The sequence below is a fragment of the Antechinus flavipes genome, chromosome 3, assembly GCF_016432865.1.
Source record: "Antechinus flavipes isolate AdamAnt ecotype Samford, QLD, Australia chromosome 3, AdamAnt_v2, whole genome shotgun sequence".
Taxonomy (NCBI): Eukaryota; Metazoa; Chordata; class Mammalia; order Dasyuromorphia; family Dasyuridae; genus Antechinus; species Antechinus flavipes.
The window spans coordinates 292,086,900-292,231,078 of record NC_067400.1 but is presented as its reverse complement, the minus strand read 5'-3'; the positions used below and the strand labels follow the sequence as shown (position 1 = coordinate 292,231,078).

Here is a 144,179-nt window from a genome sequence, read left to right as displayed (position 1 = left end):
ATTGAAACATTTGTCTAAATTAATTTTTTTGCTGATGCTTTGGGATTTTTGAAATAGTCATTAAACTATCATATGCCAGGCACATAAGAGAACTTTGTCAGTAATTAAAGTCAAGCTCACTGATCTTGTATTTGCTAATGCAATCTCTTCTTTTTTGGAATATTGAAGGAATATTTGCCTTTCATTCATCTTTTAGTACCTTTCTCATTCTCAAAATCTCTCAGAGATCATTGAAAGTGTCCCCACAATCCCAGATGATAATTCTTTCAGAAACTTAGAATATTGTTTCTCTGGGCCTGATGATCTCAAGTCACCAAACACAGATATGTCTCCTTTTTCTTCTCATCTTGAAGATCCCCTCCTTATTAGACTTTTTGAATATATCTTTTTGAATACACTGAAAAGGAATGGGCTATAGATATTGGATTAATCTTTTCTTTCTAGGTTAGAAATAAAAGTTTTAATAAGAGTTCATTGTAACAATTTTCAGTTTGTAAAATGCTTTATATGTATATCATTTCACAAAGAATTCTATCAGGTAGGTGCTACTATTATCCCTATTTTGTAGTCAAGGAAACTGAGACAGAGAAATTGTGACTTGTCCTATATCACACAGCTAGTGAGTGTTTTGAGACAAGATTCTAACTCAAATCATCCTGACTGCAAATCTGTTGCTCTGTCTACTGTTCTGGAGAGGCAAGAAGGAGTTAGACTGTGGAGGATCTTAAATGTCAAAATAAAGCTTTTTGTTTTAACTTAGAAACAATATGGAGTCACAAAAAAGATTTTGCTTTATTTACTAGCAACAGTGCCTGTTGTTCAATTATTTTGCAGTCATGTGCAAATTTTCCTGAACCCATCTGATCTTTTCTTGGCAAAAATATTCAAATGTTTTGCCTTTCCTTTGCCAGTTCATTTTACAAGTGAGGAAACTGAGATAAACAAAATTAAGTGACTTCTCTAGGGTTACATAGCTATTAAGTTTCGGAAGCCAGATTTGAACTCAGGAAAATAAGTCTTCCTAACTCCAGGCTATTCACTTTGCCAACTAACTGCCTTTAGTTGTTGGGTTTGGCACATAGGAATTACTTCATGAAAACTTGTATGAAACTTTAAACAAATTAAATTAGTGATCTATAATAGTAATATAGTAATGTGATGAGAATCTAAATTATGATGAATAAATGAATGGAGAGAAGAGGATAAGTACCAGAAATGTGCCCAAGGAAGAATTGATAAGATAACCCAAGATTGATATGGGAGGTGAGGGAGAAGGAAAAGTTAAGAATTCTGAGATTACAAATCTAAGTATTAGTATATAATGGTGTTCTTGACAGAAAGGAAAGTTTAAAAGAACATCCATTTAAGGGGGAAGGGCATTTCATTCTTAAACCCTTATTATCTGGGTAACCATAATGGAACTCATTATTTTTTTCCTCTAAAGATATTTGCATATTGCATCTCACATTACAATGTAAGTTACTTTAAAAGCAGAAACCATGTTTTTACCATTTTTTATATTCTATGTGCTTAGAATAATATCTGCCACTTAGTTTAATGTTTGTTGACTGCTTTTCTTCATTTGTAAAGTGGCCATTGGATTACTTACTTCATAGAATAGTTGTTAGAGAAGGATTTGTTAACTATGAAACACCATAAAAAATGGAAGTATTTTTAATTTCATATTTTAATTTATGAAAAACTCCAGAGTAACAAAACAAAATAACAGCTAATGCTTATTTAATATTTTTAGTTTTTCAAACACACACTATATATATTATATTTAATACATATGTATATAAAACATGTTACTTTATCTGACCCTCACAACTCTGTGAGATAAGTGCTATTGTGAGCATGATGTCATTGGTGGACCCAATGCAATAGCATCTGCTATTGCAGATGAAGAACTAAGGCAGACAAGGATTAATTAATTTACACAGCTAATAAATGTCAAAGACCAGATTCAGGTCTCCATGACTTTGAATCCAGCACCCCATTCACTATACTAATTGCTTTGTCTTTATAATTTCCCAATTTTGTGATTGGCTATCCTTGTGCACTATCCATTGTTTTTTAGGTGATTATTGGCCTAATCCAAATTTGTCCTGAGATAAAAAAAACTTTGAGAAAAGACAGTTTTAATCCTTTACCAATTGCCAGTTATGATGTATGAGTTATTTCTACTCAAAATTTTGGAACATCTTGCTGATTTGAATAATAATTCTTAGTTAAGATGTAGATCCATAGCTCCACTTGGGTTATGCAACCATTATGCATAGCAATTGGAAAAAGTCATTAGAGTTGCTGTTGTTATTTGACCTTGATTTTCAAAGAGGACCAATGACATCAGGAGGGTGATATCTTGACTTGCAAATGAATTGGATAATTAAATGAATCTTGGCTGTGCAAAATCACCAGCTTCATTCTCTCTTCCAGAATCATCAGAGTTAAGTGGTAAGACATAAGTTAAGACAACTGTTGAGGGTCATTAGAGCTATACAACATCATAAGCATTTCTGCTTGTATGGAGGCAGCTTTTAGATGAAGCATTTAGCAAAAAAAGAAAACTGCTATTGCTGGAGTATTATTTGTCTGGCGACAATTTTGGTCTCAGGGAAAAAAATAAGTCTATTATCTGGATCCTTCAAGAAGTTTTCTTAAGGATAAATACGTCCCTTACCCCCAGATCATTGCAAGCATCCAGGGAAGTCATGTTTTGCTTGTGTTTTTCAGCCTGGAGAGTTTTGTGGACTATGGTTATGCTAGTACAGCATTTTTCCTAGTGGTAAGGGAACAATTTTCCAATATAAACAAATCTGAAATGATAAAGCATGTAAACACAGCCCAAGCAGAATTTTTGATGTGATATTCATTCAAAAACACTGCACTGTCACCCTAAGGCCTTGTATGAGAGGCCCAAAAGTAAAGTGGCTAGATAAGATTCTATCATGAACTGCTACCTATAAAATCCTAAATGATCTTTAAACACACTTACTATGCTGATGTCTACATGACACAAAAATAACCAGTTAATTCAGCTCCCCTTCCAAACTTTATTTTAAGGAAAATATTGATCATTTGGCATGATATTAAGATAATAACCATTACCCCCTTTGGCTTACTGTTGTGATAAAAATGGTAGAGACTAACTGATAACTGGCTTTTAATTTTTTAAATATATACCAGATTCCTTTTCTGTCTCTAGTCCAAAATTCCTAAACTCTATAGATCATGAAAGAATATAATAGGAAATTATATTTGGAGTCAAGAAAATCTGAGTTCAAATCCTGTATGCCTCAGACATTCCCTCTAGGCCTTTGTTCTTAATCTGTAAAAAAACGAAGGTGTGGCAAACAGAGGGAGGAGGATTTAATTATCTCTAAGATTCCTTGTACTTCTAAATCTATGCTCCTGAGATCACCCAGGAAAATAGTCCTGATCATAGGACTACAAAACCTTGATATCACATTCAGATAGTTGTTACATTCTATTCCCAATGGAAGAAGAAGCATTTTCTTCTTGACTTTCCAACCAGTATTCGCTAAGTTTACATAATTAAACTTTGTATTTGGGAATTTTTTTTTTTTTTTAATGAATGGCTCTATACAAGTATAAATAGCATTTTTAATTGTATTTTATTTTTTCCCAACTATATGTCAAGACAATTTATAGCATTCATTGTTTTCCCCAGTAGTATTTTATTTTTCCAAATATATACATGTAAGGAAAGTTTTCAACATTCACTTTTGTAAGATTTTGTGTTTGAGTAAACATAGTGATCATAACTGTCTATCTTTTCTTTGCTTCCTTATTATAGGTTTTCTCTACTGTGCACTTTTAACTTTATTCATTTTCCCCTTTTCTGTCCTTTCACATCTCCTAAGCAGACTGCAGTTAAGTATAAAAACATGTATGAATGTATGTACTGTATATAAGTATATATATGTGTATATAAGTATATATATATATATATATATACACTTACAAGTACATGCATACACACATATACATGCACATTTTTATATATTTATATATATACAAATATGTACAGACACATCTAAAACAATAATGTGGCTGACATATAATGTAGCTTTCTCTCTTTAATAAACATTTTTAAAGTTTTCTTTTGTCTAAGATAAATGATTACTACCCCTACTTTTTTTCTAATAAATTTTGCTGCTGATTATATTTATATTTATCTTTTATTTCCTATTCCTGCTAATTCTTCTACTTTACGTCTACTTCTTCACATACCCCTGTGGGTCCATCCCATATTTCCCCCCCTACCCTTTTCCTTCCTCTTTATGACATTCTTATTCATCTACTCACATTATCCCACTTCTGTTAATCTAAGTGATCTTCTGTACCACATCGTATCCTATTCACTACCCCTCTCCCCCTTATTTCTTTGTGTGTTTTGGAGAGTGATATATTCTTCTAGATATTTATATGTATTTTTACCTTTTTATTCTATTCCCAATGTGAGGAGGTTTTCAGTACTATCAGCCCTCCTTCCTATCTTTTTTTTTTTTTTAAATATGTAACTTTTTATTTACAGAACCCATGCCTGGGTAATTTTTTTTACAACATTATCTCTTGCACTCACTTCTGTTCTGACTTTTCCCCTCCCTCCCTTCACCCCCTCCCTGAGATGGCAAGCAGTCCTTTACATGTTAAATAGGTTACAGTACATTCTAGATACAATATATGTGTGCAGAACCAAACAGTTCTCTGGTTGCACAGGAAGAATTGGATTCAGAAGGTAAAAATAACCTGGGAAGAAAAACAAAAATACAAAGAGTTTATATTCATTTCCCAGTGTTCTTTCTTTGGGCGTAGCTGCTTCTGTCCATCCTTGATCAATAGGAACTGAGTTAGATCTCTTTGTCAAAGAAATCTACTTCCATCAGAATACATCCTCATACAGTATTGTTGTTGAGGTATATAATGATCTCCTGGTTCTGCTCATTTCACTTAGCATCAGTTCATGTAAGTCCCTCCAAGCCTCTCTGTAGTCATGCTGCTGGCCATTTGTTACTGAATAATAATATACCATAACATTCATATACCACAATTTACCCAACCATTCTCCAATTGATGGGCATCCATTCATTTTCCAGCTTCTAGCCACTACAAACAGGGCTGCCACAAACATTTTGGCACATACAGGTCCTTTTCCCTTCTTTAGTATTTCTTTGGGGTATAAGCCCAGTAGTAGCACTGCTGGATCAAAGGGTATGCACAGTTTGATGACGTTTTGAGCATAGTTCCAAATTGCTCTCCAGAATGGCTGGATGTGCTCACAATTCCACCAGCAATGTATTAATGTCCCTGTTTTCCCACATCCCCTCCAACATTCCGCATTGTCTTTCCCGGTCATTCTAGCCAATCTGACAGGTGTGTAGTGGTATCTCAGAGTTGTCTTAATTTGCATTTCTCTGATTAATAATGACTTAGAGCATATTTTCATATGGCTAGAAATAGTTTCAATTTCTTCATCTGAGAATTGTCTGTTCATATCCATTTATCAATGGGAGAATGACTTGATTTCTTATAGAGTCAATTCTCTATATATTTTGGAAATGAGGCCTTTATTAGAACCTTTGACTTTAAAAATATTTTCCCAGTTTATTGCTTCCCTTCTAATCTTGTCTGCATTAGTTTTGTTTGTACAAAAGCTTTTCAATTTGATATAATCAAAATTTTCTATTTTGTGATCAGTAATGATCTCTATTTATTTTTTCATCATAAATTCCTTCTTCTTCCACAGGTCTGAGAGGTAAACTATCCTATGTTCCTCTAATTTATTTACAATCTCATTCTTTATGCCTAGGCCATGAACCCATTTTGACCTTATCTTGGTGAATGGTGTTAAGTGTGAATCAATGCCTAGTTTCTGCCATACTAATTTCCAATTTTCCCAGCAATTTTTGTCAAATAATGAATTCTTATCCCAAAAACTGGGTCTTGGGGTTTGTCAAACACTAGATTATTAAAGTTATTGGCTGTTTTGTCCTTTGAACCTAATCTATTCCATTGATCAATTAATCTATTTCTTAGCCAATACCAGATGGTTTGGGTAACTGCTGCTTTGTAATATAATTTTAGATCTGGTACAGTTAGGCCAACTTCATTTGATTCTTTTTTTCATTAATTGCTCTGAAATTCTTGACCTTTTGTTTTTCCATATAAATTTTGTTGTTATTTTTTTTCTAGGTCATTAAAATAGTTTTTTGGGAGTCTGATTGGTCCTCCTTCCTATCTAATTCCTATATGTAGGTTCTTGGTTTCACATTTCATTCTTATAGCACAATTGCTATTTTTGTCTTTTCTTAGATACTTTTTCTTTTCATATTCAGCTCTATCCCATTCTTTCTTGTAGAATACTTGATTATTATGTCAGTCTTAATCATATGGTTTACATCACCACATATAAAATATGAGTAATTTGTCCTTATTAAGTACCTTGTAATTAGTCTTGATATTGGCGCTTGTATATTTTCTATTGAGTTTTACTGAGGTTTGTCTTAAAACAAAATCCTGAAAATCTGATCATTCGTTGAATATCCATTTTTTCATTCAATATTTAATTTTGCTGGATACAATATTTTCAGTCACAACAGTAGTTCTTTCAATTGTCAATATGTAGTATTCCAGGTCCTGAAATCTTTTATTATAGCCATTGATAAATCCTGTTCAACTCTTACTGTAGCTCTAGCCCATTTGAATTATTTTTGTTTGTTTTATTACTTGTAAAATTTTCTTTTTGATCTGGAAGTTACAAAATTTAGCAACTATATTTCTTTATGTTTTATTTTTAGGATTTATTTGAGGTAATGATTAGTGGATTTTTTCTATTTGTACTTTCTGCTCTTGTTCTATCACTTCAGAACAATTTTCTTTAATTATTTCTTTCATTATTACACAAAGGTCATAGCTTTCAGGTAGCCTAATTATTATTAAGTTTTCTCTTCTTGATATCTTCTCCATATCTGTTTTTTTTTATAAGATATTTCACATTCTCTTCTTTTTTTATTCTTTATATTTTGTTTCAGTATTTCTTGGTCTCTTATAACTTCACTGACTTCTTCCCCAATTCTAATTTTTAAAGAGCCATTTTCTTCTTTAAGATTTTGGATCTCTTTTTCTATTTGGTTGACTTTTATTTCTTAATCTTGTTTTGTTTTGTTTTTAGATTTTTGTTTTTTAGTTTTTCCTCAGTTTCTTACATTTGATTTTTTTCTTTTCTTTTCTTTTCTTTTTTTTTTTTTTTGGTAAGGCAATTATGAAAATGAATAACTTGCCCAAAATCACATAACTACTAAGTATTAAGTGTCTGAGGCTGGATTTGAACTCAAGTCCTCCTGACTTCAGAGCCAGTTTTCTATCCACTGCAAAATCTAGCTGGTTCTCTCATTTGATTTGAAAGTCTTTTGAGATCTTCTATATTTTGGGGGTAGCAGGAGATAGCCATTTAACATTATTCTTTGGGGCAAGGGAAGTTTGTTTTTTCTACTTCAGTACCATCCTCTGAAGATGAAGATCCTCTTTTCTCTCTCTTTATAAAAACTTAATTGTGTAAACACCTCTACCTTATGGTGATGGACTGGAGGAGGACAAGGGGGATATTGCCTCTTGTCTTTAGGTCTTTCTTTAGTTCTCTCCTTTGCTCTGGAAGTTTGCTCCTTTGTTCAAAAACCCCTCTTGTAGTTGTCTACAACCCCAGTAAAACTTCCCAAGTACTTTTGCACTCAACCAGTTGCTGGTTCCTTCTCACCTAAGACCATGTCCCAGTAGCACAACTGGATCTGATGTTCCTTATCAGCAGAGATTCCCTCAACCTTCCTGGAATCAGATCCAGGACTCCTCTGACTGTCTATGAGGGGAAAGTTCCTATAGTTCTGGCTGAGGCTACCTCAGAACACAGCTAACCCTCTGGCTACTCACTTGCTGTTTTCAGAGGAGCTTAGCCTGGAGATGTTTACACTTCACACTGGTTAAACCTGCATCCAGGAGTCTTTCTTCAGGCTTCTCTTGTATTAGGAGGGCCGCTATCTTGTCCCAAGTCTTATTTGTTTTTCACCACTCTATCTTCATCTTGAGGTGAAACTTTGTTTTATTTGTGAGGGAAATCTGAAAGCTTGAAATTTTCTGATATACCTGGCCATTTTTCTCTTGTTGAGAAGGCTTCTAGCTTATCCCCACTACAAATAATGTAGTGATGGTTTCAGATAGATATTACTTTACATTTTAAGGGATGTTCCTTTTTATCCTATACTTTCTCATGTTTTTAATAGGAACTGGTGGTGTATTTTGTTAAAAGCTTTTTCAACAAATATTGAGATAATTAAATGATTTCTATTGGTTTTATTATTGATAAGATCAATTATGCTGATAGTCTTTTTTTTTAATTTTTATTTAATAATTACTTTATATTGACACTCGTTTCTGTTCCAATTTTTCCCTCCCTCCCTCCACCCCTCCCCTAGATGGCAAGCAGTCCTTTATATGTTGGATATGTTGCAGTATATCCTAGATACAATATATGTTTGCAGAACCGAACAGTTCTCTTGTTGCATAGGGAGAATTGGATTCAGAAGGTATAAATAACCCAGGAAGAAAAACAAAAATGCAGATAGTTCACATTCATTTCCCAGTATTCTTTCTTTGGGTGTAGCTGCTTTTGTCTGTCATTTATCAATTGAAACTCAGGTCTCTTTGTCAAAGAAATCCACTTCCATCAAAATATGTCCTCATACAATATCGTTGTCGAAGTGTATAATGATCTCCTGGTTCTGCTCATTTCACTTAGCATCAGTTCATGTAAGTCTCGCCAGTCCTCTCTGTATTCATCCTGCTGGTCATTTCTTACAGAACAATAATATTCCATAACATTCATATACCACAATTTACCCAGCCATTCTCCAATTGATGGGCATCCATTCATTTTCCAGTTTCTAGCCACTACAAACAGGGCTGCTGATAGTCTTAATATGGAATTAGTCCTCCATTATTAATATAAATCCTGTATTTTCATAGTATATAATCTTTGTGATTTGTTGCTGTAATTACCTTGCTATAATTTTGTTTAAAAATTTTGCATTGATAATCATAAGGCAAATTGGCTTATAATTTTCTTTTCTAGCTCTTCCTGATTTAGGCATCAGCATTATATTTTTGTCATGAAAAGAGTTTTGTAGGGCTTCTTCTTTGTATGTTTTTCCAAATAATTTTTATAGTATTATATTTAATTATTCTTTAAATGTTCAGCAGAATTCACTTGTGAACCTATCTGTCTCTGGTATTTTTTTCCTAGAGAATTCATTAATGGTTTTTTCAATTTCTTTTTCTAAGATAGGTTTTTTTTTTTTTTAAGGTATTCTCTTTTCTGATCTGTTAATCTAAGTAATTTATATCTCAATCTCACTGAGATTGTCAGATTTATTGACATATAATGCAGCAAAATATTTCCTAAAGCTTCCTTTAATTGGTGTGCTCAATTGGTTTTTTTTTTTTTGAAAATTCTCAATTTTCTTAATTTCATCTTTGACTTTCAGGATTTCCAATTGGTATTCAACTAAAGAGTTTTAATTTTTTCTAGTTTTTTTTTTAATTACATGCCCTATTTATTGATTTGTTCTTTTTACATTTTGTAGACCTAAGAATTTAAAGAAATAAAATTTCCCCTTATTACTGCTTTGGCAAAATTACATAAATTTGGTATGGTGTCTCTTTGTTGTCATTATTATTTCTTTGATTTGTTCTTTTACCTACTTATTCTTTAGGATTAATTTTTCTAGTTTCTAATTAATTATCTGTCAATTAATCTATCTTTCTACTACCCTTTATTGAATATAATTTTTATTGCATTATGATCTGAGAGATTTTTATACTCTATTATAGCATCAATTTTTGTACAGATGCCCTAGGTTGCTGAGAAAAAAAGTATATTCTTTTCTGTTCCCATTCAAATTTCTCCAAAGATCTGGATTACCTAACTTTTCTGGTATTCTATTTAATTCATTAATTTCTTTTTTTTGTTTTTATTTTTTGGTTTGATTTATGAATTTTGAGAAGGAGTAGTTGAGGTTCCTCACTAGTATAATTTTGCTGTCTGTTTCTTCCTATAACTCATTTAATTTCTCCTTTAAGGATTTGAATGCTATATGTTTAGATGTACAGATATTTACTATTGATATTGCTTCATTGTCTATAGTACCTTTTAGCAAGACATACTTTCCTTCCTATCTCATTTACCTCATTTAATTAGGGGTATTTTTGCTTTTACTTTGAGATCAGAATTGCTACCCCTGGTTTTTTGTTGTTGTTGTTGTTGGTGTTGTTTTGGGATTTCTTTTTATTTCAACTGAAACATAACAGATTTTTGTCTATAATGTTCCTTACTCTGTGTGTGTGTCTCTTCAGGTATGCTTCTTATAAAACAACACATTGCAGGACTTCTGTTTTTTGATCTACTCTGCTATGTTTCCATTTTATAATAAAGACCATCCCATTCACATTCATAGTTAGGACTATCAACTGTATATTTCCCTCTATCCTTTTCTTCTGTTTGTCCTCTCTCTCCTTTTACCCTTTCCCTCATCAACAAAGCTACCATCTCCACGATCTGACCTTCCTTCATTCATTCCCCACACACATACAAAACTCCCTTGAGATCTCTTGATCTCTTCCCCTTCTACTTCCCTGTTGAGTACAATAGAGTTGTATACTCAAAAGATTATATATATATATATGTTATTCACTCTTTGAGCCCCTAGTGTTCAGAGTATTGTTCAAGTGATAACCATCCCCAAGATCTTTCCATCTTCCCCTATGCTGGAACAGGGTTTTTGCACCTCTTCATGTGAAATAATTTACCCATTCTACTTTTCCTTTTCTTCTGCAATCAGCACATTCTTTTCTTATATGTTAATTTTTAATGTCATTCCTTCAAATTCACCTTACATCCATATCCTCGATGTATGTTCCTTCTAGCTGTACTATTAATGGCATAAATTTCCACTATCATCTTCTCATTCAAGGATATAAATAATTTAGCTCTATTGAATAATCCCTTATGCTTTCTTTTCCCTTTTTACCTGTTTATGCTTCTCCTCGGTCTTAATATTTCAGATTAAATTTTCAGTTTAGTTCTGGTCTTTTTATGAAGGCTTGAGCTCTTTCTATTTCATAGAATGACAATTTTTTCTCTGAAATATTATGCTTAATTGCACTGCATAGAGGATTGATAGTTATAATCCTAGCTTCTTTGCCTTCAGGAATATCATGTTCTATGACCTCTGGGTCTTTAATATTGTAGCTGCTAAGTCCTTTAATATTGTAGCTAATTGCAACTCCTTGATATCTGAATTGTTTCTTTCTGGTCACTTATATTTTTTCATTGACCTGATAGTTCTGAAATTTGTCTGTAATGTTCCTTAGAGTTATGATTTTGGTACCTCTTTCCTAAAATGTTCAGTAGGTTCCTTCAGTGCCTATTTTGCCCTCTGGTTCCAGGATCGAAGGGCAGTTTTCGTTGATAAAATTTTGAAAGATGCTATTTGGGTTCCTCTTTTGACTATGGCTCTCAGGTAATCTGGTGATTCTGATATTGTCTGTCCTGGATCTATTTTCCTGGTCACTTGTTTCTCACATGAGATATTGTATATTTTCCTCCATTTTTTTCATTATTTTGGACTTGATTGAATCCTAATATCTCATAGAGTCATTAGCTTGACCGCTTGGCCAATTCTAAGATTTAAAATGTTGTATTTCTCAATTTTTTGGTATTTTCTTTTCCATTTGGTAAATTGTAGCCTATAAGGAACTGTTTTCCTCAATGGGTGTCTGCATCACCTTTTCCATTTGAGCAATTCTACTGTTAAATAATTTTATGACTCATGCCATAATTCTTTAACATCACTATCATTTTTTTCCAATTTTTTCTGCCTTTCAAATGATTTTTAAACTTCTTTTTGAGCTCTTCCATGAATTCTTTCTGATCTTGAGACCACTTCCCATTTTTCTTTTCAGTTTTGTTCACAGGTATTTTGACGTTTTAATCCTTTTTTTGAATTTGTGTCTTGATCGTCCCTGTTACTGTAATAACTTTCTATAGTCAAATTCTTTTTTGTAGGTTTTTTTTTTTTTTTTTTGCGGGGGGGTGCTTTTTCTTGTCTTTTAAATTTGAGCTTTCCTGTTAGGGTGGTAGAAATAGTATCTCAGGTTTCTTGAGAAGTAGGGTCTCAGGCATGGGTTCTTTCCCTTTTGTTGCACTAATGTTGTCCTGAACTTCACTCAGGACATTCGTGTCTAGTACTGTGCTGGGCAGCAGTTGCTGGTGCTGCTGAAGGTCTTAGGGGTCTGGCAATTTACCTGGTTCTGAGTTGGGGATCTAATGGTGGTGTCTGGCATGTGCTGAGGTTAAGTTACACTGACTTTCCTTGAGTTACACTGAGGCACATGTTGGTCTAACTGCTAGAAGATTCATGTTTGCCCAAAGATATGCTGAAGTATATGGCAAAATCCCTGTGTTGGTGACTGTTTGTTTGCTTAGATACCCATAGTGTTGGAGTTTATTTGCTGGGAGCTAGGCTGAAGCACATGGAGTTTGGCTTGTGGAGGTTGGTTTTTTGCCCAGGACTATGCTGAAGCATGGGTCAGTTCTCAGAGCTGGAGTCTGTCATTCCCCTGGCTATGATGAGGCATATTGGGGATTCTGTTGTTGGCATTTGCCTGCTCCAAATGTCCATCCCTGGTTTGCTGAGAGGGGGCTTGCTGTTGGCTTACTGGGATGCTCCCTGTCCTGAGTTTCCCTTTTATTAGAGTAAGAAAGATCCTTTTTGCTGATCTTCCAAGTTTCTTGGACTTAAAAATTGTTTCTCCCTACAGCCCTCATCCTTCTGATTCTGCTGTTCCAGGATTTGTTTTGGGGTGCTATTTTATGATTGTTTGAAAGTCAGTATGGAAGAGTTATATCGATTCTCTGCTTACTCTACCATCTCGGGTCCCAAAAGCCATTGTATGAAGAACATTTTAATTACTATGCAGAAACCCAGATAAAAGTGTTGATTAGGGTTGTTTCTTTATTACATGGATAGGACAGCCTCCAAAGGAATTATTTTCCCATTGTAATGGTTCAGTGAAAGATTACTGGGACGCTTAAACTCTCTTCAAACCCCCATCAAGGTTTCATTGGATGACCCCTAGAAATACTGTGTCTGCTATCCTCCCAATTGAAAAACAGGTGGCATTTCTTGCATGAGCACATTTCAGAACTCTTGTGATTGCCAAAATCAGATTTCTTTATAAATGGAATGAACTTTAAAGAGCAGCATTTTTTTTTTTTGTAGGAAGAACAAACAGTCATGCATTTTGATTGGGTGTTTGGGGGTGGAGAGAGAGAGAGGTTTGATTGTTTGGAGATAATTTTACATCAAAAATCAGTATTTAAAAAGAGCTTAATAGTTGATTAAGGCAATTCCAATAGACTCAGATAGGAAATGTCATCTGCATTCAGAGAGAGAACTATGGAAACTTAATGTGGATCCAAGATTAGTTTTTTACTTTTGTTAGTTAGTTTGTTTGTTTCCCCTTTTGGTCTGATTTTTCTTGCACAATATTACTAATACAAAAACAATATGTTTATAAGAATTACACATATTTAACCTCTATCAAATTACTTGCTGTCTTATAAAGGGAGAAGGTAAAGGAGGAAGAGAGAAAAATCTGGAACACAAAGTCTTTAAAAAAAATGAATGTTGGAAACTATCTTTACATGTATTTGGAAAATGAAATATTATTGAAAATTAAAAAAAATAAAAACAGCTTAATGAAATTTAGAATTTCATAGAAATGTAGAAAATAAATGCCTGATACTACAGGATACTGGAGGAGGAGAGGGATAAAGTAAAGAGAATTAAACCTTTTTTTTCCTTGGATAATCTCAACTCCAATCTAATCCAGTCATACATTTATTATTTGGGGATTTAAAGAGAAGATACCCATTGCCTTACTACATAAGACTAAGTCTCTATTCAAGGCACTTGCTGGTGAGTTAGTAATTATCTACTAATTATTAGTCCATAGCCCAGTATCTCCCTGTGTACTCCCAGAAAAAAAAATAACTTATTTCAGGTCATTGTGCTCATTTTTGAGTCAAGAGATTCCTTCTTAAAATTACTTTCTGAGGTTCCTGTGCTAAGTTTTGGTAGTCCCACAATGTATTTCCTTTTTAAATAGTTTATTTTCACTTTTTAAATTAACAATCTTTTCAAATTAATCTGTCCAAGGTCCTGGGGTGGAGCCAGGATGGCAGAGTAAAGTCAGGAAGCTGCTTGAGCTCTCCCAATTTCCCTTGAAAACCACATGAAACCAAGCCTCTGAACAAAGTCTGATGGAATTAAACTACTCTCCAGCTCAAAATAGACTGAAAAAACTTCAAGAAAGATCACACTGGGATAAAAAGAGTATTCAGCTCAGATCAGATAGACTCTGGGAAAACCAGTGAGAGGGTCTTAATTACAGCAAATTAGCACCTAAGACTCTCAGTCCTGGCTTAGTAGAGGAGCAAATCAGTGCGGCAGTTTCCAGTCTCAGCTCAGAAGGCAAATTCTGGGAAACCAGACTGTTTCCTGAATAGAGCAGACAAAGCTACCCCCTACAAACAGAAGGGGCCCTTGTGCTCAAAGCCAAGGCTCAGAGCTGCACTGGAAGCTTGGGACATTGCTACCTTTACCCTAGGAGCATAGATCCACCTAAAAAGTAAAAAAAGAGGAAATATCAAAAGAAAAGGAAAGAAAATGAGCAAGAAACAAAAAAGGACCTTGACATAGAAAACTACTATGGTGACAGGGCAGACCCAAACACAAAGTCAGATGAGTACAAAATGTTCACAAAAGAAATCTCAAAGAGAGAGATAAATTGATTTTAAGCTAAAAGAGGTTTCTTAGAATGCTCATAAAAGACTTCAAAAGGCAAATAAGAGAGGTAGAAGAAAAAATAAGGCAAGAAATGAGTGGTATACAAGAGAGACTATAGAAAAGGAAGGAAAAAATTGTCTGAAGAAAGCAACTATTTAAAAAGTAGAATAAACCAACTAGAAAAAGAGGTACAAAAGAAAAGTGAAGAAAATCACACATTAAAAACTAGAACAGGGTAAATTGAAGCTAATGACTTTGTGAGATAGCAAGAATCAGTAAAACAAACTAAAAAGGATGAAAAAATGGAAGAAAATGTGAAATATCTCATTGGCAAAACAGCTGACCTGGAAAATAGATCAAGAAGTGACAATTCAAAAATTATTACCTGAAGGCCATGCCAAAAAAAAAAAAAAAAAAAAGAGCCTGAATAGCATTCTACAAGAGGTCATTAAGGAAAACTACCCAAATATTCTGGAAATAGAGGGGGAGATACTCATTGAAAGAATCCATCGATCACCTTTGGAAAGAGATCCCACAAAGAAAATCCCAAGGAACATTGTTGCAAAACTCTAAAACTATAATCTCAAGGAAAAATACTGCAAGCTATTTAGATAAAAATAATTCAAACATCAAGGAGCAACAGTCAGGATTACCCAGGATATGACAACTTCTACAATAAAGGATCAGAGGGCCTGGAATACCATCTTTGGGAAGGCAAAGAACCTGGGGTTACATCCAAGAATTAACTACCCAGTGAGACTTAGCATCATCTTTTAGGGGAGGAGATGGAACTTCAATGAGGTAAGTGACTTTCATTTATTTCTATTGAAAAAAGACAGAACAGTAAATTTAATCTACATCACAGGACTCAAGAGAACCATAGAAAGGTAAACTTTGAAAAAATATATTTATAAAGGTTAAACTGTTTACATCCCTATATGGGAAAATGATATCTGAAATTCTTAAGAACTGTATCTGACATTGGGGCAGACGGGGGAGAGGGGGGGAAGGAATCACATGGACTGAGGGTATGATTGCAAATGTACTCTGATATGATGACATCAAAGATCTGTACTGGCAAAAGAGGAAAAGGGAAGTATAATGGGACAATTAATTCATAGCAAGAGGCTCAAAAGATATTGCAGATGGGGAGGAAAAGGGAGGGAGATTAGTATTGTCTGAAGCTCGATTTCATTAGCTTTGGCTCTAAGAGAAAATAACTTAATCATTTAGTTGGGTATAGAAAAGAAAAGGGAGAGACGATAGAAAGGAGAGCCGAAACACTAGGAGAAAAAGTAAGAGAAGGAGGAAAGAGCTGATGGAAGATAAGATAGTGGGTGGGATGAGTGAAAAAAACACTAGTAAGAGAGGGGGAAGGTATGATAAAAGATAAGTACTTAGGTGGGAAGAGTTAAAAAAAAAAACACTACTAAGTACAGAGTGAAAAAAGAGAACAAAAGTATAAATGGGGAGAAAATAGGATGGAGTGAAATACAGAGCTGGTAATCATAACTGAGAATGTGAATGGTCTGAACTCCCTCATAAAATTACCTAAATCATCTCTGTTGAAAAAAAGCCATATCTATCAGACAGAAATTGATCATTGTATAATCTCACTATTGCTGTGTACAATGATCTCCTGGTTCTGCTCATTTCATTTAGCATCAGTTTATGTAAGTATCTCCTCTCTGTAATCATCTTGCTGATCATTTCTTATAGAACAAACCCTAACATCCATATATCATAATTTATTCAACCACAACTGATGGGCATCCGCTCAGTTTCCAATTCTTTGTCACCACAAAAAGAGCTGTTGCAAACATTTTTCTCTCTGTGTGTCCTTTTCCCTTTTTTATGATCTCTTTGGGAAACAGGTCCAGTAGACACACTGAAAGATCAGAGGGTATTCACAGTTACTAGTCCTTTGAGCATAGTTCCCACATTGCTCTTCAGAATGTTTGGATCAGTTCACAACTCCAACAATGCATTAGTGTCCCTGGTTTTCCACATCCCCTCCAACATTCATCATTATCTTTTCCTGTTCTTTTAGCCATTCTGGTAGGTTTGTAGTGGCACCTCAAAGTTGCCTTAATTTGCATTTCTCTGATCAATAATGATTTAGAACACCTTTTCATATGACTAGAAATGGTTTCAGTTTTTTCATCTGAAATTTCTTGGTTCGTGTCCTTTGACCATTTATTGGAGAAATTGGAGAAAGGCTTGAATTTTTATAAATTCGAGTCAATTCTCTCTATTTTAGAAATGAGACCTTTATCAAAACTCTTGAATGTAAAATTTCTTCCCAGCTTATTGCTTCTCTTATAATCTTGTCTGCATTGGGTTTTTTTGTACAAAAACTTTGACTTAGTATAATTAAAATTATCCATTTTGCACTCAGTAAGTACTCCAGTTCTTCTTTGGCCACAAATTCCTTCCTTCTCCACAGATCTGAGAGATAACCTATCCTTTGTTCTTCTAATTTGCTTATAATATCATTCTTTATGTCTAAATCATGAACCTATTTCAACATTATTTTGGTATAGGGTGTTAGGTGTAGGTCAATACCTAGTTTCTGCCATACTAATTTCCAATTTTGCTAACCACTTTTGTCAAATATTGAGTTCTTATCCCAAAAGCTGGGATCTTTGGATTGTCAAATACTAGGTTACTATAGTCAGTGACTATTTTACCCTGTGAACCTAACCCATTCCATTGATCAACTACTCTATTTCTTAGCCAGTACCAAATGATTTTGATGACTGCTGTTTTATAACAGAGTTTTAGGTCTGGTACAGGTAGGCCACCTTCATTTTCATTTTTTCATGAATTCCCTTGAAATTCTTGACCTTTTGTTCTTCCAGATGAACTTTATTATTTTTCTAGATCTGTAAAATAATTTCTTGGGATTTCTTGGCATGGCACTCAATAAGTAGATTAATTTAGGTAGTATTCTCATTTTTATTATATTAGCTCAGCCCATCCATGAGCACTTGATATTTTTCTAATTGATTACATATGACTTTATTTGTGTGGAAAGTGTTTTGTAATGGTGTTCATATATTTCCTGAATTTCCTTGACAGGTAGATCCCCAAATATTTTATATTATTTACAGTTATTTTAAGTGGATTTTCTCTTTGTGTCTCTTGCTGTTGGACTTTGTTGGTAATATATAAAAATGCTGATGATTTATGTGGATTTATTTTGTATCTTGCAACTTTACTAAAGTTGTTCATTGTTTCTAGTAGTTTGTTGTTGTTGATTCTCTAGGATTCTCTGAGTATACCATCATTTTATCTGCAAAGAGGATAATTTGGTTTTTTCGTTACCTACTCTAATTCCTTTAATCTCTTTCTCTTTTCTTGTTGCTTAAATCTATTTTTCTTCTCTTATTGCCAAAGCTAACATTTCTAATATAATACTGAATAGTAATGGTGATAGTGGGCAACCTTGTTTCACTCCTGATCTTAATAGGAATGGTTCTAGTTTATCCCCATTATATATGATGCTTGCTGATGGTTTTAAATAGATGCTACTGATCATTTTCAGGAAAACTCCACTTATTCCTATTCTCTTTGATGTTTTAAAAAGGAATGGGTTTTGGATTTTGTCAAATGCCTTTTCTACATCTATTGAGATAATCATATGATTTTTTTTTACTTTGGTTATTGGCCTCTGTTTTTCTGATGGAGTAATCTTCTGCACAGCCCCACTACCAATCAACATGGAGTAGGCTCAGGACAAAGCTACTTCTGAGACCTGATTAACCTCATCTTCCAGATATAGTTTCCTGAGAATCTAGCGCCATTAAAAGTCCAGTTCTAGCCAGGTAGCGTCTGAGCCTCTCAGAACTAGTAAGTTCCTAAGTTCATACAAGTGACTCTACCCTGATTACCAAATGATTAGATGAGTTTCAAAATAGAGAAGAGAAGGTGTGGGAGGTCTTAAGGACCATCCACATGACACAGTGGATAGAGTGCCAGAGTTGGAGCTAGAAATACCTGAGTTTCAAATATAATCTTAGGCATTTAATAATTATGTGACCCTGAACAAGATAGCCTTCTTGTTTCACTTCTCCATCTGTTAAATGAACTAGAGAAGGGAATGACAAACTACTCCAGTATTTTTTCCAAGAAAATCTCAAATAGACTCACAAAGTGTCAGAGACAACTGAAAAACAATTCTTATTACCTATTCCCCTGTATTAGGACAAAATAAACCTCTTTTTCTTAAATGTTTAGTAAGATGAGCCTGAAATAAGGCTATAGCATTCCTAGTTTTAAGTTTGGTATTTCTTTCTAGAGGGTGCCAATGGATTCTTTTTATTTTCATTTTGTTATCTGGTTCTAAGAGTTCCAGGTAGTTTGTATTGATAATTTCCTGAAATATGATGTTCAGAATTTTTTATTATCGTAGTTTTCCAATTGTCTGATACCTCTTAAATTGTCTTTCTTTGACCTATTTTCCAGTCCATTGTTTTTGATGTTATATTTCTTATATTTTCTTCTGGTTTTATTTCAATATTTCTGGTATTTTTCAGTCATTATTTTCTGTTTGATCCCTTCTAATTTTCAGGGCATTTAGTTTTTGAGTGAGATTTCCCAAGTGTCAAATATTTTTGCCATTTTTTTCCTTCCTTTTCCATTATACAGAGAGAAAGAGAGAGAGAGAGAGAGAGAGAGAGAGAGAGAGAGAGAGAGAGAGAGAGAGAGAGAGAGTTAGTTTTATTTCCTCCATTTAACCCTGTGATCTGAGACCAGGATCTCTTCCTCCCTCCCCCCACCCTTGGGGCTTTACTTGAACTTCTTGTTCTTTTCAGTTTCCCCTCTGTAAATCTCTCAAATCAATTTTTTTTTCATTTTATTGGTAGTTTTCTTTTGTTTTATCCTTAGGAAATTGATTTTGGGTCATTCTCTGATACTGACTGGTGTGAGTAGGGTCTGCTTAGTCCTAAGTATCACTGTTGTTGTTGTTTAGTCCTTCAGCTGTGTCTGACTTTTCATGATTATACATAGACTATAGCACACCAGACCCTTCTATTTTCTATTATCTTTCAAAAGCTATCCAAGTTCATGTTCATTGCTTCCATGACACTATCTCATCCTCTGCCATCCACTCTTCTTTTTTGCCCTCAATCTTTCCCAATATCAGTAATAGGTGCTTAATAAACACTAATTTACTGACTACTTCTCAATGATGAAGTAGATAAGAGAGCAAATCTCTGAGCAGTGAATATCAGACATTGAGTCCCATTTCCAACATATATGGTTATGTGATCTTGGTCAAATCAATTAGCCTCTTAGTATTCTAAGCAATTTTCTAAGACTAGCCAATCCCTATAGGGGTTCAAGAGGTTCTTTATCAATAATTAATGAAATCCCATGTAAAGACCATTCTTCCCCCTCAAAGAAATTTAACCAGAAGACATTGCACAAATCTGAGGTGTGATCATGGTTAATTGCCTTGGGAAGATCCATAACTTGCTCTGAAATGGTTTGAACATGATTTCCAATGAAGACAACAAATTCAATCAAATCTAGAATTAAGGGCATGCCATAACCGACTCTCTAATGCAAATGACAAAAACAAGCCTCTATAAAAGCTCAAATCCTTTCACAAAGGAGGCATGTCTCTGTAATGTAAACACAGCTAAAAATTGCAGGCAGAAGATAAACCCAAGAACTTAGAGGCATTCGTTTGTATAAAGACACATAATTCCTAATGTTTCATCCCTTTATTTCCTGAATGCTACCCTTAAATACTGCTATATTTGTTTTCCTGACAGTCGAGGGTGTAGTGTGACACCCATAGAAGAAGTATTTTCTTAAATATTGCCATTATAAGCAACATCCCGATATAAACAATGCCATGAGCAATGCTAATCTGAACAGGCGCAGAGGCGATGTCTTCATTGCTGACACCATGGTATTATGAATACCAATCTTAATGACTCCAGTTATATGAGACCTCAGTAAATCTGTTAACATTAAGTTACAGTAGAAGCAACTAAGCATTGCCTCATGTTATCTTATATTGATTCAGAAACATGCTGGTTCAGGAGCAAAAACAGTTCAGCCATTAAAAACAGACTGTAGCTGCCTGTCAGTCATAAAGCCTTGCAGGTTTGATGGTACTATATTTTGCCATCTTAACCATCATTTTTTAAAATGCCATTTGAAAACCTGATATGTTCTTACAGAAGGGCTCAAAACAGCACATTTTGGAAATAGTTCCATAATAAAATACAGAATCTTAGCTAAAGGGAGAAGTGCATTAACAGAATACAAAGAAGCAAGCACTCCAGAATCTTGGGTTTTAAGAGATCCTTTGTATACCACTAATCATATCCCATAGTAAGAGATATATCTGCTCATTGAGATACTCATTTGTGATTGTGTTGCTGCAGAACTCTACCCCACCACACACACAATTTAGTCCATGTCCGTCCCAGACTAGATAATGTGGTTTTTCAGAGCTTTGGGAATTGAGATGTAGTTTTCAATTACATATTGTTATGTGTGTGCCACCTGAAATCTTTAATGAAAAAAATCATTACAAATCCATTATTTCTTACCCTGATTGATTGTGTAGTAATCCTTGACTGAATTTTTGATCTAAATAACTATACTCACTTCCAAGATTTTAATTAATGACCTATGACCAGCTACTGACCTTGAATTCAGCTATCCCTTTTGGATAATGTTTAGAATTCACTTCAATCTTTTTGCTCCTCCCTGGGAAGAACATAAGCGCTCCACCTTAGTTCTTGTGATTTTGAAGTACATAAGCACTAAGAGATACTGAGCTTTGTTCCTAAGAAAAAAATAACATAGAGAAAATTCAAATATAATACTAGTCAAATTAAGAGGAAGAATGACCTTTGCAAATGTGATATTTACTTCAGTTTAAAAACTACAAATAAAAAGGATTCCTCACCAGGTGGTACTACTTCTGAAAAGGATCTGATATTTCAAGTGGACCAAAAGCTCCAATAGTCTGAAATGTCAGCCAAAAATGCTAGTAAGATATTTGCCTTTGAGAGAAGCACAACACTTACAACTGGGTGGGTGATAATCCTATTGTACCACATTTGTAGTATAGCATTCTACTATGGATACATAGAGAACAGAAGCCAGCATGATACAAGTGAAAGATCACTCTGACTATGGCATCAGAGGGCCTGGTTTTGAATCCTACCTCTAATTTTGTCATCATCTATATGATCTTGGGCAATTTGCTTAACTTGGGACTCAATGGGATCAATCATGGGAGTATTCCTCAATTAATTTGATGAGATTATTTGAAGGCAAAGGAAGTGCCTAGGAACAGCCAAATGATGGGCTGACTGATTAATGTTTCCTCTCCTTACAGCTTATAAAAACAAGTCGAATAACTCTCCATTAGTTATTTAGCTTGTCTCTTACGCCTTCTTCTGGAGATAAGCAAAGGAAAGGGAAAGAAGGTCTTCTCTTTTTACACCTGCAGTAATAATAGCAGACATTTACCAGAATCACATGGCGGCAGCAGACATAGGACTATATATTTCCAAGAGGAAAGCTTAAGGACATTGTTCCTGAACCTCAGTTCAGTGTGTGTGTGTGTGTGTGTGTGTGTGTGTGTGTGTGTGTGTGTGTGTGAAATTCACTAAGCAATGTGGAGGAATAGCTAGCAAATAGCTTAGTTTGTTTGTAATTTAAAACATATGAGGGAAATGGTGTGTATGATAAAGCTAAAAATGTGGGTTGAAGGCAGAATATGATAAGCATTAAATACTAGATTAAAAACTTGATATTTCATACAGATGGAGATGTTACTGCTCTTGTACAGTGGTGTCTGATTCTTTGCAAATCCATTTGGGGTTTTCTTGGCAAAGACACTGGAGTGATTTGTCATTTCCTTCTCCAGCTCATTTTACAGATGAGGATCATTTTACAAGATCACACAGCTAGTAAATATCTGAGGTTGGATTTGAACCTGAGTTCAGGACTAGTGCTCTATCTATTGTGACATTTAGTTGCAAGAGGGTTGAAGAGATGTGGCATCTACTACCCTTACAAGGGACTGTTCTTTGGTGTTATCCCATTGCCTTTACTGTTATCCAACTAGGAAAAATGCTATTGCTATATCTGTCATTGGCTTCACTGCCTATAGCTGCACTTGACTGATGCTCTTTCCATTCTCTTCCTCCTCCCCAAAAAAGTTTTATCATTATTCACAGTGAGATTGACCAGACCATTATTCAGCCCTGCAATTTCCCCAATTGCACAGCCCACTGATTTCCAGAAAGGCACCTCAGATCACTGTGAGATATCTTTCAATCATTCCTCCCATAGAAAAGAGCACTTACTCTTCATTGAATTTGGATTCTGGAATTCCATTCATCTCTTATACTGCCTTTTCAATATGCTTTGGGTTTTTTTGCTAAATAAGTTTGAATTTAGGGATGAACACTGGCTAGGACTTTGCATTTGCTCTCTAAACTCTTGCCAAATCCTTAGGATACCAATATTCAGTGTGGTAGATTGTATACTGGAACCGGTTCAAGAGAAGTGAGTTTAAATTTTCAGTGTAAGCATTTATCATCAGAAATCAGCAAATGCTATAAATGAGGTCATGACTGGCGGGGTGATGGTCTAGCCTCAAGAGTCAAATTAAATTTTACACTATATTGTATATGTTGTGCATGTCCATAGGGAAATGGGTGGAGCTTATTATATTTACCAACAAGCCCCCTCGTCATTCTCACCATTCAGAGCATCAAAAATTGACTAAACATTATTATTTCTGGTTTTCTTAACACTAATAAACTCCTTGAAATCAAGTATTTTGCATAATTTTATCTTCATACCCCTTACTTGTATAGGATGATATGGGATATTGCATAGGATAGCACAAGATCTTACATTTGGCAGATTAGAGATAGGGACTGAGTTATGATTTCATGATGATTGTTTAGTTATTTCAATCATGTCAGACTCTTCATGACTCATTTGGAGTGTTCTTGCCAAAGATCCTGAAGTGATTTTCTATTTCCTTCCCTAGTGACTTCATTATTATAGGGAGAGAGAGCTTCCTAGAGCAAAGTTTCTTAAATTATGAGTTGCAACCCATATGGGTACTGCAAAATTATTATTTATTATCTGTAAATGTTTAATTTATATATCTATTTTATATATCTATATATATATATATATACATATATATATATATACCTGGGGTCTCAAAAATTTTTCTTGGGTGAAAAGGAGTTGCAAGTAGAAAAAGTTTTAAGAAGCCCTGTCCCAGATGGCCCTGGAGCAGAAAGTGAGGCAAGTGACCTTGCACAGACCTCCCTCACTTCAACCCAATTATTTGCTTGTCATCGCATGCCCTCCCTGATGTCATGGTCTTCCTCAAGAATGAAGGACACATCACAACAACCTAGAGCATTAAGAGATTAAGAGACTTTTGCTTGTGATCATATAGGTAGTATATGTCAAAGGCCAAAGTGGAACTCAGTTCTGTTTCTGAAACCACCTCTTTATTCACCCTCTTCTTATATTCTTACTTACTAAATGCTAATTTGGATTTGTTGAAATAATAAGCTTGGTACAGAAAGGAAATTGAAATGAATGGCTGAAGTGAGGTTTGTTGAATATCAGTGGATTGCATTTATCCACGTTATCCATGTCTACCATTTGCATGGATGCTTTTCAGCTGTCTCTAATGAGAATTTTTGAAGATTAGTCTAAAGTATTATTACCACTATCATGAATCCACAGTATCAGCAGGATAGCTTAATATTCCATGCCAAAAATATTAGGAAAAAATGTATAAATTATACTATAAAATGCTTACTTAGTTTTATGAGTTGTTGTAGTATTTATCAATTCTTTAATTAGGACCCTATGTATGAGACTCAGAAAGCTTAGAATCAATTTCTTTCACCATTATAAGAGATCATGGATTCCAGGAAAGCATTGGCTCCATCCTGTGTGTGTGTGTGTGTGTGTGTGTGTGTGTGTGCACGCGCACTGTAGCTCAGAGTTGATATTTTAGTCATTTTTATAGCTAGCAGCATTTTTGCAAGTAGATTTCTTATTGAGAGAGTGGATTCAATACAAATGGCACTGTAGCAAGGCTCTGGCTGCTCTGTTCTATCAAGTGGAAAGCTTTAAAGGGAAAACTTGTGATTTGAATATCTATATAAACCATGTTTAATGCACCTTTAAATGAAATGAAGAGAGTCAATTGCAGAAACAAAAATGCTCTGTATATCAGTATATCCCTCCCTTGTGATCTTGTGCTAAGCAAAGCTCCTGGGATACATCAAGGAAACAAAAACCCATATCTCCGTGTCATTTCAGAAATAGAATTGCAGAGAGCAATATCATACAGTGAAAAGAGGTATTAGTTTTGAAGTCAGAGGACCCAGATTCAAATCTCAAGTCTTCCAACTTGTTTGATCTTTGGTAAATTACTTAACTTCTCCAGGACTCAGTTTTGTCCTCTGTAAAAGGAAAGATTTTCACTAAATTATCTCAGAGATCTTTTGTGACTCTAGGTCTATCATCAATTTAATTCAAAAGACTTCCATACGTAATGAAATATAATGCTTTCTTCATTTGATCTTGGATAAACTTCCTGGTTGATTAGTCAATCATGATCAGATAATCAATAATACAGCTATCTCTTCTTCACAACATCATAGAGAACGTTAAAAAAAAAAAAAAAAAAAAAAAGACTGGATGATTACTCCTGTGGAATAAATAAAAATATCTGACTCAGTCTATTCGTTCTGATCATTGAATTGGGATGCAAAATCAGAGATGGTAAGAGCACATGTTCATCTGAACATCATACATCCAGACCCTCATGAGGTAAAACTTTCAACTCTTGACCTGTTTCTAGGACTCACTTAAACAGATTAATGAATCTGACTGCAATTCAAAATCCCCTCTGGGAAAAGTCTGTTCAAACAATTAATGCTTCTATCAATGATTAGGTTAAACATTATAATAATAGCTTATCTGTAGCCACTAACAATATAGCCCCAAAAGATACAAAGCGTACTTCTCATTAAATCATTCTCACAGTTCACAGCAGATTGTGACTTATTAAGTATAGAAGGTGTTTTGGAGAGCCCATATCTTTCCCTGCAACATTACCTGATTGATAGAAACCCAGAAAACATTTGTAATCGAATGTTTTGGGTTTGTGGGTTTTTTCCATTGTGGAAAGCCAAGAAAACATTTTTTATCTTTACCTTTGACTCCTCAAAGTCAGCTCAGAAGAGCTATTTTGAGCTGAAAATAGCCTCATAAATCCAATCTTCATGTAATCACTGACAGTTAGCATCTTGTTGCTGTGATGAATTTTCACCTTCCTCTTAGGATCAAATTGACTAGGTCAGGATGGAATGGGTTGTCAGGGAGGTCAACAAGTCATATCAAGAGGTAATGGACACATGGTTTGAGTGGTGCTACTAGTGGTTTCAGTGTGAGTTTTTAATAGTTGTAACTATATGCTTTCAGAGGCAACAAATGCTTGAAAATGTGGTCATGTCCTTCTGGGGAAGCATGTAGATTCTCTTTCCCTTCCCACATCCTCCCTTTCCCATGGTTTCTCTAACATTTTATCCAAGTGAAATCTGATTGGCTGATGGCAAGACATGGTGCTCTTTAGGGATGTGAATTAGGGGAAGGGAAGCATTGTCTGACCCAAAAAGTCAGGATGTCATTTATTTTCATTTTGACTCTGAATGATATCACCTCTTAAAATAAAATTTTCTTTACTGTTAAAATATTACATCATTTTTCCCTTAGTAGATATAATATAAATTTTAATCCAAGGATCACTGAACAATCAACTATCATTGATGCCAAAATCATGCAGATTTTGGATTGGCACAAACCCTGAATCATTTTCCTTTCATATGCCTACTGTTTTCTCATGAATAGAGCAGCTTGGTGATACAGCTGATAGAGCAGTGGTCCTGGAATTAGGAATTCAAATCCAATCTCACCAGCTATGTGACTCTGGGCAAGTCACATAACTGTTGCCTAAGTTTCCTCATCTGTAAAATGAGCTGAAGAAGGAAATGGCACACCATCCTAGTATCTTTGCCTAGAAAACCCCAAATGGGGTCACAAAGAGTTTCACCCATGATGTTTTTACTTTTATGTGAAAATCATGAAGTATCCCAGTTGGGAAGATGAGCATAATTTGTAGTTCAACTGCATTGAAATAGTACATAATTATCATTTGGGATATATTCATATGAATTTGGGAGTATAGATTATTTCTATCTATGTACTTAGGATATGATGCTCTTCTTAAGATGAAAGTCCCCTAAAAACTGAGACATAGTTCACAAACCCCCACCGATATATTTGTTACTTTATTAGACAACAAGGATATGTTAGCTCAAAGAAAAATAAATTTAATTGAATACTATAGCAAAATAAATTCTAAGATTCACTTCACCCCCATATCAGAAAGGTACACTTTACCTGAGGTTACTATTACCAATGGGAGAGCTCTCTCTCTCTCTCTCTCTCTCTCTCTCTCTCTCTCTCTCTCTCTCTCTCTCTTTCTCTCTCCCTCTCCCTCTCTCTCTCTGTTTCTTTCACACACACAAATACTACACACACGGAATACATGGTCAGGGATTGTTCATGGAAAAGTATTAACAGAAGAAAAATAGAATCACAGAACTAAAGAATTTGAAAATTGAATAGGAGCTTAGTAGCCGTCTAGTCTAATCTGTAAAAAAAGGAACCCCAGTTATAATATTCCAGAAAAATGATTATCCTGCCTCTGCTTTAAGATTTCCATGGAAAGAAAACCTAGAACTTCTCAAGGTTCCCTATCCTACATATTTAAATTAATTTTGGGACAGCTCTAATTGTTAGGAAGTATTTTTTTACTCTGACATAGAATTAAAATTGACCTCTCTTTAACTTACACTCATTGTTCCTGGTTGAAACAAAATATATCAAATCTCTCTTCCATAAGAAAACACATCAAATACTTTAAGACAGCTATCATATTCCTTCTTGATATTCTTTTCTCCAGAACAATGTCCTCCCCTTCTTCAGCTGCTCTTCATCTATAAAGGACTCAAGGTGCACATTATCCTTTATGTCCTTCTTGGGACACTCTCCAGTTTATTAATGTCTTTCTTAAACCATAGTTTTGACAACTGAACAAAAACCTCCAGATGAAATCTGAGAAAATCAGAGTACAGGGGCACTATCATTTCCCTCTTCTGTGCCCTTCTTAATGTATGTCAAGGTCATGTTACCTTTTATACTTGCCACATCATACTGCTGACTCATATTTAGCTTAAAGTATATTAAAATTGTCTGATATTTTCAGAACTTTTGAATAATTGTTTCCTCCATCTTGCACATGTAAAGTTGATTTTTTTATACCTGTGTGCAAACTTTACATTTGTCTAATTTAATTTAATTTTCTTAGCTATGGTCCAATTTTTTTGTCTGTCAAGGATTTTCTATATTCTGATTCTGTCATCCAATGTAGTAGCTAGCCATCCCAGCATTGAATCATGTGTATATATAATGAATATACCATACTATGTCTTTATCTAAGTTGCTGATAAAAATGTTTATCAGCATAAGGTCAAGCTTGGAGTGCTCCACTGGAGACATCCTGCCCCAATGAAACTGAATCATTACAATTGTTTTCATTCTGTATCTATTGGATTCTTTTCTCATCTAATCTTTATTTCTTCATCCTCTCTAATTAATCAAAAGATTTGTTAATCCTAATAAATTTTGGATTCCAAAATAAAATTTGGAAAAATGCCATCCACTGCCAAAAAGAGAACTATGGAGAATGAATGCAAATCAACATACATTATTTTCACCTTATTTTCTTCTGTTTTTTCCTTATGGTTTTTCCCTTTTGTTATTTTTCTCTCCTATCATGACTCATTTGGAAACATATCAAAATGAATGTACATATAAAATCTAAAAAAGTTAATTAAAAAAAATTTGCAAAATGTATGTAAACCTAAGTTCACCTCATTCTCTAGCTCAATAAATTTAGAAATCCCATTACATAAAGAAATTAGGTCATTCTGGGATAGGCTGTTGCTGATGGAACCATGCTGACCCTTATTATTACAAATAACCATTTCCCCCTCTATTTGTGCAGCCACTATCTCTTCAATGAATTCATCCCTTTAGAGCTTTTCAGGATTCAAGATCAAGACTATGAGGCTTTGGTTTGTAGATTTTGCTCTTTTCCTTTTTTTAATCCATTTTGTGGATTTTTTTTGATAGTTTTTTGATTTCTCCATGATCTTTCAAATATCACTGTCAGTGCTCAGAAATGATATCTCTCAATTTTTTTTTTTTTTTTTTTTTGCTGAGGCAAATGGGGTTAAGTGACCTGCCCAGGGTCATACAGCTAGGAAGTGTTAAGTGTCTGAGGCCAGATTTGAACTCAGGTCCTTCTGAGTTCAGGGCTGGTGCTCTATTCACTGTGCCACCTAGCTGCCCCATCTCTCAATTCTTTCAGGATATAAGAATATAATTCATCTGGATCAAGTGATTTGAAATTCATCAAGTATATATATATGTATTTACACTTAAAGAGTATTATGTGTGTGTGTATATATATAGCTGTATATATATACACACATATGTGTATAGATATGTATATGTATATATTTACATATATACATATGTGTGTGTATTTATATATATATTATTTATATATAAATATATATAAATACACACACATACACACACACACACACACACACACACGCACACACGCACACACTCTTCACTCTTCCTACCTATATTGAAAATCAACTCTGTTAGTCATTTTTGTTTTGTTCTTGTTTATGGAGAAAACAGAAATAAAATAAAAATTAAGCAGTTCTTTTTTCTCTCTTTTGTCATCCTCCCATCTATGCTGACCAAAGGTCTTGTATCTTCTTTTGTCTTCCCAATAAAAATTTAAAATGTTACTTTTGGTAGTCAGTTTCCCTCACCAGCTCATTCTGAGCTTTAAAATTCCTAACACTTTTTTTACAGAATTGTGCCATGTGGTTATGTTCATCTTTTGTTACCTGGTCTTACATCTATCTTTGGTATATTTCTTTTTAAAATCTAAGTTTTTAAGTTTTGATTGCCCAAAGGGCAATCATTAAAAAGGGAAAAGGACCTAAATGTACAAAAATATTTATAATAGCTCTCTATGTAGTAGCAAAGAATTGGAAGTTGAGGGAATGCCCATCAGTTAAGGAATGTCTAAACAAGTGAGAAAAAAAATATAAATTTAATGTAAAATACTATTGTGTTATGGATTTCAGAAAAATCTGGAAAAATTTATGTGAGCTGAAGCAAAGTGAAGTGAGAAAAGCCAGGAGAACATTGTGCACACTAATAGCAACAATGCATAATGATCAACTATGAATGACTTGGCTCTTCCCAGCTATACAATGATACAATGATCTAATATAATTCCAAAGGCCTCAGGATGGAATATATTATCTACATCCAAAAAAAGAACTGATATACTCTGAATACTATTTTCACTCTATTTTTTCCATGTTTTTTTTCCTTTTGGTATGTTTCTTCTTTCATAACATGACTAATTTAGAAATATGTTTTATAAGATTGCATATATATAACCCATATCAAATTGCTTACCATGTTAGGTAGGGATAGGGAACAGAAGAAGAAAATTTTGAACTCAACTTTTTAAAAAAGAATGTTAAAAATTATCTTTACAAGTAATTGGAAAAATACTCTCCAAAAGAGAAATTAAAAATCTAAATATGTTAGTGAGGTCCCTTTTCATTCATATTGGTCTCTTCAGAAAGAATCTTATGGATTTTTTTTTCCTCATTGGAATTGTCTCCCTGTGTGGCTACAGAATTTCATTCTTGAACTTCTCTCTTTCTTTTCCTCTGAATTCTTTGAAATTTTCTTTCCAAAAACCTAGAGTAGTTATCAAAAACTTGCCCAGATAAGCCTCTCTTCTGCTACAAACTCAAAGGTGAAGTAATTATTTTCCCCATTCTTGATCCCTATCAACCAATTTCTCCCTGTTAATATCAGATCCATAAAAGATCCATAAATTTTCTCTTGTTCACATTCCTCCACATTTCAAAAGACAGAATTATCAGTAAGGGAAGTTAAAAAGTTATTAATTTCTCTACATTTGTTAGAGAATTGTAGCAGATGTCCAGATAATTAAAGTTCTCTTCTGCTACTATTACATATCTCACTGCCAAGTTTATGATCAGTTTCCTAACCTTCTCGTTTATTTACTCTTTCTGGACATGTATTTTTAAATATATTTCAATGGCAAAACCATTTGTTTTTTTCTCCTTTTATCTTCACTTGCATACTCTTAAATCATGCTTCTCTCCTTTCAGGAATACTAAGAAGGGATGAATGAATATACTTTCTTAAAATACAATGCTACCCCCACCCCATCCCTTTTTACTTATCCTGTTTCTTTTGAATGAGGTAGAGATCCATCGTTAAGTCATGCTTTTGATCCCACCAATCTTAGCAATGTCAGTGAGATAATATTTATCCCCTTTGTGTAAGGACTCATTTTGTTTATTGCCCAAAATGCAGGACTGGTCTATAGACTCTTTAGGTTTTGGCTCTTTTCTGTATTTTGTCTCTTGTTAATTTCTGGGTGTCTCATCTGTTCTTCTTTCTTTGTTACTATTCTCTTTAATATCTAACTTTGTGGATATAGATTTTCTTTTCTATCCTCTTCCCCTTTTCAGTTAAATTGAATTCTAATTAGATTCACAATACATCTTGCAAGACAAATGCAATCTTATCAACCTTTGCTGAACTTCCAACTCCATCTGTCAACCCTATATTGTAATCCATAATACAGGACTCTAAATTTTATCACAGGTAACAACTTCTCACCTTTTTTTCATACCCTAAATTGATTAGTCATTTTTATAAATCTTGGGAGATTCTCTGTTATTACATGGAAACATGCCCCAGAAGAGAACAGGCCTCTCATTTGTTATTATTAGGCAGACAATCTCAGTATCTCCAAGCAAATATTTCTACTTACTCTTTTTCCTTTGTCCTAAATGGATGCTCTCTTACTGGGTAAATTCTATAGATCTAATTGTCATTCTAGGGAGAATAAGTAGCTTCTTTCTCCTGAAAGGATTGAGAAAGAGCCTCACATCTGATTTTAAACATTTACCATACAGTATCCTTTTCTTTCCCTAAATGCCCTTATGGCAGTTAGTTGATTCAATGAATAAAACACTAGACCTGCATCTAGTAAAACTTGAGTTCAAATTCATCCTTAGATATTTACTAGCTATGTGATCCTGGATAAGTCACCTAACCTCTACCTGCCTCCGTTTCCTCAACTGTAAAATAAGGATGATAATAGAATCTACTATGCAGGAGTTGTGTGTAGATCAAATGAGATAATATTTGTAGACTGCTTAGCATTTAATTAAAGCTTATCCTTCCTCCTTTCTCCTTTAGACAAAACTCTTTCACTCTCCATCATAAGAAATACCAAATTTCCCCTCCTTCATTTTCTTCCACCCCATTGAAACCTTACTTTCATTTTCTTTATGGATTATTCACTTTCCATAACAGTCTAGAATGTAAAATAGACATTGTTCTAGTCCCTGCTCCTTCTATTCCAGAAGGAAGTTCTTGGCATATAGATAATTATTACTCCTCTATGACCAATACTAATATTGTGTAAGTAAGAACACAATCTTGGTTCTAATTCTTATTCTGCTACTTACTACCCAAATGACCTTAGAGAAGTAACTTTGACTCTCTAGATTTTGGTCTTCTCATTTGTAAAAATAAAAAGATTCGGCTAAAATAATCACTAAGATCTCATCTTTATTTCTCAAATTCTAAATCTCTACACTTATCCTTTTGCTTGCTCTCCCCAACCCCAACCTCCAATTTCAATCTATTTTTCAACCTAAGTCATTGGTATTATTCAGAATATATATACATATAAGTATACATATGAATACATATATATGTATATAAAGAGAGACAGAGACAGACAGGGAGATGGAGAGAGACGGACAGACATAGAAAGAGAGAGAGAAGAAAAAGTTTAGAGAACAGTACACTTCACTTTGTGGAAGGAAATAGGGTTAACCTCTCTTAATTGATTGAAGCTTGATATTTTAATACATAATATATATATATATATATATATATATATATATATGTATATATATATATATACACATATACACACACACACACATAAATGACCTCAGATCAGTCCCTTTCAGTCTTACTCATGATTTTCATGGATCTAGGAAACTGATGAAGAGTATATTTTAGATTAAAAGGAATTTTCCCCTGATCATTTATCCAGTTCTGGTTCCTTTTTTGTTTTATATTCAGGGATTTTTCAGGCCATCAGCTATGACATTGTAGAAGTTAAAAAGGAGTTTTCTAATTATGAATCAAATAAAAGTTTATTCTGAAAGTATGTGGCACAATTGAATTATAGTAGTTCAAAAGCCAGACAAATGCCTAAGGGTTTCCCTAACTATGTAAATGGGTACATTTGGAGATCTAGAAACATAAAAGAATTGAAATAGCTCCTAAATATGTGATCTAAAAGGAGCTAAAATCCCAAGTACCTATAGATGCAACCCAATTAAAAAAAAAGTTTAATAAAGATTAAAATGGAAAGTCAATAGTCCATAGAAAAGAACAGAGAGAAGTTCAGTAGAGAAAGCAACTTTTAGTGTCATCACATCACCAAGGAACATCAGCAGCTCTGTAGAAGAGCATAGAATGCCGAGAGATGCTCCATCTAGGAAATTGTCTTAGAAATGTGGGTGGGTAGTAGTAATCATGAGAATAAATTCCAAAATTTGAAATCATTTTAGAAAGAAATGTATTTAGACATTTGGCAAAGAGGAGAGCTAGTAGAAAGTGTGACTCCCTTTTGAGTCTTCACATTGTGTTAAGCAATTTTGCAGAACCATTCTCCAATGAGATCTAAAAGTACATATATATGCATATCCGGGGAACCAAAAACACAAGTACTGAATGGATTCCAAGACCTGCTGGGATCTAAGCATTCCTTGAAGACATCTGGCTTCCCAGAGCATTTCTGACATAAGACAGTAAGCTTTTGTGTTAAACAATTTCTAGATACATAAAACTAGGCTCAAACAATATTAACAAATGACAAGTAATAAATATCTTCCTCATTATGTATATAGCCAGATGTATTCCCTAATCACACATGCATACCTTCCATATATGTTCCCTTTGACTTATGTAATTGATAAATATTATTTTTGTGCTTTTGTAGATTATGTGGATTTATTGTTTTTCTATAAACAAAACCCCTATAAAGGAAAAATAACTTGCTGACACTTCCGAATGAGTGGAAGAAAGAAGAGAAGAGAAAAGCAGATGGCAAGGAGAATGAATAGCCACAGGATATGGCCCCCCAAGGAGCAATCTGGATAAGGTTTGAATCAACCTTTAAGGCATTTAGATGTAGTTGGAAATACTAGAGAGAAAACCAATATCCACTTCTTTGACTAAAGATTTTGTTGGGTATTGGTAGAATCCTGGCCTTGTTTTCTCCCACCTGTTCTTCATGGATTTAAGCAATACCTCAGGACATGGAGGAGGAATCCTTCTAATTATGGAAAATGATGATAAGAATCTAATTAACAAACTATTTTCATAGTACTTTTTTCTTACCACTTTCTTTTTCTTTTTATCTTTTTATGTTTTATTTTGAGGATTTTATGCCCTATTTTTGTATAGGCATCACGTGCTGCTGAGAAAATATATATATATATTCCTCTCTGTTCTCATTCAGTTTTATACAAAGGTCTGTCATCTCTAAATTTTTACATTTGGCCAATTGATTTTTGTTTTAAGGAGTTGTTTTCTTCAGTCAATTTTCCCCTTCCTTTTCCAAACTGTTGACTCTCTCTTGCAAACCTTTCACTTGTTTTCTCATTTTTTCTGCTATCTCTCTTTTAAATTTTTTATGAGCACTTCCAAGAAGCTTCTTTGAATTTGAGACCAATTCATATCATTCTTTGAGATTTCTTATTATAGACATTTTGTCCTTGTCTGGCTTAGTGTTTTGGTCTTCCCTGTCATTATAGCAATTCCTACAGTCAAGGTTCTTTTCTGTTAATTGCTCATTTTCTTTCTTTTTCTTTTGGTACTTTCTCTTTTTTTACTTTTATGGTTGAACTCTGTTCCTGGGGTAAAGGAGGTGTTGTCCCAAGCTTCCTGTGCAGCTCTGAGCCTTGGTTTGGAGCACAAAGGTTCTTTGTGTTTACAGGGAGTAACTTTGCCTTTTTTCAGAAAACAGCCTGGTTTTCCAGAGTTTGCCTTCTGAGCTGGGACTGAAGGCTTCCTCATTGATCTACACCTCTACTGAGCCAGGACCTAGAGTCTCAGTTGCTGATTTGCTGTGATTAAGTGCTCTCACCAGCTTTCCCAGAGTCTATCTGACCCCAGCTGAACACCTTTTTCACCTCAGTGAGACTGACCTTTTTTGAAGTTTTTCCAATCTATCTTGATTTCATTCCATCAGACTCTGTTCAGAGACTTGTTTTCATGTGGTTTTTGAAGCTTGAACAGCTTCCTGACTTTACTCTGCCATCTTGGTTTCACCCTTGGAAGCCATTTCTAAATTTTTTTTAATATTCTATTTATCTTCTCACTTTCTTCTTTTTTGTTTTCTGGTTAGATTTGTTGAGTTCTGAGAGAGGACAATTGAAGTCTCCCACTAGTATAATTTTGTTGTCTATTTCTTCCTATAGTTCACTGAACTTCTACTACTAGGTGCATATTTATTTAGTACTGAAGCAATCTTTATTGTCTATGGTTCCTTTTATCAAGATGGAATTTCTAGTCTTATCTTATTTTTTTGCTTTGTCTGAGATCAGGACTGCTGATTGTCATTCAACCTCTTCTTTCCTTCTACATCCAGTATATTCCTCTCTCTAATTGCTTTTTTTTTATGTCATTCACTCTAATTCACCTTATATCTGTGCTCTCTGTCTATATAAATTCCTTTTAACCATACTATTAGTGATATAATTTATTTATTCATTCATTTATTTATTTATTTGCTGAAGCAATGGGGGTTAAGTGACTTGCCCAGGATCACACAGTGTCTGAGGCCAGATTTGAACTCAGGTCCTCCTGACTTCAGGGCTGGTACTCTAACCACTGCACCATTTAGCTGCTCCTACTGATACAATTATTAAGAATTACAAGTTTCATTTTCTTGTGTAGAGATGTAAATACTTTGGTTCAATTTAATCTCTTATGTTTTCTTTTCCCTTTTAACTTGTTTATATTTCTCTTGGGTTTATTAGAGAGCAAAATTTTGATTTATTGAATTTCATTGAATGATTTGATTTTTTCCTTGAAGTATTATGCTTAATTTCTCTGGGTAGATGATCCTTGATTGTAGTCTGACATCCTTTCTAATCACTTTCTATCCATCTTCTACCTTCTCTAATATATCCATGTCAGTAATTTCAATAAACTAAAAGTTCCTTTTTCAATTGACTTTTTATCTTCTGAGTTACAGCTATAGTATTAGATATTTCAGCCCTTTTATACCATAAACTGGAAGCTATTTCAATTTTTTTTTATCAGCCCTCTAAAGAATAACCCAGAGGAGCCCTTAAGCAGTAAAGCTTATCTTTTTAACTACTGTTCTTCAGCTACTCTTCTATTAGGCTAAACTCTCACCTGACTTTTTTTCTGAAAATTCCTTTTAATACCTAGCATACCTATGGTCACTAGCCTGAGTCCCTGTAAATCATCAAAGAAGCTACCCTTCGTAAAACTGCAAAGAACTTGCATCTGGATGAAGTTGGAGCAAGGACATTTCTTACAACCCTTAACTTGTCTCGTTTCTTGTAAATCATGTTAAGAACACACTGAAAGAAGTTAGGTGTAGATTACTATAATAGAGATGTAGGTAAAAGAAATTTTTTGGAGGGCATAAGATTTATTATTCCTCAAATGATTTAACAATGGACTTTAAAGATGCTCAGAATATCCATTATTTCCTTTTTGATTAGGGAAAAAAAAAAAAAAAAAAAAAAAAACTGTGGGGCAGCTAGATGGCACAGTGGATAGAGCACCAGCCCTAATGTCAGGAGGAGTTTAAATCTGAGTTCAAATCTGGCCTCAGACACTTGAGACTTTGTAGATGTGTGACCCCGGGCAAGTTACTTAACCTCAATTACCTCAGCAAAAAAGCAAAAAGCAAAAAAAAAAAAAAAAAAACACTGATGCCTTGTGCCAGTTTTGGGGAGTTCCAAATATCTATTACTTCCTTTTTGATCAGGAAAAAAACTAATGCCATTTGTCACCACTCCAATTTTGAAAGTTTTGACAATTTACTGTCCTTCATTGTTACTCTAGATTCTGGAGTATGTAAATATCAAGTCACTTTTCTGCACTATTATCTCAAAGGAACATTTCTTCCACCCTAAATACTCTAGTTCCAGAGATCAAAACCATTTTCACATTAGCCCTCACCTGCATGTGACAAAACTGGCATTTGTTTAGCTTGTACAACTTTTGGCTCACCCTTTAAGGATGTGTTATTTTTTAGACAGAACTAATTCTTTCAGAGTACTAGACCATTTAGTTGGATACTGCTTCAGTGCACTAAATAGGGCCCCAGTGGCATGAAACACTTAATGAATTGTCCAGAAGTACCTGGTGGTAGTTTAAATCAAGTACTAGAAAGACTTGGCCTACTATTTCTGTCAGATACAAAGACTTTAAAACCTGATTAAGTTTAAGAATCGCTACATTTAAGATGGATTCTCTACCCAAGGTCATCCAATCTGTTCCATTGCATGATGGTTTTTCATTTCTCTTTGTACTTCAATTAATCTCAGAATTTAGTATTGAATTCCATGTAGATTCAGTATTAAATAATATATCCATAGGCATTTACTTAGACTTTGTCACTGAAAGAAAAAAAAAAGGCATTTTAAAACCTGTTACTCTAAAAAGTGCAAATTTAATATGTTCCAGATCGGAAATTTGAAGGCATTTGATTTTTTAAAATGATACATAGAAAAAATTATAAGCATCATTCTTCACAAGAGATCTTGCCTTTCCTGTAACCACTCTCTGACTTCTCTTCCTGTCTTTCCTTTGTTTGGTTTGAATCTTATTTTATTATTTATATGTTTGTCTTTTAGTAAAGGAGCAAACAAATGATGAGTTCTCCTAAGCATCCTCCACCAGAAAGTCCTCACATGGTGAAAATCTATTTAAACAGCCTGCTTCTTGTCTTTTGCTTGAGCAGGAAATGAATTTGCTACAACAGGTCGTAGGACCAGCACAGATAGAATGGAAGGTAATTAAAATCTAATGGCAGGATTTAACCATTTGAATTATCATTTAAATTGGCCAAATAATCTTGAAGTCAGACTACTTGACAACTTCAGAATGGGACTATAAGACATTCATTGTGTAAATGTGAAATATTTTGCCTACTGTGAATTGATATTAACTTTGTATAAATGAAAAGAAATAATGTCCCAATTTTTATGACTTTTCATTAGTATAAAAAGAAAGTGGTGATGATTTGCCATAAAAATGCATGCATAACAAAGAACCTAGATATCAAAATAAATGCTTGTACTATCAAACAAAACAAAAATAAGGCATCTCTTATTTATAATGTCTTCCTATAATTTTGATGGGAATATTTTATTTTGATCTAACAATGGAATTCCTCAAATGTTAAATTAGATAGTCCATAATGTAATTTAGAAAACAAATAAAAAGTAATGCTAATTCATCTGTATTCTGCCCTGGACAGATCATGTCTGCAGCATTCTGTTCAGTTTTGGGTACCATACTTTAGGAAAGAGATTGCAGAGCCAGAGATAGATAAATACAAGTAAGACAACAAGCATGACAAGAAGACTGGAAACCATGCTTCGTAAAGGATGATTGAGAAAACTAGGTATATTTTATCCAGAGGAATCAAGACAAAAGGGACATGATACTTCATTTCGAGCATACATACATATATATATATATCTATACATATATATATATATATGTATGTATATACACACACACATATACACGCATATGTATGTGTATATATTGGACTTTTTTTTGCTTTGCCAGAAATAGGAAAAATAGTACAAAATGAATACATGCATGTAGATTTTGGCTTAATATAAGTAAATGCTTCCCAATACTTTAAGGTGACTCAGAGTAAAATAGCTTTCTCTGTGAGCCAGAGTTCCTGATGTCTGAAAGTCTTTCAAATGGAAAATGGAGAAATATTTATTGGAGATGTTGCAGAGACAGTGATTTAGGCAAGATGATTTTGAACAAGCCTTTCAATCCATGTTTACTGATGATGGGGATTTTGAAGATAAGGGGATTGAGTTTGTATGTTCTCAATGTCTAGAGGAATACTTGTGTGAGGGTAGAGGGTCATGGAAATCACAGTGCATGAGAGGCTTCTGAATTAAAGTATCTTCATATTTGACCATGGTGAGATGAGCCCATAACTGAAGAGATTGCTCTTCTGGAAGAAAGGCAAGTAAGGTCACCTTTTGGAACTGCTGAGCTCCACAAGCAGAGTAACAGGAAAAAGTATGGCTTCTGAAGATGAACAGGAGGCTAGTACTACTACCTTCTGGGAATTATAGTGAGATGCAGCCGTCTCCAAATATTGAAAAATTATGAAAAGCAATAGCTCTTGAGGGCTCTATCCAAGGAACAAATGACCATAAATGAGTCATGATGCTACCAATGTCTTTAAGGAATACTTCATTGGAGCTTATCAATATTTACCATTGGCTCTATTTTTTTCCAGCATTTAAATGAACTGGCTGGTCACTAAGGTCTATTGCAACTGTATCACCATAATCATCACTATGAGCTTTGTCTGTCTACTTCCAAGGAGACACATACAAAGTTGTGTCATTTAAAGGTTTCAGTACTTTTGGGAGTTTGGGAAAATGGCCATATTAGCCAAAATATGATATATCCCCTATACTGTATTCAGGCCACTCTCAACTGAGAACCTCTGATGTGAGAGTTATAATCAAATTGTTTCTTAGTGAATCAAAGCACTTAAGTCCCAGAATCATCATGAAAAAATATTATTTAAATCTCTCATCTTACAAATAGGAAAACTCAGTATCCAAAAGGTTAAGTGAGTTGCCCAGCAAATGGTTAAATCTTTGGTTAATGGTCAAAATTAGATTAAAACCCAGTATTCTTGGACCAAGCCAAGTTTTCTTTCAATTAAACATTTAACTTTACATTACACAAGTTATCACATTCAGAATTATTTTTAGCACATTATTATTCATATACAATGATTATATAGGAAGTTTATACACTGGCTTCTGTCATGATAGACTACATAGGTGATGGGACAAACCAGACTAAGGATAATTCTGACTGAGAGCACAGAAGTTATCATAGATAGTTAAAGTCAAAGGAAATAGATGGAGGTGTACACAGATGGACAGACAAAATCCCAAGAAATTTGGCAAATATGAGTGACTCAAAAATTGCAATTGGGCTTCAGAGGTTAGTATTCATTCTCTGGAACTACCTATGGACAAGTCAGAACCTTAGTTCTAAAGGAAATGAGAGTCTCACATAGATAATTTTCAAGTAAGAACACTGATATATGGACATAAGAGGGATATCCAGTTACTGGACCCAAGGTGCAAGATAGAATTTGGCACAATAGCAAATGAGCTATTGTGAGTCTAAGACCCTCTTATATATTCTGTATCTAAAGATAAGGACAGCTAGATGGCTCAGAAAACAGAGTACTGGTCCTGGAGTTAGGAAGACCTGAATTCAAATTCAACCTCATATACTGACTAGCTATGTGACCCGGGGCAAGTCACTTAATTTTTATTTGGCTCAGTTTCCTCAGCTGTTAAATGGGGACCCTGGAGAAGGGAAAGGCAAACCAATCCAGTATCTGTGCCAAGAAAACCCTATAAAGGAGGTCATAGAGAATTAAATACAACTAACAACTTTACAGCAATAACATCTAAAGATGGGATGGATCATTGAGTCTGGTTAAAGTTAAACATCTAGGTGAAAAAGCTTCAAAAGTTAGAGAGGTTATAGGGATCAAAGATAAAAATGTAACATATGTAACATTCATAATAATTTTACATGTGTATCCTATGTGTAGAATCCACATCACTCTGCTATGATCAAAATTATTTGTAATGACCTTTCTTTTAGAAACCTTAAAAGCTACTTTACAAAGGAAGTTGTCAGGGTATTTTAAAAATTTTGTTTTATATGATTTTTCTTAATAAAGTAGGAGATAAGGACAAATGAGAAAAGTATTAGATTTGGAATCAGAGGATCTGTGTTCAAATCTAAGATTTTTCAGTTAGTTCTTGTGTTTCCTTGGGCAAGGACATTTGGGAGATCATCTTTCTGCGCCTCTGCAATAGTGTATTTAAACTAATTTACCACTAAGGTCTTTTTAGCTCAAATCCTAGTGCTCTATTTAATCCAAGTTAGTTCATTGGGGAAAAAAAGTTTTGTGTGCCTACTATACTCCAGGTATTATGCTAGGGATACAAAGAAAAAAGAAAAGAAACAATCCCTATTCTCAAAATATACATTCTACTGAAGCAATACGTACACAGATAAGTAAATACAAAGCAATAGTTCAATTGTGTTCAACTCTTCATGGCCCTTTTGGGGGTTTTCTTGGCAAAGATACTAGAATGCTTTGCCATTTCCTTCTCCAGCTCATTTTACAGAAGAGGAAACTGAGGCAAACAGAGTTAGTGACTTTTTTTTTTGCTTTAACTTTTTTAGTTTTTTGAAGGTTTTTTTTTTTTTTTGAGGGTTTGAGTTCTCTTTTACCATATGACTAATAAAGAAAATTGTTTTGCCTGATATTGCATCTATAATGTATATCAAATTACTTGCTTTCTCAATGGAAGAGAGAAAATTGAGAACTCAATTTTTTTTTTAGAAAAAGATGTTAAATATAGTTTTTGCATGTAATTGGATAAAATAAAATACTAATTTATTTTTTTTTAAATTGACACTCATAAAACTAGGGTCTTTCACCCATCTACCTAAATCACTGTGACACTTTCTCTTTCACATAAGTGATATTCAATGAGAAATATATATACCTGAAGGCTTGGAGAAAGCCTTGCTCTTGTCCCTAACACACATGCACGCATGCATGCATGCACATGCACCTGCACGCATGCACATGCATGTGTGCACACACACATACTTTATTAAACACATACCTTAGGAAAATTGGGAACTAAAAATAATATGGGTTATTTGCAGCTTTGGGTAAATGAAAGAACTTAAATTAGGATAGGATTATATGATTATAAGCTAGAAGATCCCTCCTCATAATAAAGAAACTGGTTCCTGAGAGTTGAAATGATTTTCTTGATTAGAGAATAGCAGAAATAGAATTAGATCTCATACATATTCTTCCTTTAGATAATTTACAAAATAGACTTAGAAAAACCTAGGTTCAAGTACTACCTCTGGCATACTCGTTGTATGACCCAGGACAGATTATTTAACTTCTTCATTTTATGAGAAACTCTCTTAAGACTGTAAGTTGCAGAAAAGGTATAGACTTGTATTGCAGAGGAAATTTCCTAATGAAATATTCCAATGAAATAGTAGATAATGATAGTGAAATAGTTCCAATACTTCACCTAATGTATATGTATATATGATTTTGTTGTGTGCACATGCATGTACATATGATCCTATTTTAATATATATTCCTACTGCTCACCTGGTGACAATATTTTGTATTTCATAGAAAAAAAGAATCCCAGAAAGGAAACAAACACAAAAATCAAACCTATAATCTCTGTCTTTATACAATAACCATACTGTTAAGTAAATTAGCATAAAGCATATTGCCTTTTCATAGAAATGAAATTGTAGATGAAGTGTTACATTCCTAACAAGTAAAGAATTGGCAACAAATACACGATAGATGTTCCTAACAAATCATAAAAGCAGAGATACAAACCCCATAAACCTCTGTAATAATTTAAAATAATAAATTTGTGTTCTAAGCCTCACAAAATGAGCATAAACATATATACATTAATTATGCTAGGGGTTCCAAGATACTATAAAATGTATATATAGCAAATAAAAGCAGAACTTAATCAGAAATTTGACCTATTTCAAATTAATGTGCTAGCAATGACAAATACTAAACATTTAATTAATAATTCTTTCTAATTAAGAAGAGCTTTGGAGCATGGTGTGTATGGTCTGAGTCTTCTTAAAAAGCTGAGAGTAATTTCATCCATTGTTTCTTTTTCAATAAAGCAGGAGCAACTTTTAAAAATCACTCTACTGACTTTTGATATCTGTCCAAAACTGCAATTAAGTTTTTAAAGACCACAATATTGACTTTGATTGTCAGGAATTAAATGCAAATTGAAGCATACCTTTTTTTTTTTTTTTTTGCTTTAACTTTTTTAGTTTTTTGAAGGTTTTTTTTTTTTTTGAGGGTTTGAGTTCTCTTTTACCATATGACTAATAAAGAAAATTGTTTCACCTGATAGTGCATCTATAATGTATATCAAATTACTTGCTTTCTCAATGAAAGAGAGAAAATTGAGAACTCAATTTTTTTTTAGAAAAAGATGTTAAATATAGTTTTTGCATGTAATTGGATAAAATAAAATACTAATTTATTTTTTTTAAATTGACACTCATAAAACTAGGGTCTTTCACCCATCTACCTAAATCACTGTGACACTTTCTCTTTCACATAAGTGATATTCAATGAGAAATATGTATACCTGAAGGCTTGGAGAAAGCCTTGCTCTTGTCCCTAACACACATGCACGCATGCACGCATGCACATGCACCTGCACGCATGCACATGCATGTGTGCACACACACATACTTTATTAAACACATACCTTAGGAAAATTGGGAACTAAAAATAATATGGGTTATTTGCAGCTTTGGGTAAATGAAAGAACTTAAATTAGGATAGATTATATGATTATAAGCTAGAAGATCCCTCCTCATAATAAAGAAACTGGTTCCTGAGAGTTGAAATGATTTTCTTGATTAGAGAATAGCAGAAATAGAATTAGATCTCATACATATTCTTCCTTTAGATAATTTACAAAATAGACTTAGAAAAACCTAGGTTCAAGTACTACCTCTGGCATACTCGTTGTATGACTCAGGACAGATTATTTAACTTCTTCATTTTATGAGAAACTCTCTTAAGACTGTAAGTTGCAGAAAAGATATAGACTTGTATTGCAGAGGAAATTTCCTAATGAAATATTCCAATGAAATAGTAGATAATGATAGTGAAATAGTTCCAATACTTCACCTAATGTATATGTATATATGATTGTGTTGTGTGCACATGCATGTACATATGATCCTACTTTAATATATATTCCTACTGCTCACCTGGTGACAATATTTTGTATTTCATGGAAAAAAAGAATCCCAGAAAGGAAACAAACACAAAAATCAAACCTATAATCTCTGTCTTTATACAATAACCATACTGTTAAGTAAATTAGCATAAAGCATATTGCCTTTTCATAGAAATGAAATTGTAGATGAAGTGTTACATTCCTAACAAGTAAAGAATTGGCAACAAATACACGATAGATGTTCCTAACAAATCATAAAAGCAGAGATACAAACCCCATAAACCTCTGTAATAATTTAAAATAATAAATTTGTGTTTTAAGCCTCACAAAATGAGCATAAACATATATACATTAATTATGCTAGGGGTTCCAAGATACTATAAAATGTATATATAGCAAATAAAAGCAGAACTTAATCAGAAATTTGACCTATTTCAAATTAATGTGCTAGCAATGACAAATACTAAACATTTAATTAATAATTCTTTCTAATTAAGAAGAGCTTTGGAGCATGGTGTGTATGGTCTGAGTCTTCTTAAAAAGCTGAGAGTAATTTCATCCATTGTTTCTTTTTCAATAAAGCAGGAGCAACTTTTAAAAATCACTCTACTGACTTTTGATATCTGTCCAAAACTGCAATTAAGTTTTTAAAGACCACAATATTGACTTTGATTGTCAGGAATTAAATGCAAAGAATCATATGAATCTGGTTTTACTATTCCTTTTAGCCACCAGCCGCAAAAATGAATAATTGCCTCAAACCTTATATTCCTATTTCCTGTTGGTTTAGATAATTGAGTTCTAAGACATTTCTAAGAGAAAGAGAAGGAAAGACTCAGTGGTGTCATCAGAGTATTTCACTTATGACAATCTTTCATCCAAGTATGCATGGAGTAAGATTAATCAATGCCTTTTCATTCATTCATCTTGTCAGATTAGGAGATTATTCTCATAGTCAGGAAAACTATAGGTCTGTGTTCTTGTATAAGTGACAGCTTGATAAGATCCAAAGTGTACTACTGTGACATTAGAGTAGAGTTAAAGTTTGTCATAGTAATAAAGGACATCTAAGAACTTGGGAGCTGGGATATCTCACATGTAGCGCATGAATATGTCACAAATTCAATACATGAAATGATGTTTTGGGAGTGGATGTAGGTAATGGGACTGACTTGGTTAATTCAGTTCAAAAACATTGTGAAAGCAGTGATGTCTATGCCTTTCCACATACCATGATGGTTTAGAATGTGCAAACTTGACTAAATGAAATTGAATTAAGCTGATTTGCTTTCATGTTAGCTAATTGTTAGATTTGTAGCTATAACTATGTTACAGCATTCTTTTTTGTCATGTTTTTAATTCTGAGCATTTTAAGAATAGATATTACCTTAAAGAAACATTTAAAAGATATGTCTTAAAGAGCACACTTCAATAACTATTAGAGATATTTCTATAACTGTTTGTATAAAGCAGTCAAGTATGTCAAGAAGCATTAAAATCCACAGCAAAACCAAATCAATCACACGGAGATGTAAAAGAAGATAGAGTTGAAAAAAGAAACTTCATTTTGCAAAAACTGACAAATTATTGCTGCAAAACTGTCTAATTCTCTGAAAATAAAAAAGGCCTTAATAAGGATGTATTTACTGGAACATTTGTTATTGATCTTTCTACAATGTAGAGCAGGCTTCTTCAAATAAGGAAAATAGTGAGAAGACAAGTAAAAAATGGCTGCTGTCTCTTGTTACGAAGGAAAAATATGATGTCCTGGACAAGATAATATAAAGACTGGAGAAATGAAGATATAAAAAATTAATTTTTCTGATTCAAATCATTTTGATTTTCCTTCAAGACCATGCAAAATTCTTTAAGAGCTAACATCTTCAATAAATTGTAACACATTAGATTTTTAAATTTATAAGGAATTTATATGTATATTTACTTGTAGTGACCTTGAAAGACTTGATCCCATTAAGAGAATGATGAATTCTGACATACTGATCTATTGAGAATGAATATCTTTCTGGAACTACAGAAAGCAGAAATGCCAAAAAAGAGATAGGATATTGCCAAACATCCTTGCACTATGGTCACTCATCATGAAATATTGAGAAATGTATCTAAGAGAGAGAGATAAACATCCTTCAGTACCCTGAGAACTCTATTGGCTCAAATCCTATTTTAGAAGGAGGAGGAGGAGAAAGGGAAAAAGAAGGAGGAGAAGCAGAAGAAAGAGGAAGAGGAGAAGGAAGAAGAAAGAGAAGGAAGAGGAGGAGGACAAAGAAGAAAAAAGAGGAGGAAGAGGAAGAGGAAGAAGAAGAGGTGGGGGAGAGGAAGAGGAGGAAAACCTAGAAGCTAAAATCCAAAATACATCTGTTTGTCACAATAGGTTGTCAAATGTATGCTTGATGCCTAAGTAATAAAATAATGATTTCATGTTGAAAAAAATAAAGAAAAAGTGTTAAAATCTTGTGAGCCACATATTTTAAATTAATTATGTCAGCAAAAGTGGCTATATTATATATACCATGAAGGGTATAGCACCCTCCAAAATCTATAAAGAAATAAGTAGGGAGGGATAGGGGGATGGGGAAGCAAAGGGTGAGGGAAGAAGAACAAGGAAGGGATCCTTGAGTGGGGGAAGTTAAGTAATAGTAAGGCAAGTTATGGAGCAGATTTTAATTAAAGAGTGAGCAGGAATATGTGTATATGTAAGGTGTGTGTGTGTGTGTGTGTGTGTGTGTCTGTGTGTGAATATATATGTATATATAAATATATCTTTTCTTAACTGTATCATGCTTGGGGGTGGGGTGGAGATAAAAAAAAGAAAAAAGAGTAAAGTAAATAAGGTGAGCAATACAGAACCAAAGAACAATTTATAAGGAAGTAAAGAAAAAATGGATATTCATGAATATAATTTCTTCTAATAATATATATATGTATATATATGCTTTCTTGATCTGATAATTTGTTGTTATATATATTCTGGTGGGTACATTAAAATACCTCAGTTTCTCTGCCTCAGTTTCCCTGAATTGTAATAATTTAGTTTCCCTAAGTTAGTATATTATGTCCTCCCCACCCCTCTTCCTGGCCATTAGGACTGAGAGAATTAGGGCTGCAGAGCTCTGGCCACTCTCACATTCCAAAGAGTCATGAAACTCCAGATGGCTTATCTCAAATACCTAGATGGCACTATCTATCTTTCTGATCCAGACTTCCTGTCTCCTGCTTGACCAACTTCTTCACCCCCAACTTACCCGAATTTGTGGTCCTTCTTGACCACTTACTAAATGTTTCTCTTCCCTCACCCCTTGCCTTTATTTGATAGTTGGAGCCCTATAAAAGTCTCTGGAATTAATTGCTGGATGCTAGGTGCTTTGAGATGAGTCCCATCTAGTTAACTAGTCAAAACTCTCCACTATTAAAATATTAAAACTCTAATCTCTGTCTTGCCTCAGTTTCTCCAGCATTACAACATGACAATGTTCTCTTTTGATTATTTTGTTTTGTATTTTTTCTATTTTTCTGTTTTTCTTATTCTGTTTTTTTAAAATAAAAAAAAATGGCTTTTTTCACATAAAAGTTCTCACATAAAACTTTCTTAGATATAAAGGGGTCACAAATGCAAAAAGTTTAAGAAACCTTAATCTAAGCAAAACTGTGAAGAGGGTCATCAGTAAGCAAAGATAAAAGGAAGTCTATTTACAAGAATCAAACTTCAAATGAAAAGATCCAGAATGGATATTAAGGACTGGAGCAGAATCTATTTTACTTCAGCTAAAGTATAAAAGGGTGGAATAGTAACTATGATCTCAAACAAGGCAAAAACAAAAATATATAAAAGGGATAACAAAAGAAGCTACTTTTTGCTAAGAGGTATCATAGACCAGGGCTTCTTAAACTTATTTTCCATTTGTGACTCTTTTTTGCCAAAGATTTTTGTAATTGTTACATAATCCCAACCATAGAATTATATAAAAGAGGCATACAAATCAAACATTTACTGATAATAAATCACAATTTTGTGACATTCACATTCAGTTATGAAGTTCCATATGGGTTTGCTGTGGTTTACAGTTTAAGAACAATAGACAATGAATTCATATTAATACTGAATATATATATGCACCAAATGGCACACATAGCATCCAAATTCTTGAAGGAAATGTTAAATGAAGGGGGAAAAAAGACAGTTAAATTACAATAACAGGAAAGTTCAATTTGTTCTCTAAGAGCTATATAAATCTAACCATAAAATAAACAAAATGAAGTTAAGGAGATAAATTTTTTTTTGAACTTAACTACAATAAATATCTTAAAGAATATTGAATGAGAATAAAAAGGACCACACTTATCCTTAATTGTATGTGTGACTTTTAAAAAATTTCCACTTTTTAGGTCATAAAAATGTCATAAAAATGCAGAAAAGCAGAAATATTAAATTATCTTAAATGCAAAACTTACAGTCAACAAATATCCTTTGAAGCACAGATTAAAAGTTTATTAAAAACTAATTCTAAAGAATGAGTGAGTCAACAAATCAAAGAACCAAACATTAAAGACAATAACAACCATGAAACAACATCCCAAAAATTATGGGATGCAATCAAAACAGTGCTCAGGAAATTTTTATCTCTAAACACTTATTTCAATAAAAGAGAAAACAGGTAGAACAATAAATTGGACCTGTAATTTAAAAAAATTAGAAAAATTTAAAATTAAGACCTTTTAATTAAGCACAAAATGGAAATTGTAAAAATTAAAGGAGAGAGTAATAAAATTCAAAATTTAAAAAAAACATTGAACTAGTAAGTGAAAGAAACTATGAGGTATTTTTTTAAAGAAAAAAAAATAAAATATTGATTAATTTAAAATAAAAAATGAAAACTAAATTACAAAGTATCAAAAATGAAAAGGGTGATTTGACAAATAATAAAGATGAATTAAAAGCAAGCATTAGAAACTGTATTATCCAACTGCATGCCAACAAAACTGTCAATCTAAGTGAAATGAATTCATTCATCTATATTTATTCACTATAAAAATGTAAATTATGCAGATTAATAGGATAGGAAATAGAATATTTAAATAAATCTACCTTAAAAAATGAGCAAACCAAAAATGAGTTCCCTAAGATAAAAACTCAAGGACCAGATGAATATGCAAATGATGTTTACCAAATATATAAAGAACAATTAATTCCAATAGTACACAAACTGTTTTTAAAAATTAATAAATTCCTTCTATGGCAACTAATGATCTTGATACCTTAGTCAGAGAGAACCAAAACAAAGAAAAATATATACATATATAGTTTAATTCTATAAATATTAAGTATCTATACTGTATCAGTTACTGTGCTAAGTGCTAGGGATAGAAGTTAGAAAAAGACACAGTCCCTGCATTTAAGGAGTTTATAGTCTAATGGAAGACAACATAAAAGAAAGCTATAAGAGAGGAAGGATGGACAGCAGGGATTACCTAGTACAGGATCTTCTGGTGGAAAGCAGAAAGCTGAGAAGTCAAAATCACTGCTTTCTAAAAAGAACAAATTTGGGAGGAGCTTAATGTTCTATTGCTTAGCTCATCAAGCAGAAAGAAGAGAAGACCGAGGGAGTTGGAAAAGTGTTGAGTATCCAAAGCTGAGTTCATGACTTAGTGATGTAATTTCATGTGATCAACTTATCTGGAAGGGATATCAGGTTCCATGGAGTCCAAACCATGTGGCAGATGGAAAGTGGAGTTAGCAAATTCATTAAATAATATAAAAAAATAAATACAATAGTATAGCAATAACTGCTGGGAGATCTAAAGAGATATCATTTAGAAGTTGCTATGCCAGCTGAATTTTAAGGAAACTAGAGATTCTAAGGGATATAAGTGAAGTTTTCCCAAAAGCATGAAAATAGACAATACAGTGTTTTGGAACATCAGGGAGGCGATGAGCATAAAGTACTTTAAATCTTAAAGTACTACAAAGGTCAACCATCTGTCCATTTCCCATCTTGCTGTATTGCCATACTTCTAGCATTACTAAGTCCCATTCTATTAGGTATATTGCTAATGAAACAATGAGCTTTGCTCTATTTCAGATCACAAACCTAAAGTATCTCCAATCATTTTAAATTGTGTGCCATCTGTCACAGGGGAGACAAGGTAAAACAAGATGAAAGCCTTTTGCTAGATAAACAATTCAGAATTCAAAATCTAATGGTAGGTTAGGAGTGATATTGTTGCACATAAAATAGAGCATACTATTATCACTGAAGATTCTGATTTATTACAGATGTGATAAGTTTTGGGGCAGAGAGTAAGAGAATGGATAACAGGAAGCATAACTTCTTTAAGGAGGAAGTTTGAGGCAGCTTGAAATAGAGAATACTCAGAGTTCCTTAGAGTTCTGGTCAATCACGTTTGAGCTTTGGGACTTGGTTTTGGTTATGTGTGGCTCCAGATAAATAGTTTTGTATTCTGAGATGATGAATGCTTAGTGGTTATATAAACGAAGGTCATTCTTCCTTTATGTGGTGAATTAGGTAAAGACAGTTTTGAAGGAAGTGGTGGAAAGTGAGCCAGCCCCAAAGTTCTTTTAATATTATATGTGTGTACAGCAGTAAATATCTAGATTCAGTCCTGACAGACCTGTTACTACCTATATTTATAAGTATGTAGTCTTTATCTCTTGGTGTACCAAGTAACTATCCAAAATTGCCAAATTGCTTCAGTGTAGGGAACTTTCAGTCACTGCTAAAATCACAAGTACATAACAAAAAAGGGGAGAGGGAAAAGAGAAAAGAGAGGAGAGATGAAAGAGTGTGTAACCAAGTATGAGAAAGAGGAGAGAAAGAATATAAAGAAAAAAAAAAGAGAAGAGAAGAGACAAGGGGAGTAAGGAGTAAGAGAGGGCAGAATTAGACTTTATTACAGCCTAAAACACAGAAGATGAAAAACTGGCAAAGAAGGAATGATAGCAGAAAAAAAAAAAAGAATATATTTACAAATGTTGCTTGTTATGAATCATTGGCAGAATTCCAATTTTCGTTCTGTTGTGATTGTCTGAATTAGCACTACATTCTAAAAAGTTTTGCCAAGTCCAATTTTAAATATATCCATACATATATGTATGCATGTGTATATGACATTAGTATATGTGTGCACATGCACACATACAAACATATGTGTGGATATAATATATGTATATGTGTGTATACAGGCATGTATATGTATATTTATCCTCTCACTCCCCAATTAGGTCAAAATAAAATTTTGTTCATATTTTGAATCTGTTTTATGCAAAAGTTTTTTTAAGAGGAGCCATGACTGACTATTTTGACAGTTTCTTTGGGAAGATTATTTAATGTGAGCATCATTTAAAAATGTGAAAGTGGGATAAGATCAATCTTAACGCTCATTTGTATTTAGCCCCAACATCTTATCTTAGCTTCAGAATTTAAAATATCCCCTTATTCTTTATTTTTCCCCAGCCTTTTCAGCTTACTGCATAGTTCAGATACTATGTGATACAATTTTAACTGAAAAGGAGCAAATTCCCATTGATAAGGTTATATGCCTGGCTATGTTTCTCTTTGGACCAACTAAAAAAAAGACATATCTCTTCAAAGATGAGGCAAAAATGGATCCCTTTTGAACCATCCAATTGACAATTTAGAGGGAAAAAATGTACCATACTGAAGGTGTCATTTCAAATCCCACGAGCATAAAAAGACTAAATGTTTTCCCATTGCTATCAATTTTGAGAAAGGATCCTGATAAAAGGGCTGTGAATTAATCTAAAGTATACCTTCTTTCCCCTATTATAATTCATACCTCACATGTTTTTAATTTCATGAACCCATGGTTATCAATCTAAAAGAAATCAGATCAAAAAGTAAAGTTTTCTTAAAATGATCTGCAAAGCAGCAACCAGTATTATGATAATGGAAATAAAAAATAAAAATGAACAATATTCAATCAAAATAGAGCTATATCTGATATGGGCTGTAATCCAATCACCTTATTTTAATCAATAAGAGAATAAGAACCCAATTAGGTTTAAGAGACTTAACCAAAGTCACATAGGCAGTAAGTACCAAAGGCAGGATTTGAACCTCAGTTTCCTGATCCTAGAAACAATGCTCTTTCCTCTGTACTAAGCTGCCTACTGCTTAGAGCTTTCACAAAGTTTCTACATCTATTTCCTGAACTATTCCTCTCACAAATCAGCATATAGAGATAGTAAAAATCAATCAGGAAAATTGCCTTTATGTGCAAAAATAACAACAATTACATAACTCTTTGCCTTGGCAGTAAAGGGCAAAGTTGGGAGTAGAGAGGAGGGGATAGCAGTTTATTCAATAAAATAATAATAACAAATGTAGCATAAATTTATTTACTTATTTTAAAGGGTTAAGGATAAAGGAAGGAGAAAAGAGCTTTACAGTTATCATAAAATATCAGGCAACAAATAGCTCCACTGGGGGGAAGAGGTTTGAATATAATTTTCATCATTCACATAATGAAGATGATGGTGCTTATCAGCTGTTTTCTGGAGCATAAACTCATTTTCTGTGTGATCCTGGCTGTGTGACCATAATGAATGCAAGTTATGTGGGGAAAACAAATGCAAACATGAAAAACAATGAGTCAGAGAGCTCATTCATTGTTGTCAATAGGCCCCAGAGTTCCTGAAATCTGCTTAATGTGATGCCATTGTACAGTTTAGATAGGGAAGAGAAAGCATTGTGAAGTATTTACACAGAATGAAATGTTCAAGTTGCGCAGGGATAAATAAAGCCCTTGACTTTATGCTCCTCTCTCTCTCTCTCTCTCTCTCTCTCTCTCTCTCTCTTTCTCTCTCTCTCTCTCTCTCTCTCTCTCTCTCTCTCTCTCTCCCTCTTTCATTTGTTGTTCTTGTTTATTTTCTTGGTATGAGGAATACTGGATTAGAGACAAAGGATATCTGCAACAGAAGACGCCAAATGAAATAGAAAACAAATTTTTTTCTGCAGGCAATAACATAAAAGACATTCATGTTAAATAACTAGATGAGCAAAGTGAATTTTTGCTTTCAGTGGCCTCCCTATATTTTCTTCAGTACTCAGTTTTATACAAACATGATCATGTCACTCTTTTCTACTTTCTTTTTTATTAAGGCATCATGCCCTTTCACTATTTGAAGCTTTTCAGTAGCTCCCTATTGTCTATAGGTATATTCTCCAAAATAGGAGTTATGACTTCTTGGAAGACAATAACCAAATCTCGAATGGCCATGGCCTGCCCCATAGTTTTAATACAGTGATAATACAATGAGAGGACAGGTAGCTGAAAAATATCCCATCTTTCACCCACAATTATGAATCACAAAAGTTGACTCCAGCAAAACTGTCGATCTTATTTTATTCCTTAAAATATCTTCATTCTACTCTGTTTATGCCATACAAGGTCCTACCCTACCTACTTTTATAGCCAGACATTGGTATTTTAGGGAACTTAAAACATTTATTATTTGGGTGCCAACAGTATCAGGTCTTGAATAGGAAAATCTGAAGAAATTTCTGCCTTTCCCAGTTTTAGACAAACATATTGATGTAGGGAGCTCTCTCTAATGCTGAAAGAAAAGGTTCTGTCCTTTATTCCTATGGCAAGGTAAATATTTGGAAGCACAAGTCGGGGTACTCATTTGGATAATTCACAGGTGCATTATTACTAAAATGCTGGGAATTTTTTTCTCAGTCACTATTGCTTTTATACATTTACTTTTGTTCTTGTATCCCTAGAGCTTAACATAATGTCTAACACATAATAAAAGTAATGCTGGAGAAACTGAGGCAAGATAGGGATTAGAGGGTTTTTAATAGTTTATTTATTGGAGAGCCTAATTGATTAACTGGATTGGATTCTCATCTCAAAGTATCCAGCATTGAACATGAGACTCCAAGGTTTTTTATATGACTCCAGTGAGAAGAGAAACAAAGGTAGAAGACAAAGAGCGGGAATTTTCAGGGATGGACCATAAATTTGGTTCTGACAGGTTGGGGGTGAGAACTATAAATTCTTACTAGCTGGGAAGTAAGGAGGTGTCCATCTAGAAACAGGAAGTCTGAAGAAATAGAGGTAAAAGATGTCAATTAGGTATCTGATATAGAACATTTGGAGTCTTGTATCTTGGAATGTTAGAGTGGCTAGTACAGCCCTAATTATCTCAGCCCTAATGGACAGAAAAAAAGGGAGAAGGGTTTCATACTAACTCAGGGAAACTAATGCAGGGAAACTGAGGTAGAAAAATTCAAGGAGACTCTGGCATAACATAAGAACATAATACTTGTTGATTCATGGATGGATGGATGGATGGATGGATGGATTAAAGCATATAACTTTGATATTTATTGAGAATGAAGATTGGTCACTTCTTCTAGAAGAAAAGATAGTTTTGCTTTGCATCTCTTTCCATGATGCCTAGAAATCATTCTTGTGGTGTCTTATCCTTCTTCCTAAATAAACACATTTGAGTTTCTCCAAAGTAGTCTTGTTTAACTTTTGGTAGAAGAGGATAATGGTACCTAATGAAAATTATCATTCATTGAACTAGATTATGAACAAAAAGTTCTACAAGAACAGGATAAATTGAATTAATTATTCAAACTACTCATCACATTTAAATAACAATATGATGCTGTGTTTACCAAGTGAAAACACCTTTATCATTTTTTTCTTCTTTATATCTTATTTTGTTATACCTTGGTTTCTCATAGATTCACTGGCTTCCCCTTATACAATTCTAATTTTCAAAGAATTATTTTCTTCTTCAAGACTCTGTATCTCCTTTTCAAGTTGGTTAACTTGTTTTTCTTAGATGGTTTTTATTTTTTGTTTTTGTTTTTCCTCAATCCCTCTCACTTGATTTTTAAAGTTTCTTCGGACTTTAATAAATTCTTTCTGGGCAGGTAGTCACATTACTCTGGATTAGAAGAGCCTTTTTTTTTTTTTAAACTTCAGTGTCCTCCTCGGAAGGTGAACCAATCTTCCCTATTTCCACAGTAAGTTTCTATGATTCTTTGGTCCTGGTCTGTTCATTGTTTTTTTTTTGTTGTTGTTGTTGTTGTTTTTGTTTTTTTTTTAAGGAACTATTAGTTAAACACCTCTGTTCCTGGGATTTAGGGGAATGATGCTTTTAGCTTTTCCTTCAGTCTGGAACTCCAAACCAAAAGCTCCACCCTCCTGCAAGCACCTGCTGCCAGCAATATCCCTTCTGCACTCACAAGGTGTACGGGCTTTGTGTCTCAGCAATAAAGATGGGTCTGGCATTCCTAATCAGCAGAGGCTCCTTCAGTCTTCCTTGGCTCAGTCTTCCAACTCCCCACACTGTCTTGGGAGGGGAAATTTGCCTTGGTTTGGGCAGAGGCTCCAGCCAACCTAGCTAGTTCTAGAGGTCCTCTCTTGGTATTTCAGTGGAGCTAATCTGAAGGTATTTTCATTTTCCACTGGTCAATTCTTGTCCTGGGGTCTTTCTTCTGTCTTCTCAGATTGTTCCAGGTGGACACCTGTTCAAGTGCTTTTTGTTTTTTCACCCGTCTATGTATCCCTGAGGCACAATTTTGCTGTTTTGGGGGGAAATCTGGAGAGCTTGAAATTTACTGATTTACTCTGCCATCTTCCTATAATCCTCCCCATCTCTATCATTTTTTAAAGCAGCTAGATGTTGAAATGGAAACCCAGATCCAGAGTCAGGAAACCGACTTCAAATCCAGCTCCAGACACTAATTAGCTATGTGATTCTAGGCAAACCATTTAATCTCTTTCTGCCTCAATTTCTTATTTTTCACTTTTTTTTATAGTTTATATTTCTAGCATTTGGGACAATGCCTATCACATAGTAAATGCTTGATAATTTTTTATTGATTGATAGATTAACATTTTGAATGTTTTTTGTTTTGTTTTTGTTTGTTTTACATTTTATATGTAAAAACAATTAATATTTCTAAATTTTGAGTTCCAAATTCTCTCTCTTCTACTTTCCCTTTCTCCCGCCTCTCCCTAACACAGTAAGCAATTTGACATAGATTATATATGTGTAATAATGAAAAACTTATTTCTATATTGGTCATGTTATGAAAGAAAGCTCAAACTAAAAAAAGGGGGAAAAATTAAGTGATAGTATGCTTTGATTCTGAATTCAAACTCCGTAGGCTTTATTATTATTATTTATGTTTTGACAAGAGCTAAATAACTTGCACAGAATCACACAGCTAGATCAAGTTTCAGAGACTGGATTTAAACTCAGATTTTCTTGACTCCAGGGTTGGGGGCTCTATCTACTGCAACATCTAGCCACCCCTCAGTTCTTTCTCTGGAGGTGGATAGCATTTTTCATCACTAATCTTTTAGAATTGTCTTGTATTATTATATTGCTGAAAATAGGCAAGTCATTCATAGGTGATCATTGTACAATATTGCTGCTATTGTATATAATCTTCTGATTCTACTTTAATTTGTGTTAGTTTGTATAATTCTCTTCAGGATTTTTCTGAAATCATCCTGCTAATCATTTCTTATTGCACAGTAGTGTTGCATTACATGCATTTACTACAATTTATTCAGCCATTCCTCAATTCATGAACATCCCTTCATTTTCTAATTCTTTGCCACCATAAAAAAAGTGCTACTATAAATATTTTTATGCAAATAAGTAACCCCCCCCCCCCCCGCGCTTTTTTTATCCTTTTAGGATAGAGACTTATCAATGATATTGTTGGATCAAAAGATATACACAATTTCATAGCCTTTTGGATCAGTTCACAACTCTGCCCAAAAATGCTTTAGTGTCCCAATTTTCCCATATCCCTTCCAACATAAGGATTACAAAAATTGAAAAAGTAACATTGTGTTTTTCCTATTGAGTATACAAAATTCAAGAATTAAAATCAATGAAAATCAAGAGGAACTCTCCAGTGGGAAATGGTACAATGATCTAAGTATAGTTCATTTAAGTAGTTTGTTGTAGATTCCAGTACTGCTCAACTTTGTGTAGAAGCCAATCTATCTACTTATTTGGAGTAATACAAAACTAACTAGAGCTTCTTTTAACAATATATTCTGAGTTACCTAGTTTCTTCTTGGCCACTGAAGTTCCACTGAAGTATATGCAAGGGAATCAGGGATAGAGGGAACAGAGTTAGGTTAGCTTAGGTAACTTTGTCTGTACCTCCATGTATAATGATATATTAGATACATCGAGGGGAGTACCATGTTCTATAAAATCAGTCACAAGTAGCTTGCTAGAAAGAGGAATAGGCATAGGGGAGCAACAATGTGTATACTGGCAAAGGATTCAAAAAAGAGGACCCCAGTGGTACAAATAAAAGTCAATCTACTTTCCTCATTTCTGGGTTGGTTACAAAATGTTTTTGTACTGTATCTAAAGGCTTTTGATTCATTGTATGTTTTAAATCTCTGTGCTTTACATTCTCTCCTATAAATCAACTTTAAGCTAGCTAATGAGTATTGTCACAGAGTAATGCCAAAAGTTTATGATTTCCCTAAAAGGGAAATCAGGATTTTCCATTTCCTCATATATAGTCCCAAAGATTTAATATATCCCTGATTTTCTCAAGTTGCCCATTCTTTTCCTTCTGAACTGGCATTGGGTTATTATGAGGATCAGATGAGATCATGTGTAAAAAATACTTTGTAAAACTTAAAGCATAAATGGTAGTTATTATTATTATTATTAGCAACAGCAACTCCATGATGATAGATATGCATGATTTTAGCAATATTCCATTTCTACACTTATGATACCAGTACTCTAGCTAGCTAATAGGAATTGGTATGATGTATGCTACTTAAGTATCTTGTTTGTAGGTTTTGATATTTTACTCAATTAACTATAAATAGTTCCATCTAGCTATTTGCAGCCAAAGTAAATTGGAGCAATCTAGAAGCTGATTGTCAATGTAATTTATCACAGTTATGTGCATAATTTCTTATTAACTGTCTAGCTTCTTCATAGAAATATTAGTTTTGTACAAATAGAATTCTAGTTTTTCTGACAATTTTCAGTCATCCAATATTAATAAAACACTATCAAGAATTTGTGCAATGTCAATAACTATATTGAGCTAAAGTATTTTGATTCCAGATAATAATACTCACTGCATCAATTCAATATCAATAAGCACTGTATTATGGGACACACACAGTTCTAGTGAATAACTATCTTTAATTATTTTTTCATTCCTTGAAATATGATTTCACTCCATTATCAGAAAATGTTCTATTCAGCTATTTAAATCAATACCAATACATTTGGGAAAATCAAATTAGTCTTTTGACAAAATATTCTACTGTGTTATATTAAAATTTCAAGTAAATTATCACTCTTCCTAATATGAACTTCTGGTGTTGTGCCCTGAATAAAAAAAATTATTATGGCCACCACCCCCCTTCCTTGCCATTAGGACTGGGAGAATTGAATCAGGAAAAACTTTGAGGCTCTTACTCCCCTTCACATACCATTGTGATACAATGAAGAAAAGAAAAAAATATATAATATCTAGGTGCCTCCACTCTTACTTCACCCCATCCAAAACTACCCAGGAAAAGAATCATGTTATCTCTCCTCCTGCCTAAAAACCTAAATTGTGTCCTTGTTAAAGTCCCTTTCTATCCAAGAATGGTCTTCCTCCCTTGTCTGACAAGGCCTGAGCACAATCCAAAGCTGTAAATACCAAGTTAACTCTTCTCTCCCTGTTCTCTCTCTGAAGTAAAAATAACAACAGCTATAAAATATTAGACTAATTGCTTTCTAGGTTTCTGTATTCTGCTGGCAAATTCTAGTTAGCTAAAACCCTGCATAGGTTCCCTACCTCAGTTCCTCAGTGCTGAATACTTTGAACATGAGTCCTATTTGGTCGGCTAATCTAAACTCTCCACATTAAAGATTAAAAACCAATCTCTGGGAGCAGAAGTCAGGAAGACCTAAGTTCAAATCTGGTCTCAGACACTTCCTAGCTGTGTGTGACCCTGGGCAAGTCATATTTAAACCTCAATTGCCTCAGAAAAAAAACAAAAAAACACTCTGTCTTGCCACAGTTTCTCTGATATTACACTGAGAAGCACAGTGAATAGAATGTAAGAACTGAATTCAAAATCTAGCCTGAGGTAATTACTCATTATGTTTGTTGAGGCAACTTACTCAAAATTCCATTTTCATTATTTTTGTCATTTGTAAAATGGGGATAACAATAGCACTACTTTCCAACTCTTTATGAGAATAAAATGAAATAACATTTATAAAGTACTTTATGAACCTCAAATTACTATGTAAATACTAGCTATTCTACCAATGAAATATCAAGAAAAACTCTCAAGTGAGAATTGGTATATCATGATTCAACCATATTCCATTTAAGTATATGGTCAGTTCCAGTATTTGTAGAAATAAATTCATCATGCTATTTACAGTAATACTTTTGAAATGGCACAATCTAGAGGCCATATTAATACTGTATTTGATCTAATGATATAGCTGATTTCTTATTTATTATCAGATCTCTTCATTGGGTTTCTACAAGAACTATTAGATTTTGTCCCTGTCCCATAATCCCATCTTCACTTAATCCTATCCCCCAAACATTAAGATATCTTTATAATAACAGCTATCTATGCATCAGGGACCATGTTAAACCTATTTAATCTTCCTAACAACCCTTCTAAAGTTGTATTATTGTTGTTATTGTTATTATTCTTCCGCTTTTACAGAGAAGGAAGCTAAAGTTAAATGACTTGCCCAGAATAACACCGCTAAATAAGCATCTGAAGCTGAATCTGAACTTAAGGTCTTCCTGACCCAGGGCTCTATCCACTTTACCATCTAACTGCTATTTCACTTAAAAGATCTTTTTGCATTTTTTAAGTTCTCCCATAAAATGTCCTAATACTATTTCTTAGGAAGACAATATTAGAGTCACAGATGTAATATCAAAAGCAGCTAGGCAAATGTCAGTGGGTATCTGACTTTGAATACATAGCCAAAACATTATTCACTTCTTCAGTTCAAGTAGCCTCTAAGCAATTTATATCTCAATAAAATTGCCACATTTTCCTGCTGATAGAAGTATGGAATTCTCAATAACTTCAAAGAGAAAATCTGATTTAGTCCTAGAGGCACAGAGGAAGATAGAAAAATGGGTCTCAAAACAATGACTTCCAGTAGGACTTTGGATTAATCTCTGTTGGTTCATCGTGAATTAATAAAATGTGATCTGAAAATCTAATCCATCATCATTTTTCCAGAACACAAGAGTGACTCCTAAGCAGTATTTCTTGTATTGTTTCTGGAAATTAAAGAACATACTTCATTTTCCTATCTATTCTTACTCTAGCAGAAGAAGATAATATTGACATGAAATAGATCTTTAAATTGAGTATAGTTTTTAATCTTCTTATCTACAAATCTAGTGTGTCATTAATATATTTTTAAAAGAAAACCACATATGTCTCACAAAGTGGTTTTCTACCTTAACTCATAGTTACTATTTCAAAAAATAAAAAATAAAAATAAAACTGCACAATTCTAAGAAAAATAGCTTCTGGACCCATATCACTGAGTCAGAAGTTTCAGCAAGGTTTTTTAAGCCAAAGCACTCTCAGGATCTTATAGAGCTAGTTGATTAGTCAACCCAGCAGGGTTATTTAGTAATGGATTCAGCTTTGGGCAATGCTAATACAGCTTTAAGGGGAGGAGAAAGGAGGTATCAAAACTAACCTTGAAACTGGTGTAACACCCTTAGATTATTGTTCTTTGTAATGATTCCATTTTTCCACATAGATGTTGTAAGGAAAAATTGAAGTCATTACCTTGGTTATTCCACAATTTTTTTCTTTTTGTCTCTGAAATACCAATGACTTGAAGCAAAAATTATCCAATTAACAATCTTGTTTTTTTTGTTTGTTTGTTTTCTTTTGTTTAAGATATAGAGCATTGTTATGGATCAAGTTAACTGAGCTAAATACTCTGAACACATTTATTTGCACAAACTTCTGGAAAAGACCAGACTTTTCTCATTCTCCATCCTTGATATAAGTAATTAATAGAAGGTTGATTCTAAGAAAAGTCATTTTATTATATTTATTATTTCTGCTTTCATAAAGTGACTACAATTGCTTGCTGTTAAAACTTGTGGCATGATAATCACATAGATAGGACAACATTCCCATTTTTCCATATTTTCCCACATTTTATTCCATGATTGTATTGGCTTTCAATTTGCAAACCAGAGGCTATAGATTTTTCAACCACTTTGAGTTATCCTGGGATTCTGGGATGCTATATTTATCAACCCCAAAATATGTGTTCATTGTAATTGTAAACATATATCATCAGTATTATTTATAAAAGTATAATCCAATCAAGTGGAGAATGATAATTTGGGCTGCTGTGAGAAATTAGGAGAAAGGTCACTGCTTTATCTAACCTCTTTCTAGTATTACTCTCAAGATGGTTTCCATTAAGCAGGAGCCTAACATCCATCTCCATTCATCTTTTTTGCTGTTTTCTAAGCAGATTCCTAAACTTCATTAAAGGGACTTAGATTTGTGACCTAAGGATATGATAGGAGTTAAAAGGAATTTTAGATAATAATTCAGTATTTAAATTGAGCCTAATATCATAATGGCAAAAATAGAAATACTCAAAAGGTTTCCTTATACAGATGACTAGCTAAGGCCTGCATCTCAAAAGAGCTAAACTAGAACCTGAAACTATAGAAAAGACTGGTAGAACTTTCTGACAATAGGGAAGAAAGCCATAAATGACTTCAAGATCAACAGATACAAGCAGATTATTAAAAAAAAAAAAAAAAAAAAAAAAAAAAAGCTAGGGGCAGCTAGGTGGAACAGTGGATAGAGTACCAGCTCTGAAGTCAGGAGGCCCTGAGTTCAAATCTGGTCTAAACACTTAGCATTGTCTAGCTATGTGACCCTGGACAATTCACTTAACCCCAATTACCCCAGAGGGGAAAAAAAGCTGACAATGTGATGTCTGCCTTGTTTAGTTGATATTTTAAGCATTACATTTTTTTTAATAGTAACTTGTTGTGCCACAGTTCTCTTTAATTGTCCTGACTCAGTTGCCCTGTACTAGTTTCCCTGCACTAGTCCTGACTAAATTCTATCTCAGTTTTCTTAACTGTTCTGCCTCATCCTCTTAATTGTAAAACCCCATTCTGGTCCATTAAGACTGAGGACCATTTGCTCTAAGGTTATAAATTGTCAGTGTATAAGACTCAAGATAAGAGGGGGAGATCAGACTTCCTGACTCCTTCTTCCCTCAAGAATTTATACTATCTCGCTAAAATATTCCAAAAGATAAGAATATCCCGGATACCTCATTAACATCTTTACTTCTGTTTTTTCAGACATCCTGACTTTGGCTTTTAGTAAGAATTTATAGCCTCCCCCTATCCTGACAGAATCAAATGGATCTGTGAAGAAGTTTCCCACTTCTGTCCCCTTCTTTGTTTGTAAAAGGTATTTAAGGATTTGGGATCTTCCCATTGATCACTGGGTTCTTTGAGATGACAGTCTTGTCCAGCCCTGGGACAAACATGGATCCATTGGTCCCAGTATATCTCTCATTTAATAAACTATTGGTCTCTAATCTCTGTCTGGTTGGATACTTTGAGACAATGGTCCTGTCCAGTCAGTTATGCTCTCCAATTAATAAAATATTAAAAACTCTCTAATCTCTCTCCTGACTCAGTTTCTCCAGTATTACAACTATCTATTCCAAGTTAAAAACTTGGGTTTACTACATAAAGATATTGCATATAAATAATTAGGAGAGGACAATCTCCTAAATTCATTTAATCCATACAAAATCTGCTCACTTTGGTAAGGGGAAAAAAAGCAACCTTAATTTTATATGATTGACTTTTCTTAAAATCATAAATACACATGCATTTTCTCAAGAGGTTTATTTAAATTATTTTATTAAACAATCATGTTTTATATGTCATCAGACCTTACCCCTGAAATGTAAAAATAAGTCCACAAAAAAAAAAAAAAAAATCCAGTTTGAGGTATTGAAACTGAAGGATAAAATGAACAATGCGATTTTTCTTTATAACATGTTTACATTCTAGAAATGAATATCATTTAGGGGTGCATTACCTTGCATTTCCAAGCTTGTGGAGAGTAGAACTATGTATCTATTGTTACATTACAACGTACACCTCTAATCCTGCTGATTCATGCAGCATCACACGAAGTCTGAATAAAACTCATCCATGAAAAAAAGAGAAAGCTCTAAAAATATATAGCCAAGGTACAGTAATGTGGAATAATTAAACAATTGCTAAATCTGTAATTATTCTAAAAGTTTAGAAATTAAACTAACAGAAATCAAACTATTTGGCTTCATAGATATAATTGTCTTCCTGTTTATGGATACCAATTCAATCAATGTATCCATGACAATTCAAATATATGATCCAAAGTGAATTGGGGAGTGGGGTTGAGAAATGCAATTCTGATGCTTTAGACATAGGGTTGTATAGCACAGTCTGTTTTTTCTTTAGGACATCCTTTCTTCTCCCATTTCCATCCACATCTCAAGGAAGAAAGAAATTTATTAAAACAGAGTTCAGGATGATCACCTCTTGGCTGAATTAAAACAACACATGGTGAAAGGGAGATTGGAGACTTTGAAAGACTTATTTTTTTTTCTATATTCAAGACATTAACCAGATGCTTGCCAAATCCTCCTTTACCTTACTAGTGCTTCCTAAAGAAGTAGAAGGTTGAAATAGTTACATAATTACATCCAGAAAAGTACTTTCTCCTGAAACATACAGATAAATTGTAGGAAAATTAGACTGGGGACCCGAATAACCTGAAAAATTACATTAATGCTCCATTTGAGTGTGTAGGCACAGAATTTTAAACAAGAATTCTAGTAATTTGCATCTGGCACAGTAATTTGGTTCCTGAACAACATGACAATTTGTGAGCAGGAATTACTTTATTTTTTTCCCCATGAAACTATTACTTTTAAAGTGGTACTTGATAGCATTTGGATCTCCAGCACCTAGCAGCCTGCCTGGTGCATACAACAAATATTTCCTGATTGATTGACAAGGCACTGGACAAATCGCCCATGCTAAATTATTTTATTTATCAGTAATTAGTGAAGGATATAGGGTTCATGCACTTTATTGCCTGCATGTCTTCTAAAAGGAGGGAAAGTTAAAAAAAAAAAAAAAGATGGCTGATCAAAAAGAAAACTTTTAAACAGCTAAATTATTTTTGCAATCTAATATTGGAAAGAAATACTGTTGAATACAAAGGATATGATCTAAGAAGACTTATCGTAAACAAGGAATCTCAAGAGTTTATTTTGCCTTTGTAGTAAATGGTTGTTAGTTATTGTGGACTGGCACCAGACTTATGTTGACAAAAATTTGTGTGTAGACCCAAGGGAAAAAAACTAGCCTAGGAAGTTACATTCAATCAACTGTAGGGGAAGACATATTTTTGTAGATCCATTGAGGGACATCATACTTATTTGAGTTACATGATGGGGAGAATTTGTTCTCCATTTTCTGATTTGATTCAAGAAGTGGAAGAAAGAGAAGGAAAGAAAGGAGGAGGAATGAGACCAAGGGAACAGCAGTTGAGCTATTTATCTCAGAAAATTGGTCCTGTTGGGGCTCCCTCCAGAGCCAGAAGGATAAAATTGATCCCATTCATTCTTATGTAAGTAAATAGCAACCCTGGGCCACTTAGTATAATTTGGAGGCTACCACTCTTTTTCACTACTCACTGTAGAAAAATGGATATAGAGGCTATACAATACATCTCTCAGGAGGGTCCTAGGAAATGAACTGTTGCCAGCTGTGGAAATCAGCCCAAAGCACAGGAGGTTAAAGTGAATAGCTATCAAGTTTTCAGATTGGCCAATCTAATTAAAATGGAATCCCCAAGCCAGAAGAAGCTGTAAGCAACTTCAGCTTTAAGACCTTATTTGAAACTGTCTCATAGGGTTTTGCTGGGGGAAATGGGGTGGGAATGACAGATGGAGAGTAGGGAGGAATGCATCTGATTCCCGAATCTCTTTCCACACTCAATGCCAGTCCATTCTCCCTATAATCCACCCCCCAAAAAAAAAATAAAAGAAAAAGAGGAGGGGGAAAGTAGAAAGGGAGAGGAATAGAGGGAGAATGGATTTCACAGTAGGGAAAAAAAAAGTCAGTGTTTCTGTCAGATTTAAGTCCTGATTTTTTTTTAACTTCCAGTTAGCACACCCCTGGGCAACAAAGAGGTCTGATCACAAACACAAATGACAATAGCAATATACTCTAAATTCTTTCACTACCATCATCATTACCAGCTGCACAATAAAGTCTAGTAAGACTACAAAATAGAAAGAGCTGGCATTTGATGTTGACGGAAAATTGCTGCAGTCCATTCACAATGGAACACATTATTGAAGGCAGCTCCCCAAATGTGAGGAAACTGTTATGGTTAATCAAAAACTGGATTTCTTATGCCATTCAACACTAAGCTGTCAGACCCCTTCCTATTCAGGAGGGCCAAGGAACACATGAGAAGAGAAAAACTCATGACTCCCAGAATGACTAATCCCGATATCAGTGCACTGGTGATGGCATTCAACTGGAAAGGAGGCTCACTTGTGGAACCTGTGATGCAAAGAAACACAGAAATGTTAAGGCCCACCATGTCATCTCTCTCTCCAAATTCCTACTGAAATGTCTGAGCACCATGTAGTAGCAAAAGCATTAGTCCAAGAAGCACATGACCTGTGTTTTATTTTCTGACTTCAGTATTAACTAGCCCTTTGACTATTGAATTTTACTACTTCCAGACTCAATCTGCTCATCTATGTAATGGAGAGAGAATTTATTTTCTTTTTAAAAAATAGTTTTGATGATTGTCTTTTAATTTAATCATCCTTTTCCAATATGATTTCTAGCCACCAATAGAACCATCCCTATGACAAAAAAATACAAGTCAACACTTGACCATGTGTGATTGCATGCATGTTCCCCATTCTACTTCTAGCTCTTCCCTAAAGAGAGCAAAAATATGCTTGATAATCAAGCAATCTAACAGTAGAAAATGGATTGGAATTAGACTCAATGTAACCTATTTTTACATTGACAATATTTAGATGAACTTACCAAGCTGTGAATTGTTGGTGGGTGTTTCATCTAAAAAAGAAAAAAGACATGCATTACATATTTTGGCTAGAGGTGTGTTAGAACTGCCTCCTGAGATTTGATTGTTAAATTTTCAAGATGAGCATTTACATCTCTAAAACCAGCAAATGCTAAAAATCTGGGTTGAATTTATTGTTTTGTTGATTGTCTAGATTTATATGAGGAAGAAAATGCTCATAAGGCAGATTAAACTTTAAAGTATGTGTAGTATTCTTTTTCTCCCTCCCTGGGAGAGGTTTGTTAGACATTTACCAGCAAATTCTTCCCTCCCCACCCTCAACCCTATTTTCTCCCCTTCTCCCTTTCCCAAGGAAAATTAATCTATAATCTGCTTTCCACTTTGTCCTTACCATCCCTGGAACCCTCATCACCAAAATACTAATACAATCCTTAAATACTTGTCAATTCATTCTTGTCATTATTGATTCATCATTGTCTCTGATAGGCAGGTTAGAGAAGGTATGAATTGTGAAAGCTGATTTCATTTTTAATCTCTTTATAAGAAATATTTTTTTAATGTTTAGTATCTGTTATACTTATTTAGTGTCTGTTATACTTCAACAAGCAGTTAATTCTTTCCTGCCTATTCTACAAAAATGCTAACCTCTGCTGAAAGAAAATCTACACTTAATAACTAAATGAAAGAGAAATCTGAAATATGGTTAGCTTGTGTTTATTTGTACTGGTAAATCAAAGCATACTGACTTTTACTTTTCCTTATTAATTTTTTTTTTAAATTTATGTTTTACTTTTGTTGATCTATAATTGAAAAATCTTTGAATTTGTATCATGTAGAAAGGATCGGGGAGGGGGAAGTTCTATCCTGATTAGAATTTGTATAATGTTTCTAGTATTATGTTTTGTTCAAACCTTCATTTGTCAAAACCCCAATGACAGTAAAGAGCATCTGTTTAAATCAAAGTCTATCAGTTTTCTTAAAAAAGAAAGAAAAAAAATTAAGCATGGCAAAAAAAAAAAAATTACTGCTTTGATTATAGAAGAAAAGAATATTGAGTTTAATTTATCTAGCTTTTGATTACATTCAACAAACATTTATTAAGCACTTCCTATTTGTAAGACTCCAGAACTAGGCCTTAATTGGGATCTCAAAAACAAAGGGAACCATGCTCACTTAATTTTTTTTTTTTCTAATCTTTTATAGATAAGGAAGAAGACTTCAAACCATTTCATGGGACAACCTTGTAGCATTTTATAAAGTGTTTGTGACTTTTTTGTAAATCTCCTGATGTTTAAGTTTTAGCAAAATAAATATTTACTCTGGTACTTAAACCTTTAAAAGTGATATGGTCCTATTTTGAGACAAAAATCAAGAAATGCAGCTAAGGAGGTGGAAAAAAGTTTAAGTTTTCCTCTCTTCTCTCATTCTACTCTTCTAGGTAAGAGAATCAAAAGACTTAAATATGGACAACTAGAAAGTCTCAAACCTCAAAGCTATTTGATAGTTTTAGGGTGACTGGCCCTTATATAAACAATGATCAATGGTAGTCTAGATTTCAAAAATTAAAATCAATAGAAATGGTCAATCCTCATCTTAAATAAAGATGAGGTCTCTGACAGAAAGATGCAAACCCTGGACCAGGAAGTTTAGCCTAAAGATAAGGTAGATATGAGTTTAAGGCTATTATTTAACTAAAGATGTTCAGGTTTTGTTTCATTTTTTTAATCTAAAGAGTTTAGCAGTCATAGTTGTGAATTTCTTGATATTATTAAAAAGGTTCTATCTTTGCAAACAAGTTTCCTGCATAAATTAAACAGGTTTCTCTGGTTATAGGATTAAGGATTGCCAAGTATCTAAAAGAGCTATTTTTAAAAGTCTATGGCTTTCAAAATATAAGAGCACAGCAGAGGCTACTCTTCTTGTTAAAAAAAAAAAATATCTATCTATCTATCTATCTATCTATCTATCTATCTATCTATCTATCTATCTATATCTCCAAGCTTCAACAGAAGTCAGAGAGAAGTTTCTTGGTCATGTGTCCCCCAAACAAAGCCACACCTGGCAAAGTTCACTAGATATTTGTCCAGTGAAGCTTTCAACATAAACTATATTCAGAAGAGCTGCATGTAGAAAAACAGCATTAAGTAGAGAATTCCCTTCCATCAAAGACTACATGTATTCCTCCTATGGGTTTCTTTCTTTTCTATATATCCTGACCAATTATGTTCCCTATGGGTCCACTGATTGATTCCACTGATGGCTGCATATTTGGGGGGAGAGTATGCCATGGATTTGTGAAGTAACTTTTTATAGCTCCTGCTCCTACTATACTATTTAAATAAATTTCTCTGCTTTTAACTAATCCCATCCTCTAGCAATGGAATTAATAGGAGTTTATGAATTATGGTTTTAGTGGATGTGGTCATAAAGAGTACCTTGAACATGGCTCTGCTGGCTCTGGGGGATATGCTCTGCAAGTCAGGGTATACACGCAATTGCTATGGTCCTAAAATACTAAATCTACACATGTACACAAGAAAATAAAAATATCCAGTTTGCTTATCGCTTAACCAACACTACAGAAAAACTGGAAAGAAGATTTATAATTATTTTCTATTACCTTATTACATGATACTCCTGGTTTTCTTTTCTTTCATCTTCCTTTAGGTATACCAGACTTTGCATTATGGAAATACTCTTTCCTGCTGGTGGTTTAAAAATGCACTAGGGGAAGCAGATGAAACTGTTCGGGAATTAACATGATAACAGCTTGGAATACTATGCTTGATGGGCACTTCAAAGGAGCATAGATGGATAAGAACCAGTGGAAAAAAGGTAACAGAAGCAATGCCACCAGCCATTACAAAGTCAGTAATGACAGATAAGCTGTCTTGCTCTGGTTTCTCTCATAAAAATGGTTGAAGTGCATTGAAAAGATATACAATATCTATGCAAAGACATATGCAGAATTAACATTTCCTCTCTTGACATAAGTAGACAACAATTAAAAAAAACTTTACTAACCATGTGGTAAAATGACATATATTTCAAATTCTTTAATAGCCTCCAAACTTTTATCCTTATGCTGTGTTACATTTGGATGAAACTACATAAAATTACCAAGATGCCAATAGGACAAAAATCTTGACTTGGTCTTCACTATGAGACCAGGAATCCATGCTCAATTAGAAAGCTAAAATCAAACTCTTTTTTTTTAAATTATATGACCATAGTACTTTTCTTTTCCTGAGACTGTGTCCTCCTTTTCTTCTCAAGAGAGATTTTAATTTTAATCAACTATATATTCATCTGGTCATAGATTTGTAACTAGAATGGGATCTTAGAGAAAACTACCAGGTCATACAGGTCACAAGTATTTGAGTCAGGTTTTGACCTAAGTGCTAATTCCATGGCTAATTATCTCATTCCAGCTATAAATCTAGGATCATAGCAGTATATTTATATATATATTTGCTGTCTCTTCAGCTCAATATTCCCTATCTCTTAGCTCCATGTCTTTGCATAAATTACTTCCTAGTAAGCATTCTTTCCTTAGCCTCACCTCTTAGAATTCTTAACATCTTTCAGGGTTCAACTTAGCTGTTTCCTCCAGGAAAGGAGGGATCTTTCCTGATCTCCACATTTTTAGTGCTCTCTCCTCACCCAAATTACCTTTTATTTATCCAATTACATATTTTATCTTCCATTGGAATATAAATTATACCCAGCTTTGCTAGAACATATGTTTGTCCATTATATACATATATATGTATACACATATGACTTTGGAGATATGGGAAGATAAAGACAGACAGAAATAAAAATAGAGATATGTACATATAGTTATAAATGGTAGAATCAGATAGATACAGAAAGATTTAGAGATGGAAATAAATGTAAATATAGGTAAACTATATAGATATAGAGAGTTATAGATAATATATAGATTATAGATATGGAAAATATGTCCCAAAACTCTTAGTTCAGTTCATTTAAAGCTATTAATACTTAAAACAGAACTAAGACTTTTGAGATACCCTATATACATATACAGTTGAGTTTATTTTTAGGTATTCCAATGTGTGCATAAAAGATTAATTAGTTCTCTTCTTATCAGTGTTACACATCATGATAAATAGCATCTCTTCCCAAATATATGTACTTTTTGGTCTTTCTTTTTTTAAAAAAAGAAAGATAAGAAAAATCTTATTTGTGTGATTCAAACATGACTTTTGAAAAGTTTAATACTTAATAATCCAAAAACAAACTTTAAAAAGAAGAGTTGGAAGGCAGAAAGAAAGAATGAGATAATCTAGTTTTGGAAACGAGTATAAATCCCATCACTTCTGTTTACTACCTATGTGATCTATGTGATCTTAGGTAATTGAATTCCCTCTATCCATGCCTTGGTTTTCTCATCTGCAAAATTAGATTACGGTGGATGGACTCTACTATCCTTTCAAACTCTAAATATTATCTGTGAGCTACTCAAGGGCAGGAGAATCTGTTCTAGATAACATGCCAACGAACAAGAAGCTTGGTAAAGAGATTCTGGGTATGGGATACAGGAAAGATGAAGCAACATATTAGGGCAATGTTAGGCTTTAAGGATAGCACCTTCTTCTTAAACCCAATTCTTGTCTCTAGACAATTATTCCAAAAAAGACTGATTGATTGCACTGATGGCTGCATATTTGTGGGAAGAATGTACCTGGGTAAAACAAAAAGGGACTCCAAAAGGAGGCTAATGTGTGTGTGTGTGTGTGTGTGTGTGTGTGTGTGTGTGTGTGTGTGTGTGTGTAGTGTTAAATGATTAGCCAAATCTGGACTTTTCAACTGTGTTATGTATCTGTAATTTGCCTGTATTGTTAGAGTACTTACATTGAAATAATGCAGTGGTTCTTCACTAACTAGGGAAGTAAATTTACATTTATGTTGATGTCTTGTTATGATACTCATTGACAAAGAGCAAGATGTATATAGTCCTTGAGTAATTATTTTTTTAAAAAGAAGAAGAATTTTCTTTTAACCCTTAACTGATGATAGCAAAGGTAACTATTACTTAATATTGGGAACTTGTTGTACAAGGGTCATATCAATAATGATCTACCACAGGTCTTAACCTGGGGTCTGTGAATTTTTTTGGTTATTGTTTTTAATATTTTGATAACCATCTTTCATTACAATTGGTTTCGTTTGTAATCCTTTGCATTTTATTTCATACATTTCAAAATATTATTTTGAGAAAAGGTCCATCGGTTTTACCAGACAGCCAAAAGTGGCCCATGGCATAAAAAAAATAAAAATCTCTGATCTATAGTTATACCTAAGCTTTGTTTAACCGTGTAAAAAAGAGAATACTTTACTTTAGAAAGGTGGGAGGAGGGGAGGATGATTCCCACATACATGAAAGGTCCAATTCCTTCTATATATCACACAGTTCCATTTATATGTTTCCCCTTTCAGTCCCCCCAAGGTGATCCTGACTGCTTCCTAGAAATTAAAAACATTTTCTATTGTTCCCACTCAAAAGCAATCCCAAATATTGTCAATGCAAGATGACTTTTCATCCTGTGTAATTCTACACACCAATTCTGCAGAGAGGCACAGAAACAAGAATTGGGCCTTTCACAAATTACAAGCCAGTATTTTTCAAACCACTCAAAAGCATGTACCAGATCCTCAGGGAGTCTGCACCAAGTCTGAAATTTCATAGTTAATACATTGCTGCATTATTGAAAAAAGAACCTAGCAGCCCTTTACTATATACAATAGCACATTTTCCCCTCGTCATCATAAATTATAGACGACTAAAAGGATTTCTTTGTTTCTTCAAACTTTACAAATGAAACACTCCACCTTCGTGCTGAAGGAAATTTTCAACTGAAAAGCAGCTGTCATGAGAAACTGAAATAAGAGCATGATAAAGAGAGAATGACCAACATTTTAAAGCCTATGCCAATGCACAAAAGTGAAATGAGGAACTGAGGCAATTGTTTGAATAACTTATTCCAAAAGCATTTCTTTTTCTTTTTGTCTTACCTAGCTTTTTCAGATAAATTTGGTTTTCTTCATGAATAAAGACACAATTTAATTAAAATATTACATTAGTTTATCCTGAGATTATTACTATAGAAAAAAATTAAGGAATAAAATCAATTATATTATCTAAGCCAAATTTGAACCACTGAAGGACTTTTGAGGTCATCTTTGAAAGTCAGTGAACCATATTATTGATATAGAAATTAGAGAACCTGAAGTTGAAGCCTAGTTCCGTTACTTATTACCATAGGGTAAAGTCATATATATAATTATATATGTAATCACTTGACCACTCTAGGCCTCAAGTTCCTCATCTATGAAATTAGGGTTCTCTTCTTACCAGTGTTACACATCATGATAAATAGCATCTCTTCCCAAATATATGTACTTTTTGGTCTTTCTTTTTTTAAAAAAGAAAGATGAGAAAAATCTTATTTGTGTGATTCAAACATGATGGTGATACCCAAAGTTTCTTCTTGCTGCATATCCTATGGTCTAATCCAAAACCTTTGCATGAGAAAGCATCAACCCAAAAGTTTAAGTAATATATCCAAAGTCACACAGCTAGGCCTCCTGACTCTCAGTCCCAGAGATTTTATACTATATCATATGGCCTCTGGCCAGGTAGGTGGCCCAGTGGATAGAGTGCTGGGTTTGAAATCAGAAAGACTCCTCTTCCTGAGTTCAAATCTGGCCTTAGATGCTCACTAGTGTGTGACCCTGGGCATGTCACTTAATATTTTTTGCCTCATTTTAAAAATGAGCTAGAGAAACAAACACTTAATACTTTTTGCCTCATCTTTAAAATGAGCTAGAGAAGCAAACAAAATCCGTCTGGTATCTTTGCCAAGAAAACCCCAAAATGGGGTCATGAACATTTAGTCATGACTGAACAATAACAAAAAAACATTGTAGTTTCATCTAACAGACCAAAAAATATGAGTTTTTCCCTGCACCTCATCCCTGCGACTTAAAGCATCATTCCTCTTCATAAGCATGTAAGAAAGAAGGAGAGAAGATAGAGTATGTCTCTCTTCTTCCTCCTCCTTCTCCTCTCGCAGTGGTAAGGCTATTACCCTTTATATGAAAGTCAAATAAACAGAGTACTGCTGTGCAATTAGAGGGCTGGAGAATGCTTAGAGGTTTATCTTATCTTTCAGTTAATTAGTTCTTTTAAGAAATGACTCTGAGCTCTTCTAAGAAGCAAAAGAAGTTTCCATTTTGGAAATTCCTATGAGTACAAGAAAAAGCAGGAGTTGTCCTACCACTCCGGGTAATGATGGGGCCAGCAGAAACGACAGCATTTCCAGAAATACTCTGGGGGCTCCACGTCGTCCTCCTCCCCACATCTCTTCTTTCTCTGTGACTGCAAATCTGAGGTGTGAATGGAAACAAATAAAATCCACATTGAAGCACTGCCTGTTTCTTTATGACCATTTTGGAAAGGAGGTTCCTCTGGACCAACAGCCACACATTTGATTTTATTTCGTGTTCATTTGTGTGTGTATTTAATTACTTGGCATGTCCCCACTATGTATTTCTTCCCTTGGCTTGGGTCACATTTCTCATTTCCCACCATTCCAATTATGCTTTGCTTCATTAATTTACATAGCTCAGTAGATCTCCTGAATGAAAGTTTTGTTTATTAAACTTTTCTAAAATTATTTTATTCAATCCTTGAATAAATCCATCCACTAAAATTCTACCAAGTACCAAGGCAGTTATGTGAATGTTCCTCTTAATCTATTCCAACATAAGTGAACACATAGGATCGTTAATTTACAGAAAAAAAGCTGGCTCTGGTGTACTGGGGCTCTGGTTTCATATCCTGCCTCTGATCCTTACAAACCGCATGACTCCCCTATCTTTAAAACAAAATCAGAAAAACAAAAACTCCAAGGGGTTTAACATTCCTCACTAGCCATTGCCTCAGATCTCTCTTCACTCTAATACACACTCTACTCAGCTCCCAAGGTGACTTTCCTAAAAAGCATATCTGACCATGTTACTTCTGCTCAATAAATTCCAATAGCTCCCTATAGTGTCCAGAATCAAATATTTAAAACATTGTTTGATTTTTAAAGCCTTTCACAACCTAGTCCCCTTTGGGCTTTTCTAATTTTTTTATACTTTGTTTCCCTCCATCTAATCTGCTCTCTAGCTACAAAATCTCATCTCACAACATCTCCTAGCTCTATGGGAGTTGTCCCTCACACCTGGAATTCTCTCCTTCCTCTTCCCTTGCTCCTAGTTTCATGGGTACCCCTCAAGAGTAGCTTAAATACCCCTTTATATGAGAGGCCTATCCTGGTCACACCTACCTCCCAGTGCCTTTCCTCAGAAATTATGTACACATAATGTATTTTTGCTTTTCTTTATTTCCCCATTATGCTAGCTTTCTTCAAAATACATCTTCTTCAGGAGGTCTTTTCCCTACTACTTACCCCTTCTCATGCCCTACCTCTGAGCCTGTCTTCTGCACATTCTATGCATATGTTACATGAACATAGTCTACATCTTGCTTTCCCATTAGAATGTGAACACCTTGAGGGAATTAAACCAACAATCATGTATTAAAGTGTCTGCTATGTTCTTCTGAAAGTTTTCCTTATTTACCATAATCTTCGATCATTCCTTCTGTTATCTCCAGTCTATTTTGTATATATTTTGTTTGCATATTATTATTTGTGTGTTGTCTCCCCACATTAAACTGTGAGTTCTCTAAAACAGGGACTGTTTTTGCCTTTCTTTGTATATTTGCAGAAACTGAGATTTTAGCTGGGACTTGAAAGAATGGTGATGACGAGGAAGAGAATTCCAAGGATGGGAAAGAGAATGTCTCTTCTTTTCTTGTTTGTTTTTTGTTTTTTGTTGTTCCTTTCTTCATATGCTCAGCCCTTAGAAAAGCACTTGGCACATGGTAAGTGATTAACAAATGCTTATTGATATTGAACAAGTGACATATGATTGTGACAGAGTTCTATTATGCTATAATAGGGAAATTCAGAAAAATTTTTATAATATTTATAAAAGATAATATAAAGTGAAGTGAACAGAACCAGGAGAACATTGTACACAGTAACAATATTGTACAATGAAAAACTATGAAAATATTAGCTACCCTGATCAATACAATGATCCAAGTCAATTCTGAAGGACTCATAATAAAAAGTACTATACACCTACCTCTAGAGAAAGAAATGATGAATTTTGAGTGAAAACTGAAATATGATTTTTTCACTTAAAAAATGTTTGTTGAAAGATCACTATGTTCTGTTTGTCTCTAGACAAGTCAGTTCCTCTCCTAAACCTTCAGTGTCCTTATTCGTAAAAATGAAGGGGTTGGACTACACTGCTTTGGAAGTATCTCCTACCTTTAGATATATGATCCTAGGAAAAAGCTAGAAAGGATTGTAAGGTTCATCTCCCACTGTCATTTGAAGATCAGACAAGTGAAGTGCTTTACCTAAGGTTTCATAGGGCACAGAGACAGGATTCAAATGTAGGTAGGTTCACTTTCTTCAGTACCTGTACAAATTCAGGGTCAGTTTTTTATTTTGTTTTATTTCCATTGCACCATAGTTGTCAAATTCAAATAGAAGCAATTGGTATTTTAAAGCAAAATTGCTAAAGATCATAGACAGAACTATCACTAGCTTGTAGTGAATGGCTTTTCCCTCTTCTTGGGAAATAAAAGGAGCTGTGTTCATTCCTCTTAAAAACCTTCTTTTGCCCAAGAGCCAGATATGCCTATAATTGAAGTGAGAGAGTGCCCCATCCCAGGGTTTCCACCATAATTCTACTTTTCTGGAGTCTACCTCTCCATCCCCAACTCAATGGAGACAAAGGATCAACATGGTCTTCTCTAGGCACAACTATATACACACTGTCCTTAACACAACTGTTTTTACCTCAAGTAAACAAGTTTTCTGATATGCCTCTCCTCACAAAGAAAACAGAGGTAAGAACAATGACTATGATTTCAGAGGTATAGATAGGCAACTCTCAGAGAGGAAATCCTTCTACCAACTTTGGCAGGAAATTTGAAGTCTAAGCAAATTGTCTAGAGAACTAAGGCTGGAGAAGGAATTTTTTTTTTTTTTTTTTTTTTTTTTTAAGATTAGGAAACAGACACGGGGTAAAATGTCTTGTCCAAAGTCACATAGCTAGTATATTGTTAGAAGAAGATGTAAATCTACCTCTCCCTGATTCTAAGTCTAGTGTTAGATCAACTGTACTATATTTCCTCTTATAGGAAGTACAAATCAAGTCAGTATCTCTGCCAAAAAAAAGTCCCAAATGGGGTCACTAAGAGTCATACACAACAAAAAGTGACTAAACAACAACTAGAACTAGAAGAGTAAGTGACATGACCAGAGTTTCACAGCCAGAATGTGAGCAGAATTTGATAAGACTAATAATGAGAGATGGTCATTGTATTCATTTATTTAAAGGAAAAGAAGGAGAAGGAAGAAAAATTAGATTCATTCTGCTTGGACCCAGAGGGCACAATTCCTCACAAACAAAACTTGTCCTCCTTTTTTTCCCCCAGACCAATCAATCAACAGATATTTATTAAGTACTCAGGATATGCCAGGAATTAGGCTAAATGCTGGGAATATAAAAAGAGGCAAAAGAGAGAGGTCTGTCCTCAAAAAATTTATAATTTAATGGAGGAGACCGCTATATATAGGCATGAATTTGATAAGCCAAATGGAAGAAGCAGATCTTTCGTTCCCAGGAAATGAGTCTGTATTTCAAGAGTAAATAGCCCTTTGTGTGATCTCCAGAAATAGCTCTGCCTCTAAAGAATCCTTGGGGATACTGCTTTAGTCTATTGTACAAGAGACATGGCACATTTTATTTTTAGGTGGCCAATTGGTCTATCACATAAAATGAACTCCTCTTCCAAGTACTGGTTTGTAGTTGCAGTACTAGAAATCTGTGAACACTTACAGGAGTGAGGAAAGGGCAATCCTCTGCTCTGCACAGTTTGGTCACACAGTGAAGGAAGACCGTAGACATCTTCTGATTTTTGTGCTTCACAAAACGGAATACCTCAAATGAAAACCGGCCTTGCTGACTCTTGCCATTTTCAATGACAGTTGTCTGCGGATCTTTGTCACAGCTGTATTTCAGAAGACACAAAAACTGGGGCCTTACTATGGAATATTACAATGTCTCACATTTCTAGAGTATTTTAGTGTTTTCATCACAACTATCGTGTGAATCAGGGAGTACAAATATTATCGTCCCAACTTTTTTTAAGATTAGGAAACAGATACAGGGTGTAATATCTTGCCCAAGGTCACACAGCTAGTAAAGTGTTAGAAGAGGATATAAACCCAGCTTTCCTGATTTTAAGCCTAGTGTTATATCAACTGTACTATAGTTTCTCTTATATGAAGTACAAAATCACTGCACTTTTTAAATCTATTTCCACAGCAAAAAGAATACTTTTTTTTTGGAGGGGTGATGAAACCATTCTTCCATTTGGGGGATATTTAACAAGATAATAAAATAAAACATTGGACTAGAGCCTTAGCTACATAGCTAATGTAGCTAATCCTAGCTAACTCATATTTTCATATTACTTTATTATGGCCAATTTTCCTTATGTAACTTGAAATTGAACAAAGAATGTACAGAGCTGCCCCTGCCTGCTTCATGGCAACCATGTGTGCTAGATCAGTGCTTAGGTACTGTGGGGATGACAAATGCTCTAGACAGACCTTTTCAGCGGGTCATGTATGACTCAGGACTTGAATCCTTTGCTAATAATGAAGTCATCTCCATATTGGCCATCAAGAAAAAAGAACCAATGAGTTAGTGAATATTTATTAAAAAAAAAAAAAAAAAAGAGTGACTCTGTCCCCATTTCTCTCTCCCTTTGACTGTCCAGGTAGTATCTTATGACAGATTTCCAAGAAGCATAGTCTTTTCTCTACCTTACCTGCCATGTGGTACTGAGTACATGAGAGCTAGAAAGTCCTAAATGCCTCTTCTGTTTTATAGGGTTTTTTCCTAAGTAAAAGTAACTAAACATCTGCCTTGAGATGGAGATGTCCATGCTTAGAAGTGATCTTAGAAGTGACCCAGAGGATCTTTTAATCTCTTGGTCAGAACTGACTCATGGCAGGGGGAGTTTCTGCATCAGAGACTGCTGACAAAAGAAGTCTAATCCCTTACTCAGTTGACCAAAAAATACATAGACTTTATGGAGACAGCATAAAACCAAGGTAAAATGAAACCATTTCTACTCAGTGAACCCACAAACTACTTCTATGTTCTAAAGTGCTTTAAGTTAACTACTTAAAAGGATAAAATACCAATTGTTGCTGAATAATGGCTTAAGTCTTTCTGTCAATGTACAAAAATGAATCTTTGTGTCTATACTGTGAGACATTAGGCAGCCAAAATTCAAAGTTTATGTAATTTTCCATATCATAGGCTATGAGTCGGAAAATGTAATGAGCCAAATAACATGAATAAAAGGAGTGTAACTTCTTTAAGTACAGGCTAGATTTCCCCCACCCCACTCCTCAAGACTGAACATTGTCTGGACAATATACCTGAATTTAGAACAGGGGATCCCAGAGCTCAAAAGGAGAAGGTATGATGTCCTAGTACTTTGGGCTAACCAATGGTTCTGTAGTGAGACTTAACAACAAACCTGTGAAATTCTTGTCCAAGGAGAACAAATGTGGGTTCATTAAATTTCCTTGATCTAGTTGCTAGGAACTATCCTAGCAGATTAGAAATAAAGAAGCAGATGCTTTTTGCTTCCCACCATGATGCTTCTCCCTACCCAAAAGCTATAGGTAATTAAGCTAATTGCATTTCATGTTCCAAGTTTGGGTCAATTAAGATCTACAATCAGATTCCTTACTTATACTATTGAGTCATGTCCTGTTGTCTGATTCCAAGATCTGAACATTTGAAGGAAAGATTGAGAATTTTATGGCCATGACACCCCAAAGAACGAAGACTATTATACAATCCATCACCATTTGCTAGAGACTAATAATGAAGTTATTGGCTGAGAAAAGTGAGGCAGTAGGCTAAATGGGACTTGCTGTGAAATACCTTGGTAAATTAGATGAAAATGTTTTTTGCCCTAAATTATCTGAAACATTACCTTCATTTTTCTCCTTTCTTTAAAACCAATAGCTAGCATTTATATGGTATGTTAAAGTCTGAAAAACACTCCAGATTTGAAAACCTATTTTTTTAAAAATAGGTGTAAATTTGTTACTTAAATCAAGCACAGATAAATTTTTGGTGCGGATAGGAAAGTCTTAGGAAACACCTACCTGAAGAATAAGTCATATCGTATATCATCATTTGGATTCCCAGATGGGGTAGTGTAACAATAGTCCATCAAAACATTCCACCTATAAAAAGAAATAAGAATGAGGTCATGTCAGAGTCACCTATTTGTGACAGTAACTAAAAGTTTGAAGAAAAGAAAAAAAAAAACTGTCTGAATCTCCTGGATCATTTTTTAATATAGAAAATTTCTCTACTACTATTTGAAGACAATAATAGTAACTCATATTTCTATACTCTTTTACAACATACTTCCCTGATAACATCTCTGTGAATTAAGCAAAAGTGTGTATTATTATTCCCTGCTTTACAAATGAAGAAACTTAAGAGAGAATAATTCAGTAAACTGCTCAAAATCACATAAGTCTAACAGAGTCATCATTCAAATCCCAGTTTTATGCCTCCAAATCTGTCTTTACAGAAGCTTTAAAGATTTCCTGAACACAGAACTCAGAATTCCAGAAGCAAAGAATTATTTTCCCCCTAACATTTATGATTTGTTTTCAGGACTATTGTTACAGTTCATAGAAATGTCATGGGCCCATGAGCTAGCAGATTATGATAGAAAAAAATGGCTTCTAGAAGTAGAATCTATAGGAGTCCATATGCTCCTGCTTATTTTGATTCAAGTTTTTCAATACATTAGTCTTGGGTTTTTTTGTTGTTGTTTATTTTGTTTTGGCAAGGCAGTTGAAGTTAAGTGACTTTCCCAGGGTCACACAGCTAAGAAGTGCTAAGTGTCTGAAGACAGATTTGAACTCAATTCTCCTGACTTTAGGGCCAGTGTTCTATCATCTAACTGCCTCAATATATTAATATTGTCAAATGAGTTACACATTAGTAGTAGTAGCAGAGGGAGGAAGGTAGTAACACAGGTGTTCAAGAAAAGAAGGAATAATTGATAAGTGGTCAAAGGATACAAACAGACAATTATCAGATGAAGTTAAAGCCATTTATATTCATGAAAAGGCTCGGGGCATCTAGATGGCGCAGTGGGTAGAGCACCAGGTCTGACATCAGGAGGACCTGAGTTCAAATCAGACCTCAGACACTTAACACTTCCTAGCTATGTGACCCTAGGCAGGTCACTTAACTCCAATTGTCTCAGCAGAGAAAAAAAAAGAAAAGAAAAGAAAAAAATTCTCTAGATTGCTATTGATAAAGAAATTCAAATTAAAACAACTTGAGGTACTAACTACCTTACACCTATCAGATTAGCTAAAGGTGACAGGAAAATGTTAGAGGAAAGGTGAGAAAACTGGGACACTAATGCATTGTTGGTGGAGTTGTGAAATGATCCAGCTATTCTGGAAAGCAATTTGGAACTATGCCCAAATGGCTACCCAACTATATATGCCCTTTGATCCAGCAGTGTCACTACTGAGTCTATATTTAAAAGAGAGAAAAGAACATTTGCAAAATATTTATAGCAGCAGGTTTTGCAGTGGAAAGGTATTGGAAATTGAATGAATGCCTATCAATTGGATATTGGTTGGATAAGCTATGATACACAAATGTAATGGAATATTACTGTTCTATAAGAAATGATGAGCAGGATAATTTTAGAAAAGACTGAAAAGACATGAACTGATACAAAGTAAGCAGAACCAAGAGAATATTTTATACACTAAAAAAAGATTATTGATAATCAACTATGATAAGCTTAGCTCTTCTCAGCAGTGTAATGAACCAAGACAATATCAATAGACTTGAATGGACAATGCCATCTGCATCCAGCGATATAACTATGGAAACTAAAAGATTGAAGCATACTATTTTCAATTTTTTTGCTTGGTTTTTTTTTTCTTGTGGTTTTTTCTTTGCTTTTCTTTCTTGAGGTTTTTTTCCCCTTTTGTTCTGATTTTTTTTTCACAATATGACTAATATGGAAATGTGTTCAAAATGATTGTACATGTATAATGAATCTAAAATTGCTTGCTATCTTGGGGGAGAGGAAGTAGGGGAAAGAGGAAGAAAATTTGGAATGCAAGCATCTTACAGAAATAAATGTTGAAAACTCAATAAAATTTTATTGAGAGAAAAAAAAAGAAAAGATGGTAATTCTCTTACTTGACTCCTTTAGGGAGCCTACTTATATTCTTTTTTTTTTTTTTTTAATAACTTTTTATTGATAGAACTCATGCCAGGGTAATTTTTTACAACATTATCCCTTGCATTCACTTCTGTTCCGATTTTTCCCCTCCCTCCCTCCCTCCACCCCCTCTGCCAGATGGCAAGCAATCCTTTACATGTTGAATAGGTTACAGTACATCCTGGATACAATATACGTGTGCAGAACCGAACAGTTTTCTTGTTGCACAGGGAGAATTGAATTTAGGAGGTATAAATAGCCCGGAAAGAAAAACAAAAATGCAAGCAGTTTATATTCATCTTCCAGTGTTCTTTCTTTGGGTGTAGCTGCTTCTGCCCATCTTTGATCAATTGAAACTGAATTAGCTTTCTTTATCGAAGGCCTACTTATATTCTTTACAAAGTTTCCAATATTGTTATGCTGGGCCTAAGCCTGGGTTTTATTTTTATAGGAATATCTGTGATATTATAATACAGGAATATCTGTAGATATTATATATATATATGTATCTACAAATAGAACATTTGAAGCAACCCCAAATCAATCAAGTCTATCAATGTTATTTTTCAAACATTGCTTATATTATGTTTATGAATCTCATTTTCATAATTATCACAATATTTCAAACTTTTTCATTATTATTATATATGTTATTATTGCCTGTGATGTTTGATATCATTATTGGAATTATTTGGAGGCACCACAAACTATGCCCAAGTAAAATGGTGAATTTAATCAATAAATTTATGTGTGTTCTAATTTCTCCCCTGTCTACCTATCCCCTTCCTCCAGCTTCCCTATTTCTGAGTCACAATAATATTGAAATTAGGCCAATTAATTAGGCCTTCAATGGCATCTAAGTGTTCAAGTAAAAGGAATGGTCAATCAATAAAGCAAATTTCACTGTTGTCTTATTTTAAGAAATTGCCACAGCCATCCCAGCCTTCAGCAGACACCTTCTTGATCACTCAGCAGCCATCAACATCAAGACAAAATCCTTCATGAGCAAAAAGATTTCAATTCACTGAAGGCTCAGATGATAGCATTTTATAAGCAATAAAGCATTTTTAAATTGTTATGAAAAAAAATTAGACATACTATTAATACACACTTAATAAGCTACAGCATATTGTAAAAAAATATTTTACATATATGGGAAAACAAAAGATTTATATGATTCACTGTATTGCAATATTCACTCTATTGTGGTATTCTGGAACCAAGCCCCCAATATTTCTCAGGCATGCCTGCATATAATATACTTAGAAGCAATGTGGCAGAGAGGTAACATCCCTAGTTTTATCTGGATTCAAATCACTTTCTCCCTTGCTCTGATCGTATCTTCATTTCCTTACCTGTTAAAAAGAGAGAATTTGCCTAGACTATTTTGAAATCCTTTGGTGCTCTAAAATTTTATGTCCTATTGTTAATGAGTAAGAATATATAAGCATATAAACAAATATATATGAATATATTATATGTATATATATATACATATATACATACACACACACACACATACACATGTATATGTATATATATATATATAAGCCAAAAAAACCCAAACCAACAATAACATTTTTTAATCTCCCAAAACCGGTGATGACATTTTAAACAAGAGTATTTTTAGCCTCCAGTTCAATCCTGCTTTTATCGCTCCTCTTGATGTAGTTTCCCTGGAATTTAGAAGCATATGGTAGTAGAGCTCCAGTGATTTTAATACAGTCTCTGCTATACAGCACAATGGTTCAAGTCCTGACTTGAAGTCAGGAATAGTCCTCTTCTTGAGTTCAAATCTTGCCTCAGTCATTTACTAGCTATGTGACTCTAAACAAGTCACTTCATGCTGTAAAATGAGCAGAAGAAGGAAATGGCAAATTCCAGTATCTCTACCCCAAAGATTGAACACATCTGAAACAAGTGAATAACAAAGGCTCAGCTATCAATAAGTATATATATATGTGTGTGATTGCAGGATCTATTTAGCTAATCTCTTCAAGAAAGGTTCATGTCCAGAAGGGATGCAGATTAGATAGGTCAGGGAGAAAGTGGAGAAACAAGTATAAAGATTAGCATATGCATCAGTGAAGTTAGGTAAAAACACAAATGCCTAAAGAATTAAACTAGATAAATAAGTTCATTCAGAAAGTACAAATACTAGGGGGTGAAGAAAGGGAGGTCACATATGGACCACCTCTGGAGCCTTTCAATCTCACCTCTTTTAATAGTAATTCAATGGCATTTATAAATCTAAAGTAACTTTGCATTTTAACCACTGCATATTTGTTTATTAAAACATTTCTAGAGAGAAACTCAGCATCTGTGTTTTCTTTGACAGTTAAATGGTAAGTAAAGAAAGTCCTGGGCCTAGAGTCAGGAAGATGTAACTGGATCAAATTCAGCATCAAACACTTAACAAAGATGTGCCCCTAAGCAAGCTACTTGATCTCTGTTCATTTCAGTTTTATCTGTAAAATGGGTATAATATAGCATCTACCTCCCAGTATTGTGAGGATCAGATGAAATAGTATTTGTTAAGCACTTATAATAATGCCCAGTACATAATAGGTGCTTAATAAATGCTTGTTCTGTTCATTTCCTTGATGTTTTCAATAAGCCTGTCAGATTCCAGCTGTTAGCAGTCTAGTTTTTAGGGTTTTTTGTCTGAGACTTTTTTAGATTTGTGTCTTATATCAACTAAAGAATTTCCTAGGAAAAATCTTGTTTTTTAAACAGTGGTCCCAGATGGCATACAGAAGCTGACCCCCTCACTCAGGCATAATTTAGTATTTCTCTTTGTTTACATAGTCAGAAGGGTAGAGCACCAAGAGTATTTTATAAATTGAAATAAAAAATAAATGAACTAACTTCATAATTGATAAGGATTCTGAGTAACTAAATTACTTTTTTTTTTTTGTTTACAAATCAAAAAAGAATGTGTAACAATACCTTCCATCCAGATTGGTAGCTCGTACTGCTGCAAATATTTTGGTTTTCAAAGGTAGGCCTGCACTAGGAACAATCAGTTGCTGACTGTAGGTCGAATCCTGTTAGATAAAAAAAATAAAAATAATATTATTTCTATATATATTATATTACATACATTATATGTTATACATAATTATGTCACATATATTGTATATTATACATAATATTATAGTCAAACCAAAGAAAACATATAGAATAGGAGTACTAAAGAAATTTACAATTCATTTCTCTTTAAGATTCATGAGTGAATAAAAACTCATAAATGCAAAAAAAGAACCACAAAGAGGTCCCTATATTGTCTAGACATACTTCTGGCTTCAAGGAATGATGTCTCCAAATCCAAAAAACTTGACTATAATATTTAAATATTCTTCTATAGTTCATTTTTGTTTGCTTTTTCCTTTTGAGGTCCTAAGTTGTCCTTGTAACTTTCTGAAAGGTGTTATCACTTTAAAATAAGTATTCAAAAAAATCACCTAATAAAAAGATAAATTGAGCTGAACAAATGCCTGGCCTTGAACTTGATTCTCAACTTCATAAACAGATATATATAGTGAGGAGGGGAAATGGTAGATATAAATTATCTTAAAGGTATCCAAAGGCATTCTCACTTGACAATTCATAGGGAAAGCAGAATTGCTAATTGCATGAAAGACATAATATTACCCAACTTGACAAAGAAAGCACACAGACACAAAAAAAGTAGTTTTTGATGGAACCAGCCAAATCTCTCAGTCTTGCTACCTAGAAATAAAGGAAAATGATCCCTAGGCAAATCAAATGTGCTTCTTCACTATACATAAAGAGGATAGTGTGGCCCCAAACGCATAAAAGAAACACACACAAAAAGGAACCACATTTTAAAAAAACTAAATCTGTAACTTCTCCATTGTAAAAGATCCCATCAATGATGTGGGTCAGCAACTCATCTGTAATTCAGAGTTACCTGGGACACTTAGAACTTAAATGACTTTGCACAGGTCATATAGCCAATATATGTCAAAGATGGGATGAACCCAGGTTTTACTAATTCCAAAGCTGGCTGGCTAGCTGGCTGACACTCACACTCACACTCCTCCCTTTTCCTTTCCCTTTTTTTCTCCCTTTCCCTCTCCCTCTCTTTCTCTCTCTTTTTCTCTCTCTCCTCTTTTCTAAAATTTATCCTTAATATTTAGTTTCCTAATACATCATTGAAATAGAGACTAGGGTAGCATCATGAATAGCTTGTTATTTTTAAAGTCAGGAAGCCCTAGGTTCAAATTCTAGCCATGTGATTCTTTGCTAGTCATTTAATTTTGTGCCTTTGGCAACTACCTACCTAGGATTTAGCTACCAAGGAGTTCCTTTGCTGTCTATTTGTACAATTAAGATGATTACAATGATTACAACTAAATTTTAGTGACTCAAATACAATTAGGAAAATTTATATGCTGTAACATTACTTTAATATGATAAATTAAGTTAGATATTTTTCCAAATGAAATGAATTGTAAATTTCATATAAAACAAAATTTGCATTTGAAAAATTGCATAATACCTAACCAGACTGATTTAAAATTTTAACATAATTCCAAAGATTTTTCAAACTGGTTTATGTTTTATTTTGGTAAGACTTGTTTTAGTTAACTATTTTTTGTCCCACCATAAATGGTTCTTCATTGTAAGTTTTGTATAGAGCATTGAAAATGCAGACTAAAATATAGCGGTTTGTTTTATCTTCCTTAAGATCTCAGGAACTATTCAATGTATCATTTTATTTCAAGAATAGTACTAACAATTACATAAAATGGTTAACAACAAAAACTGTCATCATGTCCATATTTCTTCAATCTGATTTTCTCTTCTTTCAGTGAAAGAACAATTCAGAAGGCTAGACACGATGATGTTATTAAATGCCACACAGAGGTTACTTTGTCCTTTTCTAAAATCAAGAGCTCTCCTTTTTGTTGAAATCCATGATACCCAACATTACTTAAATCAAAGACATTTGAGCTACCTGAAATTCTACCCCAAATAGCATGCAAATATAAATCAGATGGTAGAAACTTTTCAGTTGTTGAGAGCTATAGAGTTATTGAATAATCTTCATAACCACGTTTAATTTCTGGTTTTGTTCAGTAACTGGTACTAGAGTACATTTGCTGAGTATTCAGTTATTGTAGTACTAAGTAACTTGGCAGCATCTCCTCTCAGAAGAAAGTTTTTTAAATGACGGAAATGCAATCTTCATTCCAACACATTTTAATTTGTTTTTTAGAACTCTGTGGTGTCTGACTACAAACTTATAAACATGATTTTTTTTTAAATGCCTTTGGAATACGTCCTACTACAATATTTATAGCTCATTATATTCAAAGTATAAAGCACTGACTTTTAAATCAGTTGCATGAATTATAACTCAGTGCCATGATGACATGAATAATAATGTAAAAATCAGATTCATAATTTACAAAAATGTTGCTTGATAGATTGAAAAATTGATATTTAAATCAGGCATTTAAAATGTATGAATAAAAAATTTTAATCAACATGAAAATATCATTTTGAGGATTAATGCTGCTGTTATAAATAGAAATCTATATATTTTTCACATTTTGCTACCACTGTCCATATTTACATGACAAAAGTTTAGACAATGCTCTGTTTTTGATCCAAATCATTTCAGATATGAAAGAATTGTACGCAGCCAAAGACCCATATTGAAAATATTAACACATTCAACCCAAGTATATTTGCCAGAGAAATATGATTTAAATGTTTTCCTATATTTTTCTTCTTAAATATAACAACATTTATGAAACTTTGACCTCCAACTACATATGGAAATATATGCACACATATTATTATGTGGCTAGGATGACAATTTGACATAATTGACAGCCCCTTCTATACATAAGTATATGCATTTTTTTTTTAATCTGGAGAGTGGGGAGGCAGACCTGTAATTTTTTTGGAATGGGGAAACCATACTATGAAAACTCCCTCTATTAAATATAAGCAACCAGTGTAACAAGGTCTTCCCTGCCTATGATACTGAAGAGTCACAAAACTAGTATATGTCAGGAGCAGGATTTGCACTAAGATCTTCCTTATTCTAAAGTCAGTTCTCCATCCACTTTGCAATACTATTTCTCTTTAATACATATACAGAATAAAATTTATAGAGTCAATAGTTGGTAAGAAATTGAACCATTTGGAACATCTTCATCTCTAATGATGATAACCATTAGACCAAGTGATAATAAAGAGATAGAGACAATACCAAAAGATTAACAGATAATTGTGTTTGTAATATTCGTGTATATGATACATACTTTATACATACATTACAAATACATATCTCTAACTGCATATTGTGAATTTATACAACTACTTTGTAAATGACTTATCCCAAATAGAAGGACATAAGTTAGGAAAGACAGTATTTTTTAACCATCATACTTACATTATAAAGAAGCAAATTCAATGTGCTGACAAATGTACCATTGTTCTCCCGTACAGATATAGCAGCTGAGGATCTAGAATCATTTGAAAAAAAAGTAAAATATTGAAAGATTTTTACATGTGAACTTTGAGCTAGAAATGCATTTTACATTGAAGACAATAAAACTGAGGAAACCTAGCACATTGACAAGAGACCAGGAGTGAGGTATAATGTTTAAATCACTATAAAGGTAAATAATTAGAAAAGAAGCAGAGACATAACAAGAAATTTGATTTTTATGATGTGTTAATTTCTGGAAAATGTTCCCAATTGCACTTCACATCAGAGTCTCCCCACATGAACAGACTGTTTGTCCCAGAAATTTAAATCTGCTAAATGCAGCTGCTATTATATTCTACAAGAAGAAAGGTGAGAAAAAAAATAACTTTACCTTAAATTACTCAACACTATAGCAGTTTTGTAATTGTGGGGGTTTTTTCTAATTTCTTTCACTATTTTTTCCATATATTTCAAGTTCCTTGGAGCAAGAACTATCTTTTGACTCTTTTTTTATATTCCCAGCATTTAGCATAGTGCTGGGTAGTAGTAGATGCTTAATAAATATATCTTGATTGGTTGTTTATTAATTGGTTAATCAATAGTTTCTTTTTTTCTATTTGCCTTAATTAACCTTTTCCTTGTTCAGTCATCCTTTTTCTTTTCACTTTTTACCATCCAGTCTTGTTTTCACTTATTATTAATTTGTTATCTCAGTGGCACCAATTATTTGTATTACTATTATGATAATAGGTCATTTCCTTAATAACCCATCACTATACAATAGCTAGGTTTATATAATGTTATAAACTCTTGCATAAAAGTATAATTATTCAGAAAGTTTTCCAGTTAAAGGAGACCTTAGAGATCATAGAACAACTCCCTCATTTTATTATTATTTTTCAATTATGATCTTAACACCAAAAAAAATGAGCATTTCTATATACAAAACAGAAAAGAAAAAGATGATAACCTAAAACTATGTGAATTGAATATTGAAAATTCAACATATTTAATATTTATTGAATAGTGAATCTATATTACTACGGTTTGCTCTTCCTTTCCAACATATAATAAATTCAACATGTAACTTTCAAAGCTGTGCAGTTTGTCTGTGATTTCTTTTGGCTTCCCTTCTTTTTTCTTTTGTACATTTCTAAAAATACCTCAAAGACCCCCTTTTTTTCTTTCTTTTCCTTTTTTCTTCTTTTTTTAGGGAAACAGAAAAGGTGGGCAACTTTATTGATAGCCCACTTCTCCTTTCCACTCTTCCAGTAGGTGGGAGGAGAGGAAAAAAAAAAAAAAAACTTGTTATAAATGGGCCAAGTGAAGTACCCTAAACCACTACATTCAAAACCCTTCATTTTAAAGATGAAAAATTAAGTCACTTGGCTAAAATTGCACAGGTGGTGAGTAGCAGAGTTGGATTTCAAACCCAGGCACTGCAACCTTTAATTGTGACTTTTAAAACTCCAATAGTACAATTCCTGCAACATTATCCAGATATTTTACATAAATATTCTTATAGGTTTAGAAGACTGGTAACTATGAAATTACTAACTTAAAGATGTTGGCATAAAAGTAATTCAAAATATATAATTTTGCCCAGTATCTTGTATACTAGACACTCAATAGATATTTGTAGAATAAATAAATATATAAATGAGAATACTTACGATGCAAGTTGAGTATTGTTGACTAAATATTCCAAAGGGTAGCTGCAACTGAATTTATACAAAAGTCCAGGCAGATAACTGATAATTGTTGGGGGATCTGGAGTATCAATATATCCTGAAATATTTCCTATTTGTATTGTTGTTACATTTCCATAAGCACTTACTCCTGGAACTGAAGATACCTATTAGAATAATAAATGTATTTTAATGAGTAAAAGGTCAAACCCATACAGTTATTTATACATTATTCATTTTAGCCATATTATTTTAATGAAACTTTATATAAAACAAGCTTCATGAAAGAAGAGATAGTAACAAAGATTATATTATAAGAAACCAAAATAACTAGTCAAAAAGAATTTAAGCCCAGAGGTTTTTTCCAGACATAAGTTCCTAGACAATCAGGTTCCCTCTTTCAGGTAAGCTACAATGCTCTGTAATCTGTGAATTGTCAAGAGCACTACTTACTATCCTGCTATATTTAAATATATACTTAATAATAAGAATAATGGCTAGACTCCTCTTTGAGCCAGAAAAATGAATGCAAACAGAATTGAATGAATGCATTGTATATTACAGTCAAAAATGAAACAATTATCTATCTATCTATCTATCTATCTAATTAGAGGAAGGGGATTTAGGCTAGGATCCTGATATAGATGAAAAAATGTTAGAATGCTACATTACCTGGACCAGGTGTTTATATTGATGTTTATGTTGATGCCTAATGATTTATTTGTCTCTTTAATTTTCTCTGTGTAGGCAATTCTATTTCTAAAATAGGATAGCTGGATAAAAACTGGATAACTTTTTGGAAAATAATGGAAACAAATAATAAACACTATGTGCTAGATCCAGTGCTAAGGGAAAAAATTCCCCCTGCTTTTTATGTCTTGCCCTTTACTCTTCCGTAATTGATTCTCTATCCCACTTTTTTTTCATACAGAACTAGAGGATGTTCTAAACCTTCTCTGATATCTTTAAGGTACCCATATTACTTCATTACCTAAGGACCTCCCTTCATATTTTACTGAGAAAATAGAGTATTCATCATGAGCTCCCTCTAAATCTCAAAATCTCTCAACTATATTTCCATTTCTCTCATCCTATGTTATTTGTCCTTCATTTTCAAAGAGGACCAATAACATTATGAGGTGATGCCTTGATATCTGTGTGAACTGGATTTAAAAGAAGTTAAATTTCACAAAGCTGTCAGTCTCACTTTCTTTTCCAGAGTCATTGGAGTCGAGTGGCAAGACAAAAGTTAGAATAATTGGAAATGGCCCAGAATGCAGTGCTGGAAGTTGGCGCCTTGGCCATTGGAATAAATTGTTCTTACCTGTTCATTCTGCCTGAGAAAATCTTCACATACTTGGAATAGATTCCTCTCCTTCAACTCATCAAGAAGTTTGAGGGCTTTCAGTTACCCTCAACCTGATTTAGCCCATCTGCCAAAATGATTTTATGGGATGTGGCCATAGTACATCCTACAGGTTCTTGGAGCCACAGGTGAAAGTTGGGTAATAATTGGACACCAAAGGGGTATGAGCTTAGTAAATCCTCATACTAGAGGTGCTCGTCCTCCCTGAACAAAACCATATACACCTCCTTTACTCTAATATCATAGGAAAATGTGAGCATTATCTTCTCCAAGGATTAATCCTTCTCTATATATCCCTCATGCCCACTCCCTCCCAGGTTCTCTAGCAGACTGCTCTTAAATCACCTCCTCTTTCCAAATTTTCTTTCTCTTTATGCACAGATTCCTTCACTACTACTTACATAAATTCTCACATTGCCTTTCATCTTAAAAAAAATTTTTTTTGATTAGACTTTCCCTCAAGCTATTTTTTTTATCTCTTCTCCTTTTCACAGCTAACCTCTTGGGGATAAAAATATGATAAAATAAAAATAAAATTTAAAAAACAGTCTACACTCATTCATTGCCTGCATTCTCTTTTATTTCACCTACTTTGACAACTCTTATTTCTAAAGTCATTACTAAACTGTCCTCTAAAAACTTAAAATATTTTCATTGAAAAATTTTTGATGGCATTTTCTCATCCTTATCCTTCACCTCTGTGAAGTTTGATCTCTCTCTCGATACTATTGACTACCTTCTCCTCTTGTATATTTTCTTCCCTGGTATTTTGTAATATTACTTTCTTTCAAGTCTACTCCTACTTCTCTTACTACTACTACTACTACTGCTCAGTCTCCTTTGTGGTTTAGAATCCAAATAATAAAACTAATTTTAGTTTTATCCCAAGACTCTATCCCAGGCCCTCTGTAAAGTTTCTCTCAGTGATCTCATCAGTTCCCACTAGTTCAGTTCTCATCTCTATGTAACTGATTTCCAGATGTGTGTGTGCATTTCCAACTATCTACTATAAATTCAAACTTAAGATGTCCTGAAGTCACCTAAAAATCAACATATTCAATATAGAATTCTTGCCTCCAAAAAGGTCACCCTTCTTCCTAAAATGATTTCTATTAAAACTGCCACCAACCTTCTGATCATGTTGCTATTCAATCATTTCAATCATGTCTGACTCTCTTCATGACCCCATTTGGAGTTTTCTCAGCAAACATATTAGAGTAGTTTGCCATTTCCATCTCCAACTCATTTTAGAAACAAAGAAACTGAGACAAGCAGGGTTAAATGATTTGCCCAACATAACACTGCTAGTAAGTGTCTGAGGCCATATTTGAATTCAGGAACATAAGTCTTTCTGAATCTAGGCCCAAAACTCTGTCCACCTAGCTGGCTCTTTCTGGTCATACAGATTTGCAACTTTGGTGTCATCTTCAACTACAATCCAATCTTCCATACAGTTGTTGAAATGACTGAAATCAGATCTGCAGGTCTGATATTCCCCTAGTTAATTAATTCCTATTGATTTTAAGAATAAACTCTTCCTTTTGGATTTTTAAGCAAAAGCTAATTTCAACCCACTTCTTCAAATTTGTTCTCTGCCAGGTTGTCTTCATTATTCCTGGATCTATGACACTCCACATTCAATCTCAAGGTCTTTATGCTGTCTCTTGCTCATCTCGCAAATATACTATTTCTTAATTTCTTTCTCCAAGGCAGCTAGGGGACATGAGAGTACTAGACCCGGGGCTGGGAAGCCATGTTCATGAGTTCAAATCCAGCCTCAGATACTTTACTGAGTGATTGAGAAAGTCAGTTGGTTTGCCTTGCTCTTCACTTATAAGCTCCCCCACATGCTCCCTCCCTTGTTCCCTCCCTCTCTTCCTCCCTCACTCTCACCCTTGCTCTCTCCCTCGCTCCCTCCCTCGCTCCCTCCTCCCTCCCTCCTTCGCTCTCTTTCTCCCTCTCTTCCTCTCTTCCTCTCTCCCTCTCTCCTTCTATCCCTCCCTCCATCTCTCTCTCCCTCCTTCCCTCCATCTCTTTCTCCCTCCTTCCCTCCATCTCTCTCTCCCTCCTTCCCTCCATCTCTCTCTCCCTCCTTCTCTCCATCTCGCTCTCCCTTGCTCTCTTCCTCGCTCTCTTCCTCACTCCCTCCCTTGCTCCCTTCCTCCCTCACTCACTCCCTTCCTCACTCCCTCCTCACTCCCTCAATCCCCCCCTCTCCCTTTCTCCCTCTCTCCCTCTCTTGATCTTCCCCTCTCTCCCTCTCTCTCAATCCCTCCCTCCTTCCCTCTTTCTCTCCCTCCCTCGCTCTCTCCCTCGCTCCCTCTTGTTCCCTCCCTCGCTCTCTCCCTCTCTCTCCCTCTCCCTCTCTCTGCCTCTCCTCCTCTCTCCCTCTCCTCTCTCCTTGCTCTCTCCCTCGCTCCCTCCTCCCTCCCTCCTTCGCTCTCTTTCTCCCTCTCTCCTTCTATCCTTCCTCCATCTCTCTCTCCCTCCTTCTCTCCATCTCTCTCTCCCTCCGCCCTCCGTCTCTCTCTCCCTCCTTCCTTCCATCTCTCTCTCCCTCCTTCCCTCCATCTCTCTCTCCCTTGCTCTTTCCCTTGCTCTCTTCCTCGCTCTCTTCCTCGCTCCCTCCCTCGCTCCCTTCCTCCCTCACTCACTCCCTTCCTCGCTCCCTCCCTCACTGCCCCCCTCTCTCTCCCTTTCCCCCTCTCTCCTTCTCTTGCTCTCCCCCTCTCTCCCTCTCTCCATCCCTCCCTCCTTCCTCTTTCTCTCCCTCCCTCACTCTCTCCCTCTCTCTCTCTCTCCTTCTATCCCTCCTCCATCTCTCTCCCTCCTTCCCTCTATCTCTCTCTCCCTCCTTCCTCCATCTCTCTCTCCCTTCTTCTCTCCGTCTCGCTCTCCCTTGCTCTCTTCCTCACTCTCTTCCTCACTCCCTCCCTCGCTCCCTTCCTCCCTCACTCACTCCCTTCCTCACTCCCTCAATCCCCCCCTCTCCCTTTCTCCCTCTCTCCCTCTCTTGCTCTTCCCCTCTCTCCCTCTCTCTCAATCCCTCCCTCCTTCCCTCTTTCTCTCCCTCCCTCGCTCTCTCCCTCGCTCCCTCTTGTTCCCTCCCTCGCTCTCTCCCTCTCTCTCCCTCTCCCTCTCTCTGCCTCTCCTCCTCTCTCCCTCTCCTCTCTTCCTTGCTCTCTCCTTGCTCCCTCCTTCACTCTTTTCCTCACTCCCTCCTCACTCCCTCCCTCGCTCTCTCCCTCGCTCCCTCCCTCGCTCCCTCCTTTGCTCTTTTCCTCACTCCCTCTCTTGCTCCCTTCCTCACTCACTCCCTTCCTCGCTCCCTCCCTCACTCCCCCCTCTCTCTCTCCCTTTCCCCCTCTCTCCCTCTCTCCATCCCTCCCTTCTTCCCTCTTTCTCTCCCTCCCTCGCTCTCTCCTCTCTCCCTCTCTTGCTCTCCCCCTCTCTCTCTCCCTTTCTCTCCCTCTCCCTCTCTCCCTCTCCTTCTCTCTCCCTTGCTCCTTCCCTCGCTCCCTCCTTCGCTCTGTTCCTCACTCCCTCCCTCGCTCCCCCCTTCGCTCTGTTCCTCACTCCCTCCCTCCCTGCCTTCCTCGCTCCTTCCCTTGCTCCCTCCCTCCCTTCCTCTCTGCCCCGCACGCTCCCGCTTGCTCCCGCTCACTCCCCTGTGTGCTACCTTCCTTGCTCCCTCTCTCCCTCCCTCTCTTCCTCTCTCCCTCCCTCGCTCCCTCCTTTGCTCTTTTCCTCACTCCCTCCCTCGCTCCCTCCTTTGCTCTTTTCCTCACTCCCTCTCTTGCTCCCTTCCTCACTCACTCCCTTCCTCGCTCCCTCCCTCACTCCCCCCCTCTCTCTCTCCCTTTCCCCCTCTCTCCCTCTCTCCATCCCTCCCTTCTTCCCTCTTTCTCTCCCTCCCTCGCTCTCTCCCTCTTTCCCTCTTGTTCTCTCCCTCGCTCTCTCCCTTTCTCTCCCTCTCCCTCTCTCCCTCTCCTTCTCTCTCCCTTGCTCCTTCCCTCGCTCCCTCCTTCGCTCTGTTCCTCACTCCCTCCCTCGCTCCCCCCTTCGCTCTGTTCCTCACTCCCTCCCTCCCTGCCTTCCTCGCTCCTTCCCTTGCTCCCTCCCTCCCTTCCTCTCTGCCCCGCACGCTCCCGCTTGCTCCCGCTCACTCCCCTGTGTGCTACCTTCCTTGCTCTCTCTCTCCCTCCCTTCCTCCTTCTCTCCCTTTCTGTCTCTCTCCCTCTCTCCCTCCCTCCATCTTTCTCTCCCTCCCTCCCTCGCTCTCTCCCTCCCTCACTCCTCCTTTCTCTCTCCCTCTCCCTCTCTCTTCTCTCTTGCTCTCCCCCTCTCTCCCTCTCTCTATCCCTCCCTCCTTCCCTCTTTCTCTCCTTCCCTCACTGTCTCCTTCGCTCCCTTCTTGCTCCCTCCCTCCCTCGCTCTCTCCCTTTCTCTCCCTCGCTCCCTCCCTCATTCCCTCCCTCGCTCTCTCCCTCCCACCGCTCTCTTCTTCACTCCCTCCCTCCCTCCCTCTCTTCCTTCCTCGCTCACTCACTCACTCCCTCCATCACTCCCTCCCTTCCTCTCTCTCCAGTGCACTCCTGCTCACTCCCCTGCACACTCCCGCTCGCTCCCCTGCATGCTGAAAAAGGAAATGGCAAATCACCATAATATCTTTGGCAAGAAAACCCCAAATAGGAGTCAGTCATGACTGAAAAAAAAACAAAAACAAAAAAAAAAAACCTTCTTTTCCTAAAGTCCTTTGTTTCCTTTAAAACTGAGTTCAGATAGCACTTACTATATGAATTCTTTTGTGATTCACCTAGGTGCTGGTGTCTTCCTTTTAAGAGTATTTTGTATTTATTTTATATGTGTATATATATGAATTTTATATATATATATTTGTATGTGTGTGTATACACACACACACACACACACACACACACACATGCATATATGGAGGAGTAGGGTTATATAAGAGACTCCTAATAGAATATAAGTTCCTTGAGGGAAGAGATTTTCATTTTTGTTTTTATATTCTCAATGCTTAATATAGTACCTGGTGTATAGTAGATACTTAATAAATATTTTGTTGATTAAATAAAAATATAAGACCTGGACATCACTTGAACTATAGATTTAAAGACAGAGCCCCAGCTGGACACTGGAAATGAATAAAAAACAAAGACCAAAGAAACTTTCTTGCCTATTTAGATTTATGTCTTATCTAGAGGCAACCCTTATAACCTCCTCTTCCTCAAACCCATATCATGATAAGATCATTTTGTCATTGTTTTCTTATAATTTTTCCTGATTGTACACACACACATTACTACTATTATTACTAATACTTCTACTATTACTACTAAGAGTAATAGTAATAAGTTCATCCAAAAGTAAAACATCTATAGCTATACAATTTAGATTCCTTTTTTATTAAAAAAAAAAAAAAAAAAAAAAAAGCTTAAAACTACAGCAAAATCTTCAAAAATAAGTATAAAATCAGGACAATTAAGAAATTAATTCTGGGCCAAAGTTTTGTTTCCTTCCTAAATAAGCCAGATTGCCCATCTACTGATCATTGATTTTGCCTTTGTAGATGTTGCCTTCAAAGTTCCCTGTTTTTTCTTTCCCTTACTTTGACTTTGATCCTACACATTCAATAGCAGAGTAGAATTAAAGATTTAAAACTTATTTAAATTGTTCTAAATATCAAGAGATGATTCCATTTCAATACTCAACAATATCTCATGTGTAGGGGCATCCAGTAACGAGGCAAACTTTCACTTTTCAAATTCAATGTCATGAGAATTTCACTTATTTCCATTAATTTGCCTTTCTGAATAAAGATTCTCAGAAAAATAGCCTAGGTTAGCCACTCCAGTATTATCAATGTTGCAATAAATCTCGTCTGTGTGACTGACTGCCAGATCAATTGGTTAAAAATGGCTATAGCTAGATCATAAAAAGATGCACATTAACAAGAAAGATGGTATGGTCATATGCCAGGCAAATAAATATGGATTCAGGTAATAATACCAAATCTGATGGTGCCAAATTGTATGTATCTCAGTTTATTAGCTGGTAAAACCAGAGATTATGTGTTTGGGAAGGAGGCCTGAAGTGGGCAAAGGGAAATGATTTGTTTAATTTTATGGGGATCTTTTCTATAAAAACAGATGGAGCTTCTTATTCACTTTAAACAAAAATAGAAGGGCTTTAATGCTTTTGCCCTGGATATGAAATAATTTTAGACAAATCTTACCACTAGGTTGTTTCCACAGCCCTCCAAGGTGCTGAGGTTGATGATGAAAATGACCACTGCTGGAAAGGTATTGTTATTTACAAACCCTCTGCAGTGGGAATCTCCATGCTTTCCATTCAATGCCAAATCTGTCTCAGAATAACCCGAAAAAAGGACTGTACAAAAATTAATCTTCATTGTAATGGCCTGCACTCCACAGTAGACACTGATGTCTCTTTCAGCTGAAATGAAAGTATATGAAAAAGAAATGTAAAACTCTGCATATTTGAAAATACTATTAGGGCTTTTAATGTTATTTATATACTCAAATTTTAGACATATTACATTAATTTTCATATTATTGGTCCAATTCTCCCTAATAGAAAGTATCTTGCACATGGTACAAATGAAAGAATTCCCTTTTGCTATTGAATTTTTCCAAATGTTTTTTCAACTTGTAGATAATAATAATAATAACAATAATAAAAAATAATAGCAGCTAACATTTCTATGCTTCCTATGTGTCAATACTGTGATCAGCTCTTTATAAATATTATCTCATTTGATCCATAATGACAATGTACAAATGACATAAACTCCTAGAAGACTATAAAACCTCAATGAATTCCAGATCAATTAAAAGAGATTGGTCTAGCCATCTAAACTAGAAAAATAAAGTAGAGGGATAATACATAGTTATTATGTTACATAGTATGAAATGCAGCTAAAGGATCCTAGCAAGTCTGTCCCTCTGGTCATTTATCTATTTCTATGCAAAATGTGAAATTCTGAATTCTGGAAATAATACATAGATATAAAACTACAGTCATATTCAGATATGTTTTCTAGAGATAGAGACAGAAATAGAGGAGATAGTATATAGTTAAAAGTGAAATTTGAGCAGTAAGTAAGAATAAGAGACAAAAGCTTGAATGCTGCATTGATACTCCCAAGTTATGAAAATAACAAAAAGAAATCATTTTCCATAAAGAATTCATAGGAAAACTAGAACAAGAATCTTGTAGAAGGAAAAGAAATGGAGAAGCTACAATCTACATCAGAGAAAGGAGTACTTTCCCTGATAAAATCATAGTTGTTTCCAAAATATCCAACTGGTCAAATTGACATATCAGGAAAATCTGAAAAACTAGCTACCAATTTTTGAAATGAAATTTTTCCTTATTTTTGCAAAAGCACACTGAGATGGAAAATTGAGTAGACAATTTAAGCTCTTGAAAAGTAACTGCCCTAGTAGATGCAAATTACCTGAGATCATCTGTCTATTTAAAATGATGAAATCACTATGTAATTCCTCAAAGATTTCATTTTTCTTATGGAGATACACATAAGGAATAGAGTGCCAAAAACCATTTTTTCAAAGGCTAGTTTTAAGATTTGCAAATCACTTTGCTCATCTTAATTTATTTTATCTTCACAACTCTGTGTTTTTATTATTCTCATTTTAAAAATAAAGAACCTGAGGCATAGAGAAGTTAACCAGGATCACACAACTAAGTGTCTGAGGCAGGATTCAAATTCATATCCTACTGATTTCCAGTACTGGCACTGTCCACTGTGCTACCCAGCTACTTAATTTGACACAAAGACAAAAATATACAAAAATGGAAATAGGTGGATCAGTAGTATCTATTTAAATCCTACTTCAAACAAAGGTTGAGAGTGTGATGTCTTTCAGTCTCAGTATCATTATCTGTGAATACAAGATTTCAATTCCTTCAGCACCTACTTTAAGAGCCAATTTAAATAATGTATGTAGAACATTTTGCAAACCTACAAGCATTACATAAATGTCGGTGATAAATATGACCATACATGCACATTCATAGAGGAAAGCTGGGCATAAGGCTGTAAAGTACATTCTGCCCATTTCTACATGGGTTGTCCTGAATATCCATGTTTCTAAAGCACACAGTGGTCACTGAAATAAGAGTCAGATCTAACTAGACTCCTCACAGTATTTCTCATTTGCTTTCTTCATCTATTAGATAACTGAAGAGGACCCAAGGGGTAAAAATTTGTCTCGTCCCTTCTTTTTCCAAAATTCTGTTTTCTTCAATAGCAGAATGTTTTGAATTTTATTAGTGTTCAAATTTGTACTTCACTTTCTCCTATGTGTTTGAAATGGAGGTTGATAATAAACAAATACTGAAATCTGAAACAGAAATTATCAAGCAATATACACAGTCTTTAAGACTCCACTTCCTTCTACCCTCATGAAGCTTTTCATGAATACTGTAAAATATCATGAATTAATAATAAATATAACAATAACCCAGTATATATATATATATATATAAAACCAGTGACTCAAGGTTTGCAATATCTCATTTGTTTAAGACAACAATCCAAGACAGTAAATACTATTCTTATCCCCATTTTACCCAGGGGAAACTAAGGCAAACAGAGGCTAAGTGACTTTCCTAATGGTGTACAACTAGTAAACATTTTAGACTGGATTTGAACTCAGGACCAGCGATCCAAGCCCAGCAATCTATCCACTGCACCACCTAGGTGACTTTAAAAGTCAAACAGAGGAGTTTAAATTTGATTCTGGAGGTAATTTCTTTATTGGAAGAGAAGGGAGGAGAAACAGAACATGACAGGTGACATGGTCATACTTATACTTTAGGAAGATCAATTTGACAGCTCAGTGGAAGATGAAATGAAGAGGGCTATGGCTTAAGGCAGCAAGGCATTGCAATGATCCAGGTGAGGGGTGATGAGGTCCAGGGTGGAGGCAGTATCATCTCAAATGAGGGGGAGATAATTAGTCTAAATTGATATCCAGGATTCCTTAACTAATGGTCACCAGCCTGTCTTCTGAGCCATCTGGCGTTTTCTGCTGTATCATTGAAGAATTGTCATCTCTGGAAGGAAACTAAATGCACCAGGGGTTGATCCGACTTGAAGGTATGAGATCAAATGATGGCTTTTTAACAAAGTAAGAAACAAAGCTGTTCATATCCAGGCTCATTCCAATTGCTAAAGCCTTTTCAGGCCCCAACACAGTCAAACATTTTTCCTGGTGGTAGATGCAAGGGATAGCCATCCAAACACAGTTTTACCCCTTGCCATGCTCTTAAAAAGAATGAGTTGCAAAAGGGCAAGATTTTGTTCTTTTGCCAAAGGCAAGGATTTTAGCTTTAGAGTTACTGAATCACAGGGGCTCCCGGCAATTAAATTCTATGAGCTTGTTTATTTCTGAGGCGTGGCCTGAATTGTGATATTCCTTTGAGTAATATTAAAATATTAAATTGTGTAATGAGGACAAAGGGAGGGAAACATCAAAAAATTTAGTAGCTCAATGTTTCTTTTAAGTGCTCTGTTTTGAAATTTTTGAATATCTTTTAAATAGAAGAAAGCATAAGCAGATATTATAATAATAGACTAGCAACCAAAATAGCAATATAATGTATTTTCCCTACAGACAACTTGCCTAACTTTACCTTTTAAGTACAAAACTAACAAAACAAAACATAAGCTTTATTTGAGTATAACTAGAAACTAAAATGCTTAATTTTTGTTGTTTAGAGGAGTTTGGGAGTTGTTTCATGCAACTACCTATATTCAAGTCATTCGTTTAAACAATATTGAATCCCCAACATGTGCTTGATCCAGATTAGCAGATATAATCTACAGTTCTCTAGGGATGAGATATAGGAAAATTCTTTACACAGGGGGAAAAAAAAACAAGCAAGGATGGGGTTCTACCTTGTTATTCTGCTTACAGGTTAAGAGTAAAAAACAACTCTACAAAAGACCCATGTAAAAAATACATCTTTGCAAGGATCTAAATATGTGTGCCAGATATATTCCTAGGACAAACTCTTATGCTACTTTGTCTCTAAGAGGCATGCAGAAGGGGCCAGCAGACAGAGAGACTATAGCTTAGTGAAAGCTTCCTCCTATAGCTACTGCACTAATGCCAACATAAACTAGTTTCTGAGAGAAATAAGGAGAAAGGGAGAAAAAGGAATTTTCTTTACCCTTTGCATTGATGTTTCCCAAGCCTCAAAAGGAGAACTGGCTCAATGAATTCAAAAGAATCCAGCAATATCTATAGTCATATGAAAAGATTCTCTAAATCACTATTGATGAGAAAAAATATATCAAAACAACTCTGAGGTATCTCCTTATACTATCAGATTGGTTAATATCAGACATAAGATAGAAAAGATAAGTGATAAAAGTTGGAGATGTGGGAAAAACAAGACACTAATGCATTGTTGGTGAATCTGTAAACTGATACAACCATTCTGGAGAGCAATTTGGAACTATTCCCAAAAAGCTATAAAATTTTCCATATCCTTTAATCCAGCAATATTACTGAAAGGTCTGTATCCCAAAGAGATCATTTTTTTAAAAGGAAAAGGACCTACATATACAAAATATTTATAGCAGTTCTTTTGTGGTGGTAAAGAATTGGAAGCAGTGGATGCCTAGCAACTGGGGAATGACTGAATAAAATGTGACATATGAATGGAATACCATTGTGTTATAAGAAATGAAGAGATTTCAGAAAAACCTAGAAACACTTACATGAACTGATGATGCTGAGTAAAATGTAAAACAGTGTACACAGTAATAGTAACATTATGTGATCATCAAGTATGAATGATGGCTGTTCTCAGCACAATTCCAAAAGACTCAGGATGAAAAATGCTATTTATATCTTGAGAAAGAATTTATGGAGTCTCAATGCAAATTGGAGCGTACTATTTTCACTTTTTTTTCCATACTTTTCCCCTTTTTGTTCTACTTCTTTCACAACATGACTCATATGGAAATGTTTCATATGATATATAACTATATCAAATTGCTTACCATCTTAAGGAGGAGAGAAGAAAAGGGAGAAAGAAAAATTTGGAACTCAAAATCTTTTTTTAAAACTAATGTCAAAATTATCTTGATATGTAATTTGAAAAAATTAAATATTATTTAAAGAGAGAGACAGAAAGAAAAAGAGAGAGAGAAAACTCAGAACTATGGTCTTCCAAAGAAAGAAGAAACTATCCAAAGAATGCCTCTGGACATAAATTGGTTTTAAAAAAAAACAACAGAAATTTATTGAATGCTTTTTATAGTCAGAAATCATATTTTATATCCTGCCCCAAATGTCTTTTATGAAATCTTGAACATAGTAGGAACACAATAATAATATCATGTTAGTATTTGTACAGCATTTTAAGGTTTGCAAAGGACTTCACATAATATTACCTCATATAACTCTTAACAATCCTGTGAATTAAGTATTATTATTATTATGTTCATCTTATTATATAAGGAAACTGAGATACAAGATTCTATCATAAGTCTTCTTTTTTTTCCTACTATGCCATTTCATTTGATGATCTCACCAGCTTGCATGGAATTTATTACCATTTTTATACTCCTGATTCTCAAATCTAACTTTGAAATCTCTATAATAATTTCTAATATCACATCTCCAATGGTCTTTCAAACAGCTTACACAGGATGTACATTAGACTTCTTAAACTCAATGTGTCCAAAATCTAATTCATTATTTTTACACTGAAACTCTCACCTCTTAGCTTCCTTATAAACTATCAAAGGCAATACGATTTTCCCAGTGCCCTCAGGCTCATAGCCTACTGCTCCTCTGACACTGGTCTCTGTTTCATAAAGGAGAAACTCCATCTCTCAACTCTAAACATTTTCTCTGGCTATCCCCCATGAGTGGATTCTACCTCCTCATCTCTGCCTCCTGGCTTTCCAGGGTTCCTTTAACTTCCAACTAAAATCCCATCTTTTATATGAAGCCTTTCCCAACACTTCCTAATTCTAGTGTCTTCCTTTTAATTATTTACTTTTTATTTTGTCTTTATCTCATTTGTATACATTTGTATCCCTGTTTTCCCACCTATCAGATTGTGAGCTCCTTGAGAACAAGTTCTTATTTTTTGTCTCTGTTATATCCTCCGCATTTAACATAGTTTGGCACATAGTAGGCACTTAATAAGTGTTTGTTGACTTCCTGACAGAGATTAAGTGACTTTCCCACACTTATATAACATATAGTTATTATATATAGCTAGCAAGCATTCAAGTCATGGTTTAAATTCAGCTCTTCCTGATTTCAAGGTAGACATTCTCTTTTTTTTTTTTTTTTTAAATAACTTTTTATTGATAGAACCCATGCCAGGGTAATTTTTTTTACAGCATTATCCCTTGCATTCACTTCTGTTCCGATTTTTCCCCTCCCTCCCTCTACCCCCTCCCCTAGATGGCAAGCAGTCCTTTACATGTTGAATAGGTTACAGTATATCCTAGATACAATATATGTGTGCAGAACCGAACAGTTTTCTTGTTGCACAGGGAGAATTGAATTCAGAAGGTAGAAATAACCCGGGAAGAAAAACAAAAATGCAAGCAGTTTACATTCATTTCCCAGTGTTCTTTCTTTGGGTGTAGCTGCTTCTGTCCATCCTTGATCAATTGAAACTGAATTAGGTCTCTTTATCGAAGAGATCCACTTCCATCAGAATATATCTTCAAACAGTATTGTTGTTGAGGTAGATAATGTTCTCCTGGTTCTGCTCGTTTCACTTAGCATCAGTTCATGTAAGTCTCGCCAGTCCTCTCTGTATTCATCAAGGTAGACATTCTTGCTATTATGCCACCTAGCAGTCTAATACATTATTGATTAATTCCATTCAAGAAATGTGGGACTAGCCAATTATTTGAAAAGTTCCAGATTCATCTCAGCAAAACAAAAGAAAAGAAGAGATCTGCCCTATATAGACTGGAGAGTAAGAAATATTCGTGTTTCTAGTGACTGGAGGTATTGAGTCACATATTTAACACTATTGCCAGTTGAAGGTAGACAATTCAGAACAGAAAGGCAGATTTTTGAAGAGGGACCTAAAAAAGGGATACCTTTTGTATTAATGAACTATGGTTTATAATACAGAAATGATGAACTCATGGCAAAAGGAAGGATTTTGCTTATAAGAGCTGGTAAAAAAAAATTTTTTTTTAAACTTATACCAGAAAATCTCTTCAAAAGGGTTTTAAACTGAAAAATATGAGAAGAGGAAAAAACTGTTTATATAGACAAGTTTGCTACAACAGAAAGTATTAGGTAGAAGATAAGAAAAAGAATAGTAGGTAAAAGGACTAGTGGAGAATATCCAAGAAGAGAAATTAAAACATGCATGGCCTTAGGTGACTATATAAAATGCATAAGTAATTAACAGAGTGAATTAAAAAATCCCTAAAATAAGACAGATGTAATCTCATGGGTCAATTAGTGAGATTTGATAAAATGGGATTCACAACAAGAATTTTGCCCTGGAAGGCTATTCCTCATTCAAAAGAAGAATAATGGATAAAATGGAAGCAGCACTGCCTATTAGAAAAGATATACTTGTGAGAAAAAGTTCAGGAATCTGAGGGAAGAAATATACTGGAAAGAATTGGGGTGCAGATTATTGGACAGAGGAGAAAATTATACTGTTGTGACAATATACTCTTGACCTGGATAGAAAAGATGAAAAGTTTGATACGTATCATAAATAACATGGAAACATTGCATTAGTCATGAAGAACATCCATTTTCCCTGCATGTACTGGTGCTTTATTTTTTTCACGCTCTGTGTATCTCTACATATCTTTCTTTTCCCCAGCTTCCCAAAGTAGAGCAATTGACAAATGTATGACTTGTCTGGTTGATAATTTCATCACTCAAAAGATAAGAGTAAAGGGGTAGGGGGGATGTGACAGTGGGAAGAGTGTAGTAATAGAGCACCAGAATCAATATTGGTTGGTGGTTGTATTTCATTCTCAAAGAGCATCAAAATAACATCATTATGTTTATAGAGTCAACTTAGTGTGTCCAACTGTGACTGATCAGACCAACACTAAGTCAGAATGCTCTGCCACAAGTCAGACACAAATAATGCCTATGAACATTTGGGTTGGTTTCTCAAACTTTGCGTATCTCACATTTCTTGTATATTCCTGGAAAGTAAGAGAAACTTATCCACAGCACTCAAAGCTTCTGCATTTGCTGTAACTGATGGTTCCACATATGGATAGTGTGATGCTGACTGATGGAGCACCTGTGTGTTCTTGCTGTTAATTGTTAGGCCAAAATTAGCACAAACAGCAGAGAATCTTGTTGCACTTCAGCTTTGGAGGCTGCATTCTATCAGCATGCACCAACAGTTCCTCCACTTTAATTTTCACTTGTAGCCTTTTCAATGAATTCAAATGTAGCTTCAGACAGTTACTAGCTGTACAGCCCTGGGCAAGTCACTTAATCTCAAATGCCTCAAAAGAAGGGGAGAGAGAGGAGGGAAGATAGAGGAGGGGGAAGAAGAGGAAGGAGAGTGAAGGGAAGGAAAAGGAGAGGGGGAGGAGGAAGGGGGAAAGGAAGAGAGAGAATGTAAGTAGAGCAGAAAACTTCTATTCTGAATCTTAACTGACCCACAAGGAAAATGTGGTTGCTACAGTAGAAATGACAGGAACCTTGAAGGCAAGGGACCATTCCATTATAGAGTTTGTAATGAAGAATAAAGGCAGAATGATAGGAAGCAATGCAATGAGCTCCTCCCCACAAAGTCCTTCAAAGCAATCTAGAAAATGCACAAAAACACATTCTGTTGGAAAAATCCAGTCAAAGTCATAGTTTGTCCAGCACATTTCAGCTTGGGGGAACCAAGAAGATCTAAAGACAGATCAAGCTTAGATCATGGGGAGAAAGAGGCAATGCACCAGAGCAAGAAAAAAGTCCTAGACCTAAACTGAGACACTTCTAGATCCATACGGGGGCTGTGCAATAGGATAGCTTCATTGCAAACTACCCAGTTCCTAGTCATGGATTCTGAGTAACTAAGTAAGGGACCTGGCATTCATAGATAGGGAGATTCCAGGTGGTAGAGAGAGAAAGCAGAATGGTCAGAAACCAGTCGTAACAGCAGCACCATGACTTCAGGGTCCATAGCAAGGTCTCATTTCCAGCATCCAGCTCAGCCTCCAAAAGAATAATCAGAATAGGAATCCCAGACCAAATGAGAGCCTATATTTCTGTCTGAATCAATTGAGCTTTCCAACTGACTCATAAGGGCAGAGTTAACAGCAGTCTCATTTTGCACAAATGCAAACTCTCATTAGGAACTTGCAGAGTTAAGAGCAGGGGATCAGATTCTGTCCTGATCATACCCCTTAAGAATAACACTGAAATTTTGTCTTGAGATCCTAGAATAACACAACATTCAATAGTCACAGAAAGCATCAAAAGGACCAGCTCAGATCTTCTGTCTATAAGTATGGCAGGTCTAGCCCCGACATCAAAACTATAGTCGGGAAGTTGGCTGGAAAAACATGAGCAAACAAACAAAAAAAAAAGAATTTCTCCATAATGAACTATTATTACAACTGGCATGCTCAATACATAAATGCAAGAGAAAGAAATGATTAAAATATCTAAAAGCAATACCTCAGAACAAAATATACCCTTGGGCACAAACTTAACTAGATTTACTGGAAGAGATGAAGCAAAAGTTTTTTTGTTAGTTTGTTTTAAGAGTTTAATATATATATTTGCAAATAGAATGAGTGCTGGAATTTAAAACTAGAAAATAAATGAGAGCAAAGAAAGAAAGAATTAGATTAGAAAGAAAGAAGAATCAAAGGGCTAAATTAGTAAGAGAATCTCCAAAATAAAAACTCCAAGGATCATCATAGCCAAAATTGAGAACTTCCAAGTAAAAGAAAAAATACTACAAGTATTCAGTGGAAAAGAAATCATGTACCATGGCACTATAGTCAGAATCACACATTATTTAGCAGTCTGCACTATAAAGGAATCTAGAGAATGTGAAATATTATATTCCAGTAAGTAAAGGATATGAACTTAACAACCAAGAATAACTTCTCCAGAAAAACTAAGTACAATGCTATAGAGGGAAATTGATTTTTTTAATTTATTGAACTACATCACAAAATAAGAAAAAAAGTAGAAAAAAAGAAAAGAAAAACAAAACAAAATTGTCATGTGCTCAGCAGAACATCAGGGAGGATTCAAAAATATATAACAAGAAATTTCCATTTCAAGAAAGCATATATAAAAATAAAAAATTATATTCATGGATGTCCAACTTTTTTTTGCTTCCTTGTAGGTTATTCTTTTCTTCTTGGCTGAATATTTTTTACTTTATACTTTTTGCCTCTTTCATCCTTTTACCTCCCCAAAGCAGGCTATAGTTTAGCATTGATACATTTTTATATACATACATATATATATATATGTGTGTGTGTGTGTGTGTGTGTGTGTGTGTGTATTTATACATTCACATCCACTGACAGACCCAAACACATATACATGTGTATACATTTACATCTACCCACAGACCCACCCACATATACATATATCTATATACAAACATACATAGTTACCTACATACATATCTATATATACTCAGACACATATATGCATATACATTTATCTGTATGTAAACATGCATCTAAAATAATAATGATAATATTGACATATAATGTAGATTTCTCTCTTGATTGAATCTTTAAGTTTGACATTGTCTAAAATCAATGATTACTAATCCTACTGTTGTGCCACAGTTCTCTTTTAATGTCCTGACCTAGTTTCCCTAATTGTCCTATTTAGTTACTCTGTCTCAGATTATAACCAGTCCCTCTTAATGTTTGATAGGATAAAGGTTTTATATTTTAGACCTTAGGCTATACTCGCTCCCTCTTAATGTTTGATGGGATAAAGGTCTTTATCCATTTTAGACATCATTAGAATATCACAAACCTCTCCAGTACCTCCCATTATGTCAGGTGCCTCCACCACCCATTAGGTTATCCCCATTCAGATACCGGGTTCCCCATTATGTCATTGTTCTTCTTACCCTATAAAAGAATCTAGTATCTGACATTCACTGTTGGATTCTTTGAGATGATAGTCTCATTCAGCCCTGGGCCTATACCATGGATTCATTTGGTCCCAGTACATCTCTCCCTTTCAAATAAAATATTATAATTCTCTAATCTCTATCTTGCTCAGTTTCTTCAACATTACACTACTTTTTTTTTTTCAAGTAAATTCTACTTCTGATCCTTGTTGTAATGTTTCTGTATATCTCTTATTTCCTATTCCTCTTAACTCTTCTACTTTAATTCTGTTCCTTAATTTGTCTTGCAAATTACTTAACCTCTCCCCATCCTCCCTTATCTTCTACCCCCATTCATCTAAACACTTTATCCCATTCTGATTAATATAAACAACCTTCTGTAACCCCACCTTATCTTATGCTATCCTTTCTCCCTTTCTCCCTTTCCCATTAATCTACACATCTTGTCCCACTGCCATAAATCTACATATCCTTCTATATTCCACCTTATCCTATTCCCTCTTCTCTCTTTATTTTTTTATAGATTTCTAAATATACATTCCTGATATGTGTGTGTGTGTATATATATATATATATATATACACATATACATAGAGAGAGAGAGAGAGAGTTGCTTATATAATCCATTCCCTAAATGAGTAGGTTTTCAGAACTACAAAGCCCTGCTCCCTCCCTCTAATGCTTCTGTGTCTATTCTTCCTCTGTACTTCATTTGTATGACATAATTACTATTTTTACCTTTAAACAGTTTTACTTTTCAGTCAGGTCATACTCAATTCTGCCCCAATCTTTCTTTTGAGTTACCCAATTCCTGATGTTAATCTGAAAAAGGGATCCCAAAACTCTAAAACTCCTTGAAGGAGAAAATCTCCTTCAACTCTGCCTCAGTGAGGGATCCCACCAGAGGGAAACAAAACAGCTTCATTCTATTATCTATATCTATTATCTATTATCTTGGTTTAGTCCTGAGCAAAAGAATTCCAACCTTATTGAATTTAAAGAAATATGCAATTCTATTCAAATTCCAGCTCAAGCTGAAACCCAGCTTGTAGATGAGCCAACTTGGGACTCCACCCATTAGCCCCCTTCAGCTTGCAGAGGTCCTCAAATTTTTTTAAATAGGGGGCCAGTTCACTATCCCTCAGACTGTTGGAGGGCCAGACTATAGTAAAAACAAAAACTTTGTTTTGTGGGCCTTTAAATAAAGAAACTTCATAGCCCTGGGTGAGGGGGATAATCGTCCTCAGCTGCCTCGTCTGGCCCGCGCCATAGTTTGAGGACCCCTGTAAGCCAAAGTTCCTATTATAAAAGAGCCAATCTAAAATCCTCTCTTTGCGAGGTTCTAAACATGCCAAGCTATGCCAAGAAAGCTTCTGCCCACTGGATAATATTCTTTTTCAGTGTTATCCTCTCTTTATCCTCACCTATTTCCCTAATGAGACTTTATGCCTCTCTGTTGGGATTTCTAACCTTACCTCCCAATCCTTATAATAAACCTCTTTTATCAATCTAGGTTTTCTGGTTTGTAAAGTCCTTTACAGAGAATCCCTGCCCCACCAGAAGGGGGTTCCCCAAAACTCCCTATCCTTGCGCTGAATCCCAAGGGGGTGCAGGGAAGCCAAACCTCTCCATTTGGTTCCTAAATCCCGAACCTGTCACTAGACAATTTGACATTCAAACAGAAGTCAAAAGAAACATAAAAATGCCAACATGAAAGAGTACTGTTTGCATTCTTATATTAGAAAATGATGTACCTAAAACTTTACCACTGACAAGGCATATTAAAAGGAAATTAAATTAAAAAAGGACATAGATTATGTTGAAATTATTTCCCCCAAAAACTGAAGGGCTTAGAAAGAGAGACATACTGGAAGAAGGGGAAAACAAGAGATAGAATGGTGAAGATGTTCACACATAAAAGAGGCATTCCAGAAAGAGCTTTGAAAGTGAAGGGGTAAGTGAAAGGGGAAGTGGGGGGCAATGTTTGAACCTTATTCTTATCAGAATTGGTTTAAAGAAGGAACAATAGGAGATGATTCCAAGTAAATGGCAGAATATGTCAGAAAATTCCAAGCTGTTCAGATTCCCTCTACAAACCAGACAAAATAATGCTTCAAGGCAAACTAAGAGCAGAAAAATAAACATGAGTTGGAGCAGAACAATGTTCCTCTTTGACAAGTGAAGAAAATTAAAAAAAAAAAATGAATATTTGGCCCATGTAAAGTGTAAACACCACCAGGCTAATGGCTGAAACAGCAAGCAGCAAGCCTTTGAATTAGCTGGATTGGGAAGTAGCCTTTGCCCCAGCTACAAGAATTTTCATTTTTCTTACAGTGTGGGGAGTCTGACATCTAAGCAGGGGAATATTAAGAGATCCAGTTGGACCACCAAGACACAGCCTTGAGTATGAAGGAATTAGCACACATGATATGTGTGAATGCAGAAGCAATGGAGTAGAGATATTACTGTCGGAGGGTACTTACAAGAAGGCATCTTTTTTTCAGTTCAAGCCACAGATAAGAACTGAAGAAGAATCTGAGACCAGAGGTATAACCCCCACACCTCAAAATTAGAGGTGATTACAATAACAAGCTGCTATAAATTTAAAAAAAAAAAAAAAAAAAGAGGAGATAAGGGAGAAAAAACCCAATCATAGAAAGTTACTATGGGAATAGAGAAAACTGGGGTTCCTTTTCAAAGGAACATACTGAAGGAAAGAAAAAAAAAAAACCTCTCCTACCCCAAGAGTAAAATTAAATTGTCATTTGCCCAAAAAGATTTCATAGAACTCAAAAAAGACTTTAGAAATCAGATGAGAGAAGAAAAGTTAACAAAATATTAAGAACAATCCAAGAAAAACAGAAAGATTATTAAAAAAAAAAAAAGTCAACCAATTGAGTCAACCAATATTAAAACAAAATAAAAAGAACAAAAATATAGACAAGAATGTGAAACATCCCAAAAGAAAAACAACTGATCTGGAGACTAGATCAAGAAGACACCCCAAAGAATGAAAAAGTTCAATGGAGAAGTCCTTCTGTTTATAGACCCTCTACCCAGGGGTCCTCAAACTTTTTAAATAGGGGGCCAGTTTACTGTCCCTCAGATTGTTGGAGGGCCAGACTATAGTAAAAACAAAAACTTTGTTTTGTTTTGTTTTGTTTTGTTTGTTTTGTTTACTGGATCCAGAATCCAGTAAAATGTTGTTTATAAGGAAAATACTTAAAACAAAAAACAGAGAGTTAAAATAACGGACTAGAACAGAATATAATATATAGCGATTGTAATTGCTATATATTATATCCTGTAATACATATATTATATTAATAATATATTTCAGGTGAATATTTCAGCAATCAGGTGAAACAAAAACAGCAAAAAAAGTAGAGGTACTTATTTGGGCTACATGATGGGAGGTTAGATTAAATAGCCTAATATTTTGAAGTACAAATTAACCCAAAAGATATGGGAAGCTTGTAAGGATGAAAGTACCAAAACAAACAAACAAATCCAGATATGATTTTGGTGCAGAGAAAAGGGAAAACTAAAGAAAATTTACTAGCTATATAGTAAATTTGTAAACAAGATGAGATTTTAAAAAATCACAGAATATCTAAGCAAAGACAAATAACTCAGAGTGTATACAAGAGTATTGTATATATCAGAAAGAAAAAAAAATGTTGGGAGTTGCTAAAACTGAAAATAAGGTGAAGGTGGAGATAAAACTAAAGACATACAAAAAGGGATTTTTAAGAAATGTGTATCAGAGGTAACTAAGAGATTAAAAACAGATTTGGCTGAATTCTTTGGAGTAGATGAGATAGTGATAACAGAAAAGGTCTTTAAGGACGAATTAATCAATTTTAAGCAATTTTTGTATTTTCTTCCAAAGAATGACCTTTGCAGTGAAAAGGATGGGGGGAAATGGCTAACAGGGAATGTTTAACAAAGAAGAGAAGGTCGAGCAGCATCTAATCACTATCAATGAGTTGTTGTCACTAGCTTGAGTTAAATTATGTAGCAGAATACTAAAATAACTGCCAAATACATCTATCTACTGAGCCATTGTCAGTAATCATCAAAAGATCTTCAAGGATGGAAAAGGTGCTGAAGGTTTGAAGGTGACCAATGTCCAATTTTTTTTTTTTAAAGAGAAGTCTACAAACTATGACCAATGAGCTTGGACTTCTATTCCTAGCAAAATTCTAGAACACGCTATTAAGTGGATGATTTATGATCAAAGAAACAATAATCACTGAAAAACAAGCATGGTTTCATTCACAAAAAAAACAAGTTATATCAGACAGCTTCATTTAATTTTTTTTTTGGCAAGATAACAAGACTGGCAGGGAAATTATTTAGACATGGTATCCTTAGATATTAGCAAAGAATTTGACACATCATACTATTCAGGTGAATAAAAGAGAAATGAGGGCTAGATGATAGTATAGATTGATGGATTTGGAACTACTTTAATTATCCACTCTAAAAAGTTATTATTAAGGATTCAATGCCAAATTAATGGAAAGTTTTCTAGCAGTGTGCCCAAGAGATCTATGCATATCCCTCTATTGTTCAACATTTTTTTATTATTGATTTAAATGAGAACATAAGTGGGGTTTTTCCCTAGAAGCAATTGGTATTAAGTAACTTGTCCAGAGTTACACAGCTAATAAAAGTCTGAGGCTGAAGTTAAACTTGAGTCCTCCTGACTCCAGCTGATAAATCATGAACATTTCTTGGAATATTACAAGAATTTAAATAGATCCAAATAGATCTTTACAATTAAAACAAGATTTTTTTTAAAAAAAAGTATGTTAATTCAATCAGAATAAATTTAAAATTTTACAAATTTGTTTTTAAAAATCATATATTGTGGACAACACTTCCTATGAAGAACATCTAGATGGGGAAGAGTAGTGAAATACAAGTTTAATATGAGTCAGTACTGCTATAAGGCAGTCAAAGAAGCTAATATTTTATACTCTGTTCTCATCAAATCACATCTGAAAAATTCACTTCTAGTCACCTAATTTTAAAAGACATAAATGAACTCTGCAATATAAAGAGGGCAACCAGAATGATGAGATGCCTAAAAAATATGACAATAGAATTAATTGAGGAATTAGGGGTGGAATGGAATTCGACTTCCAGGGTTTTGAGTCTAAGTCCAATAATGGATATTCATTCTAGCCCCAACCCTGGTAAATTCAAAAAGGATCAAAATTAAAGTTTAATTACAGTATATAATAAATACTTTTTAGCCATACACACATACATACATACATAGCTATTCATCTATAAGACATCTTCCTAACTACAGGTATGATACTCTTATCCACTGGGCCACCTATTGTAGTTGTTGTAAAAGTACTAGTCGTTCTTGTGGCTGTTGCTATTGTTCTACACTTTGGCTTCTTGTAAAATAGGGTTGGGGATAAGGTACAGTATATGTAGTGTAATAACCTACTTTCTACAGCTGCTATGAGGCCCAAATGAAAGAATGTTCAAGCAGTGCTTTGAAAACCTTAAAGTGCTATATAAATGTCAGTTATTATTATTATCAAAAGCATGAATTTGTAAGATGCTGGAGCCATGTAGTTGTGAAATGTTAATTGGTCCACATGGCAACTGAACAGATATCTCCAGCTTCATTAGCACTGTGCTCTGAGCTAACTGGCCACAGCCTGTCAAATAAAAAGTCATTTTACCAAAACATTTATTGCATGTTCACATTAGTATTAGCCTAAAATTAAGAGAAACAAAAAATCATTTGATATAATGAGAGAAATCTTTTTTTTTTCTTTGCAAGCTCTGGAATTCATTGCCTTTAAGAGCCTCAGAAGTTCCAAATGAAAAGTATTACTTCCTATAACCCAATCATTGTTCAAGTGGAAAGCTAGCACTAATGATTTAACTAAGAGCAAGTTACTTAAGAAATAATTCTATTTCTACTCAACTAAATAAGGGCCACAACACTTGCTAGTAATCAAGGTTTACAAATTGAGTTTTTCAGGGGATAGGGATTATTAGGTTATTTTTACTGTAATGCAATGGAAATCATTTATAATTCCCCTTAATAAGCCCTCATATACTATAATAATGAGATGTTTGTGCTGAAATGCAAGAAATTCTAAAGGGTACTATCTCAGCCTCACAAAATATCAGCAGCTGAGGAAGGTTTTAGCCTGGATTAGAGATTCAAGTTCCCACTTTACATAGAACAGGGTTCTTGCCAGTACAGTTTTTCATCAGAACAGCTGGATCTTGTTAGCAATTGCAAGCTGTTGTTTCAAATGCATATGAAGGTTGATGAAAACAGAACAAGCCCACTATTTTCCACAGAGACAACCCCTAGCACTAAACATTTATTGAAGCCAACAGAATCAAGCTTTGATCAGCTTCCATGAGTCACAAAAGGGCTGAATGGCCATACTTACACAAGCAAGTGGAGAGTTAAAGCTGAGAGATTCAGGCTAGAAACCTGCTGTTAAGATAAAAGAGATTGGGTCCTGAATTATTCAAAGGGATGGTGCTGGATGTAGTCGCTGAGCTCCCTGGCTAATCACTCACCTCTCTTTTCTTCCCTTTACCCTGGTATACCCATCATAATGGGATCACCAGCTGTTCCTTGTTTCAGTTCAGCCGAATAATCTAATCCACTGATTATATTTACAAATACATATAGTAGAATGTTGACTATCATCAAATTCAAAATGTTAGGGCCCATCAAAAGAAAAAATAAATCTGAGAAGAAAGCGGGAGCTTTGCCCAGTAGAAAATAGTCTGGGTATTGGAAGAGTGATGTCTGAGTTCTAATTCTGATTCTCTTTCTCTAACTTGTTACATATGAGTTTAAAGCAAATCTGCCCACTACCTCAAAAATGTACACAACTTGATATTCAGTTTTTCTGGGATTTTCAGGGCACAGGGATTATTTTCTCTATCAATCTCTTAAATCTAGACCAGCAACAAAACAATAAATTAAGCTTTGATTTATTGTATCTGCTGATTTCTGAAGAATAAATTTATTCTGAACACTGAAAATTTAAGAATTGCCTGTATTAAACCCCCATAAACTGGCTCCAGCCCACTCCTGTGAAGGCAAGTTAGTTCATTTGTTACATGTTGTTTTCCTCAAACAAATATAAGTTTGTTGGGAAAGGGACTTTACGTTTTGTCTCTGTATCCTCATTGCCTAGCACAGATTTATCTGATAAATGAAAGCATAATCAATTCATAGGGTGATAAGTCAATTGATTCATAGATACAAGCCAATATAGTTCCACAATAAAACACACTGGGACAATAAGCACATAAAATAAATCTTCTCAGTGTATGCAAATGTACTGAGGTCAAATAGTTTAGGTGATGGAGTGATTTATGATAGATAGAATGTGAAGTAGTGCCAGGATCCCTTCAGACTGTAGAGGCCAAGTGTCACCTTCCTTCTTGCTTGCAATCTCTTCAGATTTTATCATCACTCTTTCATTATGAGGTCCAAAACAACCAAGTGAATCATTAAATTGATGTGATCAATCCATTTGAGTTTTAACATAAATATCACATAAAGACATGAGAAAGAGCAAAGATGGCTCCATGTTGAGCAGAATTGTATTCGCAAAATAACCTTAGCAATATCAGCTGAAAAAATTACTTATAAAGTAAAAAGTTCTAAAAGCTGTTTCTCCTTTAAGACTAATAATCTATAAAATATTCTAGTCATTGTCGATATTTTCCTGTTGATGAGGTAACACTCACAAGTCTATAAAAATATTTATACCTTGCACAATTGACATAGTGATTATAGTAATCTGACTCTTCTTCCCCTTGTTAGCAAGGAAACCCTCTGTTTCACTTATTTAACTGGTGACTATCTGGTTTGTGAAGATGGATCATAGAAATTGACTATATCTCCATTCTTTTTCAACCCATTATAAATAGCAGAAAATGCTACCTAACTCTGGGGAGGGGATATTGCAATCCATGGCCAAGCATATAGAAGAAAGTCAGAATATTGGATAGGGTTGATTGCCATTAGGAAATCTCATCATCCTGCAAGATTGAATCATCATTGGTACTCACACCTCATTTATACCCTCTGCCCTTCTGAAAGGAGAGTAGAGACACGAACACTAAAACCTCTCTTTGAGGAGGGGGCACAGGATAGACTTCCTCATTTTCCATCTGCCTGCACTATTTTGGGACTTCTCTGGCTTTTCTACTTTGCCTCTGAGGCAGTATTTTTCCCTTAACCCATTTTAGTCTTCTTTTGTGTGACATCTTCCCTCTTAAATAGTGATCTCCTTGATAGAAGGAACTGTCTATAATTTTTGTATTAGCATTCTCAACACTTAGCACAATTCCTGGCACAAAGTAGGTGCTAAATAAATATTCCTTGATTGAGATACAAAAGTGATGAATTCAGAGTATAGACAAAGATATACATATAAATATACACATACATGTATTTTTGTGTATATCCATGTATATTGGATACCAACAATACAATTAATTTTGTTTGATTATACAGGTTTTGTTGTAACAGATTTTGTTTGCTTTTTTAGTGATGGAAAGAAGAGAAAAGGAAGGGAACAAGAGGCGAGGAGAGAGTATATTCCTGAAAAGAAAAGAAAATTGAATTAAAAAAAAAACAAATCTGAATTAGAAGGGATCTGAGAGGTCATTCAGTTCATCTGAAAATGAATCTTCTCAACAACTTTCCCCAAATGAATTCTCATCCAGTATTCATTCAAAAGCCAACAGAGAAGAAGAACCCACTGGCATTTTCCACGATTGTCCTTCAAAGACTTGAAGACATCTATCACATTCCTCCTAACTCTTCTATCATTCTGTTTTATGTTTATACCCTTCCTTCAATCAGTTCTTAAACAGTAAGATCTTTACTTCCTTCCCCATCTTGATCCATTCCTTTCTTTTTACAAATGAGGAAACTGAGACCTAGAAAATCCCTAACTTCGAAGTAATAAACTGGGAAATCATTTTTATAGTCAAAGGTTCTGATAAAGGCCTCATTTCCAAAATATATAGAGAATTGACTCCAATTTATAAGAAATCAAGCCATTCTCCAATTGATAAATGGTCAAAGGATATGAACAGACAATTCTCAGACAAAGAAATTGAAACTATTTCTAGCCATATGAAAAGATGCTCCAAGTCATTATTAATCAGAAAAATGCAAATTAAGACAACTTAGATACCACTACACACCTGTCAGATTGGCTAGAATGACAGGGAAAGATAATGTGGAATGTTGGAGAGGATGTGGGAAAACAGGGACACTGATACATTGTTGGTGGAATTGTGAATACATCCAGCCATTCTGGAGAGCAATTTGGAACTATGCTCAAAAAGTTATCAAACTGTGCATACCCTTTGATCCAGCAGTGTTTCTATTGGGCTTATATCCCAAAGAGATACTAAAAAAGGGAAAGGGACCTGCATGTGCCAAAATGTTTGTGGCAGCCCTGTTTGTAGTGGCTAGAAACTGGAAAATGAAAGGATGTCCATCAATTGGAGAATGATTGGGTAAATTGTGGTATATGAATGTTATGGAATATTATTATTCAGTAAGAAATGACCAACAGGATGAATACAGAGAGGCTTGGAGAGACTTACATGAACTGATGCTGAGTGAAATGAGCAGGACCAGGAGATCATCATATACTTCAACAACAATACTATATGGTGATCAATTCTGATGGACGTGGCCTTCTTCAACAATGTGAATAATTAAATCAGTTCCAATGGAGCAGTAATGAATTGAACCAGCTTCACCCAGCGAAAGAACTCTGGGAGATGACTATGAACTACTATATAGAATTCCCAATCCCTCTATTTTTGTCCACATGCATTTTTTATTTCCTTCACAGGCTAATTGTACACTCTTTCAAAGTCTGACTCTTTTTGTACAGCAAAATAACTGTTTGGACATGTATATATATTGTATTTAACTTATACTTTAACATATTTAACATGTATTGGTCAACCTGCCATCTGGGGGAAGGGGTGGGGGAAAGGAGGGGAAAAGTTGGAACAAAAGGCTTTGCAATTGTCAAAAAGAAAGAAAGAAAGAAAGAAAATCCCTAATTTTGTCAATCCTTAATTCAGGGATACCTTCTGTAGGAAGATCTTTTTGATGGCCCTAGTTATCAGTGTTTTCTCTCCCATTTCAAATTGCCTTGTATTGTTGCATCCCCATCGGGTCACCTCTACCTTTCAACAAAATGAAAGCTACTTAAGGGTGGAGACTATTTAAAAATTATCTTTGGATATTCAGCAACCGGTAAAATGCTTTGTGCATAATAAGTATTTAATAAATATTTGCTTATTCAAGAAATGAATATCATTATTTTAATGATATCATTCTTTACTCTCATAGTAACTAATAATTGTTATCAGGCAAAAATATTTCTAAAGCATCCACTGAGTGCAATGCACACTAGATAGCATGAGGATCTATATACATAGGAAACTCTTGTTCTGAGAAAGCTTAACATTTATATAAGATAATGGGGAAACATTTAAATATGTAAGTATATATTTATACATACATATATATGTATATTTATGTACATTATGCATGTATATGTGAAAAACACATGAAAATCATAGCCAGGTACATTTAGAAAAAGCAAAGTCAGGACAAATTTCCAGACTTAGCAAGAAAGGGAGTAGCATTGTATGTTGCAAAGCACCAACAGCATAATAGTCTAAAGAAAGACTGCAGTAACATCATTCTGATGTTATCTAACCACTTGAAAGCTCAAAGCACAGCTGCCATGGCCACTGTCACAACCCATCTTCAGGAATGGGGTTAATCTTGACCTTAATTTCACACACTATAGCTGCTAAGGTTCAACTTAGAATCTCTGCCACCAAGCAGTTTAATGCAGACTATGGAGCTATATTGAAGTCCGTGACATAGTAACATTCAATTTTCTCCAATGAAATTTTCTCTGCCATAATGAGTTTTAAAGATTTTTAGTAAAGCTATTAACCCTGAATAAAGAATTGGGCCCAAATGTTTGCAGCTAAGGGGGAAGGGAAATCACAGTCAGCCTGTCAATAAGTATCTATTAAGCACCTACTATGTGCCAGGAATTATGCCAAATAAAGAGATGCAAAGAAACACAAAAGACAGTACCTGATCTCTACAAGCGCACAGTCTAATGGAGGAGACAACATGAAAACAATTAAGTTCAAGCTAGATGTTTAAAATAAATTGGAGATCATCAATAGAGGGAAGATACTAACAACAAGGAAGATCATTAAAGATTTCTTATAGAAGACTGGATTTAAGGTGGAACTTGAAGAAATGAAAATAAGGAAGGAAAGCATTCCAAGCATGGGAAACAGCCAGTAAAAATGTCCAATGTTGGAATTTCCTTTTTTTTTTTTTTTTTGGTTGCTTAAAAGTTTTTATTTGAAGATCAAAGCATAGAATTTAAATTTTGGATAAATATATACTTTGTCAAGCAATGTTTATTTGAAATATATTAGCTCTAAAAATTTTTTTTCTGAGCCTCTAATTTCTTTTCACTTGTGTTTTCAAATATAGGGTTGGCATCTGCTTTTAGCTTTTCTTTTCTTTTTTTTTTTTTTTATTATAACTTTTTATTGACAGAGCCCATGCCTGGGCTGTTTACAACATAATCCCTTGCACTCACTTCTGTTCCGACTTTTCCCCTCCCTCCCTTCACCCCCTCCCCCAGATGGCACAGTATATCCTAGATACAATATATGTGTGCAGAACTCAACAGTTCTCTCGTTGCACAGGAAGAATTGGATTCAGAAGGTATAAATAACCCGGGAAGAAAAACAAAAATGAAAGCAGTTTATATTCATCTCCCAGTGTTCTTTCTTTGGGTGTAGCTGCTTCTGCCCATCTTTGATCAATTGAAACTGAATTAGCTCTCTTTATCGAAGAGAACCACTTCTATCAGAATACATCCTCAAACAGTATCGTTGTGGAGGTATATAATGATCTCCTGGTTCTGCTCATTTCACTTAGCATCAGTTCATGTAAGTCTCACCAAGCCTCTCTGTATTCATCCTGTTGGTCATTTCTTACAGAACAATAATATTCCATAACATTCATATACCACAATTTACCCAGCCATTCTCCAATTGATGGGCATCCACTCAGTTTCCAGCTTCTAGCCACTACAAACAGGGCTGCCACAAACATTTTGGCACATGCAGGTCCCTTTCCCTTCTTTAGTATCTCTTTGGGATATAAGCCCAGTAGAAACACTGCTGGATCAAAGGGTATGCACAGTTTGATAACATTTTGAGCATAGTTCCAAATTGCTCTCCAGAATGGCTGGATTCGTTCACAATTCCACCAACAATGTATCAGTGTCCCAGTTTTCCCACATCCCCTCCAACATTCCACATTATCTCTCCCTGTCATTCTAGCCAGTCTGACAGGTGTGTAGTGGTATCTCAGAGTTGTCTTAATTTGCATTTCTCTGATTGATAATGACTTGGAGCATCTTTTCATATGGCTAGAAATAGTTTCAATTTCTTTATCTGTGAATTGTCTTTCATATCCTTGAGGAGGCGGAGTCAAGATGGCAGAGAAGGCACACGCAACTTTCTAAGCTCCTCTCATTCCTCTCACAACCAACTATAAAATACAAAAATAAGGAATGTCTTTTTAGAGGAACAGAAAGGAGATCCATATCACTGGATGGCAGAAAAGTGGGGAAGAAGAAAAAGAAGCAGGAAGTAGGGAAGGTATAAGAAGACTGAGAACATAGGAGGGAGCCAAGAGGGAAGAGCTTTGAATGCCAAACAGAAAATTTTATATTCAGTCCTAGATAAATATAACATCTAAAATTTGTATAAAAAAGGAATGGATAGTGAGCTGATGGACTCAGAATTGGTAGGAGGGAGATTTGGTCATTTCTACTCTTTGGGAAGTGGAGATGGTTTGGAATGGGGAAGAGACTTGAGTCAACAAGCAGGTTATTACAATAGTACAACTATGAGGTGCATTGTACTAGGGTGGAAACAAAGTCAGGGGAGATGAGAGAACACATTGCAGATAACAATTACAAATGTTGTCAAGAGATTAACTACTGGGAGGATGATTGAGAAAGGGAGTTTATTTGGCATTGAATTCTTTAAAATGGGAAAAAAGTAGGGAAAAATATAAAAGTAAGAATGGCAAGCATGAATCATGATAGGAAAGAGAAAAGAAGAAGCAAGTTTTCCATGAAAATATGCTTTATAAAGTCACTATAACCTTCAAAAGTAAATAGGATAAATTAGGGTTTATTTAGAGGTTACATGGCAAATTGGAAGGAGACTTGAATTTAAGCTCTGGGTTTGACATTTATTAGCTGGTGACCATGGACAAGTCAGTTTCCCCATTTGAAAAGTTGGTGATAATGATATATGTAGTGCCTTGATCTCTCAGAATTCTGAAGGAAAAAACCTTGTTAAAAACATACAACTAGGCAAGAAATAGAAGTCCTGAAAATCAAAAGAAAGAGTTAATAAAATTAAAAGTTAAAGAATTGAACTAACAAATGAAAAACAAGGGCTTTAAAAAAAACAGTAAAGTAGATAAGCCATTGGCTAATTTCATTTTAAAAAAGAAAGACACCAAATTATCAGTATCAAAACTTTTGAATGAATCTAGAATTTTTTTTTAAAATAAAGCTTTTTATCTTTCAAAACATATGCACGGACAATTCTTCAACATTACCCCTGGCAAAACCCTATGTTCCAATTCCCCCCCCCCCCCCGTTCCTCCGCACCCTCCCCTGGATGGCAAGTAGTCCAATATATGTTAAATATGGTAGAAATATACGTTAAATCCAATATATATATGCATATTTATACAATTATCGTGCTGCACAAGAGAAAAAAAATGAAACAAAATAAAATGCAAGCAAACAACAACAAGAAAAACAAATACTATGTTGTGAACCACACTCAATTCCCACAGTTCTCTTTCTGGGTGTAAATGGCTCTCTTCATCACTGAATAATTGAAACTGGTTTGAATCATCTCATTGCTGAAGAGAGCCATGCCCATCAGAATTGATCATTGTATAATCTTGTTGCCATGTAAAATGATCTCTTGGTGCTGCTCATTTCACTTATCATCAGTTTATGTAAGTCTCTCTAGGTGTCTCTGAAATCATCTTGCTGGTCATTTCTTATAAAACAAAAATATTTCGTAAGATTCATATACCATAATTTATTTAGCCATTCTCCAAATGATGGGCATCCACTCAGTCTCCAGTTTCTTGCCACTACGAAAAGAGCACATTTTTGTACATGTGGGTCCTTTTCCCATTTTTATGATCTCTTTTGGATACAGGTCCAGTAGAGACATTGCAGGATCAAAAGATATGTACAGTTTGATAACTTTTTGAGCATAGTTCCAAATTACTTTCCAGAATGATTGGATCTGTTTACAATTCCACCAACAATGTATTAGTATCCCACTTTTCCCACATCCCCTCCAACATTCATCATTATCTTTTCCTGTCATTTTAGCCAATCTGACAGGTGTGTAGTGCTATCTCAGAGTTGTCTTAATTTGCATTTCTCTGATCAATAGTGATTTGGAGCACCTTTTCATATGACTAGAAATAGTTTCAATTTCTTCATCTGAAAATTGTCTGTTCATATCCTTTGACCATTTATCAATTGCAGAAAGGCTTGAAATTTTGTAAATTTGAGTCAATTCTCTCTATATTTTGAAAATGAGGCCTTTATCAGAATCTTTGAATGTGAACATGTTGTCTCAATTTATTGCTTCCCTTCTAATCTTGTCTGCATTAGATGAATCTAGAATTAATAAAAGGAAATGAAAACAATTATTAGGAGCTATTTTGACCAACTATATGTTAACAAAATTGACAATCTAAGTAGAGTGGATGAATACTTCCAAAAATATAAATAATCCAGGGTAATAGGACAGGAAATTGAATACTTAAGTAGCCCCATCTTAGAAAAACTTTTAAAAAGCCATAAATTTGCTACCTATTAAAAAATTCCCAGGGCTAGATCCATTCACAAGTGAATTCAGCCAAAGATTTAAATGTCAACTAATTCTAATACTACATAAACTATTTGGATAAATAAGCGAAGAAGGAGTACTACAAATTTTTTTAAGTCAAAAATAATCTAGCCAACTGGGTCAGTCAAAATGGAGAAAGAAAACTGTAGACCAATAAGATCTCACACTATGACCATATAGGATTTACCCAGGAATGCAGTACTATAGTGTTCAATATTAGGAAAACTATAAGCATAATTAGCTATATTGATAACAAATATAATAAAAATCAAATAATTAACCCAATAGATGCAGAAAAGACCTTTAACATAATACAATACCCATTCCTATTAAAAACACCAGAGAACATAAGAATGGATGGAACTTTTCTTATAACGATAAATAGAATCTATCTAAAACCAAGAGCAATCATTATCTGTAATGGAAACAAGCTAGAAACCTTCCCAGTAAGATCACAGATGAAACAAGAATGTCCAGTATCACTATTGTTATTGAATAGTGTACTAGAAATGCTAGTTACAATAAATAAGACAAGAAAAAGAAATTGAAGGAACAAAAATAAGCAAAGAAGAAACAAAACCATCACTTTCTGCAGGAGATATGATGGTTTACCTAGATAATCCAAGAGAATCAATTGAAAAACAAATAAAAAGAAATTAGCAATTTAAACAAAATTATAGGATGTCAAATAAACCCATATCATTAGCATTTCTATTACCTCCCCGAAAAAAGCCAAAAAAAAAAAAAAAAAAGAAAGAAAGAAAAAGGTAAAAAGAAAAATTCTATTTAAAATAGCTACAGACAATATAAAATATTTGGGATTCTACTTTCCAAGGCACATGTAAGAACTATATGGACACAATTATAAAGATGCATCTAAATAATTGAAATATTAATTGCACATGGATAGATTGGATGAAAATGACAACACTATCTAAATTAATTTATTCAGTTCCATATTAATCAAATTATCACAGTATTTCTTAAAAGCTAAAAAAAAAATCATAATAATTCATCTGGGAAAACATAAGGTCAAGAAGTTGGGAATCAACTTCTGGGAATGGAGCCAAGATAGCAGAATGAATCTAGGAAGCTGCTGAAACTCTCCCAGTTTTCCTCGAAAGCCATATGAGAGACCAAGCCTCTGAACAGAGTCCAATGGAATGAAACCACTCTCCAGCTCAAGATAGACTAAAAAAAACTTCAAGAAAGGTCAGTCTTACTGGAGTAAAAGGAGTGCTCAGTGCAGCTCAGACAGAGTCTGGCAAAGCCAGTGAGAGGGTCTTAAACATAGCAGATAAGCAGCTGAGACCCCAGGTCCTGGCTCAGCAGAGGACAGACCAAAGGGGCAGCAAATAGTACCAACTCAGAAGGCAAATTGTAGGAAACCAGGCTGTTTTTTGGAAAGAGCAAGTAAAGCTATCACTGACTAGGAGCAAACTGCCAAACCCAAGGGGCCCCTGTGCTCAAAACCAAGGCTCAGAGTTGCAGGGAAGTTGCTCACTTCCAGAACAGAAGATGACCATAAAAGTTAAAAAAAAAAAAAAAAAGGCAGGGGGGGGGGGGGGGGGGGGGGGGAGGGAGACTTACAAAAAGAAAAAGAAAGAAAATAAGAAAAAAAAAAAAAACAGAAAAGAATCTTGGCCATAAAAAGCTACTGTGGTGACAAGGAAGATCAAAATACCAACTCAGATGAGGACATAATGTCTACAGAGAAAATCTCAAAGAACAATATGAATTGGTCTCAAGGCCAAAGAGGCTTCTTAGAAGTGTTCATAAAAGACTCTAAGAGGTAGCTAGGTGACACAGTGGATAGAGCACCAGCCCTGAATTCAGAAGTACCTGAATTCAAATCTGACCTCAGATATAACACTTTTGTGTTGACGCTGTGTGATCCCTGGGCAAGTCATTTAGTCCCAACTGCCTTAGAAAAAAATAAATAAATAAAAATAAAAAAATAAACAACTTTAAAAGGCAAACAAGAAAAATAGAAGAAAAAAATGAGAAAAGAAATGAGAAATGCAAAAGAGAGTCAACAGCTTGGAAAAGGAAGGCAATTCCTTAAAATTGGCCAAATGTTTAAAAAAAAATCCATTGAAGAAAAGAACACCTTGAAAAGTAGAATTAATGAAAAGTAGAATTAATCAAATGGGAAAAGAAAGAGAAAAGCTAACTGGAGAAAATCACATTAAAAACTAGAATGGGGCAAATGGAATCTAATGAATATATGAGACATCAAGAATGAGTCAAACTAATAAGAATGAAAAAATAGAAGAAAATGTAAAATATCTCATTGAAAAACAGTTGATCTGGAAAATGGATACAGGAGAGAGAATTTTAAAATTATTGGTCTACCTGAAGACTATGACAAAAAAAAAAAAAAAAAAAAAAAAAGAGCCTGGATACCATTCTTCAAGAGCTCACCGGGGAAAACTGCCCTGATATGCTATAAACAGAGAGGGAAAGAATTATGGAAAGAATCCATCAATCATCTCCAGAAAGAGATTCCACAATTAAACCCCAAGAAACATTGCTACAAAATTCCAGTACTACAATGTAAAGAGGAAAAAATACTGCAAGCTGAATTCAAGTATCAAGAAGCAACAATTAGGATTACCCAGGATCTGGCAGCATCTATAATAAAGAATCAGAGGGTCTGGAATACCATAGTCTGTCTGGAAGGCAAAAGACCTGGGATTACAACAAAGAATTAACTGTCCAGCAAGACTGAACATCATCTTTCAGGGGAGGAGATGGATTTCAATAAAGTAAGAGACTTTTAATCATTTCTATTGAAAAAATCAGAACTGAACAGAAAATTTGATCATCAAACACAGGACTCAAGAGAAACATAGGTAAATGGGATATATATATATATAAAATTGAAAGAATATCAAGGGAATCAAGGAGTAAAAGGAAAAGAAAGGGGACCTCACAATAATCTGTAATCATCAAGAACAATTTGGTATGGGATAAGAAATTGGAAGTTGATAAAAGGAATAAATTGGATACACAAAATATACAAGCAAATGGCCATATGTAGTATTAATAAATCCAAAGATTTCAGCTATTAGGGTGAGAACTCACTATTTAATAAAACCTATAGAAATAATTGGAAAGTTGTCTGGAAGAAATTGAGATACAGACCAACATCTCATACTTATCTTATACCAAGATAAGCTCAAAATGGGTATATGACTTATGTGCTAGTCTTTTTTTTTCCTTTTCTTTCTTCTTCTTCTTCTTCTTCTTTTTTTTTTCTTTTTTTTTTTTTTGGCTAGGGCAATTGGGGTTAAGTGACTTGCCCAGAGTCACACAGCTAGGAAGTGTTAAGTGTCTGAGACCAGATTTGAACTCAGGTACTCCTGACATCAGGGCGGGTAATGCCATCTAGCTGCCCCTAAAAAGGGTATATGACTTAGAAATAAAAAGTAGTATCATAAGAAAATTAGGGGAACAGAAAAGAAATTATTTGTCAGATCAAAAGATAAGAGAATTCATGATAAAAAAAAAATAAAGTTTCACAAGAGGTAAAATGGATAATTTTGAAAATTTTGACTTGATATATAAAATTTAAAAGTTTTTGTACAAACAAAAACCAATAGAGTTCCAATTAGAAGAAAAGTGGTAAACTGGGAAAAAAATATTTGTAGCAAATTTCTTTAACATAAGTCACATTTCTCAAACACAAAGAGAATGGGGCCAAATTTACAAGAATGAAAACATTTCTCAACTGATAAATGGTAGCAGTTTTAAAATGAAGAAATAAAAGTTATCAATATTCATATAAAAATATAATAAATTGTTATGAGCCAGAACTCTGTACTTGAAACAAGGATTCTTACAAAGTGTTAAGTCAGCGGAATTGATAATACAATGGTTATCTAGTTTAGCATGGTGATTAATAGTTCTTTAGTTCAGTATAATTTATTTAATCTTACAACAAATAATAGTTCCCTAGTGATATAATGATTGGTTTATACTCAGTATACTGTAAATGATCTAATTATAATAGAGCATATAAACTGGGACAAACTCAGCCAGGGTGAGATTCAGAGACAGATTCACTCCATCTCACACCATGGTGGTGACTGGCCTCCTGCATTTCTCTACTAAGACCAAGGCCTGTCTGAAGGCCACAAGGAAGCTAGCTGGGCCCCAGGCAAGGAAACTAGATTGTGAAGGAGATAATAAAGTATTTGAACTTTAACACTTGGCTATTCTTGTGGTGATTAATCCATTGAAACAAAGACCTCCAGAAAACCAACCAGAACATTACAATAAATCATGAACAATTAAAGAAACATACATTCTACTTTATACTCAGGAGATTGGCTAAAATAACAAAAAAGAAAAATTACAAATATTAGAAGCAATGTGGGAAAATAGGTGCAATAATGACTAATGCACTGTCTGTTGGAGCTGTGAACTAACTCAAACATTCTGGAAAACAATTTGGAACTATGTCCAAAAGCTATAAAACTGTGCATAACTTTTGACCCAGCACTACTATTATTAGATCTATACCCCCAAAAAGGCCAAAGAAAAAGGAATAAAAGCTTATAAATTCAAAAAATATTTATAGCATTATTTGTGGTAGCAAAGAATTGGAAACTGGGGCAGTTAGGTGGCACAGTGAGCACAGCCCTGAACTCAGGAGGACCTGAATTCACATCTAGTCTCAGACACTTAACACTTCCTAGCTGTGTGATTCTGGGCAAGTCACTTAACCCCAATTGCCTCAATGGAAAAAAAAAGAATTGGAAACTGAAGGAATGGACTTTGATTAAAGAATAGCTGAACAAATTATGATATATAAATGTGATGGAACATTATCATGCTGCAAGTGATTGTGAAAGAGATGATTTCAGAAAACATAGGAAGACCTGTATAACTGAAACAATGTGAAGTGAGCAGAACTGCAACAATGCACACCATAACAGCAGTTATAGAATCAGTTTCAAAAGAGTTAGTAATTCTGATCAATACAATGACCTATCACCATTCCAAAGGATTCACTATGAAACATACTATTCACCTCCATATTGAGAACTGATTAAAACATATTTTTCCTTCTTTTATCTTTTCTTTTTTTAAGACAGAAATTTGTTTTGTGTGAGTAAACATACTAATAATAAATTTTGTTGGTTTTGCCTTCTAATTGAGTGGTGGAAGGGGTGGAGGGAAAGAGAGAATTTGGAACTGAACAAATTTTTTTTAAAACTCTGTGCCAAGAAAGTTGTCTTCAGAGACAAGAACTGAATCCAAATCTTCCTAACTCAAGATTAGCCTTCTATCCACTACACCTTATCTTTTTTTTTTTTTCCTTTCTGTCTTTTATAATCACAAGAAGTCTTTTTAAAATTCTAGGGTAGCATATTTCTATCACTGAGCATCAAAGGAAACAAATTACTTAAGTACACTTTTAAGAAAATTATAATTACAAATTACAAAATTTGGCAAAGGCAGGAGGAGGAAGATAAGGAAAAGAAAAGGAAAAGCAGTAGAAGAGTAATGAATTCCTAAAGCAAATCTAACTCCACATATCCTTTTGGAATCCCAAGTCATTATTCCTGTTAGCATGGATACTCAAGGGTTAACTGTCTTATTTAGTTCAGGTGAGCAAAATGGAATCTATTTGATTTGAAAATGAATTAGACCGTGGTAGTTCACTTGATCCAAAAATAAATGCCATGGAAATTAAAGGAAATAGTTCTAATGTCATAAAACAGAACAGGTCACTGATAGGGCAAAATGATTACTATCATCATTATTAATATTACTTTGCATTTAGATAGCCCCTTTCCTCTGAAAAATTCATTTTTGTTCCATGCCATTTCTTATGGGTCTCTTTAGCTCTTGGAATTGCTGGTTTATTTAGTCCTCATATAGAAGCAATGTGCAGAATTAGAAGGGGAGTAATCAACTAACTTTTAAACTTAACTTAAGCTTTATTTCTTCAAGTATCATGTAGAAATAGATTATTATCCTTTAAAATAATAACAATCTTTTAAAGTTATTTTGTGATTTCGTACCAACATAGATTTTAAAGCCAGAGAGACAACTTTTCACGTATTGAACTTAATATTTATAGAGAATAACAGGAAAAAAAAAAGAAAGAAAATAATACTGGGCAAATAATATATTATTGGATATATATATAAGATATTGGCAAATGTAATTACTTGTTCAAAAAGCCCTTTACCTAACACTGTGGTGAAATTGGTAAGTATAATGCAAACATAGAAATAACAGCAAAATAAATGTTATCTTATCATAAAATTCATGAATCCACAAAAAGACTACAGCAGCCTGTGCCTTGTACCCCTTTCTCCCCCACCATAGCTGCCCTTGGGATAAGTTAGCAATCCAATATAAATTCTGTATTTGGTGTCTGCTTGCTTCTGTCAGATATGCTATTACTCTGAGATGTATGGGTCAGTCTTCTCAATGCTGGCAATCAGAATGGACTACAAGTTATAGAGAGTATAACAAGCAATAGAATAATAATAAGAACTTACATTTATATAATACTTTAAAGTTTACCTGGTACTTTTCTCACAAAAATCATGATTTTTTTTTTTAAGCTACCAAGTAAGAGTTAGAAAGATGTAAATTCAAATCCCATTTCAGATAATTTGTAACTATGTGATCCCGGGCAATTCACTTAACCTCTCTCTCTCTCTCTTGTTTCTTTAACTAAAATACATACATTGAACTCCATGCTATCAAAGGTCCTTTCTAGTTCTAAATCTATGATACTGTAATCCAAATCTGTGAGGTAATTTTTTAAAATTTTAGAATCATAATATCAAAGAATTTTAGACCTAAAAGGAATTTTAGAGGTCTAAGGTTATATACTCAAATGTTATCTAGCATCAGACCTGCCGCATAATTTTACTTCTTCACATCTCTTAAGTCTTGAGAGGTCAGTAATCAAAAAGATCTACAGTGGTACATTTAAGTATTCTATCAGTAGGCAGTAAAATTTTGATTGAGAAACTCTCATCTCCCCAGAGATCATAAAAAAGGGACAAGGATCCCCATGTGCAAAATTGTTTGTAGCAGTCATTTTTGTAGGGCAAGAAACTGAGAGAATCCCCAGAAATTGGGGAGTGGCTGGATGAATTGTAATATATTAATATAATGGAATATTATTCTATATCTATAAGAAATGATCAGCAGGATGATTTCAGAAAGACCTGGAGAGACTTACAAGCACAGCAACAAGGTTATGTGACGGTCAACTGTGATGCATTTGGCCTTTTTCAACGATGAGGTGATTCAGGCCTATTCCAATAAATTTGTGATGGAGAAGCCACCTGCATCCAGAAAGGGGACTATGTGGACTGAATGTGGAATACAACAGAGTATTTTCACTTTTGTTGTTGTTGTTTGCTTGCTTGTTTTTTCTCTCCTTTTTTTTTTCTTTTTTTGATTTGATTTTTCTTGTGCAGCATGATAAATGTGAAAAATTATATATAGTTAGCCCTTAGTGGATTGCTTGCTGCCTAGGGGTGTGGGGAGGTGGGAAGGGAGGGAGAAAAGTGTGGGGCACAGGGTTTTGCAAGGGTGAATGTTGAGGGCTGTCTTTGCATGTGTTTTGAAAAATAGAAAGCTATTATAAAAAAATAAAATTTTGCATCAATAAAAAATAAGCTTTAAAAAAAAGAGAAAGAGAGAAACTCTCACCTCATTCAAACTCCTCACTTCACAGATGAGATAGCGTAAGTTAAAAGACCTGTCCAGACATTTAATGATAACATCAAGGCTAGATTCAGGTCTCCAGACTCCTGGTCCAGTATTTTTTTTTTCCACTAAATTAGTCTTTACAAATTGATGAAAGACATAGATTAAAGCTTCCACATGACTTGGAAATAACTAATAGTATTAGAGTCTACATCTTTAAATTATAAGAAAATGGAGGAATTATTCATTAATGAAGGTTCAGCCCAAAACAAATTATCTCCTACTTGGAGGATTATATGAAGACCCTACTCCTGATATGATTTCTCCCTCTTCTACACTAGTAGCCATTAACTATCATCCTGAGTCACTGACATGATTTGCTTGAAATCATACAACTAGTAAGGAAACAGAACTAAATTTTCAACACAGTTCTATTCCAAATTTAAAGGACTTTCTTCTTATCTCACACTGCCTTACTGTGTCCTTCACTGAGTACTTTAATTGGGAATGGGGGGGAACATCTACAGAAAATTCGGGAAGACAGTGAAGATCTTGGTGGGATCACAAATCCTTTGATGATTGATATACCATGCCTGTGTGTGGAATTGTGTGGACATTCTTATCGAAATATAGCCTTAAACTATACCTTAATTGTGACTTGAGACTTTAAAATGGAGCTATAGCTAAAAAAAGATGCAGGTGTTTGTTCCCTGCTATCTATCTCTTAGCTAGCATTTAAGTACTTCTTTTAAAGGTGAGGATAGCTTTGAATTCTCTTATCTGAGGATATCTGCTTGTATTGCAATTCTCTAAGGAAACTTAAATTGAGTTTATTATTATCAAATTGTATTTTTTTGTGTGTTTTGGGGATAGAAAAGGTGAAGTTAAGGGGGCTTCTATTTAATCTGGTATTTTACAGTTTGTGTTTTGCACCCCTTTTTACTGACAAACACCTTGTCAGATGGGAAATATCCTTTCTCTTGAGATTGTAATAAACCCCTTTTTGCTTTTTTTTTTTTTTTTTTACTCTGAGAGTCTGATTGTTTTTGCGGTTGATACTGTCCCACACAGTTTGGGAGCTTGTTCCAGGATGTTTCCTGTTGTGAGGGGTCTCTCCTGTACCAAAACCTTGGGTAGGCATCCTCTGGAGAGTTCTCCAGTAGTCCTTGGGATTTGGCTCAAGAATTTAATTGTCAAAACATTTTTAGCAGATTCTGGGGTATTTGAGACTAAGTTTTAAATTGCTTGGCATTATCAGCTAAGCTGAGTTAGTCGATTGTATTTTTAAGTAAGCCCATTTTACATGAATAAAAGTCTTCTGAAGGCCAGAATTTAAGGCTTGTAAGAAAAAAAAAAACTGCAGAAGAAAAAAAAATTGCCCTCTCTGGGATTTTCCAAGCTTCTCAGATTTGTGGAATCTATCTTGGCTAAGGTGGTGTCCCTGGAAGGCCAGAATTCTTCTGAGGTTTGTGATACCTCAACATCTTTGACATAGGCCCCCATCCCACCCTGGAATTTCTGGCATGGGGGGTGGGCTAGTCACTGGGCCACAGACCTGTAGCCAGACACCTGGGTCCAAATTTCTCCAACCCTCTTCCCTCAGAGTCCTAAAGTCCTCCAATTTCTTAAAATCTTGTGGACAGATTTGAAAAGGCAGTTTTATGTCACCTTAAATTTGGGGGCTGTGTGTGTTTAAATTCAAATTCTGATTCTAAAATTGTATGAGATAATTATTATTAACTAGTGCATACTAAAATTGTGAACTTGTTTATTCTGGTATAAGATTTTAGAAATATGTGTATATTGATATTGAAGCATTGTTACTAGAAATTTAAATCTGTATTTGATTTAAGTAAAAAAATTTGGTTCTTTGGTAACTAACTTAAAGAGGTCACATGTTTATATTTCCTAATTAGATGAAATATATTTAAGCTATTATATTGCTTGCTAAATTATATATTGGGCAATTTGTACAATTGTATAAGCTGTCAGCCCAACTGGATATGTGATATACATTTTGTGAAATTTAGTCCAAAGCTATTTAGAATGTTGATCTTAAGGTTTGTTCTTGCTTTCTCCCTTTAACAAAGAAGTAAAAGCAAGAAAATTTGGCATCTAGGAATATGTGTAATTGCAGAACAAATTGTATCTGAAGGGTGTGTGATATGTGTAGAGATAGGAAGGTATTGAGGAGGTATCCCTTTGGAGGAAGGGAAACTGGTTCCAGAATATTTAGGTTAGGTTTTGGTGAAATGACACCAGTGGGAAGACTGAGATGAGGGAAATGGGTGGAAGCTTTCTCCTGGGCTCTGCTACTTTAAGAATGGTTAATGGAATAAATATTTGCCACTAGAACTTCTCAGAGTCAGAACATCCCCTATGTGACATATAGGATTATCAACCTTTGAAATGCTTTATGGAATGCCTTACCCAGGATGGGAAGGAGAGGTCCCATCTTTTCTAATAAAGGATAAGTTTTTTAGGAATTATATACTGGCCATGTCCTCATCTCTTTATAGCCTCTAGGAAGCAAGGATTACTGACCCAGACAATACCTTTGTAGTTTGCAGTTCCAGGAATTCTGGAAGAAGCAAAGTGGACCTCACCAGGCATTTCAGATGAATTAGACTGCAGTCTAAAGCCTGAGAAAACCAAACTTAAAGGACCTGTGAAGGAACCTCAAAAATGAACAGTTAAGGATAATTTGTAATCTCTAAATCTTTGCAATTAGGAATGTTTTGGTGGGAAGTAGAAATGTTTGCGCCTAGAAGAATTTTAACAATATTGCTGTTATACTAGTTATTTATATGTTATAGGGACTTTTCCATTGGAGGAAATTAAATTAACATTTTTTAGGATGAAGAAATTATTTTTAATTCTGCTAGAGTTCTTTAATGTGAAATTAGGACAGTATATTCCATATTCTATGTGAGTTTTAATTGGTTGTATTGAGTCATTTTGAAACTGCTCCCATTGTATAGGGAGATTCTAAAAACAGTGGTCTATGTCTTTGTCCCTTTGAACATGGTTAATAATATATATAGATTGGTTATTGAACATCTTAAAGTAAAATGATTTGTGTAATGTTAAATTTAAAGCCCATCTACTTAGATATGAAGATAAGCTATGAATTTTCTAGAATAAAAAACTTATTTAGGATATGTGATCCTTGAGATTTAAATTCACCTGAAGCTTTGATTAATGAGACTTGTTACTTAAGATAAAATCTCTTGGGACTTTAACTGATATTATTTGGAGTTTTGAATTCAGATATGATTGTCTGATGGATCATCAAGCCAGTAATTCACATCTGAAAGGAATATGCCACAAGTTATTTAAAGGAATATGATCCTGAATTGTTATAGTTGGAGGTTAGCATCTGGGCAAGAGTTGGAAGGACAACCTTGGCCTCTGTTTAAGGTATGATCCTTCTGACTCAGTTTCCTACGGATGTTCCTTTGAATAAGAACCCACCTAATTATTCCTGAGTGGCTGTAAGGTAGAATTGTTACTAAATAATTGGTTGTCAACTGTAAAACAGAGCTAAGGATGTTCTATCCTCTCATGTACATGCTTTCAGACTGAGATCTGAAGGACCAGTTTTTTATTGTAATTATGACCCTGCTTTTTTTTTTTCTTATATAGCAAGTTCCTATAATCAGAGGAAGTGAACAGTAGAAGTCATGAATACTACTCAAGTATGTAAGTTCTTGCAGTTTTCAAGCTGAAAATATGAATTCATTATATCCTAAATAAGTAAACAAATGAATATTTGGCCTAGTCATCTATCTGTTGCTTGATGCATATAGATGCATATGTTTCTTTTAGCATTTCTGTTGTTGTTGATAGATTGCTTTATTTATGAAAGATTACCTACTCTAATTACCAGGGACACAAATAGATGGCCCCACATGGGAGTTGGGGGTATAGAACCCCAGTCTGTATGCTGAATAGGCTCATTAGATTCCAGACCCTGGTTGAAATAATTACTAACTAAACGACAAAGGCACTGGATTTGTTTTAGATTTGAGAAAGCATATAGTTAGCAAGGAAAGGGCTTTTATAAGTTCCTTGGTAAAACTCACAATTTCCTAGTAGAAAGGGAGCACCCAATGAGATTGGGGTGTCCTTAGCTGGCAGGCTAAATCCTGAAAGGGATCTAGCACTTTGAAAAAGTTAGTTAGCTGTAAGGAGTAGAGTCAGAAAACATAGTGCAGTTAAGAGAGATAGTATGTGGTATGGAGGAAGGAAAAAGATACCACAAGGCAGAATGCTGTGTTGGGCTGACCCAGAGGAGAGTGGTGGCCATGGGATGGCCCAGAACTAGGTTTTATAGGGAAAGTTTGGCCTCAGGGACATGACTGGGATTTCCACAAAAGAAAGAGTGAGCAACCTGGACAGGGAAGTCCAGTTAGACAAGGATGGACTCTGGTAAAGAAAAAATACAAACTAGGTCCAGAGAGATTGGAGACTGAGAACAAGATGGTTAAGGAAATGTATCAAGAATGGTGTGAGAAGTCTTTAAAGGTTAATCAATAAAAGAGGAGGGATTGGTTGGAATTAAATGAGTGAAGATACTCTCATGGGAATATAGCCTTAAACTACAATTTAATTGTGACTTGAGACTATGATAACAAATAGAGCTATAGCTTAAAAAGTTATAGGTGTTTGTTCCCCTCCTGTATTCTACCACCTCTTAAATAACATTTAAATACTTCCTTTAAAGGTGATGATGGCTTTGAATTCTCTTATCTAAGGATGTCTGCTTGTATTGCAGTTCTCTAGGGAAATTTAGATTAAGAGTATATTATTATTGGTTTGTATTCTTTTGTTTCTGGGACAGATTTCCAGAGTTAAAGGATAAGCCTGGACTCCCCCAAACAATGGGAGAAAAAAATCAAGATGGGGGTGGCTTCTGTTCTATTTAATTTGGTGTTTTGCAGTTTATGCTTTATACTCCTTTTTACTGATAAACCCTTTGTCAGATGGGAGATGCCCTTTCTCTTGAGACTGTAATAAACTGCTTTTTGCCTTTTCTTACCCTAAGAGACTCTGATCGCTTTTGTGGTTGATACTGTTCCACACACCTGCAAACACATTTGCTTAAAAATCATATTCCTGCAAATATTCTGATAAATAACTTTCTTGAAATTCCTTCTGAAGCTGGATAAACGTAATCTAATGCTTACCAATTTCATTTCTTCCATACTGGAAGCTGCCACTGTCTTCCCAGCATGATTTTTAAATATATTTATTAATATGAAATAGCACTAGGGAAAATCGAAATTAACCCATTAGAATAAAAAGCATTAATTAAGCAAATGTTTGAATGAAATTAACATCTTCCAATTTTGCCAGCCAGTGACTAATATTTTTTTAAAATCTGAAAGCAGTTATTATGATAATCTTAACAGTGATGAACACTTTGTATGTTAATGTGGATGCAAATTATAATGGAGAAGACATTTCTTTTGTCACTTACCATTTGTTAATATCTACTTAATGCAAGGGCCTATCCTCTCTATAGCATTCCATATATATATATCTGAGTATTTAACTATGCAAACTTCATCAGAATTTTCAAATAAGATTATTATTGGATTTTTTAAAGGTGTAAGGAAAAGAGTTCATACTTACCAGGAAATCTGCTGTGGAGATTAGCATCACAGTTGTAGCTATTGAACTGTGCAGTCCCAGGAAGCACCTTAATTGTTAGCAGGAATAGTAACCATGCTCGTTCCATTGCAAAGCCTAGAAAAAGCATCCATTTATTAGAACATGCCCATTATAATTCATCTAGCTGGTATCCAAACAATTGAGTTCCATTAAAGTCAGTCCCAAACATGGTCTCCTAAGACATACTTCTATCATCAAAACTAAGTAGAAGGTTAAGTCATTATCTGGATAATAATAATAATAAAAAATTTGGCCTGACCTACTCAAATGATAACCTTAATCTTTGGTTTTACTTTTCCAGGCATTATGCAGTTGTTGTTTGCCTTTTGTTCTGCAAGACAACCATGATCTCAGGAAGGTGATGCTGTGACATGCAAATGAATTGGACTCAAGTAAGGGAGGGCTATGCAAAGTCACCAACTTCACTTTCTCAGTCAGAGACCTTAATGTCGACATGAATATAGATATAAATATCTGATATAGATCTGGACAAATGGAGATGGACCTGGATAGTGGGAAACCTTGGCCTTTTTAAGCTAAGGTCTTTTTAACTTTTTAACTTAACACCCAATCAGTGACTAAGACTGGGTAAGAAATGAGGCAGAGCATAGCCTCTTTTACTTAGTCCTAAAAAGAAAAATCAATATGGGAGGGAACGACCTTTAGGGTTTCTGGCCAAAACAGAAGCAATTGTTATTTACTCTTAAACAATCCCAATCCTGGGGCCCAAACAATGATCAAGAAGAATTTGGACTGGGATCTATTGTTGGCTAATCAATAAGAGACAAAGTAATTTGAGTAGTCCTCTAAAAAGAAGTCTAATCCATAAATCTCAAGCCACCTGGCAAGGTTTCAGTGATCAGAATTTACATTCCTTTTGGGCAGAGCACTCACAGGTAAAGGTAGGATACCTTATGTGGACAGAGAGAAGGGAAAGCAAAAGAAGGGAGGGAGGGAGGGGAAAAGAGAAGAGAAGGAGAAGGAGAAGGAGAAGGAGAAGGAGAAGGAGAAGGAGAAGAAGGAGAAGGAGAAGGAGAAGGAGAAGGAGAAGGAGAAGGAGAAGGAGAAGGAGAAGGAGAAGGAGAAGGAGAAGAAAGCAGAGCATGGGGATGGGAGAGAAAGTTTGAGAATGAATGTGTGAGTGTGAATGTGAGTGTTATGTTGCCCAGATGGCCAGTTCCAGTTTGGTCACCGATGGAGCAGCTCCTATTCTTACTCACAGAGGTTGTTTTTTCTCCTTTGTTCTTGAAGAGGACCTTGACTTCAGAGAGGTGATGCCATAACATACAAGTAAATTAGATTTAAGATATTATGCAGAAAACACAAAGAAGAAATCACAGGCCAACTTAATGATGAAAAGAAGATACATCATTTTTGCTATCAACATGATAGTAAGAAATGTAATTAGCTAGAAATTTAGAGCAACATAGATTACCAGAACACCTAACTATTTAAATCTTTACCTCAGATTTATAATTTATCTATGAATCAAATCACAAAGATACTTAAACACATGCAATTCTTTTAATTGTGGAAAGGTTTTAGCTCTATCATTGTCTAACAAATAATGGAAATAGGAAATTTTTCTTAATAGAGATTTTTTAGATGATTAAAATTTCTAGTCCCATATCAAATTCCATTGTTTCATTATTATTTTTCAATGAATCATATCAGGGGAGAGGGAAGGTAGGGAGAAGGGAAAGGTGGTTGAGAATGAGACAAAGGCCAGAAAATAGTATGTGAAAAACCATTCTTCTTTCTCTACCATCTGTTCCATGATGGATTAAAAGAACTAAGATAATTTTAGGGACAATAAAGGCTGAAAGGTAAATAATTTGCAATTAAAACAAAATTTAAGCATATCTGTGTTGTAGATTGAACAAATAAACTAATTACAGAAGCAACTTAATCTTTTAGCACCATTGTGACAGTAGCTATTGCTAACATTTTTTCATAGCTTTTAATATATTATTATTCCTGACTACTAATGAAAACCCTTTTAATGCAGTTTCTGAAAGTTCTTCTTTTACTCTTTGAGAATAGATTATGCATTGAGAAAATGATAGTTCATAGTACTTACCTCTAAATATTTTCTATTCCAAATGAAACTCCATCAGCTGCCTTTGCACAGGTGGTTCCTTACGTCAGTCAGCAAATAAACATTTATTAAGCACTTACTATGTACCAGGCACTGTGCTAAGCATCAGGGATACAAAGAATGATAAAAGACAGTGCTTTCTGTGGAGAAACTCATAATCAATGCAGGAGGACAATATGCAAAAAAACGATGTACAAACAAACTAACTACAGGATAAAGTGGAAATAATCAACAGAGGGAAGGTACTAGAATTTAAAAGGATCAGGAAAGATCTCTGTTAGATGGTAGAATTTTAGCTGAAACTTGAAGCCAGGAGGCAGAAATGAATTATGGGTAAGGAGTTATAGGCATTGGGATAACTAGTAAAAATATCAGGAGTCAAGAGATGGAGAGTCTTGTGTGAGAAACAACCAGGAGATCAGTGTCACTGGATCAAATAATATGTGGAGGAGAACAAGGGGAAAGACTGAAAAAGAGGGAGTCAATTATGAAGGACTTTAAATTCCAAACAGAGGATTTTATATTTGACCCTAGTATGATAGGTAGCTACCAAAGTTTATTGAATGAGCAAGGGAAGTAATAGTGTCATATATAAGTTTAGAAAAATCACTTTGGAGACCAAGTAGAAATAGATTGGAATGAGACCTGTGGCAGGCAGACTCACCAATAGGTTCTTGCAAAAGCAATAATCAACTCACTCAAGATATTGGCAATGTCAGAGTAGAGAAGAGATCTGAGGGTGAATTTGAACTTGGGTCTTTTTGACTTTAAGCCCAGTGCTCTTTTCTCTGGACCAGCTGACTGCTCAGTTTATATTACTTTACACATGTAAGTTTTTTTCTTATTTATTTATATATTATATCTTCATATTGTAATGTAAGCTCCCTGAGGGATAGAGTTTTTCATTTTTGTCTTTGCATTTTCAGGGTCTTGTCTATAGTTGGTACTTAATTCTTTATTGAACTACATTGAAATTATATCTATTCTGACTATATGCTTACCCAGCAAAGTAGAAATTGTAAACAGTTCTACCAGGTAATCGAGTCTTCAAATAATTTTATTTTGTTTTGTTTTGTTTTATTTTTCAGCTTGAATTATTGCCAAGAAAGCTATTCTGAAAAGGACTTATGTCTTTAGTTGACCAATCAAGTATTTAGCACTAGGAAGGAAATAAAAATTGTATTTGAATCAACACTACAGAATACAGAGCTTATGGAAGGAGAGTCACTTTAGAGAGGATGTGGGAAAAGAGAATATGAGTTTATTTTCAAAAATAGATGAAAAAGAATGTTAATTCAACCACTGGTTCCTTCCAAAGCTTCTATAAACTTCCCTCCAGTAATTGGGTCAGTAATTATATATCAATTTATCTGTGTTCCATTAAGCACCAAAATGCCCCTCACATTGGTCTTCATTCATGGAGATGTCCTGGTCAACACCTCAAATCTCAAACAGGATTCAGGGTCATTTAACTACTTCTGTGAGTATTAAATAGAACCAGAAAAATCCCAGAGAACTCTTCCCTAATCTACTATAACTTCCAGAGACCTTTAATATAAGCACTGGTCCCAGAAAGTGGAGGAGCTCTGGAAAGACAGCATAGATCTGGATATTAACACAGGTCAAGCCTTCCCTTGTCCACAGAACTCTTCCAACAGAAGTTATATTTAATTCTAAGAAATTATGCACCCGAGTGGAAGGTATTTTTTCCACATCAATTTTATCTAATAAAGTTTTGCTATCCCAAGCATATAAAGGATTAATGCAAATATATAAAGCCTAGAAGTATTACCTAATGGATAAATTACCAAAGGATCTAAACAAAAGAATTGTATACTATTAAAACTATATGAAAGTTTGGTCCAGTCAAGAAAAAGGCAAGTAAAAATAAGTTTGAAGATTGATACCAGACCCAGCAAATTGGCAAAGATAAACAAAAATGGGAATAGTCATTGTTGGAAAGGCTGTAGGAAGACAATCACTCTAAGACATTAAGAATAGAGCTGTAAATTGCACTAACAATCTTAGAAAGCAATTTGGACTAAGCTAAGAAAATAGATAAAATATACATATTCTCAGGCACAAATCTTTCTGCTTGAGATATACCTTAAGGAAGTCAAAAACAGAAAGGTATCATATACACTTCAGTATTTATAGCAGTATTTTTTTGTTGTAGCAAAGAACTAAAAAGAAAATAGGTGTGCATGTGTAATAAAATATTACTGCAAAATTAAAAATGATGCAGATGAAGAGCTCTGAGAAGTTTGGGAAGATATAATGAACTGACAGAGAATGAGCTAAGCCAAGCAAAAAATAATAGTAATAATCATAGTGACTAATTACATGAATGAAAATAGAAAAAACAAAACCCTCCAAATTTAGTAGACAATCAAAATGACCAAGCTTGTCCTTCAAAAGGAGACATGAAAATCAATGTGACTTGCTCACTTACTCTCACTAAAGAACTGGGAGACTATGGAATTTTTTTTTGACCCTCAATTGATGCATTTATTCTGCTAAATTGTTTTCTTTGTTTTCCTCTCCATTTACTTCATTTTTGTCATAAACAAGATTGCTGATAGACATTGACCAACTAGCTCTCTTAAAAAAAAAAAAGGTATGTATGATACCTTTAAGTTTAGTCTGCATCATTAACTATTTCTCTATTACTGCCTTAAATCTAGAAAATCAGCAAAACAGTCAATCAAGTCCTGCTTTGTAGTATTTGCCAATTTCTGATGAATAAAGCTCATAATGAAAATTTAACAATTGTCTCAAGTCCATTTTAACTGTCACCAGCAAACATCTAAATAAAGGTAGGCTCACTGAGTAAGATAGGAGGAAGGGGCAGTGCAGTGGATATATTCAGAAATGAAGCTCTGAAAAATCTCAACAAATTTTAAAATCAAAAAGTTGTGTCAAAGCTGATAAAAATGAAAATTTTTAATGTTGAAAAGACAGTGCAAAATGGATTGCCAACTCTGGAAAACCATTGCCAACTATGAAAAACTTGCTAAATTGTTCATAATTGTTGATCTAATGAACCCTAAACTGGGCCTTTATGCCAAGGAGATCTACCTAAAAATTAAAGGTCTGAGATCTATATTAAATTCATGGTGGCATTGTTTAGAGTATCTTAGAAACCAAATAGGTGTCCATTAATTGGGGATAAGACACACAAATTGTGCTATAATAATATAGTGAAATACTATTATGCTTTAAGAAATGAGAAATATGAGGAAATCAGAGAAATATGAACTCATGAAAAGTGAAGTAAGGAAAACCAGAAAAACAATTTGCATAATGACTACAATATCAAACATCAAAACAATAAGGAAAGAAAAACTCTGATTAATTGGAATGACCGATCTTGGTCTGGAAAACAGATTAAGAAGAATACTTTCTTGTTCTCAGTAGATATATGAAAAACCATTGATAAGGAATATGGCACACACACTGTCAGATGTGGTCACTATGTTGTTTGACTTTGTTAAGCCATAAAATGAAGCATTCACTTGAAGTGAGGACATATTTGTAAAATGACTGGTCCAAAAACAGAAGGAAGTGATAAGTTTTAAAATATGTTCATTCTCTCCTAACTGTCATTTTTAGTTTATTTGCACTAAACAGGATGTGAGTTATGATATGATACTTTCATTTTCTTCTAAGAAGAATGTTTTTCCTTTAAACTCACATTGAAAATAAAATTTTCCAGTTTCTTCCATAAATACTGCTCTCTAATTTTTAATAGAAGAATATAAAGTTTAATTAAATTAACATTTATGTATATGAAATTAATTGAGGCAACTATGAAAATAATTTAGGTTCCAAATATTTCGCCAATACACACGTACAACACACACACTCACAATCATTAAAGCTTAAAACTGCACTAAGATTTTTGGATCACTTTGATTGTACTGTTTCTTCAAACTTAGTAAGAAAAATCCCAGGTATGGAATCTCAAATAGTAACAGGCAAAAGAGATTCAAAGTTGAAAGTCCTTAGAAATCAAATCAGTAAGAAGCCCCAGATGGGTACCATGGACAGAGTTCTGGGCCTGAAGTCAGGAAAGCATCTTCTTGAGATCAAGTCTCAGACTTTTAATAGCTATATGACTCTGGACAATGACTTAAACTTATTTGTTTCAGTTTCTTCATATGTAAAATGATCTGGAAAAGGAAATGGCAAGCCACTCTAATATTTTTGCCAAGAAAACCCCAAATAGGGTCACTGAAAGAACTGAACCACAAAGCAGTTCCAGATTCTGATGCTTAGAGTCTTCTAGAAAAAAGTATAGTGTACAATCCTGGCTTGCCTTCAGAGAGCAGAAAAAATCAACAACTCACTAATGCCGCTAGTTTTTAAAAGGTTGAAGATTATTACTATTTGATGAAGCAGCACAGTTTCTGATGGGCTGTCTAGATTGAATCTTGGACTTAGTAATTTATGTGTCTCATTTGGACATTAATTATAACATTCATACCATATGGGATGGGGGAGAGAAAAAAAAAAATATATATATATATATATACAGAGAGAAAGAGAAACAGAGAGATTCTTTAATATGACAAGTGTCCTTGTATATTGCAACAAAGAATAAAACACACAATGAACTTTCAGAATCATTTCTCAGATAGAGAAGGAAATATATTTAGCCATCAAGTCGACAGCCTACTAAGTTTTATGACTCTAAAGATGCTGACGTATACCATAAGGAAATATAAATGCTAAAGGCTAGTCCTAAGAGAAAAACCTACTTCAATTTCCACTGACAGAAAGTGAGTGCTCATTTGTTTTTCTTTACCCTCCCCTCTCATTTGTCTTTCCATGGAGGGTTTTCCCTTGTAATCTTCAATGTTTCAATGATTTACTGTGTTGAATTTAGAGCATCTCCTCTAGTAGTTCAGGGTTTTGCAGAAATCTGACA

The 144,179-nt window shown here is 34.6% G+C and overlaps 1 protein-coding gene across 1 annotated transcript; it reads right to left on the bottom strand.

Annotated features, from left to right (window-relative positions):
- Nucleotides 1–65,263: 65,263 nt before the first annotated feature.
- On the bottom strand, nucleotides 65,264–137,218 carry ZPLD1 (zona pellucida like domain containing 1). Its single transcript, XM_051991196.1, has 10 exons — nucleotides 137,113–137,218; nucleotides 97,829–98,049; nucleotides 90,189–90,370; nucleotides 88,477–88,549; nucleotides 84,993–85,090; nucleotides 79,936–80,016; nucleotides 77,579–77,750; nucleotides 73,888–73,996; nucleotides 66,583–66,612; nucleotides 65,264–66,081 (listed from the first exon to the last, which is right to left on the bottom strand). Exons 1-10 carry the CDS (start codon nucleotides 137,216–137,218, stop codon nucleotides 65,906–65,908), a joined length of 1,248 nt encoding a protein of 415 aa, XP_051847156.1. The 3' UTR covers nucleotides 65,264–65,905.
- Between the last annotated feature and the right edge of the window lie 6,961 nt (nucleotides 137,219–144,179).

Coding starts and splice junctions, on each gene's coding strand:
- ZPLD1 (XM_051991196.1), bottom strand. CDS start 137,218: ATGGAACGAGCATGGTTACTATTCCTGCTAACAATTAAGGTGCTTCCT. Junction 80,017..84,992: donor GCTACCAATCTGGATGGAAG/GTATTGTTACAC, acceptor TTCTTTTTATAG/GTGGAATGTTTTGATGGACT. Junction 66,082..66,582: donor CACCAACAATTCACAGCTTG/GTAAGTTCATCT, acceptor TTTGCATCACAG/GTTCCACAAGTGAGCCTCCT.